The sequence below is a fragment of the Phaseolus vulgaris genome, chromosome 10 (genome assembly GCF_051622355.1).
Source record: "Phaseolus vulgaris cultivar YP4 chromosome 10, ASM5162235v1, whole genome shotgun sequence".
Lineage (NCBI taxonomy): Eukaryota > Viridiplantae > Streptophyta > Magnoliopsida > Fabales > Fabaceae > Phaseolus > Phaseolus vulgaris.
The window spans coordinates 4335764-4479942 of NC_143507.1; the positions used below are offsets into that span (position 1 = coordinate 4335764).

General features: G+C 31.2%; 9 protein-coding genes and 1 pseudogene across 10 annotated transcripts; 4 read left to right on the forward strand and 6 right to left on the reverse strand.

The window, feature by feature from the left end:
- Positions 1 to 12390: 12390 nt before the first annotated feature.
- Positions 12391 to 14328, forward strand: LOC150024162 (uncharacterized; annotated as a pseudogene).
- A 5890-nt stretch (positions 14329 to 20218) lies between these two features.
- Positions 20219 to 31315, forward strand: LOC137818588 (delta-1-pyrroline-5-carboxylate synthase). Its single transcript, XM_068622107.2, has 20 exons — positions 20219 to 20546; positions 24425 to 24496; positions 24592 to 24695; positions 24970 to 25072; positions 25211 to 25372; positions 25599 to 25876; positions 26513 to 26663; positions 27057 to 27221; positions 27395 to 27472; positions 27790 to 27879; positions 28126 to 28212; positions 28345 to 28431; positions 28505 to 28601; positions 28675 to 28778; positions 28904 to 28979; positions 29610 to 29760; positions 29858 to 29926; positions 30513 to 30579; positions 30665 to 30735; positions 30903 to 31315. Exons 1-20 carry the CDS (start codon positions 20385 to 20387, stop codon positions 30982 to 30984), a joined length of 2256 nt encoding a protein of 751 aa, XP_068478208.1. The 5' UTR covers positions 20219 to 20384; the 3' UTR covers positions 30985 to 31315.
- A 362-nt stretch (positions 31316 to 31677) lies between these two features.
- Positions 31678 to 34957, reverse strand: CYCD7;1 (CYCLIN D7;1). Its single transcript, XM_068622108.2, has 6 exons — positions 34585 to 34957; positions 34175 to 34261; positions 33974 to 34072; positions 32958 to 33156; positions 32029 to 32162; positions 31678 to 31927 (listed from the first exon to the last, which is right to left on the reverse strand). Exons 1-6 carry the CDS (start codon positions 34834 to 34836, stop codon positions 31820 to 31822), a joined length of 879 nt encoding a protein of 292 aa, XP_068478209.1. The 5' UTR covers positions 34837 to 34957; the 3' UTR covers positions 31678 to 31819.
- A 7408-nt stretch (positions 34958 to 42365) lies between these two features.
- LOC137818112 (glucose-induced degradation-like protein) lies at positions 42366 to 47006 on the reverse strand. The gene is made up of 8 exons (XM_068621344.2): positions 46727 to 47006; positions 46480 to 46535; positions 45444 to 45587; positions 43730 to 43803; positions 43534 to 43588; positions 43398 to 43460; positions 43171 to 43298; positions 42366 to 42989 (listed from the first exon to the last, which is right to left on the reverse strand). Exons 1-8 carry the CDS (start codon positions 46770 to 46772, stop codon positions 42911 to 42913), a joined length of 645 nt encoding a protein of 214 aa, XP_068477445.1. The 5' UTR covers positions 46773 to 47006; the 3' UTR covers positions 42366 to 42910.
- An 881-nt stretch (positions 47007 to 47887) lies between these two features.
- Positions 47888 to 56288, forward strand: LOC137818113 (uncharacterized). 2 transcript variants are annotated; one of them, XM_068621345.1, is made up of 7 exons: positions 47888 to 48675; positions 49671 to 49817; positions 50006 to 50104; positions 51434 to 51625; positions 51741 to 51860; positions 52890 to 52961; positions 55735 to 56288. In XM_068621345.1, exons 1-7 carry the CDS (start codon positions 48433 to 48435, stop codon positions 55960 to 55962), a joined length of 1101 nt encoding a protein of 366 aa, XP_068477446.1. In that variant the 5' UTR covers positions 47888 to 48432; the 3' UTR covers positions 55963 to 56288. The 2 variants fall into 2 exon arrangements, with proteins under 2 accessions (XP_068477446.1, XP_090152646.1); XM_090296520.1 differs by lacking the exons at positions 52890 to 52961; positions 55735 to 56288 and having other exon boundaries at positions 48383 to 48675; positions 51741 to 51869.
- A 3759-nt stretch (positions 56289 to 60047) lies between these two features.
- On the reverse strand, positions 60048 to 62426 carry LOC137819269 (L-type lectin-domain containing receptor kinase S.4). Its single transcript, XM_068623066.2, has one exon. The coding sequence runs from the start codon at positions 62242 to 62244 to the stop codon at positions 60184 to 60186; it is 2061 nt and encodes a 686-aa protein (XP_068479167.1). The 5' UTR covers positions 62245 to 62426; the 3' UTR covers positions 60048 to 60183.
- A 3313-nt stretch (positions 62427 to 65739) lies between these two features.
- Positions 65740 to 72245, reverse strand: LOC137818525 (fe(II)/2-oxoglutarate-dependent dioxygenase 4). Its single transcript, XM_068621996.1, has 3 exons — positions 71534 to 72245; positions 66993 to 67323; positions 65740 to 66207 (listed from the first exon to the last, which is right to left on the reverse strand). Exons 1-3 carry the CDS (start codon positions 72001 to 72003, stop codon positions 65950 to 65952), a joined length of 1059 nt encoding a protein of 352 aa, XP_068478097.1. The 5' UTR covers positions 72004 to 72245; the 3' UTR covers positions 65740 to 65949.
- A 3241-nt stretch (positions 72246 to 75486) lies between these two features.
- LOC137819157 (ribulose bisphosphate carboxylase/oxygenase activase 2, chloroplastic) lies at positions 75487 to 79049 on the reverse strand. Its single transcript, XM_068622921.2, has 6 exons — positions 78540 to 79049; positions 77847 to 78163; positions 77561 to 77752; positions 76817 to 77289; positions 75932 to 76213; positions 75487 to 75811 (listed from the first exon to the last, which is right to left on the reverse strand). The coding sequence occupies exons 1-6, from the start codon at positions 78582 to 78584 to the stop codon at positions 75696 to 75698; spliced, it is 1425 nt and encodes a 474-aa protein (XP_068479022.2). The 5' UTR covers positions 78585 to 79049; the 3' UTR covers positions 75487 to 75695.
- A 23777-nt stretch (positions 79050 to 102826) lies between these two features.
- LOC137819369 (protein PSK SIMULATOR 1) lies at positions 102827 to 104542 on the forward strand. The gene has a single exon (XM_068623189.2). The coding sequence runs from the start codon at positions 102913 to 102915 to the stop codon at positions 104287 to 104289; it is 1377 nt and encodes a 458-aa protein (XP_068479290.1). The 5' UTR covers positions 102827 to 102912; the 3' UTR covers positions 104290 to 104542.
- A 13327-nt stretch (positions 104543 to 117869) lies between these two features.
- LOC137819524 (zinc finger protein 10) lies at positions 117870 to 119543 on the reverse strand. The gene has a single exon (XM_068623402.1). The coding sequence runs from the start codon at positions 119082 to 119084 to the stop codon at positions 118161 to 118163; it is 924 nt and encodes a 307-aa protein (XP_068479503.1). The 5' UTR covers positions 119085 to 119543; the 3' UTR covers positions 117870 to 118160.
- Positions 119544 to 144179: the final 24636 nt, after the last annotated feature.

The window sequence follows — 144179 nt, forward strand, 5'->3', positions numbered from 1 at the left end:
TAGTGTATCACTAAAGATACACTTTAAATTTAATTGGATAATATTTTTCTAATCTAAAAATATGATTATGCAAATAAATTTGGAGTCTAATTAATTGAGTACTCTAGAGGAAAAAAAAGGATGAGTGCAGAAAATACTTGTGGAGGAAACTAACCCCATCCCCACATAATTGAAAATGGAACTTAATAAAGTTCATAGAAAATTAGTGGTTACAAATGAGTCTAGTTGGGTAAATGTTATGCTTTGTTTATTTTGTTTAGTTCATGAGTTTCAAAATCTTTTATCTCTACATATAAATACTTGTGATTTTGGGAAGATCTATTTGAATTGACTATGTGCAAACCACTTTGCAAATTTATAAGTACTATCATCAAACTTTAGGAGATGCATATTATACCAACAAAATAGACTTATCCACTTAGAAACTCCATAAAATAGATTATGTCAAATTAAAAAGATTACAAATTAAATTAAATATATGTATAGCTTGCAATCTAGATGGACTTAGATTGGAGTAATTTATAAGCTTATAAGCCAAATATTTTATAAAATAATAATTATGTTTAACAAAAAGTAAAATAGTATATTTATATCATAATTTGTATCATCAAATTATTATGTTTAAATTTATATTCACAAATATAACTTCAATTTTAACAATATATATTTGTTTCTTATTTAAATTTATTTGATTTTTATTTTTAAATTAATTTTAAAGTGGGCAAAATACTCTGTTGGATAAAAAAAAATTGTAATGCATTTAAAAAATCATGATATAGATTTTTAGGTAATATGTTAAGACAATTGGGATCATGCTAACACAACTCTTTCCATAACTTTAAGCATAGTGCACTATTTTCTTTTTTATTTGCATGTTTTTATTTATTTAACGATCAATTGTAATGATAAAAAAATATTTTTTTTATATAAATAAAAAAAATAAAGTTAGTGAAATGTCATGTTTAATTTTTATTTTTTTAAAAAAAATTGTTTGATGTTGTTTATTTTAGAATGTTAAGAAAAATTAAATAAGAGTATTAAGTTATTTGAGCTAGTTTGTGTCATAAAAATATAACTGATTAAATTATTTCTCTTTGAATAATAAAAAAATAAAAAAAATATTTACTTTTATTATTACTTAAAATAAAAATAATATTTTATTTTTTAAAATTTATAGTCATTATTTTGAAAAATTCATAAAAAAGTAACGAGGTGAAAAAATGAAATATAAAATTAAAAAAAATATCTTCCTACAAGAAATGTTGAATACAACAAATCCTCTCTCTCACATTACAATGATCAAAATGCTTACGACAAAATATAATTCAATGTTACAGCTACAGCAGAGGAATTGATAGAGTTATTTAATTTTTTTAAAATATTAAAATCAATTTCACAATTAACATGAAGTTACACAAGAAAGAAAGGTATAATAAGTATGAAAGTAGAGAAAAAAAATTTGCCATGATACAACAAAAATGGTTTTATCTATTCAATTAATTTTTTTAATTATTGACAAAAAAATAATGAAACTAAATGGTACACTTGCACCAACCCATATAATAAAATATGTTTTTTTTTTTTAAAGTATTCAGTTCATTTTAAACTATTAATGGGATAACACGATTTCTTAAGTATTTGTTTTTAGAATTCAAGTTCATCTTTTCTTTTGCTAAAGATGATTAAAAGATCATTAAACTAAACCGATCAAATCAATCCTCATTTTGTTTTGACATTCTAAAAGTACCAGTCTTAATCACAGCACACATAATCACTAAACGCATTGTAATAAAAATAAAGATTCAAATCTCAAATAAAAAAAAACCATGATTATTGTCATCCGAGAGATTAATTGTTTAAATATTATCAATTCAAATAAAATTATAAACTATATCTTACAAATCTAATTGATTTTCAAAAAAACATTAAACATTATTTCCAAACGTTTTTCTTGAATGCATTCTTTCCAAATATTAAATAGATTTACTTTTAGTTCATTAAATTTGAGTTAAGTTTTTTTTCTTTAAAATTAAAATTGATCATTTTATATATAGTTCCTGAAATTTAAAAAAAATTGTTTTATTCTCTTGGCTCAAAAGTGTTAAATGAACACTTTGAAAGCAAAAGAAACATATGATAAAAATGAAAAATCGAGTAAATTATAATAAAACTATTCGTAATCATTAATCAAGTAAACAAAATCTTGAATAATATCTAGATGAACTAAAAGAAACTTTTCCAAAATTACATAAACTAAAAAAATATCAATTTTAAAACTAGAAGATAAAAACCAAACTTATCTCAAATTCAACTAATTATTGGAGATTCCACGTGACAAAGATATTTAATAAAATATGAGTGGGTATAAATCTCACTTTATAAGCCGGTTTTATGAATTTGAGTTAAGTTTAAGTTTAAAGTTCATTTCTTAATATTATTTCAGAGTTATTTCAAGTCTTTTTTTTTATCAACAAATAGCAATGAAATTAAATGAGACCACTTCAGGGGTGGTATAACCCTTATACAATACAATAATGTTCACAAAGTACCTTTCCATCTACATATCAGCCAACAAGACCTCCTACAGTCTAACCCATCTCTACCAACAGTACAAAAGGATAACACATATCAATCCTTATAAACTAAATTGAATACATACATACCAAAGGTTCAAACCTATTCTAACGAAATTTTGTTAAACTTATCAAATCGTCTACTATTGTACACAAGTAAGTGCAAACCATAATTTATAAGTTGGTAAAAAAATTAACCATAAATACATTTATAAATAATTAAATCAAGTTTCATAAATTTAAAATAACTCATGTATGAGCTAAAATGTAAAAGTTTTATCATATAACTTTTCAAAATGATTATTTTTGTTATGATATTTTGATTAGAAGTGTTTACATCTCAAGATAGGTGTAATCACCCACAAGACTTTAAAATGAAAGATTGAATTGGTTTAATTAGGTAAAATTGGGAAAGTCAAAGCAAATCCATGTGATGATTATCTTAATTAATTGAAAATTATGTTGGGAACAAAGTGGATTAATCTACCTATTTCCAACAAAATTAGGGTTTCTGTAACATGCGAGGAAGAGGCGTGAAATCCTTGGCTTCCAAAACGGTCAATTCGAAACACAAAACCAATGATGAACTAAAAATCTTCAAATCAGCGTTCACTTCGTGTTGCCCAAAGATGCTCTGCGTTTTGGGAAAGCCCAAAACGACACACTCCTCGTGAATACGATAGCGACACACGCACGACAGCGACAGCGACATCCTCCACCACGTGGCTGCATCGAACGCAAGCAAAGTGCCAAAACACAACGTACACATCACGTGTTCTGCAACAACGTTTTTTTTCTGCGCCGTTAATCGCTGTACCTACGTCATCTGCCGGTGACGTGGCGAGAATCTAACGAGGGGTGGTGCTCTGCCGTTATACCAACGGATTTTATACCTACCAATGATGCGCTCTAGGGTTTGTCGTTTTGTTCAGAAACTATGAGACGTGGCAAATCCTCACCTCAATGTTAAAATATCGATCATCACTTTTATGAATTTAGGTGACAGAGTAACGTGTTTGGTGCATTACAAAAATCGGTGAAATATTATAGTACTATTTAATAATAATATTATGAATAGTAAGGTATAAGTACAAGGAATAATAATAAATAATAATAATATGAATAGTGAGGTATAAGTACAAGGAATAATAATAACAACAATAATAAATAATAATATATAAACAGTACTACTAATCAATGACTGCTGACTTGTGATATTTAGGGGTTGTTTGTTTATTGTTTTTAAGAACAGTTTTAATTTTTTTAAATTTATTTGGTGATGATTTTAATAAAATAGTGACAAGAAAAATATCATTTAAAAATAAAAAATAATTAGTTATCGAGTTTCAATTATTATTTTTAAAATTTAAATTAATTAATAATTTAAATTTTTTTTAGTTATTTTTTGTTTTTAGAAACTAAAAAATGAAAATTGATTTTTTATTTTATTTTATTTTTAATCTTACTTTTTTAATCTATTAATCTATAGTCAAAACTTGCTTCATTATTTCTCATGGTCAAAGAACAAGGCAAAAACCACCTCTTGTTCTCATCCTTGTTTTTTTTTCATCATTAAAACAGTTTTTAAACTAGTTATCAAACAAGTTTTTTCTTTTACTAAAATAGCTTTTAAGAATGAAAGGAACTAAACTAAATCAAGGATTCTGTTTAGGGATGGTAATGCAGGCTCGTCCGTCCTATATATGTCCGTTCCGCATTTGATCCACAAAATATAGGTTGGGTTGACTCGTTCCGTATAGATTATGCGGGTTCCTGCATAAGGATTGGCCTGCGAGTTTGCATGCCAACTTACATAAGAAATACTTTTTCAAAAATTAATAAAAAATATTTTTTTTAAATAGAATTTGTGAATAAATTTAATTTTTTTATTTAGATGCATTAGATAAATGGTTTCATAATATTATTCTCATAAGACATACATAGTAAGAAAGACATACGTAATAAGATGTTATTAAAAATTTTGGAATGTAAAATATGAGGCTGCATTAAGAAAATATGGGAGTGTAGAAAAAAGTTCTACATTTTTAAGTTATGTGGGTCATGCAGGCCAGTCCGTCCCGCCCCACACTTGATTCGTGTGGGTTGCGGGTTATGTGGGACGAGCCTAAGGAAGTCAACGAATTGGAAAAGACAGTCTATCCCACATTTCTCTGAGCAGGCCGCGGGCCGACCCATACGGCCCGCCTCACTTTGCCACCCTAGTTTCGTTAGACATTATATATGTAAAATTTTAGATTTTAAATTCTGATTATATTCATCTTCGACTTTTTTAAGGTTTGGAATTATATAATCATAATGTTTTATACATGTTATATATTATATGTCAAGGAATTTTTTTAATTTGTATAACTTAGATGTACAGTGTATTACCTGGTTTAAAAAATTCGGGTCAAGTTTAAAATTTGTTCTAATTCAGTCCAATTCATATTTAATAAAAAAAATATAAATTACCTACAAGTTAAATTCATTATTTTATTGGGAACCATTTATAGTTATTAATAGAAGATTTCTTAAAAAAGTAAGAGATATCCTTGTAACTCCGACGATTAATAAATATATTGGGCCTTATAGCATATGAATACAAGTCTAGGGACTACTTTTGATTGAACTCATATTTTATACTCACTTACTACTTTGATATTTATATTCTTACTGACTTGAGTATCTGAGAGTCTTTTGTAGATGAATTTCCACTCAATTTTAATGTTAAATCTGCGCAATCCATTAAGGAAGAGATAAAACTTAACCAACAACTTGGATTCAACACCTCAAAAGGTTCAAACGCCAAATTTGGTAAGAACATATATAATCTAATTAGCATTTTAGTAAGCCTTATTTGATAAATATTGGAATCCCACAATTAGAGATATTTGATAAATCTTAAAATTTATAATATATATAACTTAAGTAGGAATATCACCTTATAATTCAATTATGGGATATTTAATTTTGTTTATGAACTGATAGGCCTCTCAATCATACAATATGACATAAGATTGATTTAATTGCAAATGCATTCATGAATAATTATTGACCTCTCAACCTTTAGATATTAAGTAACTTACCTTGATCTTTCGACCATACTATTTAAGAAAAACTAGTTTCAGCTATTGGCACATTTATATAATTATTCTTAAAATTATTGACAAAATCAACACATAAAAGTCAACATTAAATATTTAAATTCAAATAATGTTAATCAAATTACTTATATATATATATATAATAAGATTAAAAGGTAAACTTATTCGGCCTGAGTAGAAATGAAGAAGGGATGCTAGGCCCAATAAGTCTAAGTTCTATTAGTATAAATATTAATACATTTATTTTAATAGTTAGAGATAATTAATGATATTCTACACTTTAAATTGACTTAAACTTTGAAGAGTTCCTGTAGGTACTCTCACCCACTCTCCGTTATACCGAGAGATCATAAACTTGAATCAAGCAGCTGAGAAGGAACATTATAAATAAGATAAGAGAGAACGTTTGTCAAATTCACTCTCCTCGAACAATTTAATGTTTTTTTTATATAATAATACACTCATTCACTTGCCAAGTGTGCACGAAGCTTCGGAGTTTATTGATTTGGCAATGAACGAAAAATTAGAGGACATCATTCGTGATGTGGGAGCAAAATCTTTTGCTGAAGTGGTGTTCGAAAATATTTCTAATGATGTAGAGACTCCATTGTATCTTGATTAAGCTAACTTACACAATTATCAACAATGTTAAAGTTGATGGATTTGAAGGAAATTAATGGATGGACCGACAAAAGCCTTACAAAATTGCTTCAATTGCTGAAGCAAATGCTTCCAAAAGAAAATACACAACCTAATAAAAAATTACGAGGCAAAAAAAATACTTTGTTAGATGGGTATGAAATATAAAAAAATACATTCATGTCCTAATAATTGTATTTTATGTAGGAATGAATTTGAAGATTTAAGAAGATGTCCCATGTGTTGCTTATCATGTTATAAGGTTAAAGTTGGTCAAAAAGAATATAATGATGAAGTCACAAAGGAAGGTTCTCCTGCCAAGGTCATTTGGTATCTTCCAATAATTCCAAGGCTTAAGTGTTTGTTTCGGAATACAAATGACGCTAAAAATCTTAGGTGGCATGCAAATGATAGGAAACACGATGGAATACTTTGTCATCTAGCTGATTCTTTGCAATTGAAGAAGGTTGATAAAAAATTTCCTGAATTTAGAAAAGAATCAAGAAATTTAAGACTTGGAATGGCTATTGATTGAATGAATCCTTTTGGAAATTTAAGTAGTAATCATAGTTCATGGCTTGTTTTGTTAGTGATTTACAAGTTACCTCCTGCTTTGTGTATGAAGCGCAAATACATGATGTTATCTTTGATGATCTCTAGTCCAAAACAACTTGAAAATTACATAAATGTTTATTTTAATCCATTGATTGAAGATTTGAAATTATTGTGGGATGAAGGGGTTAAAGTGTTTGATGAGTTTGACAATGAATCTTTCCCATTGCATGTAATGTTATTTTGTATATCAATGACTTCCCTACATATGGAAACTTTTCAGGTTATAGTGTGAAAGGTCATAGAGCATGTTCAATATGTGAAGAAAATACGTCATATGAGCATTTGAAACATGGAAGGAAGACATTTTATCTTCGGCATCGTAGATTTCTAACGAAATATCATCTCTATCGTAGATTGAAAAAAAATTTCAACGGATACCAAGAACATGACATTTGTCCCACTCTATTATGTGGCCTTCAAATTTATGAAAAGGTAAAAAATGTTAATGTCATTTTTGGAAAAATGAAGAAGAAGCAAACTGTGACTGAAATATGGAAGAAGAGATCAATGTTTTTTTATCTTCTGTATTGGTTTAAGTTAGACATGAGACACTATATAAATATAATACACGTAAAAAAAATGTGTGTGATAGCTTAATCGAAACACTTCAAAACGTTAAAGTAAAAGTGAAAGATGTTTTGAATGCACATCTGGATTTGATTGAGATGAATATACGAGAGGAATTGACACCATGAAAAGTTGGTAAACGTACATACTTGCTTGCAATGTGTTACACTTTGTCAAAGAAAGAGAAAACAATTTTTTGTGATTGTCTTAAAGGTGTTAAGGTATGACAAAGTTGCTCTTCAAATTTTAAGAGTCTTGTATCTATGCATGATTTGAAACTAATTGGCTTAAAGTCTCATGATTGTCACGTTCTAATGCAACAATTACCACCAATGGCTATTTGTGGAATTTACCAAAAAAGGTTAGGCATACAATAACTCGACTATGTTCATTTTTCAATTTGATATGTAGTAAAGAGATTGACCCTCAAAAGTTGGATGAACTTGAAGAAGAAATTATTTTTATCTTGTGTCAACTAGAGATGTTTTTTCCTCCATCATTTTTTGATATCATGGTGCATTTGGTTGTTCATCCCGTAAGAGAAATCAAATTGTGTGGGTCAATGTATATGCGATGGATGTATCCAATTGAATGATGCATGCAGATTTTGAAGGGATTTATGAAGAATCAATGTCATCCAAAACTTTCCATTCTTGAAAGATACATTGTAGAGGAAGCTATCGAGTTCTGTTTTGAGTACATGTCAAAAGCAAAATCTATAGGAGTTGCTAAAAAATGTTGACATTCTCGTAGATTGATAAGTAAATCCTCAAAAAGTGATGTGAGTTGATTTTAGGATTGCACATTGTTATGGATTTCACTTTGTTTTTGAGTTTTTGTTTAAGCAGAATATGGTGAGAAACCCAAAGAAGATTGCCACTGGACATGAACTTAACCAAGTTGTTAAGTGTGAAGATTCTCTTCTAGAGGGAAAAGAGAAAAAGACAATTATATAATTTGATGATGATGAGGTGCAGAATTAAAGAATATATAATGGAAAGAAACAAGATGGAAACCAAATAGGAAAGGAAGAACACAAGAATATAAAAAGGAATGGAAATTGTGCAAATAAGAAAGCAAAAAGATGAAGAGAAGTGAAAGCTTATGGAAATGGAGCAAGGCATCACACCACTTGGAATGGTGGGAGGTTCCAAGATGAGTGGTGAGGAGTCGCCACTTGAGGTGCACTACTCTCAAGATAAGACCCAAGAATAACTTAGGAGATAAAACTCACTAATCACTCAAGCAAAGTTTCTCTTCTTAATTCAAATTCAAGTGTGATTTACAAGAGGGGAGACACCCTATTTATAGATATGAGTGCCTTGGAGAGGAAGAGAGGAAGTATAGGGGTGTAAATGACTACAAGCTTCTAGAAATTAGGTCAATAATGAGCACATGGGGGAGTCCTATAAAATCTAGGTCAAAGGTAAACACATGGGTGAGTTTCTAGAAGCTAGGTTAAAGCGAGATTTGGAACAAGCCCAATTAAGTACACCCTCTTCTAGCTTATTTTTCTAATTGAAGCTCAAAGTAAGCCCAATTTATTTACTTAACTTGTCTTGTAAGAAGGCTAGAAGGAAAAACAATTGATATTCTGGTTCATGTTCAGTTCTCCCTCTGCTGAGGCTCTTCCGAAATTTGGTGGGACCTTGTCTTGTACATTGAGATGACTGACCTAGTTGTGAAGATTCATCAACATCTGAAACATGACTTGCAAAGGTCTAAAGTTTGATGATTTATGTTGTTGATATAAGTTTAGGAGTGTGAAAGTAAAGTTGTAGTCCAAATCTACATCTCTGCACCCTAAAGCTACAACCGAAGGAATCCCTGCTGTGCATGCCTTTTCTGAGTCACTCTAACACATGCATTAGGTCTCAACTGCCATGAACACGAATCTTGACCTACACTCTACCATTTCTTCATTTTTCAGTCAAATTCAAGTCCCCATGTGAACTCTGCTGCAATTACTATACGTGGCAATTCAAGGCCCTCATATGTCCATACATGTATATAGTGCTGTTGGTACAGTCCTCCCACCATGTGCCTCTGGTTTCATTCAAGCTCTCCATCACCATCAAACCTTGCTAAACAGTAACTAAAACGCTTACACTTACATCTTCTAATTCTTCAAATGCAACTATAATAGTTTTGGGTATTGCAGTTGTATAATCATTTTTTATGTGTTTTCACATTGCATCACTTATTCATTAAGCTGGAAAGTTAACCTAGGTATAACAGCTTTCATTTTGATTTGTTTAATAATTTATGAAAAACGTTTTGTTGTATGTGCACACAGTAAATAACACACCATTCAACAACCCTTTTATAATAGTATTATAATATTTTAAATTAAAATTAAAATTAAAAATAATAAAAAATAATAATTTATTTATTTGTTAGTGTCAGCGTATATTGGGGTCTATAATTTATACCCTTAAATAGTTTTCACTATTTTGAAATCTGTAACACAATCTGTATGTTTCTGTATTGGAGTTCTTTACTATATTCATAAAAATACAACAATATTCAACCCCTAACAGTCAAATTCTTATTTTATATTTGAATCTATTATTTAATCTGTTTAAAATTTAATTTTCAATTGGTTTTGTAGTTTGACCAAGTGGTGTTTTAGTTTGTAGTTCGACACTAATTAAGATTATTTACGTATATATTAGTTTACATTTTTAAAACAATAACAGTAATAATATATATATATATATATATATATATATATATAACAGATGTATATGTTTTAAAAATTTTATTTTATATATCTTAGCATATAGGGGTGTAGCATATTAGTGCAAGTACATAAAAATGAACTCAATATACACATCACTTTTTTTTAAAAAATATGTTTAATTATTACATAGTAATATTAATAACTTCAAATAAAATTTGGTGAAATACTAAAAATATTAAACTTGTTCAAGTCTAAAATAAAACATTAATAAATTAAAATTTTAATTTTAAAATTATTTTGTATTTTTTCTATATTTATGAATGTAATTGTTATTTATTGTTTACCCTAATTTCATTAATCATTTCATAAAGTTTATAAATAATCACATTTTTTTATAATATTAGGATATTGTTGCTAAGACTTTCAATCACGACTTCCCATATGATATGTCTTTATTATGATTATAAAACAAACATGTTGAAAGATTACAATCTCTATGTCATGCAATTTGGGTATGCGCATTTGGATATGATTGACCCATGAGTATAAACATGTTATATCAACCATCACATGTTATATCTATTGATCAAACTTAATTATGTGTTAAATTACAATTGGGGTGTAACTATTTTAGTAATGTCTAGATCATGATGTTGACTTCAACTAAAAAAAATATTGGAGGTTACATGTTACTATTGCAATCCTGGATTTGGGATCAAATTACATGTATTTCTCCCACAATTGTTGAATATATTGAAGCTGGTCTTGGCTTTTCATTTGGCGAATATGTTACTTTTTATGCCCTTCACAATGTACTCGAATTCAACACTTATATTTTTTGGTTAATTAAGTAATTATATTTTAACAAAGGTGGTGTTGTCTATCACAAAGGACAAGAACACCTACATATGCACTTCATCTACGAAACATATTTGACCACTTATAGGAGGTCATTCCTAAACCCATGAGTTAATTATATTATTCTCCATTTTGTCATATTGATCCTAACAACATAGATGTTTAAGTTTTTGTGGACTTGTTATCGTGTAGATAACGTTAGGGTTTGATCACTATTGACATCATTTCTACTAGTCGTGCAATTGTTCCACTTATATGTTTTTCCCAAAGTGGATTTTCATCAAGATGATAGGATCATGAGACAGTCTGGGCTTCACCAATGTATTCTTACGAACTTTTTAAACTTAGATAAACTTCATACAGATGATGACATGAGAGGAAGAATGAATAGATATTGGTCTCAATATTATGAAAAAGTGGATCACCATGTGGAATGATTGACATAAGTACCTAAATTCAAGGATACCATTGATGGTGATTTTTTCTATCTCTCAACAAGTGGATCAAGTCAACTATAGTACAATTGATAAAGAATTGTTGTATCCACATGGACTAAAGGATAATAGAGTAATTGAAATTCCTCTTGTAAATTATAATACAAATCATTGCATACATTAAAATCAAAGGATTTATGATTTGAGTAGTAATGTTGGATAAGAACTAAAAACAAGTGTACAAGGGAAAAATGTTCAAGTATGATAAGGTGTTGAGATTAAATAGAATTTGTAACACATCTACTGTCAATGATTTTAGATGTAGTACATTTCAAATCCTCCACTCCTTAAGGCCAAACCAAGTCTATTCCTTAATCATGGTTATGTAAAAGGCAAACTAACATAATCAATCCCTTGAGTTACACTAGTTCATTTCTGCATTAATGTTGGAGCAGTAAAATATCCCTAGAAGTTGAAGTTCTTGATTAATTTGATTTGGTTCCGAAAATGAAATATTTCCCAGTATCATTCACATTTTAAAGGCAATAATAGTGATTCCTCATTTAGCAAGCATTAAGTACAATATCAAATTAGATAAGAATGAAATATATTCACAAATATAAATAAAAATAGTACAAATGAGTACATTGTCTTTCAATCCTAACAAAGAGAAATTTAGATCCTTGACTGGAGCAATGGCTAGAAGAATACAAACTGAAGAGGCACATCAGAAGACACCGTCTATTTTGGGTCACAAATAGGATAAAATGAAACCCTAACCCTAGGAACCTAGAGGCATAAATGAAGAGCTTATAGAAACCTTAACTTGCTTGGCAAGCTAGGGTTTGTAGAACCTTGGGTGGTTCAATGTTTCAAAGTTAAGAAAACTCCCGATTGAGGAAATAATATAAATCAAATATAGTCTGTGTGATTTTTCATTCAATGGGTCTCACACTTGATTAAGAGATCATTTGTTAAAAATTATGGGGGAGGAGTTAGAACTTGTCCAAATGTGACCCCGTCAAAACTTGTTGAGTTTAAAAAACTAGACAATGAAATATCATTGAAAATAGAAAATTCAAAGAAAAAAAAGGTTCTTCTACCACCTTTATCTGATGAAGGACATCAAACAAATAATGATGTTACAAAAATTCAAAGGTTTTTTACAAGTTGCTTTCAATATTCATGTGAGAGATATTCTTAATTGTGAAATTACAATAATGTTTTATTCTTTATGACTACCATTTCATTTACCAAGAAGTCTTTATTATAACAATGTATTTTCTTATGTAACTATAATAATTCTAATCTTAGTTGATATACCGCCAACATATAATAAACAAATAGGTCATTTACTTTCAAAGGAAAAGTTCATGTAGAAAACCTTCTACAACGTATAAGAAACTCATGGAATTAAAAAGGTGTGAAAATTGTTAATGATGGGTGGAGTGACTTCAAAAAAGAACACTTATAATTTTTATGGCTATCACTCAGAGTGGACCAATGTTTTTAAAGTCACTTAATTTGATTGATAAACACATGAGAGATGCAATTATGGAGGTTGGGCCGAAAAATGCAATACAAATTATAACTTATAATGCATATGTATGTAAGGCAGTGGGTATGCTTATAGAATTAGAATTTCCTTCAAACTATTGAACTCCTTGTGTAGTGCACACCTTGAATCATGCATTGAAAAGTATTCGTGGAGCAAAAACTATTGAAAGAAATAATGATACTAATAAACAATGTTCTTGGATCTAACAAATTGCTGATGATGCTACCTTTATTAAAAACTTTATTGTAGGACACTCTATGAGATTATCAATGTTCAATAACTTCAACTCATTGAAGTTTCTTTTTGTTGCTTTAATAAGATTTTTTTCAACCATAATCATGCTACAAAGGGACTCAAAATGATGGTTATTAGTGATGAATGATCTTCTTACAAAGAGGATAACGTGGACAATGCACAATTTATGAAAGAAACTTTGTTGACTGATAATTGGTGGATGGAGGTTGATTACATACTTGCTTCTATTGCCCCTATTTATGATGTTCTCAGAAAAACATATACAAATAAGGCTACTCTTGATTTAACTTATGAAATATGAGATTCAATGATTGAAAATGTGAGAAGGGTCATATACCAACATGAAAGAAAGACAAAAGCTGAACACTCATAATTTTTTGAGGTAGTAAACTCAATATTAATTAATCGTTGGACTAAATTGTCACATCTCTTCATTGTCTTGCTCATTCTTTAAATTCAAGGTAATACATTTTATAGCGTTGATAAAAAAACATTATATAGTTAAATTATTTTATAGTCGTGAATCATTAAATAAAGATTCGCAAAAACTTGCCCCATATTAAGATGTGAAACTTACTCATGACAAGAAGAAATATTTTAAGAGTTATTTTGATGATACAAATGTAAGGATACAAATAAATATAGAGTTCACAAACTTTTCAGGTGGAAGAGAATATTTTTCTGATGTTGAGTGTTCATGGAGGTCATGCACCAATACTTCAGAAGATAGCTCTTAAGGTACTTGGAAACCATATTCTTCTTCTTGTTGTGAAAGGAGTTGGAGTACCTACTTCTTTTTATCCATTCTCTGAAAAGAAATCAAATGACACCTAAAAGGTTAGAGGATCTAGTATTTGTCTATAGTAATCTTTGTCTTCTCTCAAGAAAATCCTCAAAATACAAAGAAGAGGAAACTAAATTGTAGAATATTGCAGTAGATGATTTTTCATTGGATGACAACGAAATTCTTGAGATTGTTAACTTATCTCTTGATGAACCATAATTAGAAGTTGCATTTTTCAATGAGGATGAAAAAATTTGAAATTCAAACATTATAATTTACATAAATTTATCTTTTGTTAGACTTTTTCTATAAATGTTTCTCTTGAGTTTTTTAGATTATGAAATATATTAGTATATTTTAATACACACACAGACACACAGACACACACAAACACACATAATACAGTAAAAGGTTCAGAAAAAGAAAACTTTACCCTAAGGAAAATAATTGCATAGCCAATGCACGTGAAAAATCTCTAAACATTCTCCTAGGTAACATTAAAGCTCCACATAATAAAGAGGGATAGGTTTTAAAGAAAAAGAAGAAAAGCCAAAGAAAGTCATAAAGAAACTTTCTGAAAGTTATAAGGATAAATGATGGAGGATCATCCTAGGCACCAAGACAATCAAGCTCATTAGAGAGGAAGTTTTTATTAGAAGCTAATTTTCTAGAGATTTCTCCTTTTGTAACCTTGTAAAAATTGTACAAAGTATATAGGATTTTAAATTCAGTCTTTAATTTCTGTATAGGATTTCAGACCCTATATTATGGGTCATTTTAATCTAGGAACTTTATGCCTTAGAAGACCAAGAGGGGACACCTACATGGCCTCCAACATGGCACCACACAAGCATCCATGAACACACCACTTCCTTCCTTACATTTTCCAAATGTAAACCATTCAACTTCTAGCAGATGCATGCACATGGCGCGCCTCTTCCATGTATTTTCCTCTCCTTTATGCCACTTCTCTTCATGTTATTATAGAGTGTCTTCAAGACATGGATTGCCACATTGCAATCCACCAATGGAGAAGATTTGAAGCTGCCACATGTCACTCCATGAATGGAGAGTTTTTTAGGGCTTCAATAGTCATCTTAAGAAACCCAAGGATCTATAAATAGAGAGCTTCTCTTGTAAATTTCTTAGACTTGAATATTGTAATGAATTTCTTCCTATTTGGTTTTAGAATTTCTCTCAAGTCTCTCTTTTCTCTTGCTCTCACTCTTCGAAATAGCTTGAAGGTTGGTCTAACCTCCGTCTTAACACCATTCTCCTACAACACTCTGAAACACATTCTATTTCTTACCCATTTCGATCATATTTTATGCTGCCATGTCTTCTCCTTCCAACAAATCCACATCAAACCGAAGAACTTTGGAAGGAGCCAAGGAGAACTCGATCCGTTGGTAATTAGAGATTCGGTTGCATTAAAAAGAGATAAGTTCTTTGGTTTTTTCTTTGTGTTTTGTGTGGGTTGAACCATGTTTGGCTTGTTTCTTCTATTTGTTTCCATTTCCACCATTTAATCTTGTTGTTGTTATGTTAATCAGTTCAAATCATGTTAGTTCTTCAATTGGATTGAATAATCATCAACCCATTTAGAGTTCTTTTGTTCTAGGTGTTGTCCATTTTGTTTCTTTGCTGTTTTGGGTTTTTCATCCATTTTAATTTGTTGGTTTTGTTTTGTTTTCAAGTTATAATATGAGTTTTGTTTTATCTTTTTATTTTCTTAATTGCCTCAAAATTCTATGATTAGTGGAGTCTCCAATGTGTTTCACTAGATGTTTCAATGAATACACACAAGTTGTTTGAGAAAATATCTTTTAATAAAAAACAGTGTATAAGATTTTGGTGCTTTTTTTCCTTTTTAAGTTTGTGTTTTATACTTACTATTAGATCATTAGTAAGTCTCAATATCATAAAAATATATTGTGTCTTATTGTTTTTTTCATTTTCTTTGGATTCTTTAAGGTTCTTTCTCGCTGTCAGATTTTTGTAAATTTGCTCTGATTAAAAACATTACTGGAAACTGAATACATGCTTAAATTGCTTTAAATTTTATATCTGGGTTCTTTTATATGTTCTTGATTTTGGGTTAAAAAGGAATATCCTAATTCTAAACAGGAAAATAATGATAAATATCAAAAGGATGTTAAGTGCTGAAAACAGAGTTTGAGCAACAACAGTTTTCTCTCGGTTTTTGAATTTTTAAAAATAATTCTGTGATCGGTTTGAGTTGAATTTTTTTTAGCATGATTCTTGATAAGTTAACTGTATCTGGTTAAAATTTCAGAGAAAAATTATATCTAGAACATTTTACATAATTATAGATCAGTTCTCTGCCAAATGTTGATCTAGTTATTTTTTTTTAATCTACTCTAGTGTCTTTGTTAGGTTCCTTTTGTTGTGTTGGACTTCATTTCAGTCATATCAAAATATAAATATGTATTTAGAGTATAGCCTTTTCAAATTAGCTTTTTTTTAGTTCTCTTTCTTGGAATTATTGGAGAAAGGTGTGATACATAATTGGAAGAAGTTGAACCAACTTTTCAGCTGCTGTTTTTGGGGATTTTTTGTGACTATTAGAGTGTTATCAAGGGATAAAGACAGGCCAAAGAGGACCTGAGCAGTTTGGATGCAAAGCACACCAAGAGACATACAAAGAGATTCAAGAAAAAGTGACAAATTTGAGTTGGTTTATACCACGGAACTTTTGAAGTCTATGTTTTCTTGCATTTCATTTTCTAGCCTTCTAAAGTGTTTGGAAAAATACCTCTTAGGAAATTATTGAAGAGTTGTTCATTAAATTCGTTTTATATTAGAAGTGTGTCAATTGGCTCTTGCACTTTTATTAGTAAGGTCTACTTTACTTTCAGCTACATTTATTTTGCTTTACTATTTCAATTCTTTCCTTCTTTTATTGTTATTGATTTATAGGTCTTTATGGTATTAGGAGAGTTCTATTTCTTGTTAGTATATTTTAAACCTTTCTTCGGTTTAATAGGTTCATTTGCATCTTCACCCACACACAATTAGTAGTTTTTGAAAATTGTTCTAGAAATTACTCGAATGGTCTTTTGTGAAGACTATCTAAGGAACACTATTTCTAAGAAAAACTTAGTACTTAAGCAGTCCTACTAACTTGCCTTTCTTTCCTAGGAGTCTACTTGGGGCTAATCTCTCTTTAGAACCTTTAGGTGACTACCACCCAAAAATATTAGTTTTGTTTTCTTTGTTTTTTGAAAATATAAATAGAAAACATATTTGTGAAAACCTTTTATCACTCTTGTTGGGCTTTAAAATCTTTTGGGAAAATATTTGACTATTCTTAAGTCTACCATGAGTAATCATTTGCATTTCAATGATAGTAGGGGTAGAGAGCTCAAGAAGGGGTTGCAAGATACTAAAAGGGCTCAAGTCTTGATGCACCACACTCACTTATAAAAAGAATAAAAAATCAATAAAAGCTCATTTGAATATATAAACTCAAAGGAAATGCACTACACTCACTTATAAGATTCCAAGAATAAAAAAATCAATAAAAACTCATTTGAATAGCTAAACTCAAAGGAAGATGGCACACGGTCGTGGGATTGTTTAAATTCCAATTCTTTTTACTCGACAAGCAGACCGAGTCAATTGTAGTACAACTAAGGGTTGTTGTATCCACAGGGAATTGATGTTTATCACAATAAATATATCTTTCAACATGAAGTGATGCTTAAATAGAGGTCGATTGCATGTATTTGTAAATAACTATTATTTACGAATGCTATGTTTATTCAAACTCTTTGTTCCTTCTAGCAAAACCAAGTTGATTCCTCGCGTGGGGTTATCTAAAACAATAAACCACTGTTATAGCTTATTTTTGCATTAAGATGGAATAGTTCACTATAGTCTCAACTCCGCACTTTGCAGCCATTGAGTCCTATTGCTGGTTGCATAGAATTCATATGCATGAAATTGCTTTTAGGCCTCATTCATGCTTTATGGACAATCAATGGTCTTTCTTCACCATTGAGAATTAAGCACACTACTAAGTCCAAGGAATTTGAATATCAAAGAGAAATAGAAAATTCATAAACAACAACTAGAGAGATGATGAGTAGCAATTTTTTTGTCCTTTGTACCAAAATGATATTTTGTCATAATAAAAATGAGATTTTTAAGACATGGATGGACTTTCAATGAATTGGAAACAATCTAATTATAAGAGTCTTGTCATAGACAACCCATAACTTTGACGATAACAAATAATACCTTGTTATGACTTTTCTAATCAAGCTAGTTAGTGTGAAATAGGATATATGATTTTACTATGAAAAAAGTAAGACAAAATTAGAAGAAATACCACTAGACTTCACAAGTGAAGAACTAGATAAAGACAAGTGGAACACATTAAACGAAGTCAAATGAAGTGTTAGATAAGAATAAAAGTACAAGATACACAACAAACAATACAAAATCAAACGAGAAGGACATGTAAAGTAGATGAAAATACACGTGATTTTTAGAAGATGCAATTTAACTCCTGCATTGCAAAGATGATACTAACACATTTGACCAACTTTCTGAGTTTCATAATCAATTTGGTATTGTCAGTGCTACAAAGGGATTCATTGTAGAGAGAAAGATGTCTTGTGCCTAACAACATTGAGTGCTACAGAAAATGGTGCTAATGTAAATTATGAGTGCATGGATAGGAAGATTTTAAACAAATATTAAATAAATAAGTACTTGTAGAGTATAATATTATTTTCATAGTAAATTTTAGAAATTATAAATTTTTTTTTGTTTTATTTCATGTGTAAAATACGTGCAAAGAGTAATTTTGTATTTTAACTTATTAAGCACAATAAGGTGAGGTGCAAACATTGGAAGGAAAAGAAGGAAATAAGTAATCCAAAATTCATGAAAATATAAAGCAAATTAAGTTCTTGTCCTAAATCAAGCTAAATCATAACTAGACTCTTATCAGTAAAGGTCACCGTGTTTTGGAAAACACTGAGAGAAGGACACAAGAGTAAACACATAAGCTACAACGATCCTTAATTAAAGGTCTATGTATAGAAGTCATTCCACATAGAAAAGACTAATGTCACATTTGTGATTCTATGTGAATAAGTTATGATGCATGAAAAAAAATCTAAAATTTGTGAGTATTTAGATAAAAAAAATCATTTACTAAATTTTTTTTCGTAACATTTAAATAACTTTTGTTGTATGGTAAAAATGTACTTACTCACTGAGTGAAATTGTCTTTGTTTAAGGAGATGATGAAGGAATTAAGAAATTGACTTTTTTTTTTATATTTGAATGAACTAAAAATGACAGTCTAATTAAGTATAAACAATCTTATTAACAAGAACATTTACTTTAAAAAGACTAAATATAACTCAAGATAAATCAATATAAAAATAAAAAATATTAATATTGTTTGCATTATTCTCACGAAGTTATTTTTCAATTATCGTAAACCCTTTATCAAAATAATTATAAATAATATTTTTTAGAGACAACTAAGAGAAAATGAATGATAAATTAATAAAAAAATCAAAGTAATCTATAAACTCTATTTAAATTTTATAAAACTAATATTTTATTTTAAAAAAATAATATTAATTATTTGATATTGAATAATAAAACAACACAAAGTAAAATCCCTAATTCCTTTTCACCAATTTTCGCATTTGTCACTTTGCCTATTTTTCTAGTTATCTTCCATCAAGCATTTTTTTTTCCTTTTGAAGTATTGTCATTTACTTATTATATTTACATCATTCTTTTCTTCATAAAGGGTTACAACGTCTTCACATCAAAAAAATATTTATGTAGAGTCACTATCATCTCCTTGATAGCTTTATTGATAATTATAATAGTTAATTAATTTTACAATGCAAAATCTTCATTATTATTTCATACATTGGTAATTCTTTTTAACTCAAAATAAATAAAGAAATATCTCCAAGTTAACCCTAAAAAAAATAATATCCCAAATAATTTATAGTTATAAACATCTAATAAAAATTAAAATGATATCATAAAAGATAAACTTCTTGTGATACACTCAACTCCAATTGGGAAAAAAACTCCCAAGTCAATGAAGATGCCGTATTAGTAGGAAATTTTGGTGGTTACTAAATTTAGAAAAATATTTCAAAATATAAACAAAAAGTAAAATAAAATAAAAAAAAATCACGAAAACCCTGTGCATGCCTTTAAAAGCCCTTATCATTTGAACAGAGAACTTCACATCTCTGTTTTCTTCTTCTTCTTTGATCTCTGTTTCTCATTTCACTCTCAGAATAACAATGGAACTTCTGCAAAATGGCCACAAAACCAAACCCTCTGAAATACCCCACGTCAATGGAACCGCGTTAACTCACCTCAACTCGCTCTTCCAAACTCACTTCTCCGGCAACATCGATCCTTCCAGAGTTTTTCTCTCCAAGGTCAAGCGTCTCATTGTAAAGGTACTCTTTTTTTCCATTTTCACTCTGTTTTTCTTCATATATTATGATTTCAAAAACATAAACTATTTCCCAGTATAAGAATTTCTCAAAGATTTTCTCTTTTCAGATGTTGTTATGAAAAAAATTATTAATATTTCTTATTTTTCTTTATCATATATCGTGTATATCGTGTTCTTATTTTAGGTATCTCTGTTTCTTTCATGCATTCATTGATCTCATTCTTCAAACAGAGTGTACCAAGAATAATAAATTATATAAAAACCAGAGGAAAACATCAAAGGGTTTTTTCCTTGTGACAATGTTTTCACTCTGCTTCTTGTTTTCTATAAATTGCTCTGTTTTGTGTGCAAATTTTTTAATATTGGAAAAAGCTGAAAATGGTGACTTTGTGATTAAAAGTGAAAATAATACGTAAAAAATAACACAAATAAAGGATCCCAGAATTTAGATTTCTGGGTTTTTTTTCTTCTCTGCATCAAGGCTAAAACATGGATGAACCAAGATAAACAGAGGAAAAAAAACTGAGGGAAACGAAACCCTTTTTATAATTTTATGTTTCTTTTTTCAAACATCAATTTTTTTTTCAACAATCAAAATGCTATGACTTTATCTGTGGCATAAAGTTAATGGGTGTGGTGATTTTGTTTTTACTTGATTTTCGAGTGAATTTTCATAATTATTTATGATTTTTCTTATGAACATGACAGTTTTTAGAAAGGTCATTTGTTATGTGTATGGAGTGATATGATTATTTGTAAAAAATTTAAAAAATGGCATCATTGAAGAATAAGGTGTGTTATTATTACTTTGTTCAATAATAAAGTTAAAGTTTTAATGAAGAACTTGATTCCTTTTAATTTCAATTAAATTCTCTGACTGAGGACTCTATTGTTTTAATATTTTGTTTTGATTTGAGTTAAAATAAAATAAAAAGCAAATAAGTATTTTTTTAAAAAAACCTATTTTGCTATTTACAAATAATACTATAACTAATATCCGATATTATTTTAAATTAGGAATAGGATAATAATATATACATATATGTTTGTTTTTGTTTACATTTTTTTTTAAATTGTTAAAATAATTTGAACTTATTTGATAGTCTAATAAAAACAGAAGAAAATGTATAATAAATTTTGTGTGGAGGTAAATTCTATCTCCTGCTAAATATAAATTTTATCCCCATCAAATATCAAAGAAAAGATAATATAATTTTTATTTACAATTAAATTAAATAAAGCACAACCTTTCCAAACACATAAATAAAGAATAGAAAAGTAACATGGTATACTTTGAGTCCTCTTCTTTTATCTTTCCAATTTCTTTTTTCTTTTTAATGCAAAAAAAAAAACTAAGATAAAAAAAAAATTATTCACATGCTTACTTGTTTCTAATCTAATAAAAGAAAATGAATGATGAGTTCTAAATTTAACATTTTGAAAGTCTCAATCTGATAATTATCAAATAATTCAAAAATAAAAAGATGAATAGGAAGAAGTGTTTGTTTCCAAAATGTATATTTTTAAAAAATGAGATTCATATCTTCTCTATGATCTAAAAATATTTTAAAGTTATCTAAAATAAGCTTTGGTAGACATTATTATAAATCATTTCATAAAATTATTGTGTTAGGTTGGTGATGGATTTTCTCAATCTTTTCATGACACTATTAGCAACCTTACCCAAAACTATTAAGTTTAGAGGTTCTTCAACCTCACATTCTTTAGACAAACAAAAAAAATTAAAATTAGTTTCAAAAATATTTTTAATTTTGAACATAGTTAGCTCATGTTTAAGAAAAATGGAAAATATAAGATAATTGGTTGTTGAAAACTCTATTCAAAGTTGAAAAATTATTTTTTAGATGAATGTTATTAAGCTAATCTAGTGAACACAAATTAAGCAGTAAAATTATTGTTTTAAGATGGTATGAAAATATGTGTGTTTACATTATTTATAATATATTTTATATTTATAAATTAAAATATTTTTTAAACAGTGATACTTTTAGGGTTTTGATCAAGTTTTAACTTTTTGTTTAAAGATTATATTAAAAGTAACAAAATAGTTTAATAGTGTTAGAATTGAAGTAAATAAGTGGTATTTAAGGAGCAGTTTTATCAAAATAAATTGCTTAATTTTAAAAAGAGATAAATAATTTTAAATTGAAGCTTTGAAATTAAAAGTAAAAAATTAATTGTTTTTTTGTGAAAAGGTACAAAAAATTTAAAATTTTAGACGATTATAAATAAATTCATTAATTAAGATCTAATATTTAATTTCTATATCAAAAAAAGCAAAAATTTGAAATTCATATTTTTTTTTCAATGTAACTTATATATATATATATATATATATTTTTTTTTTTTTTTTCACTTCATATTCTTTTTTAAGCATGACTTTAATTTAGATTTTTTCGGTTTAGGCTTCCTCAATTCAACTCAAATAGAAGAATTATTAAATTTACATTATTTTTTTTACTAATATTTTAGAAAGGTTTCTTTTGTACCAAATATATTTTTGGTTTTTTTATATATTAATTAGTGCTATTTTTCAGGTGTTTTTTTTTATTTTTTAATTGTTTTGCAAACCCATGAATTGATAGTGACCCCTAATTGTTTAGTGGTGTGAGATTAAACAACAATAATATCGTGATTTGTAGGGCCCACAAAGCTTAGTTTTACACGTGGCAGACCCTCTGCATCTCAACTCTGACACCTATTTATCTACTCTTTTTCTCCCACTCGTTGAACTCACTCACTGAGTCACCTAACTCGTTCTCTTGACTCAGTGCTGCATCACCAATATCTAACTCTCATGAATGGTGTGAAGTGTGTTCTGAACAGAGACGGAACCACAAAAAGTATTATAACAATATCATAAATAAAATAAAAAATTATATTTTTTGCAATCATATATTTTGAAATATTAACTACATCGTTAATATATTGAAACACTAACTAATATATATATATATATATATATTATGATGAATAATTTATAACAATATCATAAATAAAAAATTAATATTTTTTGCAATCATATGTTTTGAAATAACTAAATCATTGATATATTAAAACACTAATTAATGTATATTATGATTGAGAGATAAATTAAAATCTTTTTTCTTAAATAAGAATACAAATATTTGTTGTTAGGTTCATTCTATTATACAAGTATATTTGTAATTATAGTTAGTCATAATTTATTAAGAAAAAAACTATATTAACTATGTTAAAAAAAAGATTATATCAATGTTTTAAAAGTGGTTTTGACGCGTACCAATATTTAGTTTGCTTCTATTAAGTTTAGAAGAGTGTATTTAAATCTAAAACCTTGAGAATATAAATATATATATATATATATATATATATATATTGTATCAGGAAAAGATAGTACTATGCTTTAAATTTCAAGTTGTCAATCCCTTAAACAATATATTAAATATTTTGAATAGGTAAAATTTAATAAATAATCTTTATTTTCAAATAGATTATTATAAATCAACATGATATAAAATTTAAAATGGTAAATAACAAAATAGAAAAATAATAAAAATATTAAAGAAAAAGGTAGGTCCTTTTTTATCTAGAAAATGCAAGAATGCTAATACCTATATCACTAAAACTATATCTGTTCTATATTTTTTCTTTTTGTATTATGTTAAAATTAAAAATTTAATTGAAAAATCATTAGAAGAGTGCATTAAAGTATTATCTACTTTGGAACATAGAATTTTATCACATTTTTATTTTTAAAAGACACTTTAGTTGAATTAAAGGAGTGACTGCATTAAGTATATGTTATTTTTCTCAAGTTTCTTTCCATTTGTAATTCTGTTATTAACACATTTGTTTGCTGCATCATTTTTATTGAAGGTTGGAACAGCTGTTGTTACTAGAAGTGATGGAAGATTAGCACTAGGTAGAATTGGAGCACTTTGTGAGCAGGTATAGAAAAGAAAAATTTAGGATTTCATATCTTAATTGTAATGTATTTTGTGTATATGTGACTTAAATTTGTGTTTCCAATGAAATTGTGGCAGCTTAAAGAACTTAGCTCTCAAGGATTTGAAGTCATACTGGTAACTTCAGGTGCTGTTGGCCTTGGCAGGCAAAGACTTAGATATCGCAAATTGGCAAATAGCAGGTTCCTATCATTTATCTTTTATGATCATTGTATATAATGGATTTCACACTTTGATTACACCAATTTGAAAAGAATGATATTTGTCTTCATGATCAAAGTACATTAGTGTTTTATACCCTGCTATAGCATGTTTATCACTAGAAGTTTTAGACCCATTTGTGTGATTAAGATTGAAACCGGATAAGATTGAAGCTGTTAATGAAAACTTGTTTATTTTCCATTAATTGAAGGTGAGAATGATTAACCTGAAAGAAATTTTGTGCTTGTGATACAGTTTTTCTGATCTTCAAAAACCACAAGGTGAGCTTGATGGAAAAGCATGTGCAGCTGTTGGGCAAAGTAGTCTCATGGCTCTCTATGATACCATGTTCAGCCAGGTTGCCACAAAACTGAGTTGATTATTCATTATTATTCCAATCCAATATAAGTGTTTTCTTTTCTTTAGTTACTAATTTGCAAATGATTTTGTTGTTTTCTCCATGTTGATGCTGATATGAGATTTTTTCTTGGTGCAGCTTGATGTGACTTCTTCCCAACTTCTTGTGAATGATGGATTTTTTAGGGATGCTGGCTTCAGAAAACAACTTTCAGACACAGTGAACTCGTTGTTAGATTTAAGGGTTATCCCCATTTTTAATGAAAATGATGCTGTTAGTACTAGGAAAGCACCATATGAGGTAGGCTGTTTTTCTTCCACTGTGTCATTTGAGTTATCTCTACTTTTTATTCTGAAATTGTTTAGTTTTTGCTTTTGATGATGACTATCTTAGTTTGTTGCGCCAATATGTTAATTTGACTAACAAAAGCAAAAGAAGCCATGTGCCACTAGGTGGGTTTGGCTATATGATGGATGAATTTGAAAAATCTGATCTTATTATCTTAAATTGCAAGCACTTTGTGCAGGATTCTTCTGGTATTTTCTGGGACAATGACAGTTTGGCTGGACTATTAGCCTTAGAACTTCAGGCTGATCTCCTTGTTTTATTGAGTGATGTTGAGGGCCTTTACAGTGGTCCTCCAAGTGACCCAAACTCAAAATTGATCCATACATATGTAAAGGAGAAACATCAAGGAGAAATTACTTTTGGAGACAAGTCAAGATTGGGCAGAGGGGGTATGACTGCTAAAGTTAATGCTGCTGTTTGTGCTGCTCATGCTGGTATCCCTGTCATTATAACTAGGTACCTTACATTTTTGTGTTGTGCTTTTTTAGCCATATAGCAAGATGCTTTCACCAAAGATAACATTTTTAGTTTCACTTTTTTGTACCTTTACATAAACTGCTTCATTGGGAGGCACCCACTTATGCTAAATTTTTAAACCATGAAGTCAACATCCAAAAAGAATGGTTTGAATTAGATTCTTTTGTGAAGTGGTTTGCAAAGGATTCTTCTTTTTTCTTTGTTGTGAAAGAGCATCAATTGGTACGTGCCTTTCCCCCTTTTGATATAACATCTAAAATATGGATATCATATGAACAGATAAGGTAATGTAGATATATATTCCATTATGTTAGAGTACAGAGAATATCTAATGCAATTCATCAGTTTAAAATAAATAAAATGCTTGTTTCTGTCATGCTATTTATGGTGCCTCGTGGAAAAAAAGAAGAAAAAATTAAACTTCCTTATACATTTAACTTTGTTATTTACTTGAAGTATCTATTATTTTGAAAATAGATCAAGAGAGAATGAAAAGGATTCTAATTTGTGTTGTGATTTGTGACTAATAATTTGGAGGTAAAGCATAACTGCAAGTATACTGCATTAGGATTTTGCATTTGACTAACTTTTATTATACTTTAACCTCTCTTGAAGTGGCTATGCTACAAACAACATCATACGTGTTCTTCAAGGGGAAAGAATAGGTACTGTCTTTCATAAAGATGCTCATTTATGGAGCAATATAAAGGAAGTGAGTGCACGTGAAATGGCAGTTTCAGCACGTGAGAGTTCTAGACGACTTCAGGTAATCACAGTTGCATGTTGAGTGAGTAATTTCTAAATTGGTCTTCCAAAAATCGCATTTCAACATTTTTTTCTAAAGATTTTTATTCCAGTTTCCATCAAATATTAAAGGTGTTGATATATCATCCTTGTAAGCTCTAAAGTGGTGATATAAATTGTTGCTAGATTCTTTGAAGGACCAATTTAAGGCTTATTATAAATAATAAATAATAAAATTGATTACTCTTATATGATTACATTACTTCCACCATATTAAATGTTTTACATAGTGATTTGTACTACTATTTCTGCTATATATTACTTCTAATTTCAGTACTACTACAGTTATTACTTCTCAACACAATACATTGAATCAGGGTAGCTGTCAGAATTATATTGATGTTTTTTGTGTCAGATCCTCAAATATGAAGAAAGAAGTAAAATATTATTGGCAATTGCTGATGCATTGGAGAAAAATGCAAGTCTAATAAGTCTTGAGAATGAAGCTGATGTTGCTGAAGCTGTGATTGCTGGATATGAAAATTCCTTGATATCACGTTTAACCCTGAAGCCTGAGAAGGCAAGAGTTTAATTGATTCCGTACTGTTGTTGAATAGTGAAGGATAACATGCATGATTTTCTTTGTTGTTATTGTCAAACACTGATTTCTCATGTTCCAAAGCAACTCTTATGAAGTTTTGTTTTTTTTTTCTAAACATGTTTTAATCTGACCTCTATCTTTGTACTTTACAGATCTCTAAGCTTGCAAAGTCTGTGCGCATTTTGGCAGCTATGGAAGAACCAATTGGTCAAACTTTAAAAAAAACAGAGGTCAAACATTATTTTTCTTTTACCCTCCTAATTTTTTATTTTTTTTTTGCAGTCATCAATGAGTTATAGTGTATTGCAAATGAGTAGCCTATAAGTAATGTTTGGTATTTGTGACACCACGTTGAAATATTCAACTCTTTTTACATGTTTCTAGTATTTGGTAAAGTAACAAATTCTAGAATGGATTATGTAATATATGTTCACTAGTCTTGATTTAAGAACACATTATAACCATTGCTTTGAGTGAAAAATGAACTATGTGTTATTAAACTTTATGTTCTGTTCTGACAATGAGAATTGTTGGTCCCTTTGTTCAGATAGCAGATAAACTAGTCCTGGAGAAAATTTCTTGTCCTTTGGGAGTCCTTCTGGTTATATTCGAGTCTCGACCTGATGCCCTTGTTCAGGTTATTTTAAGATTGTTATTCCTTCTTATCTTCCTTCCATCCTCAACAAATTATGTTGAAGGACAAAGATTTGAGCATGATTACCAATTATCCATTTAATATGAGTTGAGTGTTGTTTCACTATAACATCAACTATGACAAGTAATTTTGGTTTGTTCAATCTTTTGACTGTACTTTTATGTATGTTGTTTGGAAGTTTAGTTTTGGATGTTGATCTTTTAGTGGTATGGATAAATGGATTAACAGATAGCTGCATTGGCAATTCAAAGTGGGAATGGTTTACTGCTTAAAGGTGGAAAGGAAGCCAGAAGATCAAATGCAATCTTGCACAAGGTTTATACTATGTATTCATTTTGGTTGAGACAATTGTTTTATAAGATTAATCTGCATCAGAATTGATGGTTGTTTCTTTGTCATCATTTTAATTATGCATGATTCTATCTTTCATATCTGTGTTTATTGTAGGTCATTACTTCGGTGATTCCAAATACTGTAGGTGACAAACTTATTGGGCTTGTGAATTCAAGAGATGAAATTCCATACCTACTTAAGGTTGGATACTTCTAATAAAATCCCTCAAAATTATTTCTCTTCAATTATTTGGCACTAACATACTCTACCTCAGCTTGATGATGTGATAGATCTTGTGGTCCCAAGAGGCAGTAACAAACTTGTTTCTCAAATCAAGGAATCAACAAAAATTCCTGTTCTTGGACATGCTGGTAATGTTCTTCCATATAATTTTCCTATTTCTTAAATAACTATTTTGTTGAAATTATTATTTTTGTGATGCAGATGGAATTTGTCATGTATATGTCGACAAATCAGCTAATATTGGTATGGCAAAACAGATTGTTAGAGATGCAAAGACTGATTATCCTGCAGCCTGCAATGCAATGGTAACATTTACACATCCTGTACAATTCACTTAGTAAAACATATTCATATACTAAATTGGTATGTATGGTGTGATTTGAATTTATAGATTATGCTCATCAAAATATTACTGTTATGGTATTCTTAGGAAACTCTTCTTGTACACAAGGATCTATCAAAAAATGGTGGACTTAATGAGCTTGTCCTTGAACTCCGACGTGAAGGTATCACTTTAATTGCAAATGGGTTTATGACAAACAACATTGGTCCAACTTGAAGATTCCATTCTGTTTGGAATTTTTAACAATTCCCTTCATGGGATGGGAAGAGATTTTGTTATGTTAGTTTTATGATATATATATATATATATGTGTGTGTGTGTGTGTGTTATCACTAGATCATATCATGATATACTAATAAATCAGAAGTGAAATGTGCATGTTAAGGGCAGAGAAAAATAATCACAATGCAGAGATTGATATTAGTCTTGGGAATTCTAGAAGTGAGTTCAAAAGAACAGAGAAAATGTTTATCTTGAAACAAGTTTTTCAAAGAAAAATCATGTGAAATACATATTATGGGTTATTTAAGTTAAGAGAAATAAAAATCTTACAAGAAAAGCAAGACAAGAAGTTGAAACCATTTTTATGAAAATATGGAAGGGGATTGTTTAATATGAGCTATGGTTTTGGAGTTTACCAATCTAATATGTACAAAAACAGATCTATTTATTTTTGTTGTCATGCTTAAACCTCTCAAATTTCTTTTCTTAATAAATGGTGTAAGTAATATGCATCATATTTTTCTTCACAATCAGAAAAGACTTGTATAAAAAAGGACAAAATGGATTGCAGGTGTTAAACTGTACGGTGGACCACAAGCTAGTGACTTACTAAACATTGATGAAACAAGCTCTTTTCATCATGAGTATAGTTCACTTGCTTGCACAGTTGAAATTGTAGAAGATGTATTTGCTGCCATTGACCACATAAATCAACATGGAAGGCATGTTATGTTCCTCCAAATAATTTTCATTCCATTCTCTTATCATTAACAACAATTGTGTTCAAATATTTTCTTACTTTCATTGTTGTTTTTGCAGTGCTCATACTGAATGCATTGTTACAGAAGATTGTGAAGTTGCTGAGACTTTCATAAGTCAAGTTGACAGGTATGTCTAGAAATTTGACTACCTACTTGTGTTTGTTGACTTTATCTACTAAGGACTAATTTTCTTGCCCCAATTTTTTCTCGTTTGGTGACACTCTTACTTGTTGACCCCACTTAGAACGAAAAGGCTAGGTTTCTCAGTCACAGTCACCACAACTTTTACTGTTATCATTGTTTGTTACTACCACATTACTAAATCTCATCTTAAACTCTAGCTTAAAGTCTTAATAATGTCTCTTTTCAATTGATATTTACACTCTTCTAGCTCACAAGATTTGAGTTATCAAGTATGATTTAGCATTAGTTTATCTTCAACAAAGTATTCCATTTCATAAACATTACTTTACCATTCCCCTCAAATCAATCCATAAATCTGAAAGTCTGTGGAATCTGTAAATTTCATAGAATCATTATTATGCAACCTTCTACTTTTGTGTACAAAAATTTCTTTCATCTCACTTTCTTCCTACATGATGCCACCAAATGTTTCCTTAACGAACAACTCTTACAACTTGACTATGAATAACTCTTGTTTCTTCCTGATACTTATTGTGGAACATATGCAACTTTGCCTTATGTACAAACAGTGCTGCTGTTTTCCACAATGCAAGTACACGATTTTGTGATGGAGCACGATTTGGGCTTGGTGCAGAGGTAATGATCTTCTACAAAACTCATTGCTATCAGTAACAATGACTTTATTTTCTCATTTGGTCTGGTTCCACTAATTATTGAACAGGTTGGAATTAGCACAAGTCGAATTCATGCACGAGGTCCTGTGGGAGTAGAGGGTTTGTTGACAAACAGATGGTATGAAAATCTGAGCTCTTTTCTTTTATAGTTTCAATGATGTGAAAAAGTATGTTCAAGAAACCTAGTACTTTTTAACTTGTGAATCAAAGTAGCAATCTAGGCTTATAGATACATTACATTATCCAACTTTTTCCCCATTTGAATATTTGATGGATATAATGCAGGGTATTGAGAGGGAGTGGGCATGTGGTTAATGGAGATAAAGGGGTCCATTACACTTACAAAGAATTGCCACTAAAAGCATAACTTTGTATTTAGAACTTAGTTCACTTTTGAAGCTAATATGCTCCCTCAACCAAGCAACATCTCTTTTCTGTGCTGTTATGATATGCAGAAGCTGTTGAGATGTTGGCCATGTATAATGGTAACTATCACTTGACTCTTTCCAGGGCATTTTTCTTACCTGGAGCAAGTTCATAGGGAGGAAATAATATGAATGTTTGTATTCAATTGTATTGCTCTTTCATATCATATTTCTGAGTTTGCATTACACCAATGTTATTATTCTCTGTATACTAGTGAGCTTGAATAATTATGGAGAAGTTTTTATTATAGAAACTTTAACTTGTTTTATGCAGGATTGTTGTTAGTTTACTGTTCATTATGCTAGATGTGATTTGATTATTCTATATCTGTTCTTTTTATTCATTTATTTATTAGGTTTGTGTTGGTTGTTAGTGAAACTAAATATTTTTTCAATTGTATGAACTTTTTAAAAAAATTTCTTATTTTTTAGATGTTATCTCTACCATGTTTGTTCCATTTTATATTATTGATTAAAAAAACATATACTTTTGGAAATATCACAAGCATAAACTTAGAAACATGTTATGGTAAAGAGAAAAAAAAGAAGAAATTGTGCATGGATAGTATAAACTTTGAAACACATTCATGAGAAATGGTTTACATAATAAATTTATTCATTTAAAATGGCTTAAAAGTGATAAATGCCATGATTAATTTACTACACTGGTAGTATATATATATGAGCATTGAAACATTTCATAAAATCGAACAATGATGTGTTTGGAAATGAGAAATAAAAGAAGAAGACAGTGATTTAGCCATGTTAAATGCAAGTTCATGTGTTGAACAGTACTGTTGTTGGGCTTAAAGGGCAATGGTGGTGATTTTCACAGCACACTGGAGCTTGTCTTTGCATCAACTCATGACACTTGATGATATCATCCTGCAAAAAGATAAACACCAACATGAAATCTGAAAGTGTAAATCTATAAAAAAAAAGTACAAATTAAAGCATAACTATGAATCCCTGTTAGATTATTTTACCTTCTGAGTTTGGCTCAAGAGTCTGAGAATATAAGCAATGTAACTATCTGCTGTTGGTGGATATAACTGGTCTAGACTGCACCACAGTGCAGATATGGCAACAGTGCTTGGCCTGAATTCCACCATTTTCTGATCTGCAACATATCCACTTTTAATTACAAGTTTGTAGATGTTCATCATCCCTTTGTTGTGAATAACAATGTCTAAATGAATCAATTTTTTAATTAATTTTTCAACTATAGTTGGGTTGATTTGTTCATTGTTAACCTTAAAAAAAGCATAAACTAAATAATCAAATTGGTCAATTATCAAATCAAGTTTTAAATTATGTTGTAATTGGTTCTGTTTATTTTCAGTCCTAAATTTTTTACATGAATTCTAACATTGTAATCTTATTAATGATCAACATTGCACCATCTTATCTGATGAAGTTACAGTTACAAGATATTTTCATATTAATTGCTTTTATAGCCTATATTATAAAACCACACCTTTTAATTTTTTTTTTCTTTTCTATTATCCATTCATGACACTCCTCTTAAAAAGTATACATAAGTGTACAAAATTAATGTGAAGAAAAAATTAAAACTAATTAAGAACTTGTCTATTTAGAATGTATTTTTTAATTTTAATTTAAATATTTTTTTTATCAACAATAAAAATTATATACATATGAACCACTTAAAGGATTATTGAACCCTTACAAGAAGCAGGAACATCTAACACTTTCCAAACTGCTATTAAAAATACTAATCCTGATAAAAATGAATTATTTTTATTTTCAAATGTTTATAAAAAGCATTAAAAATAACTTCATCTTATTTTTACTATTTTAAAAAAAAATAAACCTTAAAAATAAAAAATAAAGTGTTTCTTTTATAATTATTAACAAATGATGAAACTAAAAATATAATGGTTTTCACACATACCTAAAGTAGCTTGGAGAAGGAGTTGAGTGGCTGGTGAAATGAGCTTCTGATAAAGATGAGATTGGAAGAAATGAATATCCAGCATTTCCACAAAAGAATAAGTTGTGACAGAGTTAAGGTGCCACCCCAATGCCTTCAACAGGATCAGCTCCATTTTCAAAATTACACTTGATTGGAATGAGTAATTCAAGCCCTCCACCTTCAACACAAACCCACAACACTCTTTCTCTTTATCACTATTCATATAATATTACTGCTTATTATCTATGAAATGTTTTTATTTATAAATCATCATCTCAAACATTACATTTTATAAGAAATGACAAAATATTGAAGTAATGAAAATGAAAACTAATTCCTTAATGTCATTATCTATGTAATACAGTACTACACATACACAAATATATGTATAATTTCTAAAATGTGAGACATGGGAACATAAATCTATATATTATATAATTATAAATTATACAAATTGAGAATAAAGATTTATGTGTATAAATATGTTTCAGATTTTTTTTTTGAGAAAAGGTGTTTTTCATAACTGGTTCAAAATGATTTATTCCTTATTTTTATGATCATAATAAAAATTTATACAATAAGTTTGAGATTTTAGAAAATTAATATATTTATCATTTTTAAAATTGTGTTAGAACCGTGCTAAAATTGTCAAAAATCCAACTAAGATTTTTTTAATTTGACATTTCACTGATACGTGTTCTACTAGACGTGTTCTACTAGTGTCGGTGTGCTATACGTGTTTCTGACATGGACACACCATTTAAAGAGAAGTGTCCGAGTCCCATAGGTCACTTTAAAAGTTGATTATTGATTTTTTGATTTTTCTTTAGTTGGTAGAGTGGAATAGACAAAAGAAGATTTTATTTTGGTTCTAATATGTATTTGGAAAAATACTTTTTGAACTTTTTTATTTTGTATAAGGGTTTTGAGAACCTTAAAATGGGCCTATTTAATTTTATTACTTCTGTGTCAAAAAAAAAATGAGAACTAATTACCTGAATTTCATGCAAGGAAAGTGGTGACTTCTCATTGAACTTTATGGCAACTGATAAGCAAGCAATAGAAAGCAATTCAAGCATCCAGTATTTCCAATCCTGCTACAAGTAATTACTGTTCATTAACTCTACTCAGAAAATATCCAAAATCTAACAAATGTTGCAAAGTGATTATACATTATAATAGCCAGAAATCCTTACATTGCTTTGACAAATGGACACAAAGCGATCAAGATAATTAACAGCCAAGAAAACTGTTCCAAAAGAAAGATTAAAGTGACTTCCACACTGCACACAGATGAAGGAAAAGGCAAATACAATTGATGAGTAGTGATGTACTTTCACACTGTCTTCAACATAAATGGAAAGAGAAAAAGTACAGGGTTTAATAGTCTCAGAAATCATTTCCATTTCCTATACCTACACAAATAACAACAAAAATAAAGTGACATTAATTTCTCCATAAACACACTTCTGAGATAGAAGAATAAGAAGAAAGGTAAGTTTTTCTTCAATTTTTCTTCTTATTTTTTCTCTTCTTTTTATGGAGAAGTTCATGGCACCAACATAAAACATCTTCACAAAAGCACTCCAAAAGGAAAAATACTGACCTTGACAAGCCATTGAATAACTCTGCACCTAGGAAGAAACAAATTGTTGGAGTGTAAGTACTTTGCATAGTTGTGTTCAGGCAAAGAAGAAGCCTCCTTCTCTAGATACAGTGTAAAAGCCTCTTCAAACTCTTTGTTTTCATAACTCTTGAGTGAAACAACAAAGTCACCAACTTCTTCAAAGGTATTTTCAGAATTATTCGAAAGCCACACCTCATCACACAGCAAATTATCCATGCATTCATAAACCATGACTTGAAAGCTAAGAACACTGACAGTGTGTGACCCCTTTTGGTCAGCACAGATCTCTAAATCACACTGACACAATGAAAAATTGAAAGCACCTATGTTGCTTTGCCTTTAGAGTGGTAAATCTAAATGATTTTGACAAAAAGGAAGTGAAACCAAACATGCTATATATATAAACACATGTCACATGTTGTTTTGTAATGAAAAAGTAGAGTAAACACAAGAAGGGTTGTTGTGATTATGATTGGAGTGTAAGATGAAGGTCCTCTAAATGGGTAGAACTTGGTACTTGGTGAGTGAAAGTGAAGTTGTGTGATAGATAATATTACCATGAATGGTGGTGGGAGAGAAGTTAAACTACAATAGCTTGTTATTTATATGAAGATTGAAGAAGATGATGATGATGATGATGATGGGGTGGTTAGGGATGGTAGAAAAGGGCAAGGAGAAGTTAAAGAGGGAAATAAAAAGAAGAAGACTTCCCTTATGAAAAGGGGTAAATGCAAGAGTGAGTTTCTTGTCAATTTGTGATCCAAACCCTAATAGTGTGCGTGATTGATTGCACGAGGATGATGTTGTCCTTATGCATGTGCATGTCAGCATAAATGTTCATTTCTCTCTCTCTCTGCATACTGTATACAGTGAATGATCAATTACTGCCAAAGTGTAGTGTGATTTCGTGAATAATAATGTCCTCCTTTTGTCTTTGTTTAAGTTGCATGTTCTTCATGAAAAACTTCATTTTTGTTTTGTGGATTAGATTTAATTTAATCACTATAAAAAAACAAACAAACTTTATCTTTCACTCCTCATTCTTAAAAATAATTTATTTTAATTCATACATATAATATTTTTAATCTCTTCTATAGTTTTTTGAGTCTAGACTAAAAAGAGATTAGAAATAATACTATATAAAAATGAAAAGAGATTAACAAAGTATGAGTAATCACTAGAATAAACTATTTTTAAATATAAAAAATTTAACTTTTTACCAGGCCTAAATGAATAATTATATCAAATAATTATATATATATATATATATATATTCTACAACAAAATCACTAAATAAAAATTATTAGAGACTAAAAAATATTGATTAAATTAGATATTATTTTTATATATTAAAAAAATTATTTGTAACGTTTCTAAATTGGTATCTAATTAGTTTTTTAAATTTTGGTTACCAACTACCTTAAATCCTAAAATTAGAGAGTTAATTAGATATTAATTTAGAAACTACTTAAAATACTAATCATATTAAGGAAATAATAATTATAAAATTATATGCAATTATTGTATGCAATATTTGACGATATTGTACCCAATTATATGCAATTAATTTAATAATTATAGAATCTCATGATTAGTATCCTACCTAATTAGATTGTAATTTGGGAGAGAGAAACTCCCTATATATTTCCTATACATGACTGATGTAATATACACATAAGAGAATAAGAAACATCTTTTCTTCTTACCATTTTTTATCATTTTCTTATATGGTATCAGAGCACCGATCTTGGTGCCCTGACAGCCTCTCCATTTTTATCCCCTAAATAAAAAATCATGTCTGGCAAAGAAGGCATCAGTAACGAGTCCGATAGAAACCTCGTACAACACTTCAGTGCCGAACAAATTCAACAATTGGCAAGGGCTATTTACTCGCTCAACAATAACGGTAAAAGTGACACGTTTGTTAGCTCTGCAGGTCTGCTTGCCCATAACTCCTCTTCTAATTCTGCTTTTACGAAACCATGGATTTTGGATAGCGGAGCAACCCATCACATTGCATCTGATTCACAATTTTTCACACACACTTCATCATCATTTATTTCAAATGTTAATCTGCCCACAGGCTCAACTGCGCCCATCTCATCTACAGGCACAATTAAATTCAATGACAAAATAACTCTCAAAGATGTTCTTTGTGTTCCTTCTTTTAATTTAAATCTCATGTCCATTAGTAAGATAACCAGTTCACTAAATTGTTGTGTCGTTTTTACTCCACATGGTTGCGTTTTACAGGACTTGGTTACGGGGAGGATGATTGGCTCGGGTAAACAACACGCAGGCTTATACTACATGTCCCCTCTTCCAAACCAAGCCCACGCATCTCAAATATCGACCGATCCTGATTTATGGCATAAGCGCCTTGGACATCCTTCTCCAGCGTGTCTACAACTTGTATCTTCCCTACTACCTATCCCTATCAGTAAAAATCTCATTCCCATTCATAATCATTGTAGTATTTGTCCCAAAGCTAAACAGACAAGGCTACCCTTTCCTTTAAGCACAATAAAATCTCATTCTCCATTTAATCTATTGCATTGTGACATTTGGGGTCCTCATAAAACCCCAACTCATTTTGGAAAACTTTTTTTCTCACTATAGTCGATGACTATACTAGATGTACTTGGCTATTTCTTATGAATCACAAATCTGAAACCCAACATCTCTTAGAGTCATTCATTACATTTGCACAAAATCAATTTCAGGCATCTATTAAAACCATCCGCGTTGACAACGGACTGGAATTTATTTCAATGTATGATTTTTTTCTCAAAAAAGGTATTGAATGTCAACGCACTTGCGTTTACACTCCTCAACAAAATGGGGTAGTAGAACGCAAACATAGACATGTTTTAAATACAGCACGAGCCCTCCTATTTCAGTCCAATTTACCATTAGAATTTTGGGGAGAATGCGTTTTAACCGCCACATATATCATTAATCGCTTGCCATCACCTTTACTAAAAAATAAATCACCTTTTGAGCTACTATATAATCAACCACCTTCACTCTCTCACCTAAAAACTTTTGGTTGCCTTTGTTACGCAACTGTTGTTTCACCTAAGCAAAAATTTGATCCGCGTGCCCGACAATGCATCTTCATTGGTTATCCTCACAGTCAAAAAGCATACAAATTATTTGATATAGATGCAGGCACTTTTTTTACAAGTCGGGATGTCATCTTCCATGAAAGTGTTTTCCCATTCTGCCAACAGTCACAGACACAATCCTCACCTCCATTACAAGGTATTTTGCCCACTATTGACATTGACTTACCCACTCCTGTCCAACATTCACTTGATCAACCTTCTTCTCTTACTCATCACAATGCACCTGAACCTCCATCAAACCAACCTTTTTCTCCTACTCGTCACAATACACCTGAACCTCCATCAAACCAACCCTCTTCTCCTACTCGTCACAATGCACCTGAACCTCCATCAAACCAACCTTCTTCTCCTACTCGTCATAATACACTTGAACCTCCAGTAGACCAACCTTCTTCTCCCATGCCAAGAAGTTTAGCACCCATTACCAAACCTTCTCCAACCGACCTTCCTGTTCGACGATCCAGTCGCACATCAACCCAACCTTCCTGGCTTCAAGACTACGTAACGGGATCCCAAGCCAATCATTCGACCACTGCCCAAGACCGACAGAATGGAACCAGGTATCCTATGCATCATTTTCTTTCTAATTCACGATTTTCTTCTACACATAGTGCATATCTTGCTAACATCACAGCCACCAAAGAACCTCACACTTATGCTCAAGCTATCCTTGATCCAAATTGGCAAAAAGCAATGGACGAAGAGCTTTCCGCCTTGCAGCTAAATCAAACGTGGACCTTGACATCGTTACCCGCTGGACAGAAACCCATCGGATGCAAATGGGTTTATAAAATAAAGTACAACTCAGATGGTAGCGTCGACAGATATAAGGTGCGCCTTGTCGCAAAGGGGTACACTCAGATTGAAGGTGTCGACTATTCTGAAACTTTTTCACCAACAGCAAAATTAACAACTTTGAGGTGTCTCCTCACCATTGCAGCAGCCAGAAATTGGTTTACTCACCAGCTAGATGTGCAAAATGCCTTCTTACATGGCACATTGCATGAAATTATTTACATGGACTTGCCACCCGGACATCATCGACAGGGGGAGAACATTGTATGTCGACTCAACAAATCCCTTTATGGTCTCAAACAAGCATCTCGAACATGGTTTTCAACATTTTCTCATGTGATTAAATCTGTAGGATTTCAACAGTCCAAGACAGATTACTCTCTATTCACAAGACAAAATAACTCATCATTTACTGCCCTTTTGATTTATGTGGATGATATTCTTCTGACAGGAAATGATTTGACAGAAATTCAGCGTGTTAAAGATTGTTTATTACAACAATTTCGCATTAAAGATCTTGGAGACCTAAAATATTTTCTAGGGATTGAATTTTCCCGTTCCAAAGCTGGTATTTACATGTCCCAAAGAAAATATGCGCTTGATATTTTGCAGGATACGGGACTCACAGGTGCTCGTCCAGACAAATTTCCAATGGAACAATACCTAAAACTCACACCAGACGATGGAGAGTTATTAAAGGATCCAGTCAAATACAGGCGACTCGTGGGACGACTGATATACCTCACGGTTACTCGGCCTGACATAGCATTTTCGGTTCGGACCCTAAGTCAATATATACAAGATCCACGGAAACCTCATTGGGATGCCGCAATTCGAGTCCTAAAGTACATCAAAGGATCACCAGGACAAGGATTGTTATTGCCATCCGAAAACAATCGGACATTGACAGCTTATTGCGACTCAGACTGGGGAGGTTGTCAGACAACTCGGAGATCAGTATCTGGATATTGCATTTTTCTTGGTTCATCTATTATCTCATGGAAGTCAAAAAAACAGACAAACGTATCAAGATCATCAGCGGAAGCAGAATACCGCGCAATGGCCAATACTTGTTTGGAGATAGTTTGGTTGCGATATCTGTTGCAGGATTTAAAGGTGCCATGTAACTTGCCAGTTCAACTTTTCTGTGACAATCAAGAGGCATTACATATAGCAGCAAACCCAGTATTTCATGAACGCACAAAACACATTGAGATAGACTGCCACATTGTGCGAGAAAAATTACAAGCTGGGATAATCAGTCCTTCATATGTACCGACACAGTATCAGCTCGCAGATATTTTTACGAAGGCATTGGGCAAGGAACGATTTTTGACGCTACGACACAAGTTGGGGGTTCTTGATCTTCACCTACCAACTTGAGGGGAGTATTAAGGAAATAATAATTATAAAATTATATGCAATTATTGTATGCAATATTTGACGATATTGTACCCAATTATATGCAATTAATTTAATAATTATAGAATCTCATGATTAGTATCCTACCTAATTAGATTGTAATTTGGGAGAGAGAAACTCCCTATATATTTCCTATACATGACTGATGTAATATACACATAAGAGAATAAGAAACATCTTTTCTTCTTACCATTTTTTATCATTTTCTTATAAATCATTCGTTAGTTTCTAAAATAATATTTAATTTAATTTTTTTTTAAATTGATTTCTATTTAATAATTTTTTTAATAAGGTATATTGTTCTTTAGTTTCTTTCAAATTAAGACTTAAAAAAGTTTTAGTTACTATATATGCCTTATTATACGGTACTAACCTTTAAATTATTTGCTCGAGTTTTATATTTTTTGAACTTGTATTCTTTATTTGTGACTCTATTTGAAAAAAAATATATTTACCTTGCCATAAATAAATCATGGATGAGATCCAAGGTTTGATATTTTTTTCTTAATTTACTATTAAAAGACACTACAGACAAAGTTATAGTTTATTTTTATATTAGTAAACATATTTTTCTTATTTTTTTAGAAAACAGCAGTGCTTTTATTTATGAAAATAACAGGAATTGAAGATGTGTAGAAATGACCTTGGTTTAAATCAATTTTAATTAAAAAATAAATGTAAAAATATATTTGATAAAAGACAAAAGTTGGAGTTTTACGAAGATTGTTTTGTGATGGTTTGATTTTGAATGTTGAGAGAAACAAACAATTTTATTATTTACGATTATTATAATTACGAAGATTTTTTGTTTCAATTAGCATTTTTCCTTACAATTTTAATAATATCTGACTAAGCCAGGATAGCATGTCTATATGTTCATCAAATACAAATATATTTTTCACTATCAAGTTGAATGGTTACAATTTTTTAATTAATTTTTGTTCTAGTTCGGTGGAAACTAATTGACAAGTAAGAGTGAAAAATAGAAAATTATATATATATATATATATATATATAATAAGCTATGAAGCTCGAAAACTCCTCTTAAATGACATGTTTGTGTTGGACATAGTATCAGACACAACACTCGTAGGACACTTATTAGTTAAGTGTCAAATTCAAAAAATATTTGTTTGATTTCTGACAATTCTAATACGGATCTAACACAATTTTAAAAAACACTTGTATATTAATTTTTTTTAAAATCATATATTGTATAAATTTTTATTATGATTATAAAAATAAGGAACAAATTCTTTCCAACTAGCCATAAAAAAACATCTTTCTGCTAAAAAAAATTGAAACTGCACATAAATCTTTATTGTCAATTTATATAATTTATAATTATATAATATATAAATATGTGTATTTGTATTCTACATTTTGAAAATTATACGTATTTTTGTGTTGTATGCTACATAGATGATGGATGATAAGTAATGTAAATATGTAAAGAAAGAGAGGTAGAAAGAATATTAAATTGTTAATTAGTTGTGTTTGAAATGACAAGCGTTTAGTTTTTTTTTTCTTAGGAGCATATATATTTTATACTTGATCACCTTTATTTATTTTTCCCTTCAGGTTAATTTTATTTTTCATATTAATGAAATTTAATAATTCTCTTAATTACTTTAATAAGTTCATCTTCTGTGACTCACCAATAAGAAAGTTTTAGAACTTATAACATAAATTACAATTTGTACAAAATTAGTCTAATTCTTTCTTTTTCGAAAAAATATGCATCAAAAAGTCAAAAATTGCCCATAGGCCAAAAGTATTGTCTGATATAATTAAAAAATACTGTCTAAAATAATTAAAAATATGTTTTGGATTGTATATTAAAAATGCATTTTAAATTATACAATTCAAAATTAAAAAAAGACATTTTAAATTATACTATGATAAATCATATTCTAATTGTACAATTTAAAAAAAAAATTTAGATCTAAAAATATATTTCTAATTATACGGTACGAAATACCTTTTAGATTGCATAATTCATACATGCATTTTAGATTATATAATTTGGAATAAATTTTTGTATTATGCAATTCAGAATACATTATCAAATATATTCCAAATTATACAATCTTAAATGCATTTATCTCGACTACATTTCTAGATTATGAAATTCAAAATGTATTTCCTTGTCCGAAATTTTATTACATATTATACAATTCAAAATGTTTACAAATTATACAATCCAAAAATTTAACCAGTAATTTAGATTTTTCCAACACTTCCGTGAAGTTGCCTGAAGAGATCATATGGGTGAAGGAAGAGTCTTCTTTTTGGACCATTTTCTTACAATCCAACTCAGCCTGAACCTTTTTTTAACATACTCTTGCTAACACATTCTATCATCGATTACAATTTATTCAAAACTATAAAATCGAAAGAGAAAAGTATTAAATATGAAGGAAACCAACAAAATTTGTAATTTCCAATAGAAGATAAAGTATTCAAAAGAGCCTTGTGAGAATTTTTCAACCTAGAGTAATCTAGCTCACTGGGTAAACATGTTACGGGTTCCAAGTTGCTGATTTACAGCAGTGCACTCATACTTCACTAACTCATCATCACAACATCATGATTCATGTGCAAAACATTAGCCATAATAAGCTACTATCTACAAGGTGTGTTTGCCTTCCCATTCAACCTGCTGAAGTGATGAACGTGAATCTATTGTGAGAGGAAGATTCACATTCAACATGCCTCAGGAAGTTCAATTTGTATAAAACAAACACATCGTACAAGTTGCATATATGTATAATGGTTTGAAACTACCAAAATCTAGTCATGTGATGAACCCTGAAGTCACTGGTGTGATCACAACATAAAATGGGGGCTTAGCAACACTGGTACTAACAACAATATACTCAGAATTTTCCAAATGTTCCCATGCATATACAATACTGACAATTAGATGATGAATCTTGACACCATACACGTCTTACAATCTATTGTAACTCATATGATGAAAAACTGAAACCTGATCTTCCATCATTTGTGGATTTCAACTCAAGCTTCTGGTAAGGGCTGCAAAGGGTCCGTGAGTTTCATGTCAAAAACTATCTAAAGATACAATAAAAATATGAGAGGTGATAAAAAAATTGTAATTGATATGATAGGCACATGCATAAGACTAAGAAGTTTGTTTAAGTTCAGGTTGAAAAACTGGGAGCACAATAACCCAATAGGAAACAGAAGAGAAGAGCACCTGCTATTGGGATCATAATAGAATCCACTGATAGAGCCATCACTGCAAGAGAAACAAATGTAGTAAAATCCGGCTATAGTTAATCCACAGTCAGTTCCAACGTTCACAAAGTATTGCTCCTTCCATCTCTGCAACAAATAATTTAGTGTGCAATATGTAAAGTTTCTCATTTCAGATAAATTACGTTTTTCAACATTATCATGTTCTGTTGGGGAAGATCAATCTACCATGAATATGTAAGGGTAGTTGCTCAGGTCCAAAGACTTGCCACCATCAACCTCCACTTGGCCCTAGAAAGTCAAAGTACATTAGAAATAGTGCATGTGGTGCATCTTATACATTTTTCCAAAACTAAATTGTTACCAATAAGGGAGAAAAGGATGGAAATTTAGACCAGTGCCTTATATCATCCTCAGGTCTGAAAAAAATTAGAACAGAAAAATAAAACAAACACAAGTTAATCGAAACATAGAGTTGTCCACACTAATGCATGGACATTATTAGTATTGTCGAAGTTAAGCTCCATCTTGGTTTAAGAGTTGATTGCATAATAACATACGTTGCCTCCCATTTGCCAGTGAAGAAAGTATAATTCTTGGTATCAACAATCTCCCCTTCCCAAAATGTTACTACCTGAAACAAATCATTAAAAGATAAAGTGAATGCTTGGTGATTTTTTTTTCTTTCGAAAAAATACCTCTAAGAAAAGACAACATGGATGGATGGATGTATAATGAAAAAACTGAAAAGTGAAAAATTGGTTGATTTACATAATATAGACACCATTCAAGACTATTTAGAAAAGGAAAAAGTATATAGCTAAAGTATTCTCGATGAGGAAGAAGTCATTCAAAGAGAAGTCACTACAAGAGCTAGAACAGAGAAGGACAAATCAAGTAGAACATGACACAGATAAAGGAAGGATCACAAGAAATATGACAAGTACAAAGAACCCCAAGAGATCTTAGTATGAGCTCATGAAATCTAGTTACATGACTAGAATGGGAAATTCTCCTTTGTCTTCTAAAAATGTGACTTTCAATTTTTAGTATTTATGTAAAATAAGCATTGTTTGGTTCTAAGGATTAGCAGAGTTATCTTAGGATAAGAGAGCATGAATAGAAATAACTCTTTTATGGTTGCAAACATAGCATAGCTTAGCAATCAAACACAAGTAGCTTCTCATGTAGGCTACATATTACACGTAAACTCATGACATCTCCTATTATAAAAGGAGGCTTACACCATTGTACAATTCATTTATACATTCTATGGAAATCTAGAGCATTTTGGAGAGGTTTCTTCTCTTAGAGGTACAAATCTATCTCTTTTAGATCTTATCTTGATTTTTTCACATTCAAGTGGTGATTCTCCATTGCACTTATCTTGAAACTCATTTCGAATGGCATGTTCTTCATTTCTTGATCTCAATCCATCTTTTACATTTTGTTTCTTTGGTTCCTTGTTATTTTGTTTCATTTCTACAAGATTTAAAAACCATATCCATGGGTTGCTTTTATCAAATGGCCAAAACATGTGTTGTTCTAAATTGGTACGAAACTCATTTCTTGATTGGCATATTTTGTTGGAGTTCCCATATTGACTAGACATATGGTCAAATATATAATATCTAAGAAAACCTATATGGAGAGAAATACTTCACTGTTTGTTTGACCTTGATTCTTAAACTTAACGTGAAAGATCAAAAGTTTCTACGCCCATTTATGGATTTGCATCAAGTCTTGATTTAAAATTGCATCGAAGTTAAATCCTACCAAACATGTTGTAATGAAACAAATATGATATCCACATAAGGAACAAAAACATAGAAACTAATTTCTGGCCAGTTCACGTTGGCCAGTGCAGAAATATAAGATGTAAAGAACGATCATTAATAAAGAAAAATAATAATCAATAAGTACTGTGTAAAAAAACTATGGCTAATTGCCAGTAAACAACTTTACTATTTAACAAAAAACGCTATATTCCACTAAATGGAAGCTGAACAAATATAATTTATGCTTTTATGTGAACTGATTGTTGAGTAAAAAAAATAAAACAGATTGGTTATTCTGATAAAGAAAATGAATTACAGATAAATATTGCCCTAAATCTATAAATTCAATTCACAACAAAACAGTGATTAACGTTTAACAAAAACGAATAGTTCAAATTAAGCTATCAAAAATTTAAAACATGCATACTTTCTAAAAGGAGAAAAATGGTTGCTTTTCTGTTTCACTTTTAAGAGAGACAATCAAGGAAATGCTTACTGGTGTATCTGCCATAGGAACATTAAGGGCTTCCATGGTGCCACACAAATACCCATGTTCAAGGTCACATCCTTGTATACGGACATTTACTCTCCATGCTTCATCCTTTTGTACACTTGAAACATTCTGGGTGCCAGAAAAGGCCTGTAAATTCAAACACCTTGAGTATATGCTATAACTTTGAAGTCTGAGCTTATAGTAAGATATACTGGCTGAAAGACAAAGATGTGAAATCTAATTGAGTGGAAAGTTGAAATCGTGTTCTCTATGACTATGAAGTGTGGGTGCAACAACCAGAAAAGTTTATACATAGATACAGACCATGAAACTGACAAGTCTCTGCTGGACGGCAATGCAGAGTTGCAGTTGCAGATCATGAAAAAACTACTCACTAATTCCTTTGTTCCAGTCACAGGCAGTAAATGTTCCTTTTATAGTGTTGTTTGAGATTCATTGAAAAAGTATTTCTAGATATAAGTGCAAAAAGGTTAATGAAGTATAATACCTCAGAACACATTTTCATCTTTTATATTTTGAGTTTTATAAGAATTTGGGTGAAAACATCACTGAGAATAAAAATTATATAATCTTTTTTTCATGTATACCCACATGCCTGATTCCTTACCCTCATAAACTCACACTACCATGTAATACAATAGAATTCAAAGTAATTTTCTTTCCCACCCGTAGCTAAAAAATAAATCAATCTTCCAATAGCTAGAATCACCAAATGCACAAACAAAACTCTACCACCATTACCATGACATTCAATTAAAGCTCAACCAGATTTACCCCTTGAATTCCATCACCAGAGGTACATTAAAAAACAATTACCCTTTGATCAGCACCCAAGACCCAAATGATTATTCCAACAAATAAATTATACATTAAAAAATGCAAATTTTCATGTTATCTCTAGACATTCCATGTTCCCTGAGACAAAGAGCCCCAATTTCTAGTTGCTAATCCCAGACCGAATTACTGATTTGAAGAACCAGAATTATTTTTCAACAAATTTTTTTAAAGGAGAGAGTACCTGCCCCACGCCTAGAAGACTACAAGTTTGGCTTGAACTCCCTCCCGAATTTGTACCTAACACAACACAATCAAACCAAACTGAACACGTTAAGGGCTTATCACATCGACGACAGCAACATCATCATCAACAATAATAATAACAATAATAATAAGAAAACAAAAACATTTTTCCCCAAAAAGTTGTAAATTCAGATAGAAAAAAACAGATTGCAGGAAGATATGAAAAATTGTGGTTCTTGTGTTACCTGAAACCTGAGAAGGTGCGGTGTTCTCCAGTACTCTGACCGGCATGTTTATTGGATGCAGAGATTGCTGAGTGTGCCAATTAGATCACATTCAAACGTTTCAACTTCAATCTGAGCCATGGCACTCTTTCTCTCTGGTTTTTGCATCTGAAGTGAGGTAGAAAATGTTTTCTTTCTCCAACCCCATAATTTCTAGCTGCACCCCCATACCTTTGAAAATAACCATTTCACCTTTTATAAAATTCACTTCCATATTATCTATTTTGAAAATATTCTGGACAAGCTTTTTAGAATTTTCAGAATATAATTTCTATAATTAAATTTGCAAAATAGAATTTCCATAGCATTTTGTTTGGGGTTTGAATATTATAAAACCAATCCCAAAATACATAAAAAAAAAATATAGCAAATTCTAATCTTAATGTCTCACTTTACACTTCTCACGTGTTCAATTTTGTGTGTCACATCATCAATAGTTAACATCGTTAATGAAAATTTAACAATGAAGATAAGATTGCATACATTTTAAAAACCTTTAGAAACAAACTGATCTTTCTAAAAATTAGAATAATAAATTAAATATTAATCCTAAATATAAAGACAAAAAATAATCATACAATAAATTAGTTATCATATTTTTACCAACATCTTTATAGGTACGAAATCTCACTATTAGTATTAAGATTGAACTCAATTAATATCATAAAACTAATAGATTTTATCAAAATTGTATAGGTGGATTTAACATTTAATTATGGTGAATATTGCAAATCACAATTTATAAAGTTAAAAGCAAAATATAGTTAGAAGAACAAGAGATAAATATTATAATTAATGTTGTTTTAAAAAATATACAATAGTTTAAGAAAATCGTTTTATATTTAATATTAATTTATAAAATTATCTTTAAATTATTATGAAAATATAACTGTACTAGTAGGGTCGATAAAAATATATATATAATCACTATTCAATTCAATAAGAGTCCAAATTAATGAGTGTGTAAAATAATAGAGTGGTGCAGAAAGAAAGATCCAAGTGAGACATAAGTCCAATAAGAAAACCTTATAAATAGAGGATTAAGACAAGAGGTAAGTAAGAGTGATTTTAGTCTGATGAACATAAAACAATTTTTGACTTTGGCATCGGAACACCTTGCAGGTACACACCCATCCCTGAGAAGAAGAAGTCGAGGGTCCTACCTGAAGAGAAGCCAAGAGCCCTACCTGAAGAGAAGTCCAAAACCCAACCTAAAGAGAAACCTAAAGCTCAAAACCGAAATATCAGTTGAAGAAGCTAGTCTTATCAACTTATTTGAGTGTTTTTGGTCTTTGTTGTAAGAACAATAATTTCATTGAGAACATCTAAGAAGGATGATATTAAAAAACTTAAATACAGTACTATACATATTATATACTACTTAAAATTAAAGTTTCATTCCAATATTACACTATAATATTTAATAAACTTATATAAATTACTAAAGTAAATGTTTGATTTTATGAATATTTTAGATAATTTTTTTTCACAAATCAAAATTAGTACGTAATTTAATAAATTGTATAAGGAAAGAAAACTTAATAAAATTTTGATAAAAAAAATGAAGGAAAAAAGAATTTGTGAAGACATTGGTTAAACCCTAGAAAATGCTCAAAAGAGGGTTTTGTGTTAGAATGGAAGAAGAGTGAGTGTTGGAAGAAAGTGGCATGTGGGCTGTCACCACAAAACCATTTCTCAAATCCCATTTTCTCAAACTCACTCTTCCATTTCTTCTCATGGCAAACCAACCATCACTCTCCTTCTCTTCTGGCTCTCCTGTTCACGCGTCTCTGAAGCGCGTGGGCACTCACAATGGAAGCTTTCACTGCGACGAGGCCCTTGGCTGCTTCATGATTCGCCTCACTCACAAATTCAACAACGCCGAAATCGTTCGCTCCCGAGACCCTCTGGTTGGGTTCATCTCCTCTCACTTTTTCTTTGTTGTTTTTTGCTTGGTTGGTGAAAATTATGATGTTTTTTTGTTTTGTTGATGAGTTAGTGTGATATTTTGGGGGTTGGTTTGTGGAAAATCTGTTTTTTTTTTTTTTTATTTGGTCTGGGGAAATATGACTTTTTATTTTTGGTTGATTAGAAAATGTAGCTTTTCTGGGTGGGTAGAGGTTTGGTTAATGGGAAAATATGGTTTTAACCCCTTGGGTGATTGCATCTTTTTATTTTTTTTATTTGTTTCCGAAAAACTTTAATTAGGTTTTTGATTGATGACAGAGTTTGTTTCTTTTTTTAGGGGGAGGTCTGAGTAATGAAAAAACATTTATTTGTTTAGATATACTTTGATAAGTACCCAAGTAATTAGTCAATCCACCCTCAAAAGCTAGCTATTATGGGAGTAGAACCAAACATTTACATACTCTGTTGAACCTGGTACTATGTGGGATTTAGGCACCCCATTATACCCAAGGCCAGCTAGCTATATAGCATGAATTTAAGTTTGTTACAAATACAATTAGAAAAGAACAAACTCTCCACTACCTATTCCCACATCAGCTAGTGGCTAAAAAGTAAAGCCAAAATGAAAATTTTCAACAGTTGTTGAAAATGTGTGAATGTAAAATAAGCTAATAATAAAGCAGTAAAACATATAGTAATTTCACCAGTCTCAGTATTATGATTTCTTTAACCGTTTGTGTTGCCTTTTGAGTCGCAGGATTTTTGATTTGTTAGGGGGACTTTTCTTTATATAAAATTGTAGTCAGTGAAGCAAGCGTGGGAGGGGCAGCGGAAATTTAGTAGGGAATATGTGTTAAGTTTTTATTGTTGCACTGGTGTTGGTTTTTGGTTGTTGCTCTATGTGTTTAGGTGTAGACTTTAGCAGATGAATGGAGTGGAAGTTTGTGGCATATTATCTGTTTGAAGTTTTTGTGTAAATTAAAGTTTGGATTTGTAGGTGTTGGAGGCTCTTGATGCTGTTCTTGATGTTGGGGGAGTCTATGACCCTTCCCGAGATCGGTATGATCATCATCAGAAGGGTTTTGAAGAAGTTTTTGGGCATGGTTTCTCCACTAAATTGAGCAGTGCTGGTCTTGTTTATAAGGTAAAATTTTCATCTAAACTACCTATTTTGGTCATGGTTTTATTAACACTTCTTGTTTGTGTCATTTACTTCAATTGCACAGCGGTGTACTCCTCTTTTTTGGTACAAGGTCAAATTGTCTGTGGAAAATTTTATTCTAAAAGTGAATATACGTTGATAATTATATTTAGCTTGTGTTTTCTGTCTAGCATTTTGGAAAGGAGATTATAGCCAAAGAACTCAAGGTAGACGAGGAACACAAAGATGTCCATCACATATATTTGGCTGTTTACAAGAGCTTCATGGAGGTAATATTTTTTTTTTATATTTTTCCAGTCTTCCTGTCTCCATGGGTACTTTATATGAACTTGCTTGATTTAATTCTTTTATGTACTGGTTCATTTTAATTATTATGTTCTTCAAACTGAGCACAAATATCGGTTAAGGGGATTGAGGAGAGTTTATCTGGAAAATGGATGCTGAGAGGAATCAAACATCCTGATAGATACTTTTTAATAGAATAGGAGCTACCAGAAGGGGAAAAATTATTGAACAGACTCCTCTAGATCAGGGAAACTATGTGGAGAGAAATACATTTTAATAGAATAGGAACTACCAGAAGGGGAAAAATTATTGAACAGACTCCTCTAGATCAGGGAAACTATGTGGAGAGAAATAGGGCTTGAGGGATTTGAGAGCTTAAATAAATAACCAACTGACTCCCTTTACATTCTTTGTCTATATGTCTAGCAACCTAGGTAGTTAACTGACTTTGATAGGATAAGGCTGATCTTGATTCCTTGGGTCCATTCTTATTTATCCTGGTGTAAACATTTCTAATTGAGGTCTAGTAATCAAACATTCTTTATTTTTATCTTGCACTGCAATAGTTAGTATTTCCAATTTAGTTTTGAATTTGGCATGATGCATGTTAGAAAGTGGACTTTAAACCTAACTTAACCTCACAAAACCGGCTTTGAAAGATGAGGTTTGCACCCATTTATATAGTATAATTTGATCATATATTTAGTCGATGTGAGATCTCCAACAATGGAAATGGAAGGACAAATAATATCAAGTAACTAGATGGTTTCAATTTTGCACCATAACTCAATTATATCAAGATTATGGTGTAGTTTTGGAATGCATGTTTCTACTTTTCTTTGTTGAAATATGTCAATATTTACATGGAGCCTTTTATGTTTCATATACAGTAGAAGTGCTGTAATAATTAAATCTAGGTCCTATATTTCCCATAATAGACTTTCCAAATGATTGGTCCGTGGGTGGTCCAATGCCTTACTAACTTCTATGGCTTCTGCTACGAGTTTTTGTTTCTTTGATAGAGGTATATAGTCTGGAAACTGTACATTCGTGCCTTAGACCAGTTTTCCCTATTTGATATTCATTACCTAATGACTTGGTTGTAAGAGGACTTTGGTTGACTTATGTTTTGGGACATTAACTATGAATCACTTGTTCTTGGGTTAATTTGATAAATGCCTGGAGGATGTTGTGTGGGATTAATGGTGCATTTGGGGTTAGTTAGTCGATCCAAAGTGGATTATCAGTGAAACACAGCATGTTTCTAATTGTACATGTTTATGATATTAGTGATATTTGTTTAATTATATCAGGCAATTGATGCTATAGACAATGGAATCAATCGATATGATACAGATCAGCCTCCAAAGTATGTGAATAATACTCATTTATCCTCAAGAGTAGGAAGGCTAAATTTGGATTGGACAGATCCTGACCAATCAGCTGCGAAAGAAAATGAGGCCTTTCAACGTGCCATGGCTCTTGCTGGCAGTGAGTTTCTGGATGTGAGTCTCATGCAGTTTCTTTTTGATGTTTAACAGGAATACGTGGTTTAAGATTTTTCTTGCCTGTTTTACATTTTGGTTTGTCGTCTGAGATAGCTCTCCTCTTCACTTGTAGAGTGTTCGATTTCATGTAAAGTCGTGGTTACCAGCAAGGTCAATTGTAATGGAGACTGTAGCAGCTAGACACACTTTTGATCCTAGTGGAGAAATTCTAGTTTTGACTAAATTTTGTCCTGTGAGTTGAAAATTCTTGCTCTCTTCTAACACTTTGTTTAACATTTGAATTTAATTCATTCAACTTATTCCTATTCAGCTGTGCTATATTAAGAAATAATGATTTGATTCTTGGACATGTATGTTGACAACAGTTTTGAACATGTATGTTGACATATAGACTAGAGCATCTCATAAGTTTTTATGCTAAAACTAACTATTATGCATTTCACGAACATAATTTCTTATTTATTGAATATGTTAATGCTGAAAATGATTATTTGATCCTTGAATGTATATTTATCTGGGCATCTTCAAGACCTCAACATTTCTTGATGAAGAAAGATCTAATTTTCTTATCATGCAAGTAAAAATGATCAGTGGAAGCAGGATATGATAACCTTTTGATCAAATAAGTTTAGATACGAGCTTATATTTCTTAGTTCCTTTGGCTGGCTATACTTCTTTTCTACTCCCTAGCAGTTTTCTGTGAGTTTAATCCAGCGTTGTGTGATTTGTACCCTAACAACACTAGTAGTTTTGGGGCAAAACAAATCCTTGGTGGTGTGATCATAGCTGTTGTGTCACATCTGTGTTAGTACGTTGAACTGACTATTTTGGCTTGCTTTCCTATTATATTTCTGTTCAATATTATAATTTCATACAGCTGTATTAACTGTATCAGCTAAGTCTGATACAGCTTTATTTCTATATATATGTGTATATAGTCCAGAGCATTGTATCATTGTTTTTCAGTCTGGAGTCTTCCATTCATTCAATTGTTAATAAGAATACATATTTTTCTGTATTCTCTGGTTCAGTATGGTGTCAGGAGACATTCAGCTTCTGATTCTTTTTCATCCAATCATAGAACAACCATCAATAGGCTGCTGCTTATGGTTTAGAATGGTCATTTTTGGCCAATGTTTAGTTATATCTGTCTTATGAAAATACCACAATTCCTCCCGTTTTTTATTTTCCCTGGTATTAGCTACATGGTACTATTACCACAGTATTAAGAGATTATTAACTTGTGTTTTGTTTTCTGCAGTGGAAGCTTCACTTATTCGAGCTTGAGGGGGAGTTGAAAATTGACCCTCCAATCAAATATGTTCTGTATCAGGTATTTGTTTATTTTCATTTTCTCTAGGGTTGTATTCTATGTTTATAGTCCTCATTGAGCCTCAATAACGTCTGGTGGTTGTTTACCTTATAGACTGATTGGTAAATGTTGATCCAAGAGAAAATATTTTTTGATAAGCTACAATAGGATATTGTAATTAATTACAAGTGTTCTGTTGGAAGATTCTAGGGATCTCTTTGTAATAATTACTTTAGGATTAGAGTTCTCTAAATAGAGGCTGATGCAATGTTTCATAGAATCAAGTCAATAATTTTTGCTCATACGGTTAATCTTTTTCAACTTGGTATTAGAGTTCCCGATTTTGGGGGCTCTACTTTTGCAATTTTTCATTTTCGTCGTAGTTGTAGTTTCTTCTTTATAGGGTTGGTTGAAGTGAACCCATTTCTTGATTATCGGGGTTGCCTGAAGTGCACCCAACTTGAGTTTCACAACCACCATCTTTGTCATTGCCGTTTCCACGGCTGTTGCCATTGTCATTGCGACCAGAGCCTCCTTTTAGATTGACGATCACACCAGGAGATTTGTCGTCCTCAAATCTATCAGTTGTCAGAGGCGTGCTGCCATCCTAGTAGCCACTTGCTTGCATGTGTATCTTCTTTCGTTGTGAGTGGACTTCATGCGCCACATGTTTCCAACGAGTGATGATGCGTTCAATAGCCTTTCCTGCTGCCACTTGCTTTGCCAGAGTTGCCCTAAGGTGGCGATTTTAGATTTGCCCCTATTTTGCCCTTATGCCTTGGTTTGTGTGTCCCCTTTGAAGCAACACGGTTCACAACATGTTTTTTGGTATTTTCTCTGATCTTTTTTTGAAGGCTAAGGAATCTCTTGTTTTTATTGTCATGGCAACTCGACTAAGCAATGCTGATCTTCCACATTTGCCTGATGATAGCCGTTTTAATGGTCAAAATTATATCCAGCGGGCTCAATTTATTAGATGCACGTTGAAGGGTACAAGTAGGCTCAACCATATTAAAGGAGAGACCATATCTCATGATAACCCTAATTTACTAACTTGGGACAATGATGACTTGCAAATTATTACATGACTATGGGGATCCATCAATGTTGTTAAACTCAAAGATCTTTAGAGGATTGGAAAGGAGATAAAAAATCGTAACTTCACTAGTAAGAGTTACTAACATATGCAAAATAAATTCAATACATAACACAACTGAAAACAGGTTCATACATAAAACAACTAATAAGTTTACAAAATGTTTAATACAATTAAACTATCCAAGGAAATCCTTCATATTAATTGCAGGATAATCATCGTCCTCCTCAACAAGATCTTCATTTTCATTAATGTTATCTCTGCAATGACCTTCATCATCAACAATTGGAGGAACCTCCAAATCATCCATAGGTTCAACTTTTCCTACTTCAACTAAGACGTCTTCATATGAAGCATCTAAACTTGAATTTGCTTCATTATCCTCCACAGTCCATTCATCATTAGTAGCAAGATCATCAATGTTATAGTCTTTTTTTTAACCAAATAATTATGAGATCCACCTAGCCGTGCGTGGATACACTACGATCCCGATCCACCGGCCAAGTCACCTCGGCTTCTCCTCCAAACTTGCTGACTCGTGCGAGTAAACTCGCGATTTTAACAACATTGGGCAGTACCAATGTCGAAATCTTGTGTTTGTGAACCATTGGAAGCAATTATAAAAGGCAAATTAGTAGTAGTAGTAACCATGGTAGTCAAAATTGCGATTTTCATTGTATACGATTTACTATCTATGTCCTTGTCTCCAATCTGCAATCATCCGAAAAGTGCGATTTTGTCGGATCGGCGTTGGAAAACGCAACTCAGCGTTGGAGTGATGAGTTTTGCGATGTTGGAATTGATAGTTCTGGCGGTGGGTTTTGTGCCGGTGGTGGTTTTTAGTATCAAATAAGTGTGTAGTTTTCTTTCTAATGGAGCAACGAAATTTTGGAATCATTGTCAAATCTTAGTACTGGATAAGTTATTTCTTTTTTCTTCATTGATGGTCTCTAATTCAAAATCCCGTAAGAAAGGTTCTTCACATTTATGTTTTGAAAACCAGACAGGTCATTGAACTAGTCAAGGCACCGGGTCAAGGTTCACTCATTGAATAAATACTAATAATTAAAATATTTGAAAAATAACATTTTATAAGTTTTTAACATTCAAAATACACATAAATATAAAATATTTCATAATATTTTAGGTTGAAGGTTTAACAATACACAACAATATTCTTTTGAAAATAATTAGTATCTTGAACAGAAGAAAATTTCGAAGAACATCTATTTTTTTTTATAAAACTGTTGTTCATTGAACTGTCATGAACCAGTTTTTTCAGTTTTTCACCTGTGCAATTCAAAACCAGTTTCATAATTCAAATGGATTGGACACTAGACTAGTTTTCCTGTAGAACTGGCTGGTCCAGTCCGGTCCTTACAACATAGCTTCACATTTCACATTATTATTTGTTTTTGCATAGAAACTGAAAATCAATTAAAATCAGAATACAATAAATGGATTATTCCTCGTAAAATAGGTGAAATTGCGTTTTTGTTCAACTATTTTAACTTAGTCAACTGTCACTGTTCTAATTATGTTGGTTTGTAATTGTTTTGGTTATACTCTTTAGAATACTTGATTCCCTATATCACCATGAGCTTAAGGTCATTTGCTAACTGCCTTATTAAGGTTGGTCTAGGTTCTGTTACACATTTACTGATTTCTCTGCATCACCTTTCTCAATGTCATTTACAGGATGAAAGAAGCAAACAATGGAGAGTGCAGGCAGTAGCAGTATCTCCTGACAGCTTTGAAAGCCGAAAGGCTCTACCCTCGCAGTGGAGAGGGTTAAGGGATGAAGAACTCTCAAAGGAGGTTGGCATTCCAGGCTGTGTTTTTGTGCATATGAGTGGATTCATTGGTGGAAACCAAAACTTTGATGGTGCCTTGGCCATGGCAAGGGCTGCTTTGAAGATCATGTGAACCAAGAAGGGTTATCATCATTATTTTGCATGCTCAATCAGATCAGGACTTGGCACAGTGGCTTGAAGAGGGTTCGATATCAACTTCAAGATCTTGTTTACTGATATGTGGGTCTTCCTTATCCAAATTTTCTTTCAATAGTTTAACCGTGTATAATGGATTTATGATCTTTATTTTCTTGATATTTGTCATTGGTCTTATAGTTATTGAAATCTCTGTTTCAATATATGAATTTTGGTGTGTCTATTTTGTTCTCTTGAGACAGCAGAAGAACATCAGAAATTGATAAACCAATTCTAAGAATCATTTGGTATTGCAGAAAGTTATACTCAATTTGCAGCATATGATCTCTAGTAGCAGCACCAATGCAAAACTGTAACAAAACTTCAATGGTGCATAGTTCTCCATCATTATAGTGAGCAAACTGTGAACTCCTGTGGCATGTTTTGAATTCATTTTAACCTTACCATCGATATTCTACTTATGCTTGTGGTTGAATGAATTGAAAGGTTAAATTTAGTAACTCTACAGTCTGTAAAAACAAATCATTAAATAAAAATTCATTTTAGAGATAAAATTAGTTATTATATTAATTAAATTAAATATTATTTTATAAGATAAAAAATTATTAGTATTTAAAGTAATTTTTGTTATTAATGTAAGTTTATTTAATTTTTAAAAATTACCATTGAGAATTGCTCCGTCTATCTGTAAATACAATACAATTATAATTAATTTACACTATTAAGAAAGTTGATTTAGTTAGAAACATTAAATTCTTCTGTAATATAACATTTCTATAGTTAATTGTACTAAATTTTTTATTTTCAAATTTGGGTAAAAGACCAATTTGGTCATTAAATTTGCAAACAAATAAACAGTGTAGTTTTGAAAAATAGAAAAATACAATTTAGTCTTGAATAATTGGTTTTTAAACTTTACCATTTAATATCAAATTAGTTTTAAAAAACACATGTTAGCAGCAATTTAGTTCTTCAAGACTAATTTAATGACAAAATATCGTACAAAACAAGACATAACTAATGCACGTTTTATACATTCAAACATTGAATAAAAAATTGTAAGAAATAATATTTAATTGATTTATATATTCTTAGAATTTAATTGGTAATTCTTAATTCTTCAATTCTACTATCTTTATAAGGAAAACAATAAATTAAAGAGTATTGGATTAAAAAATTGTTCCCCTCAATGGTGGGAATCTTTTCAAAGCAAGCATATGCATCGAACACATCAATGGCAACAATAGTTTATGTAAAGTGTTCTTCAACAAAGTGTGTGCCATTACCAATTCCTCAACCAATCAAATTAAAAAGTGTTCATAACTTTTTAGTGTGCCATCAATGGAGGCAACAATATAAAAAAATAAATAGGAAAAAGGGAACTTCCAATAGCAATTATGATGCCTTCTTTTTTTTTGTATAAAATGTATGTATGAACCTTTGGATAAACTTTTTCTCTAAATACTTTCAAGAGATAAATAAAAAAATATTTTTTATATGTTAAAATTAATTTTTATGTAAATTAAAAGTAAGAAATGTTGAGAAGTTATATGAGGAAACTTAATGATAACAATAAAAAAATAAACACTGTAAACAAAAAATTAATCATAACAACGAGAGAAAATAATAAATTGTTAAAATAACTTTTTAAACAAGAAATTATATACTTCAAATAACGTTCTTGAAACAAAAACTTATAAATCTGAAAGAACGTTCTTGAAGAAATGTAAATAACAGTAATAGCGTTCTTTGAGTATATTTCTAAATTTATAATCTTATAAATATGTTTTATATTAAAAATAAAATAAAGGCGTTGAAAAACTAATGTAAACATTTAAGGTTTGTTTTAGTAAACAATTATAATTGGATTTTTTTTGTTTTGTGACCTACTACGGCTGGTATAAAAAAAAATTAAAGTAATCAAAATAAAGTTATTAATGAAAAAAATATTAACGATGGAATAATTGTTTAGAATTTAATTTTATATATGAATATTGTTCTTACAATTTAAACTAGACCGAATATCCCCTATCGAATCGCTCTTGTCATGTCCGAGAGGTGGAGTACCTGTAAAGATACTTCGACGTTCAAGTAAGTGAAAGTCACTTTAGTGGTTCAATTTAGGGTTTCCCTAGACCCAATGACTGCTTAACCATGTTTTACAATCCCTAATGAGGATTAATGCTCTTACCCATTTGTTATGATACGAACACCATTGAGACCGTTCGAATATCCGACAACTTAGATTACATGTCTTCAACTCATCAGGTCAAGCTTTTGACTCTTCGCCAATTTTAGATTTAACATATATGTTCTTTTAGACTTTTGAATTGAAGTTTTTTTTTTAAAAAAGTTTAATTTTATAAAATATTTTATGTAATTTATTTAAATTTGTTTTTTTTAAATTAAATTTATTTACATTAATATTTTATTACGTAAATTTATTTTAGATTTATTTTTATCTAAGTTTATCTCTAGAAACTTAATAAATAATCTTAAAAAACTTAATGAAAGAATATAACAGTCACATTTTTCACATATTCAAGAAATAAATTAAAATTTTATTATCCAAAAAACTAAATTATTATTTATTTATGAATTAAAAAATCGTTATTTATCTTAAATAAAATATAAATTAATATATATTTTTTTTTAAATAGATTTAATTTCGCAAAAATAAAATATACTAATCTTGAACTGATCAAAAGGGAAAGAAAGATATAAAAAAAAATCACCCAAAATATCTCCATTCTTAAAGTCTTTTTCCCTTTGAAAGTGGAAGATAAGTTGAATTTTTTCCGACAATTTAGACTTCAAAAAGTCTTGTTTATTTGACTTGAACACGGTTTATGGAAATCAATGGTATTTACTTCAAGTCTTCTATAATTGGTATTTACCAGTTTTTAAGTTTTGACTTTTAAAAATAATTATTTATAAATAAAAAATATTATTTTAGTATACATTCTACATATACAATTATTTAAATTTGAAACGTTACTTCTTTTTTTTTCAATTTTTAAGTAATTCTTTTCAATAACAAGATTACCATTTATATGAAGATAATGTTTTTATTTATAAATTCAAACTGTGTGAAAATATATTTGGAAATAATAGAACTTGGAAACACATTTGGAAATAACAGAACGCGTGTTTTAATGCTTTACAAATGGTTTGACTTTGACCAAAGAAGAAATAAATAAATGTAATTTTTCTTTACCGAAATCAATGTTAATTTATTCTCTAGAAAATCAAAATATTTTTTACTTAATATTTAAATTTGTATAAAGTATATAATAGTTATGTTCTATGTATTTCAACAAAAATATCGTTAGGTATGAAGTTTTGTATCAATAATAATAAAAAAATAACAAGAATTAACTCTTATAAAAAACTAAATTGAATGCATGCATATCAAGGATTATAAACATCAATTAGAGAATCAGAAATTAGTTGACGGTATCTTTGATGAGATCCCGGACCAAACTTTAATCTGTGCTAGAGAGAACACTTTAGTATGATCAACCACTCTATCTTTAAATAAATAATTATTCATGTGCCTCCAAATCTCGTTAACCAATGCAATCCACATGTTGTCCATAATAAGATTAACTGAAGTGAATGCATTCAGAATCTTGAAATGTTCAAAATGAGACACAAGATCCATTAAATCGACCGATCTTACTCCTAACCAGTCATAACAAAGATTCCAAATTAGCCAAAAAAATTTTACATAAGAGTGTTGATATGTTGACAATTCTGCACCTCACTATAATCGAAAAGAAAGAAATAATATTTTGTTGAAATGAACTATTTTAAAATTATATTATGTGTAAACTGATATCTTTTTATTATATAGTTGTGAAAATAACATATTTTTCTTTGTATTGATTTAATTCATATATATATATATAATGATATAAAAATAATAGGGTTATAAGCTAACCAATCTGTCAATAATTAACTAACAAACTAATAACTTCTATCTAACTAACAAACTCATGTATCTCTTGTTCCCAAAAAGGTTATTGTTTCTTCGATTCTTATGCACAAGAACAAAACACAGAAGCAGAAAATGGATGTCATTATCTCATTCATCATGGCAAGAACTTTTTCTCTACAATTGTGAGAGATGAAGGGATGATAAAATAAACAAACATGTAAAGTACATAAAGTACATCTCTAAGTACAGTGTAGATGATCAAATTGTTTCTCCTTTACCATGGGGAGTAAAAAGAGATGTATCAGTAAAAGAAGGACAACTACTCCCCATGTATCTACTTCTATCATAGGAGCTTCTGCTCATCTGATCAAAGGAAGAAGATTCAAGTAAGTGCAAGAATTCATCAAAACCCTCCTGAGAACATGTCTCTCCTGGCCTACTCAACTCATCTGGCACACCAACTTCTCCCTCCAAAAACCTCACCACCTGTCTCATGCTAGGCCTAGCAGTGGCAGAACCATTTGAACACAGAAGCCCCAATTTCAACACCATGAGCACCTCTCTTTCATTAAAATCACCATTTAGTCTAGGGTCCACCACATCAAGTATTCTCCCTTGCTTGTACTTGTTCCACACACAATCAACCAAAACTAAATCTTCTGGCATTGCCTTTGGATCAAGTGGCCTGAGCCCAGATGCCACCTCCAGTAAAAGTGCACCAAATGCAAAAACATCTGAGCCAGGAGTAGCCTTCCCTGTCCTAGGCACCTCGGGAGCCAAATAGCCTAAGGTCCCCACCACCCTTGTGGTACTTGGGTTAGCCCCATGTTCATACAACCTTGCTAATCCAAAATCTCCTAGTCTTCCATTGAGTTCACCATCTAGCAGCACATTGCTAGCCTTCACATCCCTATGTATCACCACCTGCTCATAGCCCTCATGCAGATACAAAAGGGCAGAAGCAACATCCTTGATTACCTTAAACCTTTGCTCCCAACTCAGGATTCTTTCTGGTTCATCAAACAGGTACTTGTCTAAGCTCCCATTAGCCATGAAATCATACACAAGGAGGAGGTCACCGCGGAGGCGACACCACCCCAGCAGCTGAACCAGATTCCTGTGGCGAAGCCTGCCTATGCTGGCTATTTCAGATACAAATTCCCTCAGGCCTTGTTTGGAGTCATGTGATATTCTCTTAACAGCAACTTGGGTATTGGAATTTGGCAATGTTCCTTTGTAGACACTCCCAAATCCACCTTGTCCAAGCAGCTCTTTGTCCTTGAAACCTTTTGTTGCTTTCTTGAGCTCTTGGTAGGAGTACCTGTGTGGCCCAATCTCAAGCTCCCAAGCTTCTATAACATCAGCATTCTTGTACCTTCTGTACATGTAGAAGCCGAGTAAGACAGCAAACAAGGCAAGAACAACACCAGAGACTGAAACCCCAATTATCAAAGATGTGTGTTTCCTCTTTGGCCCTGGAAGCTGTGGGAGGGAAGAGAGATCAAGGGGTGGAGCTGGCCCATTGATTTTGAAGCTCCAACCCAAGATGTAATGGGAGCTAGCAAGCAAACCTGTTGATGCAGAGAATCCTACATACATGGAATCCTCAAGAATCGGTGAAAGATCCACAGGAAAGGACAAGAGTGGTCTTGTGGGTTTGGTAGAAGATGCAGAAATTGTGACATTAACAACACTTTGAGCAGAATCATAATCAACCCAAACCAAAATAGGTTGCCCACTTTTGAGAGTGAGATTCTGTTTGTCAGAATCATGATCCCCAGTGTAGTAACCAGCAGGTGCAGAAGCATTGGATACCAAGCTATCGATGTCAATTCCAACATGGTTATCATTGATGTCCCCAAACTCAAAATCTTGGGCTGTGTCAAACTCAACAGCAAAAAGGTGGTTGGAGAAGTTCCCTATGTCAGTTGAGTTAAGAAGACCAAGATATTGGCTTGGAAGAGCCTTCAGATCCTTAGAACTTGCAATTGTAAAAGCAAGGCCATGCCCTCCTAGCTTTGGAAACTCAGGAACAATAACCAAAGCAAAAGAGACAGAAAAGGAGAAAGCTTTACCATCACTAGAGTTCTTGAACCGAAGAGCAGTTGGATAAAAAGCATGACCCATCACCTTACTTGAATCATTTGTGAGTTTCAGCACCCCACTTGGCTCTATTTCTGCTACACCATCAAGGGTCATGTTGTTGCTATCCACACCCTTGAATCCAGCATAGAAGATCTGGTTAGGCTGAGATGAAACTGGGATCAGAAGGAACAGGAACACAGACAAGAGTCCGAGGAGCATGTTGAGGTTGGCCATGAAACAAGATGAGTGAAACTCAAGTACTTTGTATGATTACAACAACTTGAGCATTCAGTGTTCAAAATATTAATTGGTATGAATATAATAGAATAGAATGTTTTGTGGGAAAAAAAAGGTGGCATAAGAAAAGAAGGCACATTTTGCTAATTTTGGAAGGAGTTGGTGAAGGAAGAAGCTTCGCTTCTAATTCTTAGATGAAAGAAAACAAATTCATTTATACTGATTTGTATAGTGTGGTATTCATTTATACTAATTTCTTTAGAAAAAATTCTCTAGTTATTTTTGTTTTTTGAAACTTGATATAAGCATAAGAAATTATAACAAATAAAATCTCAATTAATATATTTTTTAAAATTACTTAAAAGATTTCAGTAAAATAAAAAATGATATTTAAAAACTGATGCATTTCTGTAGCAAATGAAACGAATGGGTATGTTGTATTGTAAAACAGGAGGTAGTTGCGTAGCAGTAATGTTAAAACTGTGGGTTTGGGCACTTCTATATGCACTCAACAATCAAGTGGGGAATGCCAAAAGTGTGACTGTTTGTTTTATAATTACTAATTAAATTTTGTATTATGCTATATATATATATATATATTTATTTGTGTACATGATACTCTTTTAGATGTTACTCTTTCACTTGTAGCTATCTATTATTTGTGTACAAGATACAATCATAATTAACAAATCATCACACAAACAATAAATACAACAGTAAACTATTAAAATAGATTTTTAACATGAGAAAAATATATATAAAAGAAAATATATTGATTAGTAAGAAAAAAACAATTCAATTTCATCAAATACAAATATACTAAATATATCACACGTGAATCTATACATAAAAGAATATTCAATAAATTGAATATAACTAACGTCTTTTAGAATACTTGTATTTAGTCTGTTCTACCACATTCTAATGTCTTATCTATTTTAAGACTTAGGTTAAGAAGCGAACTCAAGCGTAATGGATCAAAGTAGGCTTTTACAACCAAAGTCATGCATCTACACATATGCATTAACTCTCCCCTTAATTTCTCACCATTTGATTTATTAGTTTATGTGACTTAAATTATCAATGAAACAGGGGATCTTTGTTACAACATTGGTGTCTTTACTTTATACAAATCAAATAATGGTTCACATATCATCTCATATTTGTGATCCCAAATTTATACAATTTTTATTATTTGTAACAACTATTTTCATATAACTTAACTCTTTTAAACAAAACCACAAATCAATTAAATATACAAATTAACATTTTATTTACATTTTCTGTTTATCATTCACATCAAATCCATTAAAAGAACAAAAGAAAACACGAAAAAAGATTGCTTGAGTGAAAATTTATTTGTTTGAGTAAAAATCTAGTCAAGAGCAAGGGTTGAGTTTACTCTCATTTTGCTTGATTGAAAAATCTTTGGCTTTTGCAAAAAATCCTCCGTGTGAGTGAAAATAGGAACGAAAGCAAAGATTAAGTTTCATCTTTATTTTCACTTGAACGAAAAATCCTTCGTGTGAGTGAAAAATCTTTCGCTTGAGCGAGAAAAGGTCAAGAGTAAAGGTTGAATTTCTGCTCTATTTTTATTTGAGCAAAATTATTAAAAAATCAACTTCATAAACAAAACCCAATGTGTTTTCAAATTTTTACCCAAAACTAGTTTAACAAATACAACTTTCAAACAAATTGAAAATTATCAATATAGCCATAATTTTCTTAAACTCAATATATATTTCCATTCATCAAACTCATAAACTTATATATGGAAAACTATAGGAAATCAACTTTACTCATCTAAACTGTATTCAAAATTGAGTGTAAGAAACTCCATACTTCAACATGCATACCATAGGAATTGGATCGATAGGAATATGCATTATAGTGTTTGCAATACATTTTATCAACATATATATATATATATATATATATATATATATATATATATAATTTGCTTCTTTGAATGAATGTGACTGAATTTATGTATCTGGTTGGTTGGATTTAAATAAACAGGTTAATTAAGAAGGAAAAACGTATAAAACAGAATGAACTAAAAAAAATGTCCATAATAGACGACGATTATGGTCATAACTGTCGTCTATACCTCGATCATGCACACTTTTTGAGCAGTGCCAGGAAAGAGTATAAACGACAGTTATGGCCATAACTGTCGTCTATACTCTTTCTAACACTCTATATACTCATATTTATTTTCGTTATACCATTGTGGTTGTGAAAGAACCGTAATTTAGATGTGAATTATAAACGGAGATTCTAGAACCGTCGTCTATACTGAAATAGAATAGACTACATGCTGATAGACAATAATTTCGAAACTGTTGTCTAATTGTTAAAAAAACTATTGCCATTGACCTTTTATGCACCAGTGAGCTTAGTCTCATATTTTTTCCTACAATATATATGAATATATATGATGCTTTACACACTTTAATTAATTACTCTTCAACAAATGACATGCCCAATAATATTCTCAAACTAGTAAATCTTTCTTCAACGAAATTTAATAAAAATGTGAGCAAGTTGATCATCTATGAGTACAAACTATCCTATTTTGGACATGATCCCTAATAAAGTGGTGTTTTATTTTCAAAGTGATAAGCCTTGAAATGCAATATAGGATTCTTGGATGGAGCAATGGATGCAGCATAAGATATTAATACTTACCTTATAAGGGTTGTAATCTTCTAGTTAATTTTTTATCAATAGGTGTGGAGAAGAATAGCTAGTAGCTTATATGTAGTTAACTTCAATTATGGAAAGTGTTATGGTTTATTGCTTTGGAGTTTAAGGTATTGTATCAAATATATTTACACAATAGTTAATTCAAACTGAAATTTGATTTATATATTTAAAGTGAAATCAGATACTCATTAAATTCAGAAGGTACCACAAAAGTTAAGAAATCACAATCTTAATTGAAGTTGTGAAGTGAGTGTTAATGTGGGAAAACTTACATTTATGTTATGTAGAAATATGTATAAAATTGAATTAGTATTTATATACGATTTATTAAAATATGGAAAAGAAAGTGAAAATTTCAAACCTTCATTAAAAAAAGTAAAAAAAATATATTCCTATAAAAATTCAGAACTTTCTTTACTTTTATTTTTATTTTTTTTAATTCAAATTCCAAACTCTCTATAAGGATGAATGAATTATAAAAACGGTGAAATGGATTTGTTAGGGAATATGCCTTGCTAATTAAGTGGACTTAAATATATTATAATGATTTTATTAATTAGTCCATCAAAACCTAATAGGATAGTGAGTAATTGAACTAGGAAAACCAAAAAATACAGTAGAAAACATACACCTAACATTCTAATAAAATAATATTTTAATTATTTTTATTTTATCTTTTAATTTAAAATATTATTATATTATTATAAAGAATTGTGAAAGAAAAGTTTTCCATTTTTATATTTTTGCATGAAAGAAAAGAATAATTTATAATGAACACAAGTCTAAGCAAACTAAACTCAAGGAGAAAAACATTAAACTATAACATTATATATATACATAATCTTGAAAATTGCTGCTTCATTCCTTTATTCAATAATATTACAGCACACTAGGAAATTTAGCAGCAAATTCAATCACTGTCATTCACTTCAGAAACTGTGTTTTGGATTCAGAATTTACATGCATAAGATAAATGGTGTTGCTAATATGCTATCATTTTATCTTGAACTGATATATTTGAATGTTATCTTCCTTTCTTTTCTTGAAATTGGTGTTGAATCTGTGGACAAGAAACTTGCCCCATTTGTAAGGCCTATATTTGGAAGGGTTTTGGTCATTTATGAGCTCCTCCAATGGCTTCACCTCAGTTTCCTGCGCAGGGAAGAAGAAGAATGGAATGGAAAATCTTTCTTTCTCAGAGTTTACCACCACTCTATGCTCTGGACTCTCATATGCATCATTACTCCAAACCTGCACAAACAACAACCCCAAAATTTCTATCCACCATCAAATAATAATTTAATTAAATAACATTTTCAATAACAAATTCTTATCATCAATTATAGTTTTTTTACCAAAAATAAAAAAAGATAATTTCATAGGTTAATTATTAAAATGGGTAAAATTTAGAAAATTATTGAAATGAGTGAGTAATGCCAAGTTGGTACGATTTCAGTGTGAAGAAGTTGTGTCGATATGACACATCATGTATTTGAACTGAAATTGTATACCAACTTCAGTGTGAAGAAATCGTGTCAATGTGATATAACATGTATTTGAATTGAAATCGTGTCAATGTAACACAATTTATAATTAGATTTCAACTAAAATCGTGTCACCTTATCACTTTGATATGACTTTAGTTGAAATCTAATTACACTGAAATGGTGTGAATGTGACATGACCTATTTCATTAATTTTTTTAAAATTTTATACAATTTAATAATTAATGTATAAAATTATCCTAGTTTGATAAAAAAAAAAACTCATAGTTTATTAACTTTGATAAGAAATACTTTAAAAGTCACATTTTAAACTACTTTTATCCTTTACAAATATTATATGAAAATTAAATTCAAAATGACTAAAAATTGCAAAATCTTAGTCTTTAATTTATTGTTAAAATCGTTGCATTGCAGCAGTTAAATTGATGAGAGTATTGGTTCTCTTATAAAAATTTCACAGATTAACAGCTAAAATGGTGTTTGTAGTTTTATTAAAGAAGGTTGTTTGGAGTGGGAAGGAAGTATAAGTACCTGAACAATATCACCAAGGTTGATAATGTAAGCATTTGGGATGAGTTGAACTCTTATCCACTCTTGATCTGCTTTGTGTTTGACTTCTAGTCCTGCAACTTCCTCTTGTGCAAGAATGGTTAAGGCTCCAATGTCCTTGTGTGGACCAACACCAAGGGCTAGCTCAGGATTAGGGCATGTAGGATAGTAGTTGAAACGAATAAAGCTAGTTTGATCTTTCATAAAATATTCTTCAAATCTCTTTGCTTCAAGACCTAAGCTCAAAGCTATAAGCTCCATTAACTTAAAGGACAACTTTTCCATCTCTTCAACATACTCTTTGATTATATTCCTACCCATGTTCATATTCACATAGTGAATTACAAGAAAAAAAAACAAAAAGAAATAGAAATTTTCTTTTAACTAAAATGAAACTCATTGATAATTTAATTGAATCAAGAATACTTTTATATAGCATTTTTAAAACATGTAACAACATATAGTTATAGGAGAGGTTGTGTGTGGATGGAGGTAGGAAGATACATATTTGTATTGCTTTAAGTGTGGGTATTGACGGTTTATCTTTAGTATAAAGGTCAGAACACCTTGAAGTACTTTATGTTCTTTTTATATATTTATTCATTGTTGATTAAAAAAATCATTTCTTCTTCTTTGCATGGTTTATAATAATATTAATAACAAGTTATTTTCTACTTTGTCACATCATAAAATTTTTCATATTCTAATTTTTACTAATAAATAAGGTTATCAAACATGAGAGTGTAAACTTGTGGGAAACTTGTAAACTCGTAAGAGTTTACTTCGTGTGAAAAAAATATTTCAGTAATGTAACTAATCAAAATACTTTAAAAAATAACTATATTTAACAGTGAATGAGAATTATATAAGTTCAAAGTATCCCAAATAAATAAGTTCATACAAATATTACAAAACATTATGTAATTGGGTCCAAGAAACATAGTGTTTTACTTATACTTTTAATATAGGAGGATGCAATTGGGTTGCCCCAGTTGAATTTGATCCACTCTCAAACACAACTTAAAAACATGAATTTAAAAAATGAAATTTTATAAAATTAAAAAAAGAATTCAATTGAAAAAAAAACTCTCAGCATTTTCAATTAAAAAAAAAACTTTGCAGGTGCACTCCTAATGTTCTCTCTTACATGCATAGCCAAGCTTCAGATAAATACTTTGTAGCAAGGGCAACACCAAATTCCCAATGTTCTATTGGCCAAGCAAACTCTAAACTCAAACAGAACAAAGACACACCAAATGACCATGCCACGGGACGACACGACCACGACGAACAGAGATTGTAGACGAAGATGCACCACCACAATTAGAAAAGAGACAACCATGAAAGAGATAACGTGACCATCAATGCCACCACGATGGGAACAAAGATGCACACGCTGACACCACGATCAAAACAGAGATGCACCACCACAAAGAACACAAATGAACCCTAACGAGAACAAGGTGGTTTTGTATGATTTTGGGTCTTGAAATGGGTCATTTTAGGTTTAAAGAAAAAACCTGTAAACTCGCCAACTAGGGTTGAAGACTTGCGAGTTCAACTAAGTTCATTGAGTTCATTATGAGTTTACCAAGTTTGCTCCAAAAATGAGTTTGATTTTGAGCCAACTCGCTCAAGGTGAGTGGAAACTTAGCTTAGACGAGTTAACAAGTTAACTCATGAGTTTTTGACAACCATGATAATAACAATAATTTATTTTGTAACAAACCTCTTTATTCACTTCTTTAAACTAATTGCAATATGCAATTAATGTACTTCATTGAGATTAAACATTTCCATAATCTTCTTGGGCTTCTCAAAGGGCTCAAGTTTTAAGGTTGTAATAATATCAAAGGGATCGATATTTAGGGAATATTCTTAAGAATTTAATATGCGAAGAATCGATATAAATGACTTTTATACGAGCATCAATTTCAGTCAAAGAACATAATGTTAACATGCTAATCAAAATACGTAAGAGTGAGACAAATGAAACCTAATCCCTATTTTTTCAACTTTTTTTTATCGGCAAGAAAAAATAAATTAATATGAACCACTTTAGGGGTGGCTCAACCCTTATACATAATCATAACACAACAGTTCCTCAAAACTCCTTCTAACCTACCTAATCCTTATAACCTTAAAACAATAAACACCCCAGCCAAAGGAATAAACCTTGCAAAAGGTCACTTAATTGAAAACATACAAGCCATATGATCAATGCACCACTCAGAATAAGTAAAACAAGCAGAATCAGATTTAGATGTTACCCAAGACCAAACCTTTAATTGAGCTAAGGTAAACATTTATGAATGTTTGATCACTCCACCTTGGAAAATATGCTTATTCCTATGCTTCCATATTTCATTTACTACTATAATCCAAACGCTACTCCAAACTACTTTAACCTGGGCAGATGCATTTAACAAATTAAACTGCAAGAAGTGAGAAACTGGATCAACATGATCAACCGACATAATCCCCAACCATGTAAAACACTGTTTCCAGACAAGTCCAGCAATCCTGCATTAAAAAAACAAATGATTTGTCGACTCCACTTCCATCCTGCAAAAGCTACAAAGGTTGCTATCAACCGAAACCCCACGCCTTTCCAAGTTAACTTTTGTAGCAACTGAATTAAATAACACCCTCCAAGCGGTAAACTGGGCTGAAGGCAAAGCATAAGACTTCCAGAGGGATACAAACATATTATCTCCCTCGTAGGGGCCTCTTAATTTAGCATAGGCAGACTTTACCGAAAATTCACTATCCTTACCTACCTTCCAAACCCGGCTATCTTCAATACTCAAGACCGGGGCATTTCCAAGCACCTCTTGTAATAGCTGGGTTTCCTGACTATTTTCCCAATCAAATAGACCTCTCCTCCACACTAACTTCCACTCCCAACTATTGTTAACACACTCCTTGCAAGACTCTAAATTACCTTCTTTATTACCACATAAGGAATACAGTCTTGGGAATTTACTTTTCATATCTTCGTTGCCCACCCAAACATCTTTTCAGAACAAGATATCCTTCCCGTTTCCCACTCTCCACTCACAACAGTTCTCAAAGGTTCTATCCCATTCCTCCATCCCCCAAACACCTTCAAATCCCTCCACCAGTTGGAATCCTTAGCATTACTCCTTTGATCTTGCAAGATTCTCCAACCTCTGTATTTAGAGTCGAGAATTTCCTTCCACAAACCACCCTTCTCAGTCTCCAGACGCCAAATCCACTTTCCCAGTAGAGCCACATTGAAAAGCCTTAAGTTTAAAATACCAAGACCGCCAGCTTCTCAAGGCTCGCAAGCCTTTTTTCCACAAAACCCACGATATTTTCCTTCCTTCTGAACCCCAACCCCACAAAAACCTTCTCCGAATTTTTTCAATCTTCTTTAGCTCAGCAGAAGGAAATTTATACATAGATAAATATAAAAGCGGGATAGAAGAAAGAATCGACTTAATGAGACAAACTCTCCCGTCCAACGAAAGAAATCTATCTTTCCATCTTCCCAACCGAATCTTAATTCTTTTCAGCACTTCGTCCCAAAACGAGACTCGCTTGTGGCTCCCCCCCACAAGCAACCCCAAGTATTTGAAAGGGGTTTTCATCACTTCGTAATGAAGGATTGCAGCAAACTGCTGAATCAAAGTGCGGTCAACCCTCACCCCTCCAATTTTACTCTTCGAAAAATTGACCTTCAAACCAGAGGCTAATTCAAAACAGTGCAGAATGACTTTCAAATTGCAAACATATTTAAAGTTAGCTTCACAAAGAAACAAAGTATCATCCGCATATTGAAGCATATTTACCTTAACATTTTGTACCCCAACCTCCAGACTCTCCACCAGATTCTTCTCTACAGCTTTCCTTACAACACCTGCCAATCCTTCCGCCACAATAAGAAACAAAAAAAGCGCAAGAGGGTCACCTTGACATAAACCCCTCTTAGGGTAAAACTCTGAAGTAGGACTCCCATTTACAAGCACTGACACAGAGGAAGACTCCAAACAGGATTTAATCCATCTGATCTATTTTTCACAGTTGAAGCAACCAATTCTTTGTTTGTTTTCTTATTGATCATCGCCAACACAACTACTTTCAACACACTTTTTATTGTTTTGTTTTATGTTTAATCTTACTTGATAATTCACTGTTCCCTATGGGATCGATCCGTCCTTAACGATTAATGAAATAAAACACACTAAGAACAACATCACCCTAAAATGTTGAGAAACCTCTCCATGGATTAAAACTGTGGGAGTTGTTTCATGATAAATCTATTCTTTCGTTCAACCACCTCATTTTGAGGAGGTGTTTGATAGAAAAAGCTATGAGAAACCATAAAATTTTTGAAAAAAATAAAAAATTCTCGCGATCATTTTTTGTATTTCAACCTCTGTTTAACTGATGTATAAACTTTTTACATTAAAATTTATAATAATTTTGGTAGTTATATTCTTCTGGTGTTTATTCTTTAAAATTCTATCAGTAATGATTGCATAGTGAAGATGAATCACCTGAAGTGTGGAGGGTACTGAGGAGATGAATTAGTCCAGTGAGTGAGTCGATCATCGTTTTCATCAGTAGTGAGAGGAACCAAAGTGGGGTCTTTGGCCACAGAATCAAACACTTCTTTCCAGTCCCTAACGTTCTTGGTGTGCTCAGTGTCATAATAACCCATCGCATTCCTCTCATTTCTGCTAACCTTCCTCTTCTCCTCCAAACTCTGACCAAAGAACATCCTCGAAGCTTTCTCAATGTTTTCTCTCAGACTCTGGGGCACCCCATGGTTGATTACTTGGAAGAAACCCCATTCCTTGCATGCAAACCCTATCTCCTTCACCAAGCCTTCAATGGAAGATGAATCTGCAACTGCTTTGTTGGTTATTGGGGAGAGATCTATCACAGGAATTTCTTCAGCTTCGATGACACACAACTTTGCTCTGTTTAGCGGCTCTTGGATGAAAGCAGTGTCTACCTCTCCCATGCTTCTTGTTAGCTATGATCACTTCTTTGCCAACTGCAGAGTTGACTGTTTTCTAGGTATATATATAAACAAAATTAACCTAATAATACCCTAAAAGATCCCATCAATTAAGTTAATTGATAAAAATATCAATTACTCCATCAATACAATAATATATTATCTTGGAAATATGGAATCACATGAATAACATCATTATTTTTTAAAGAGGAGTGACGAATGTGTTTGAAATATTTTCTTTGGTTCAAGTAAAGGTTTGGTCTTGGGTCTCTATAAATTTTAGGTCAGCTTCGTTTTCCTTTTCAGATTGGTGTTTAGAACGTATGTTGTGCATGAGTTTAATCACTTGAGTGTGTTAAATGTAGCAAGGACAAGGTAAGTTTTAGTTAGTTTTGGAGATTTTAAGCAGGAATCGGTAGCTGTGTACCGTGTATAAGGGTTGAACCACTCCTGAAGTGGTTCCTATTTATTTATTTTTTATTGCCGATAAAAAAAATCTAACATGTTCGAATCTTATAAGCACAATTTTATTAAATATTTAAAATAAAATAAAAATAATAAAACTCTTAATCAGTTCAAGCAAAATTGTTTTTAGTAGAAGATATTTGAAACATGCATAAAAGTAAATATGATTATTACATTTAAATAGGGTTAACACGATTGGGCATTAGAAATAGTATATAAAATAGATTTGAGAAAATATATGTTGTGTGGTGGATATTGTGAGTAGACTTTTTATGTGGTTGTGATTCCTTCGTGAAGATACATCGAATCACGTCAGTATGGATATTGTGAGTAAAATATTTATGATTGTGACTCTTTGGTGCAGATACATTGAATCAGGACATTAATTGTATGAAAAGATAAAAAAAAATATGATTATGGGTTTAGGTTGGATCAGGTGGATTTTAAATCACTATCAACGGAGCTAGCTCTAATGTGATCACTATCTCGATTTATGTGAGTTCCATTTTTAGTTGGTGTTTCAAATATTTGATTTGTATGCGATTGGTTGTCTGTTTTGAGTCTTTAGTATGATAGTGTATCAGTAATTACTAGTGGATGTCGGACTTTGTATGTAAAAGGATTGATTCATCATTGAAGTGGTTTGTTTTTAAATATTTTTGCTATTGCTAATAAAAAAAAAATCACTAGTTTCACGGAAGAGGAAATAAAGGAAACGGTTTGAGAGTGTGAAGGATGAAAAAAGTCTAGGCTTGGATGGAAAAAATTTGAGACAATTGCTTCCTGCACTATATCACTGCATCCGATTCTAGTGGAAAAGACGAAACTGTCCTAAAAAAAATTTCAAAATATGTGTTCTGGATTTTTTTTCCAAAATGAAATTTTATATTATGGATTTTTTTATCCAGGGTTTTTCATTTTTGTTTCCAGATTTTCATTTCCGAAACACAATAATCTCTTTTATGGATTTTTTTTTTCTGGAATGTATTATTTTCAATTCTGGATTTTTTTATCCAAAATAGAATTTTAATTTTTATTTTCAGATTTTTATTTCCGAAACTCAATAACCACTTCTGGATTTATTTTTCCGGAATATATTATTTTCAATTCCGGATTTTTATTTCCGGAATAAAGGGCGTTTTTTGAAATTAAAAAAATATGTTGGGTGGAGGTTAAAAATGATTGGGTGTAGGAAGCATTTGCCAAAATTTCATGGTTTTATCTCTAAGCTTGGTGTTTTGTTCATCCATCCACCAGCTTGAGGGGCTTTTAACGTTCTCTTCTTTTTTGGATTCTATTTTCTTTGCTTTTCTCAAGCCCTTTAGGCTTAGTTTACCTTTAACCTTCTCTTTGAATATATTATGCATAGAACACAGATGCAAGTAAGTAATTAATAATACAAAAAAATTATTTTCTCCATCAACATGCAGAAATCTAAAAATTTCATAAATGAAAAATAAAAATTGGATTACTAATCGAGAAGTGAAAAAAAATAAAATTAATCTACATTGTAATTTATGAAAATAAAAAATGCATTCTGAATTACACCATCTAAAAGGTTAAATAACACTGAAAATAAATAATTTCAAATTCTACGTACTAGAACCTAGTTTCAAATTGTTAAATTTGATACTCTTCAATCCAAAATCTTTTGGAATCACTCAATTCAGAGTCTTTCTATTAAAACTTCGTCACCTTTTCCACTAGACACACTTTGAAGATAACAAGGTTTGGACTGTTTCTTTCTTCACTTCCGTACCTTCTTCTCTCACCTCCATAAATTTTCAAATTTCTGAAAATAGTCCTCTATAATATTTCGGATTACGTAATCCGAAAGTCATTTTTTAAATTTGTAATTACCTTCTGGATTACATAATCCGGTAGTCTTTTTTAAGATACATGATTACTTTTCGGATTACATAATTTGGAAGTCTTATTTAGCTTCTGGATTATGTAATTCAGAAGTCCTTTTTCAAATGAGTTTCCGGATTATATAATCTGGAAACTACTCTATGGGGTGACACACAAAGGAGAAAAATGTATTTTCATGTTGTGTATGGAGGTGACAGAAGAAGATATGGAGGTGTAGGAAGAAACAGTCCAAGGTTTGTCTCTTGGTCATTTATTGCATATAGGCCCAACTACTTCAACTTTTATTCTTAATGCTCACGTCTCCATCACAAATATCTATCACTATTTTTTTCATTTAGGCCTTGAGAATTGTGTTTTTATCTTTATCTCCCTTTCAAATGTAAGAATTTGATGAAATTTTAATATATATATATATATATATATATATCCTAAAATTGATATTAGTGTTTTCAAATTTGAAAAGATAGAAATAAAGAAAAGGTTTTATAAAGATTAAAATAAAAATTCATATATTTATAAAAAGTAAAAACAAGAATTTCAAATTTTAATGAATGAAAAATAAAGAAATTATTTTATAGATACTAAATCAAAAATTACTTAAAGAGTTAAAATTATATTGAAGTTTTTTTTTAAGTAAAAGTGGTAGGGACCTTCAATGGTATTATTAAGATAATTTATCTCTTGCGTATTCCCTTGTAAATGCATAGCATAATCTTAAAAAACAAAAGTTATATTTGAGAATGATGGTTAAAAAATTGAATATTATGTTATGAAGTGACAATGTTGATTGAGCCTATGCTACCTTTCTAACTTTTCCTCAAGGAATTTACTCTTTAAGAGCCTTCTTCAATAACTTTTAATATTGTTATTATACACAGTTATTCTGTTGTTTTTAGGTTACTTATTTATAGTATCCTTGTCAAGAAAAATTCTCTAAGGTCAACCATCTACTATAATTAGTCAATAGTTAAAAACTTGTTAGTATTATCTTATTATGATAGCTTGAATGTTACCACAAAATTTTCTTTCAGTATTCTATCACAGTTTTTAGGAAATTTTGTTCCAAAATTAAGACAACTCCTTAATCACTTTAGACACATTATTAGTACAATTGAAGTTTTTGATTTGACAAATTTGGCAAGATAAAAGTGAAGTGCAAAGGAAAGGAAATTTTCAACTATGATACCTATAAGATGTCTCATTGCCACCCATAAAACCCAACACAAAGTGTTACACCAGCAAAAAACAAAAGCTACACCTTATATAAAAAGTGATGCTAATGTGAAAAACATGATAACATTCTTTATTCTTCTGTTTAAAATTTATCCTTATCTGCTCCAAATTTACCTAAGAATCACCTAAAGTGTGTATGTGCAACTTCCATCATCACTTCTGGCTGTTGGATCATAGTTTTCTGCAGCAGGGTCAGTGCAACCTTCAGGAACAGGAACATGAACTTGCTGAGCTGCTTGTCCTGCACCAAACAATTAAGGAAACCTTTATTTAGCCTTGTTCTTCCTAAATGGTTACTCCAACATAATCCTGAAGCCAGAAACAGTTTTCCCATCAAGGGCTATAGGATCAAAGATCTAACCATAGAAGTTTCCTGTGTTCATGGCATCTTCATTTGCATCTCCAAGTGCAGCCTCACTGAGGTATTTGTCAGCCAATTGAACTCTCTTCACATTCTCTTGCTCTTGGACAAGCATGTTTCCATACTCAAGGAGCTTGCTAAGAGACATCTGTGGTTGCTCAAAAGTTGGAGGTCCCTCCTTTGAATTCACTAGCTTTTTCCCAACATTCTCCACCCCCACACCAGAAATCCACTTTCTGACTTCATCATCATACACTCTGGCCCTCAAGGCACCAAAAAAGTCTGCATAGAAAGGCATCAAACAGTTGATTATTCACATTTCATCATACAATTTGACACCAATGCCTCAAACTTCTATGCTATTTTCTTTTTAATTAAAATGATGTGCAAAAATATCTATACAAAACTTAGATCCTGATCTGGTCAGCACATTAATCTATCAATAATTTGCAGAACATCAAAATCTATATAAAGAAATAACAATACAGAACAAAATAGTGAATGACCAAACCAAAACCCACAAGAAAAACTTACAATCTCTAAAAAAGTCATATCTAACAACAAGAAGAATATGCTGCCACCAGTAAATTGTTGAAGAGAAATACCAAGTGAAATTAATCTATCAGCACATTTATTACCTTCTCTAAAGAAGTGAGGAAATCTAAACCTCATTTTCCTTATAACAATATAGTTATTCCATCTACTAATAAGACTTCAAGGAACCACACCAAAGAGGATTAAAAACACATTTATTTTAAATATTGGGATTAAAGTTGAATAAAGCTTGAGTAGGAAGTAACACCAAAAAAGCCTTATATTTACAAGGATAAAAACATATTTAAGTATATAGTTTTTGCTTGAAACTTGAATTGAGGTATGGCTTACCAATAGATTGTCCAGGGAAAGTGTCAACAAGCTTGATAATGTCCTCCTTTGGAATACCATCTGTTCTGAAAATGCCTTGGCACACACCAATTCTGTCATCTCGAGTAGGTGCCCAATAGAATTTCTCCATACGTCCATCACGAATGAGAGGAGCATACAATGTTGAGAAGTCATTGCCAGTGACAATGATTGGAACACGGGGATTCTCCTCCTTGTTGTACATGCCAGGAAGTTGGACATTGGTTGGGTTGTCAGCAATGTTCATGAGGGTTGCATTCACCATCTGGTTGTTGACTGTGTATTGTGTGGTTCCACCAAGCCTACCAGCTCCAGCATCAAGATCATTGATGAAGAGACAGCACATCTTTCCTTTTCTGATAATGTCTGCTGCCTCACGGTACCTTTGCCTAATCAACTTTGCAGGCTCTCCAGCATTTCCACTCTCCAATTCTCCAGCACTCATCATTATGGGGCTGAACTCAAAAGCCACACACCAAAGAGTTAATCAAGTTTTGGATTGTAGTTTGTAGTTTTATATGTCCCAAAACCATGGTTTGGAGACTGAATATTGAGTTTCATGCAAGATAACATGTTTACATTGCAAAAGTCCCAATTGAGTTGTACTTTAACATGATTTTGGTTGTTCTTAGTTCATCTTGGATGCACCTTAGTCTAAACCAATATCTGTATCCTTTTCCTACCAAATGGGGTAATACATAATTGAATGGAAATAAATAAGCTTACTTGATTCCCATCTTGGCAAAGACAAGCTCACATTGGAATGATTTCCCCTGACCTTTGCCTCCCCAAATACCCAAAATAAGAGGAACCTTAATATTTGGCAAGGACAAAAAGTTCTTGGTGATGTGAACAACAATCTTATCCATAAAGGCAGGAGCAATATAGAAGCCATCCATGGTGTTGTCCAAATTGTACCTGAAAATAAGTCCATTAACATTCATCATGTTCACAGAATGCAAACAATTCAAACTTGATGTTCCAATATACTAAGTTCAAACCAACAACTTACTGGCGAAGACCAGCACTGATGTAATCATAGGAACTCATGACAGCATAGTGAGTGCCACTCTCCATGGGAGCTTGGAAGAGAGTGTCCACCATTCCCTTCCCTCTAGTGATATCCTGCTGGTCATCGGAAGTGTCATAAGCAAGTCCCCCCCATCTATCCTTTGAAGTCTGCTTCTCCTCATCATATTCAATCTGTGCAGAAACCTTGAAATTCCCACACACACTCTTCTGGCTAGAATTCACAGAGCTGATTTTCTTCAAACAGGTTCCAAAGAATGCAGAGCTTGTCACTCCTCTGCTAGAGCCATTCAGTTTCAACTGCACCAAATGTAACCCCCAATGAGCCATGAACTCCAAATGGAATAGCAAGATTCATCCTTCACAACAATTTGGAACAGACCCAGATGGTAAAAACAAATCAAATTTATGTTTGATCACCAAAATTCTAAAGAGCCCCCGTGTTTATGTATACAGTAGTTAGTAGTAAGCTCAAATCTACTCCTTTGGACCTACTTGTACAAATAGAGCACATATTATGAGTGTCAATTGCATCATGCATATTTATGTTGGCAAGTGTTACTCTATAGTAAGCTAAAAATACTAAAAACATGGACCAACATTATTATAAGTGCAACAAAATGTTGTAACATTGACACCAAAGTTTGAAGAGTTTAATCTGACATAAACATAGTACCTGTGCCATGATAACGGCTCCAACGGTTGGCACTGAGGCTGCCATTTTGAGTTGTAAAAGTGTTGAAGGGAATAAGACAAGAGAAAACTAAGTGTTTCAAAGCGTTTGGTTGGATAGAATTGGTGAGGGAAAGAGAAAGGTGAGAGGGTACTTTATAGTGTGACGAGTGTAGAAAAAGTGATATGAAGATATGCGAATTGGCATCATTACCCAACTTGACATCGCACTAGTTTCATATAACAATAATCATCTTTCATCATATAAAAAAAATATTATTAAAAATAAAAATACAAAAATATGGAAAGATTAGACAAAACTCATATGTTAACAAAAACGATACAAGGTAGACAATACTTATTCATAAAAAAAATTTAAGAATAGACTACTTTACACTATATATTGTCATTTTATATAAATAAAATTTTATTTAAAATGTATTAAAGTAAGTGATTTTTGGTGACGTGGACCTTGGTTTTGGAATGTGGGTTTTAAGTGCTGTGAACTTTGTTTAAGAACAAAATGGAGGCTTCTAGTTAGTGTAGTTATTTGAGGTTTGAGTTGCAGCATCACCCTCAACCACTCATATTTGCTAATTTTATTGCTTCATGATTGTGAAGAAAATAGAAAAACAAAAATCAGAACAGTTCCGCGCGGAGAAAAAGACTTCTTCTGGTTACTTCTGGATTTTTCTTGGCTTAAATGGAGAATGCTCTAAAAAATTCAAATTTTGAAACAAGAAAAAACATAAAAAAAATATATATTTGTCAAGTACTCTCTAGAAATTAAAATAGCAAGCTTTTAAAATATTTATAAAGTGTCGTAAATTTTTTTAATCTAAATAAATGGACCTTAGAACTGTCTAGAGACAAATAAGTGCAACAAGGAACTTTTTTTAGAAAAATAGAAAAGAAATTAAAACTAGTTGTTTTATAAATTAAAATTAGTTTATGTATAAAATAAAATGTAAAAGTTTTCTCATATACTTTTTTTTAAAAGAATTAACATATATAAAAATTAATTTTAGCTTAGGAAGAAACTTATATCTTTTTTTTTCTAAAACGAACACTAATGGAAAAAATAAACTTTTTTTATGATGTTAAAATATACTTTTCTATATCGATTTTTTTGACTCATAATAAATATAGACAACATAAAATTTTTTATTTTTTTATGATAGTTGTATAACTGTCGCAGACAAAAAAAAACACATTAAAATTTCATAAAATATATTATTTTCTATAATAGTTGAAAACAAATCCTTATAAAATATAATATTTTTCATGACCTTTAGCATTAACCTTCGTAGAAAATGAATTTTTAATTTTGCACAGTTTGAAATTTTAGTAATTCTTATTCTTTAAGTAGAATTTGAAATTATCTAATTTCAAATAAGGAAATCACTTTATATGATTTCTAAAATTTAATATCCTTTAAAATTATCAATCTATTTTTTTCATAAAATATTTTAAATTATTTATAAAAATGAATTATTATCCAAAAAGTTTTCATTCAAACACAAAGTGAATATGTAAAGTGTTCATTTGATAAGTTTTTGTAGAACTCTTCTATCATTAAAATACAACTTTATAATTTGATAATAAACTATTTTGTTATCAAAACTATAACATTATAAATCGAATTGATTATTTTACAGTTTCAGGAATTATTTTATTTTATTATTTCAAAGACTAAATTCATAGTATCTTTCAAAAACCAATTTGGTTATTTATCCTATAAAATTGGTATATTAGAAATAAGGGGAGTGCAGATAGTGACTCCCATTTACCAATTCTCCTTGTTTAAATCAGAGCCATAAGGAAGGTTATTTCTTCCTGCACCCATGAAGTAAAAGATGACCATTTTACCCTTAATAAAATATAGTTTTTATAACATTTTTCATTCTCTTTCTCGTGCATGTTTATTTCGCACTGGATTGGATTCTGAATTGCAGAATTCAAAATGTATTTCCTTATTAAAAAGTACATTTCAGGTTATGAGTTTAATAATTCAAAATATATTTTTAATAAAAAAAGAAATTCTGAATTAAAATCTGAAAAAAAAAATGAATATGTAATCAAGAATAAAGATACACAGAAGAGCGAAATGGTCATTTCATCACTCCATGAGGTGAAGGTTGAAATCATGAAGTTGCTGAAAGAAATGGCCCAAACAAATTGGAAGAAAAAATATCTGGGCCAATAGTGCCGAACCCAATTCGCGGAAGGCTGCTTCTTCCTGCACCTCCATACCTTCTTGTGCCACCCCCATATATTTTTATATTCCAAAAATACCCTTTATTAATATTCCGGATTACATAATTCGGAAGTCTTTTTCTAGATCCAGAATTAGCTTTTGGATTATGTAATCTGGAAGCCTTTTGTGATTAGCTTCCGGATTACATAATCCAGAAGTCTTTTCTAAATATGAGATTGACTTTTGGATTATGTAATCCGGAATATATCTGGATTACATAATCCATAGGCTTATTTCAAATGCAAAAAAGAGTTCCAGATTTTATAAATCTCAAGAACACTTCCAGATTCAAAAAACAGCTTCCGGATTATATATGGAGGTGGCACAGAAAAGGAGAAAACGGTATTTTTACATTTAGTATGGGGGTGGCAGAAGAAGGTATGGAGGTGTAGGAAGAAAGAGTCTTCGCGGAAAAGGAGTAGAAAAGAAAAGCAAAATCATATATATATAGGCAGTTTCTTCTTGCACCCCTATATTTTTCTTCCTGCACCCCCAAAAAATTTTAAATTCCGAAATTGACCTTCACCTTTTATTTTGAAATCAGGATCTGGGAGTGTGCTACGGATTCATCAATCCGAAAGTGAATCATGATGCTTTTTGAATGAGGGAGTGTTCTGAAAGTAAAGTCTGCATAAATTGTTGATTTCCAGATTGTTGAATCCGGAAGTCTAATTTCTATTACGGATTGATAGATCCATAATGATTTTTTTCAATTATGGATTTCTGAATCCGGAATGCATATTTTGAATTACGAATTTGTGGATTCATAATGGCTTTTTTAGTTATGGATGTTCTGCATTTTTTTATTTTGGATTAATATTGTCATTCATATACTACCGGAAACACCAATCCAGAAGAATACCGGACGCGTGAATCCGAAATTTTATCGAAAGCGTCAATCCAAAAATGTACAAAATTTCATAATCCAGAATGCAAAAAAATAAATTACAATTTTTATAGGGACAATTTTGTATCTGCACAACATTGTGGTATGGAAGAAAAAAAATATAGGGATATATATATATATATATATATATATATATATATATTCTTTTTGAAGTGTTCTAATATTTTATAATTGTTATTACATGTTTTGAAACACGTTATAACTGAATTTTGTTTTTTCATTAAAATCTACCATCTATTACTTATGATTAGGTAAATATAATTTTCAAGGACCAGTCATAACTCATTAACCATATGATTGTTATCATCGATAGTAGATTTTTCAGTATTTGTTTGGTAATTATTGAATTAAAACTAATTTTTAAAATTACCAAATGTTACAAATTAACAAAAGCTTAATTACATTTTTAATTCTAATATTTATTTATTTTACTCAATTCGGTTTCCTTATTAATATAAATACAATCAAGTCTCTCAATTTTTAGAACCTTATGATCACCTTTCACTCAATTAATATTAAAATATATGAAAAAATCATATTACTATACACTAATTTTTTTAGAGAAGTTAGTTAAAAAGATTAATTTGATTTAGATTAGGTCTTCAAATAAATAAAAAAGTTAAACCATATACTATTGATGTAGTTAGTTTGAATTTTTTATTTTCTAAAATCAAACCAAAGTACCCTTGTGCATCCCAGATGATTGAAGTAATTAGCAAAGAAATGAAGAAACTAGTGTAAACAAGATTTAGGCATTGTAAATAATTGGTTTGGGTTTCTTCTTCTTCATAATGAGATTATAATAAATAACAAAATGAATACTATTTAAAAAGAAAAGAGAGAAAGAGGAAAAGACAAACACGTAAAGGGAAAGAAAAATTATTATAAAAAGAATGAGACTTGAGAACCGCGTGCATGCATGAGTGTTTTATTTGAACAAGCAAGAAGGACCATAGAAAAGAAATTAGTGTTCTTATATACTTAAAAACCAATGCAGGAATCCATGGGTCAACCAACTTGGTATTATGTGTTCACACTATATATCAACAATGATAAAAAAAATGTGTTTAAATATCAATCATATATGAATACTTGTTGAAAAAATATTATTATTAAGATGATAAAATACTTCGTGTTTATTTTGGTTTGAATTATTACTGGTCCACCGTACAGCAAAGTGAGTTGATCTGCTAAGATTATACAAGCTGAAATTGGTAACATGCATTGTCATATGATGGATCGACAGACTAGGGTTGACCTGTCACTTTTCAATTTTTATTTTTTTAACTTTTTGTTTATTTTAAATCTATTTATTTAGTTGTAGTAATTAATATCTTTTTTTGGACAATAAAAATACAAGAAAGAACAGTAACATCAAATCAAACTTTAATATTATAAATAATGAAGGTTTAATACCTAACAAATTAAAGTTTTATATAAAACATTTATCACCATCAATTTTAAAGTATCAAAAATAAAGAAAGACAGACTAACAAATCGATCCGTCAACCTATCCCACTTTATCTTCTCTAATTATTACTATATGTGAAGAATTTTAAACATATTAAAACTAACTTTAATATAATCAAGTTGCAAGACATTTTTTAGTCAATTATTTTTACTTAACCCTATTTCACAAATCACCTTTTAAATCACATAGTTTATATAACAAATCCTTTCAAATAGGTTAGTATAGAACAACTAATTTTTTTTAAAACAATTATAAAGATAAAATAACATGATCTTTTATATTAGTTACATAATAACTAATTTAAAAAGTTGATTAAAAATTAACGTAAGAAATTGTTTTCTTAAACACTCTTTAAGAAATTGATATGAAAAACTTGTACATAATTAATGTTAAAGAGATTGTTTTTAATATTATAAGGAGAACTAATAATGATTCAATATAATTATAATAATTTAGTTCAAGTTTGAAGTTTAAATATATTTTCCAATTTAACGATATAATTTTTTTAATTTCATCTCTATAAAAACATTTATTCCGTAGTTTTTAATTGAGAAAAAAAATATCATCGTCAATTATAAAATATATTGTTTTTTAAACTTTTTAAACATAAATGTTAAAGAACCTATATAGATTAAATTAAAAGTGAAATTATAATGTATAAGTGGATGTAGAATTATCTTACAAATTAATTTTATATGGTTAAATTAAATTAATTTTTTTTTCTTAAGAATAAAATAAATGAAAATTCTATATGGAATATACTTAGGAATATAAATATATTGAACCTAATTTTTGAAAATAATGTTGATTATTTTTTTAATGATATTATTCTTGTACATTTTTATTTTTGGAGGAGAACTTGTTGATTGAAAAATTATTTTCACGTTTGGTGAAAAAGTGAAATTATTGTTTATTATTTATAAAATGAGCTTTATTAGAAGATAGAAAATTGTGAGTTCATATTTTAAAGGATTAAAAACAAAGAAAAATAATTAAACGATCCAAAACTATAAAATTTGTTAATTATACAGACTGTACCGGTCGAACACCGGACGATCGAAGGTATTAATAAATAATAAATAATATCAAATAATAAATACGTGACAAAAACAGTTATTAGTACTACTTAACATTGAAGAGGTCAAAGACACGTCGAAACATGTTCGTGTAAAATAAAAAACCACTATACACGACCTGGAGACTACTATCCACGACACATGTCTTGGCAACCAACTACCCAGCCCACATAAGAAGAGGCCCAAGTCAATCTATAAAAGGGATTTTTGAAAGGAAAAAAATGTACGTTTTTGAATATCTTAAGAGAACTGACAAACCATCAGCACTGACTTGAGCATCAGAGTGCGATCGCAGGAACCCACCGGCCGACGGAATGCGCACGAGAGAAGAAGAGCTTTGAAGAATTCAAGGAATACAAACACGTCAACAAATTGTTTATCGAGTGGATCAACCTTACTCTGACCCTAACATGCACACAGGCACATAAACTAAAATTAATAATTTTAAATTTTAGAAGAATGAAATGAAAGACAATTTTTTATAGATAAAAATAAGACGCGTTTTTAAAATTAAAAATATGTTTTCGTTTAGATTTTTTTTGTTTCATTACATAGTGAAATATTAAGATTTTATTCCATCACTTTCAAATTATTTCCTTCTACATTTCATCTTTTTATAATGAAAATAATTATGTATCCAAAACTTTTTATTTAAAAGCTATTATTATTTGAGTGTGGTCCCAATAAGTAGAATATGTTATTGAGACAGAGAAAAAAAGAAGGAAGCTACACACATCTTTATCCAAAACTAGTGACAACGAAATGTTCCAATTTTTTCCGTGTGAAACAATGAATGTGGGTAACCGGTTATTTACTTAAACTATATTAATTAGTACTTTCAAATTAGGATAATTATTTATACTTTCTCCGTTGAATCAACTTAAAAATCACATCATATGAGATTATTTTTTTCTAATTATTATAAAAAAAAATTAGTAAGTGTTTCAACGAGAAAGAATATATTTGAGTAATTTTCACACTAGAAATACTAATAAATTTTGTATGTAGATATTATCCGAACTTATGTTAACAAAAATTATTCAAATCTATCAAAGATGAATAAATATGTAATACTTTACTTTCAAATCGAGATTGGTAAAAATTAATATATATATATATATATATATATATATATTATGTGTTTATTTTAAATTATTAAAATAATTTTAGTTTATTTGGTATTCAGTTCTAAAATTTATGTAATTATAGTTTTTTTATTTCTATTAAAGATCTTACATCAAATAATATATTATGAGTGAAGTTGTGAATTCCTCACAAAAATTTAGTTTGTGATAATTCTTCCTTTTTCATTATTCCTATTATTCTTAAGGAACCAAACTATCATCATTAAATGAGGCTCAATTCAAATAATAAGGTAGGTTTCATTGATCGAACCATGAAAGCTCTGATACCATATTATAAAAAAATAATTGTGAATAAAAAAAAGTAAAAAAAAATAATTTGAGAAAGAATACTTTTTCTATTTTCAGAAAATATGAAAATACACAAGTAGTACATTCATACTAGGTCTAGCTAAATAAACAAAATGTAAAAAAAAAATCAATAAAGACTAAATTAAAAAAACAAAGCAAAGAACTTAGAAGAAAAAAAAATTAATATTAACTTTCTTCTTTAAATTTAATTTTAACTTTTTTTTAAACCAATTTACAGTATGAATTAGACTTAAAATGAGTTATTAAAAAAATTATGTATTTTTTTATATTAAATTTTTTATAATATTATTTTTTTTATTTTAATTGTTATTCTTTTTAAAAAAATTATTTACTTAATATTTTAAATAAATATAAAGATGACATATGTATAATTGAGGAGAAAAAAAAATGTGTATAGTCGTATTGATGTGACGTTATTTCATCCCAACTTTAGACGCTACACTGAGTGGTATTTTGTGAGAGTCCACACGAACATTGACGAGAAACCACTAATTGATGACCAAACAAAACAAAATACCATAAAAGAATGAACTGAAAACACGAATGTTGTTGCTTTCTCTGTCAATATCACACATTAAAACAACATCAATACGTTGCCACTTTGCTGGAATTCTCGTGTTCATATCTTGTTTTGTAAGTACAAGTCAAAACCTTATTATTGACGACAATTATTGATCATTCTTGGAACAATCGTGAAGGAGATGGAGTTACGGTGTGTTAGGAAAACAATTACTAAAACAATATATCAACAAAAGTAGTACAAATCACATCCAGAGAATATTGAATTACACTGTCTGATTGGGTTCTTCAATTTTCATTTTCAATCAATTCATTTTTATGGGTGAAATCACTTATTCATCTCTTTTTTTTATAGGATACTAATATTTTGACTCAAAATATTATTTAAGTCGGTTAATGTATTTAAAATATTATTTGTTTTTACAAGGTTTATCGGGTTCTTTTTAGGGTGACTCCTTCGGTCTTCGTTTTTTCATCCTCACAGCTTTTGGCTTTGTGACTCTCCGGCTCATACTTCCTTTCTTCGAGATGAGCTGGGGGTACCTGCGAAGGCGCTCCGACACTCAAGTTAGTCCGAGTACAATATACAGGTGAGTTAAAGGTGAAAATATTACCTTTGACACTGGGTGTCCTATGGTATTTATAACTTTAGGATGAGCCTCAGTTGTCATGACCCTCAGCTGTCATGGGTCTGCTTTTGGGTTCAGACGAAGGCCCAATTGTGTCTTAATCATAATTTATAATTAAACTGGTTTAATTACAGTTAATTACGTGTTTATTGTCTGTTCTCAAGTTCATTTGGTCTTATCGACCATTTGGCTTCTCTGCCATTCGGTAGTACATTAGTTATTATAAAATTTAAAGTTCTATCACGATTTTATATAAAAAATATATTTAATTCTTTTTTTATTCTTAAGTAATATGAGAATATTAAACCTATCAAAATAAGTGTAAATGATTATTTTTTTTAATTTGAAATATGATCTAGATCAATTTTTGTGAATAGTATTATTGGGGATGGATCATTGACTTAGTGTTAAAGTAATGAAAGTAAAATAAATAACAAATTAGTTGTGAAGTATGAAAAGAGAACCAAGAGTGTCACTGAAAAATACAGAAAAAGAAAGGCAAGACAATTAGAGTAGAGCTTGAAGGCTAAAGTCCGAGACCTTAAAATTTTTGAAAGTGATATTTAATTTTTGTTATTTATTAATTTTATTCAATTTCCTCTTTCTATTAATAAGATATTTTTTTTTTAAAAACGAAACCATATAACTCTTTTAAATTATCATATGTTAGTAAATTATATCATGCATAAAATAAAGCTATAAAATAGTTAATATTATTTTTCAACAATTTAACTGGATAAAAAGCTGTCATATTGTTGCATTTAGAAAAACTGTGGACTTGAATAAAGTAAATAGACAATGAGACTAAAAACGTTCATCAAACTAATATATGGGAAATAATACACGTATATGTTAATAAAATTAGTTTATGTTTAGTAGGTTATAACTATTTTATGTCTTTAAACTGAGTAGTTTAAACAATCTTGATTTTAGATTTGGTCTCTTATATGTTTTTTACATGTAATTTTGTGCTCTTAAGTAATTTCTAATTCAAATTTAAGTAAGATAATCACAAAATCTATTGACTTAAAATAAATATTCAAACATAATAAAAATTTAGTAAAATTTAATGTATCGGTCAAGTCCGTACAATTGACTCAAAGTATAGGACTAGCGACTAATCAAAGATCAAACATTAAATAATGTATTCTTAATTACAGATTAAATCCTTAATCAGTTCCAATAACGAAGGGCTCACAATAATTATATAAAATAAGCATAGATCTTAAAGGATCAGGTACATCATCATCTAGTACTAAATACACTAAGTGTCGAAGTTTGACTTGAGTGTTAGAGTATCTTTTGCAGGTATCATCCAAGTCCGGAGTTCACATAGACAAGGAATGGAAGAGTGAGAGAAGAAGAAGGAGTTCATTGGAGAGGAAGAAAGAGTATGCCGACCGACCGAGAAGGAAGACAATAGTTCTCTTGATTCCAACCCTGTTTGAAAACACTTAACCAAGTTGAAAGAATATCTATTCTCAATAATTGTTTGGTTGAAAATGACCCTTAGTTCCTAGCTATTGTAAGGTGTGATCAAATTTTGAAAGAGATAGAGATTTAGAGGAATGAAATTGAAAAGGAGTTAGAGGGAGATAATGAGATGTTTTATGAGAGAGAGAAGAATGGAAAAGGACAACAAGTTTTTACATATAAAGAGATATATTTGTTTGGTAACTTCCATTTGTTAAATCCATCAACTATTTCTACTCATATAGTTAGAATATCCTATGAATTGAATTTCTTTCATAAATTACGAATTTCTTGCATACATATTTATGTTTGTATTAAGGTTCTCTTCCTTTTAGCTAGCATGATGTGGCCATTTACTTATTGAAATTAACAATAAATCTATGTTTATTTTATTATACATATACTTATTGTTGGCTTTCTCGCCTTTTCCATTGTTATGGTTATTATGGTTTTTCAATTTGTAAATGTAAATAATTTGTAGTTTGCAGGAATAGAAGTGGAAAATTTACAATTATGAATTAAAGAAATTATTTGAATGAGAAACTTATAATTTTTTTTTTTATAAGTTGTATTTGGAAGGCATAACTTCTTTCTGAAGGAGTTGTATTCCATAAGTACAATTTCAACTTTTTATTTTTCAGATCACAAAAGTCATGTTTAGTATAATTCATGTTTAGTATACACGACTCTGTTTCATATATTTTTTTTACTGAAGTAATGCTGATAAACACTTTTATTTATTTATTTTGTACTAAAGTGATGTTTAATAAGCACAACTTTTGTTTATTCTTTTTTTCTATTGAATTTGTGCTTACCAAAATGATTTTAATACAAAAAAATTAACATAAGTCATGCTTATCAAACAAGAAACCAAACAAGAAAGAAAAAAAAAACAAAAGCAATGCTTACCAAACACAAATTTAGTAAAAGAAAAATAAAAATAAAAAGTAGAACTCATACTTGATAAGGAACACTTCAATAAAAAAAAATACTAGTCCTATTTACCAAACATCACTTTAATAAAAAAAAATGAAACAACTTCTATATTATTAGAAGTAAAGTACGACTTCTTCAACACAAAGTAGTGCTTTCTAAGCATATGATTTATCCAACTTTCTAATTTTTTCTACAATTTATCTATTCTTATAATTTCTTAAAAAATTAAATCATTATTAATTTTTTTGTAAAAGTTTTTAAGATTGTTGGTAGTCTTCTTCTAGGGTAGAGCTTACTAACGCATAACTTATTGTTTTTGTTTTCAGTCCAATTCTAGGGATGTACTCCACACACATAGCTAATGGTTAACTAAAAGGTCAAGTCGATATTAATAAAAAATAATTATTTTAATAATATTTTTATCTTAGTTATCGACAACATTCAAATCAAACTAAAACATAAAATAAAATATATAAATTTGAAAATAAAAGAATTTCAAATTCTTAATCTTTTATGAAATTATCTATTTTTAATATTCCAATTACTCTAATAAAAATTCAATCTCCTCTAAAATTTCTTAACCAAACTTAATATTTCTCGTAAAACATTTTAAATTATTCTTACAGAATAATTACCTCTTACAGAATGGAATATTAAGCTTAATACAAATCTACTATTAAGCTTAATATTTTTAAAATACCTTACCCTAATGGAATATTGCATATATTTTTTGAATACCTTACCCTAATGGAATATTGCATATATTTTTTCTATATGTGAATATTTTATCAAAGTTTTGCTACAAAATATTTTAATAATTAATTTGTTAATAAGTATTTTATTGATTTTTTTATACAAATTTTAAATACAAGACTTTATTTAAAATTAAATTTATTGTCACTCTTAATACTAATTCATTTAAATTATTAAAATAAAACTTATTTTTTAATAAATTAATTTTTTTTAAAATAAAATATAATAAAGATTACATTACAATGAATTAACAAGATATATTTTTCTTATAGAAAAGAAAATAATTATTTTTTATTTATTGCGAGTTACTTAATCAATCCGTTATTTTCTACACTTTTTGGTAAGAAGACCAGCATAGTCGTATTGTGATTCCTATTAATTATAAGTGACTTCAATCATCTGATACAGTTAAAATCTTTAGTGATTTATAATAAACAATTTTATCCTTTCGTTAATGAATCAACAAGAATTGAGAACCATAATAAAGTCCTGGGAAAGGAAAATGCACATTTATGTTCCTACTACAACTAAATTTCTTTGGTCAAATATAGAAAGGATAACATTTTTTAAGTTTTACGGACTTAGCACATTAATAGGGAAGAGTTCTATGTCAAAGTAATACGACAAAGAAAATAATAAATTATTCATATATATATATATATAATATAACGTTTTAAACTTTTAAGTTAGTAAAAAATAAATAAACATAATACAAAGTATAAAAACAAATGAGTTGAAATGAATTTTTTTTTATCGTAAATATAGTATTATATAAACTTTGATATAGTTGTAATTAATAAACATGTTAGAAATACAGTTAAATTATAAAAATTTATCCTCAATAATTATAAACAAATTTTAATAAAAAGTTAACTAATTTTATAAAATTCGCTTATAAGATAACGTTCGCACTTATTTATATTTATATAGTATAAAATGTTCTTATCTTTAAATAATGTGTGATTTTCAACACATTTCTCTCTAACTCGTGTGTAAGATTATGGGTGATTCAATAACAGTTCGATAATGAGTAAGATAGACTCTAAATAGTTCTAATATCATGTCAAGAAGGAACTTTAAACCTAACTCAACTTTACAGCGGACTCATAAGATCAGGTTGTATTTATTTATATATTATAAAATATTTTTATTTTTATTTGTGATATTACACATTTATTAATAGATATACTTGAAATAATAAAATAGATGTCGGACAGTTCTTACGTGTTTGTGCGGTTGGAATAATGTTGTTTGTATTGAATGATGAAGATGGGACCAACCCTAATAGTTAAATCCGAAGTGGGGTAGTGAAATTGTGTTCTCACCCTGTGCAGTACGGTGAGAGTCCAACGTTGCTCCCTTTCCTACCACATTCCTTGCAAAGCCACAAAAGCAATTTACATACCAAAAACCCTTTAATAATCATATTATTATAGTAAGGTGTTGTGTCTCTTGGATTCGCTGATTTTAGCCACAATCTATATTCAAAGGTTATAAAACCTAGTGTTCACACACCACACTGACCAAAGTGTTTAAGGTTAGATATTATATGCATTTCAACACGTCATACTTTTTAATTTCATTTTTAGATACAATTAAATATAACAAGTATTCAAATGTTTTTTTAGTATAATAAAAAATATATAATTTGTTCTTGCTAGGGATGAGACTTAAAGAACTATTGACTGACTTCGTCTTCCTCCTTTCTATCGATCGTTCAGTCCATACTTCAGCTTACTCCTTCAGTCTTTTTATTGCTCCTTTAGGTTTCAGTTGCTCGGTCTCCTAGAGAATGCTGAATGGGGGTACTTGCAGAAAGTACTCTGACGCTCAAATCAACAAAGAGTGTTCGACACTCGGATGTATACAGTAATTAATGACATACCTTATTCTTGGAATATGCGTTATTTATATTATTTTAATGGGCTTACTTTATTGGACCGAATTAGTGAGGTGAATCGTACTTAAATGTGTATTACCTAATTCTTAATGATGATTTAACTTTACTGACCTTGATTGAGCGTTAATGGACCGAGGGTGTAGGTCGTCTTACACGGACGTATATCATTCAGTCGGCTCAGCCGAGCCTAGTATTGAACGTTCAGTCCATACCAGTACACTTGTCCTCTAGGCTCGATGATGGATTTAACCAAAGAGTCTTGAATGCCGAGTATCAATCGGTTTCCTGGGTTTAGTATGTCTGTTGGACTTCCCGAGGTTAGACGTGACCTCAGGCGGCGCCTGCGTACGTGATGTGACCTATAGAACTATTGATTGACACTTCCTCCTTTCTATCAGTCGTTCAATCCACACTTCAACTTACTCCTTTAGTCTTCTACTGCTCTTTTAAGTTTCGGTTGCTCGATCTCCTAGAGAATGCCGAATGGGGTGGGGTGTTTACCTGCAGAAGGTAATCCAACGCTTAAGTCAGCAAAGGGTGTTATATCAGTACATAATCTTTTTAAGTTTATTAATTTTATTTAAAATTTACTAATAATTAAAGTAATTGAACACATGTTTAATTTTTAGTAATTGTATATATATTAGTAATTATTATATGTGTTTAGTAAAAAAGACATTAATCTTAATATATAATTAGTTTTGAAACTCAGGTCTTTAGTAATATTAGTGTATTATACATGATCGAGAAGGTATATAAGAAGCATTATCAGACACATATTAAGAATATAGTACGACATGTAAATTGAGAACAAGATTAATCCTCAATCCATGTTTCGTATTATCATATTAACATTAGGTTAAATATATAGTTGTAGATCAAGATATTCATTCATATAAAGACTCAATAAAACTCTATAAATAATTTGACATAAAATAATGATACATTAAATAACATTTATCTGTTATTTAATCTTCCATAACATTTTGTAAAATAATCGTACTCATTGAAAAAAAAAGCTTTGTTTATATGTTTACCAAACTTTAAGGATTAACAAAATCTGTCAAACTTTTTTTTTTCTCACACGCTTTTCTCCTTTCCTTAACTTAGTTTAATTACGAAAATTTAAAGCTATCTTTTTCAAACTTTAAGTAACTATTTTAGAAATAGATCACTTTTTAAAAACCACTTATTTAAGAAGATGAGATAGGGTTTATTTCTTAAAATAATCTAAAAACTGTATATTTTTAAAACAAGAAGATTAAATAAATACATACAAAAACAAAAAATATACTTATTTTATTAAAAAATTAAAAACAAACAAATCGAGGACTATTCAAACCATTTAAGCACTTTGTTTGATATACAGAAATATTTTCATTTTCACTTGAATATCTATATCCAGTTTTTCACGAGTTTGAAAATGTTTTTTTTTCCAGTGATCATTGCTGGGATTTAACAAGTTGATTTCCCATTACATAAATTATTTATAACATGTTTAATCACTAGGTTAGACAATTAGATTAATTAATCTTTAAAATTCATATATTAATTTTTAATTATTTTTGCTATATTTTTCGCCTATGATCGATCTTTTTTGCCACCACACCGCGTATTGCTTTGCCAGCTAAATTCTCAGAAGCCATCTGAATTCAACAACTTTCTTTCTAATCATTTCCATGATAATCTGGTTTCAGAGTGTGTTATACAAAAAGAACATGGGTTTCACAAAAAAAAAGAAAAAAAAAAGAAACAGAGAAACATCTTGGAACTTGTTACTAGCTCCAACATTAACCACCATTCAACGTAACATGGTTTCATTAATATTTTCTAGTTTGAAACAAAGCAGGGAACCAAATATTTTTAACTTGGTCTCACCTTTTTAAAATAAATAAGTTAATATAGTTCATTTAGTCAAATTGATCATCATGATCTTATAATAATCAAATATTTTGAATTTGATCTCACTTTTTAAAAGAAATATATAAGTTAATATATAGTTTATTTTGTCAAATTAATGACCATGATGTTACCATCAATTTGATGAAAAGAATTGCACTGACTCAATTTAAGAAGAAAACATAATCAAATTGAAAACGTTAACTATTTTTATTGTCATAACATATGATTATTTGAATTCAATCTAGTATTCTTGTACTTAAAAGTTTAATTTGTTGAAAAATGTATAATGAGTTCATATAAAAAAATTAAATATATATTTTTTTTTGGTTAACATTATCCATGAAAATCCAAAAACTTATAAATATGAGACTTAATTAATAGAGTTCTAATTAACTTAACTAATTCTCTTGATTAATTTATTTTTTAAATTATTTTTAATTTGAGCGTCGAATAATTAATATTCTATAAGTAGATATCTATTTAGTACTTAACATCATAATCAAAGTTCAACTTCAATGAGTTTATAAAGCTCAACTTCAAGGAGTCCACAAGCTCGGAGATAAGACTTTACTTTTTTTCATATAAGAACATTTGGTGTCTCCGGATAATTCTTTTCCAAACCATTCACATTTATGATTCTTACTAGAAATTAGAACACCATCTCCTATTCTTCAAACAATGAGATGAACTCTGATAAAACTATAACTATCTCAACATATATTTTCGTTTATACATTTTGTACAAATTACATAGTATAATAACTGGTTTTACTATATTTTTTTTTCAAAATCAACAATATTTTATATTAACTTGTACTTCTTATATCAATACAAATACACTGCTTAAAAGATAAATTTTGATCGTTCATCCAATATCAAAATAAATAATATCTTAAAGGTAATGTTCATCAAATCCTTCATAAATAAATGTTCATAAAAACTAATTTTCTCTTCGTTTCTTGAAGTTCAGATTGCTTTGATTGCTGAGTTTTATGGGATTACATATGTTATGGAGGAAACTCAAAAGATGAGGCTTACTAATGTCTGATTGAAATGTGATTCTGTTTTGATTTGTATTGTGTTTACTGTTAGGACCAATGTTCCTTGCATGCTTTGTAATCGATGAAATACTTATATTAATTATTGGGAAAATCAGGTTTAGGGTTACTCATTTTTTGTGAAGGAAATGCGTGTGCATATAAGTTGGTTAATTTAAGATTTATTCATAGAGAATCTTTTCATTGGTATAATAAGCTACCATCTAATATGTTCTTAGAATTCTTTATTTTTTTTATTTTTTTCATCAGCTCTTAGACCATCTAATCTATCTATTCTTTATGAATAGATAGAGTCTACATATGTATCGTTTTTGTTAACATATGAGTTTTGGCCTAGTTCCTCATATTTTTGTATTTTTTTTAATAATATTTTTTTTATGTGATAACAAATGATTGTTATTATTTTGAGGTATCAACACTTACCACCATTCGTCATGAACCAAGGAGGAACATCCTTCTTCTTTTCTAACTTTCCCTTCGATCTCAGAGAATTAGACTTGTGGAAAATTTTTAGAAGATGGGGAAGGGTGAACGATCTTTTTATATCTAACAGATTAAATATCAAGAAGCAGCGGTTTGGTTTTGTAAGATTTCAAGGAGTCCAGAACATTAAGGAGTTAGAATATCATCTAAACACAATATGGATCGGGAGCTGGAAGTTGAATGTAAATAGGCCAAAATACAACAGGGCAACAGATACAAGAAAGGAATGGAACGTCAAGCTGAAGGAGAAGGTCACAGTGGCTGAGAAAGAAACCAAAAAAGAATGGAGGGAAAAAGGATCAAACACGTACGCAAACGCCGTTACGCATGGTTATAGAAGTAGAGCACAAACACAGAATAAAGAAAATGTGCATGCTATACACTTTAGAGCAGAGGAAACTCCCAGAGAGTGGCTAAGAAAGTGTTATATTGGGAGAGTCTCGGATCTTAGCAAGGTATCTAGCCTAAATGAAAGTTTTATTTTGGGAGGCCTTGGTTTTATAAAGGTCAAATTTATGGGGGTTTCCATGTGCTGTTGAAGGGGGAAAATGAGACGAAGATCAACGAAGCCATAGCGGAGAATAAAGACTGGTTTGAAGAATTGTTTGATACAATCATTCCTTGGGAAGAACAATTTGTTGCAGTGGATAAATTGGTTTGGGTGAGATGCAGGGGCTTACCACTGAAGCTATGGAACTTTGATTGTTTCAAGCACATAGCAGCGCTACTGGGAACCCTGGTCGAGATTGATGAGGCAACTTTGGCACTGGAAGAGCTTGAGTACGCAAGGTTCAAAATCAGAGTTCCAGTGGGATGTGAGGCGAAGATAACCAGTTATATGAAGATCAACGAGGTATTGTATCAAGTATCGGTGGAGGAAGAGAGCACTGTTCCAGACTATAAATTGTGCCAATGCCATTGGACCGAAGGATCAGAAGGTATGGATTCAGAGGAGGGCTCAATTGCTTCAAACGTTTCGGCACGCTTGGGGAGTAGGGATTTCGAGGATGGAAGTAAGGTGGCGGAGGAGAATTTGATGGTGGAACCCATCGTTACGGTGGATGGTAGCGAGGCTATTTCAGATAGACCAATAGGTTCTCTCTTTGTACCTAATTTCAGTACAATCATAAGAAAGGATGACCTAGGGGCTAATTCTCCAACGACTCTAAGTAGGGCTGACGTGGACAAGAGGATTGGGCTTCCAGAATTGGCCCAAGATGGTCTGGTCTACGCAACCTGTGCGGAAAAGGGAGGGGGGTGCGAAAGGAAAAATTTTTTGGAGGCCTTGTCGAAATCCGGCCCAACCGTCTATAGTGAGGAGAAACTTTGGAATGGGTCACTTGGAAGGCTGCCCACATCTGAAAACTTCATTTCTCTTGATGAATTAGAGCAGAGAGGTCTTAGTGGGATTGACAAAGTCACCTCACACCAAGTCAATGCACGAAACAGAGCAACATCCGTGCTCCCCTCTATTTCGTTTGAGGTTACGAAGGAGAAGAGGAGGTCTACCCCGTGTACGACGAATTTGGCAGCGGAAGGAATTGCAGACCTAGAGACTCAAATCTCGACGCCAGCGGAAGGGAATAAAGGGGGTTTTCACGGTTCTTCAAAGTCCGTATCGAGGGTGGAGGATTCGTTGGGTGAGTCACAAGAGGGGGAGGCAAATCAGTCATCCAAGCAACACTTCCTTGTAGTCGCAAAGAACAAACACAAGCAAAAGTAAAGCCAATTTCACTCAGATTCGAAATCTTGCAGAATCAAAGATACATATCTTCCGTTCGGCATGCAAAAGAAAAAGGGGATCCAATTGGTCGAGGATGAAGCGAACCACCAAAAAAAGCACGTATGCAATTCGATCAATTCTAATTCGTTTGAAACGATGGATAGGAGAGTGTTCTGGGTGGGAGAATCAAGCAAGAGCAGTAAGCGGGACGAACGTAAGAATATAAGGTCAACTCTATCTCAAATTAGTAATTCTGTTTCTGATACAGCCATTGATAACTGTAATAGTTTATTTTGGTTGAAACATGGAAGCCTTGAAACAATTAGAGTGTGGGAGTTGGCCAAACAGTTAGGGGCTTCTTGCGGGGAAGAAGGAAAAGTTATGGTAAGCCTAGAGGAATTGGAAAAAAGGGATAGGTTTATGAAACTTAAAAGGAAAGCAGGGGAGGTTTTAGGTTGTTAATGAGAATTCTCTCTTTAATTGTGAGAGGGTTTGGGAACCCTGTAAAGTGGAGGTATGTTAAGGAAATTATTAGAAAGGAGGGGATTAAAATGTTATGTTTACAAGAAGTAAGAATGAGTAATTTTAGTCTAGATTTATGCTGTAAGTTATGGGACGATAATGAAATTGATTTCTTATACAGTGAGCCAGTAAACGAGTCAGGGGGTATTCTTATAATTTGGCACAAAGTGTTCTTCCAGTGCAACAGTAAAATCATTAACAGAAGGTTCATAGTGTTCTCTGGATTATCTAAGGAGAAAAGTATCCCTGTTGTTATCGTAAACGTGTATTCTTCCTGTATCATACATGAGAAAACACAAATGTGGTCAGAATTATTGGAGATTAGGCAAAGGGAACCTTGTAGGTCTTGGTGCATATTGGGGGACTTCAACTCCATAAGAAACGAGAAGGAACGAAGGGGGGTTAATAAAGTAAGCGGCAATAAGAGAGAAATGCAAGGTTTCAATAACTTCATTGATAATATGGAAATGGTGGATATACCCTGTATTGGAAGAAAATATACTTGGTATAGACCTAATGGCAAAGCAAAGAGTAGGCTTGACAGGTTTTTGATGTCCTTTGAATGGTTACAACACTGGCCAGGTAGTAAGCAATACGTTACAGAGAGACAAATATCTGATCATTGTGCGTTAGTGTTAAAATCAAATGTGGCAGATTGGGGTCCAAAACCTTTTAGGTTTCTTGACATTTGGCAGGAAGACAAAGAGTTTGTTAACTTTGTAAAAAGAAAGTGGGAAAGTTACCTGGTTCAAGGTAACGAAATTTTGGTGTTAAAAGAGAAACTAAAAATGCTAAAGAGTGACCTAAAAGGTTGGAATAGAGATGTTTTCGGGTATACTGAAAAGTCTAAACTTGATATCTTGAGGAAAATACAAGAGTTGGATTCGAGAGATGATGAGGAAGGTTTGGATGAAAACAAGATCATGGTAAGAAGAGAACTCTTGAGCCAGTTACAGGTTATAAATGAGAGAAATGAATCCCTATTACAGCAAAAATCAAGAACATTATGGATTAAGCAGGGGGATTTAAACTCTAAATTCTTTCACACTTCTATCAAATGGAGAAGGATGAGGAATGAAATAAAAGGTATGAATTGTAATCTATCTGGGAGCTGGGTGGAAGAACCAAACAAGGTAAAAGAGATGGTTTTGGATTTCTACAAAAACAAGATGTCGGCCACCGAAGATATCGGTGTTAGGCTGGAAAATGTGGTTTTCAAGGAGATATCCGTTTCTGAAAATAGATTCTTGACTGAACCGTTTGATGAAAAAGAAATAAAGGAAGCCATCTGGAATTGTGATAGTCATAAAAGTCCTGGCCCAGATGGAGTAACCTTCAGCTTCATTAAAAATAATTGGAATATCTTAGAAAAAGACATGTTGGGAGCTGTAAAATTCTTTCATAAAGAGGGGATGATCCCGAAGGGTTGTAATGCGTCTTTTATAATGTTGATCCCAAAATCAGAGAATCCCCAATCCCTTGAAGAGTATAGACCTATTTCTCTTGTTGGTTGTTTGTATAAGATATTGACGAAAGTGCTAGCTAATAGGATTAAAAGGGTCATTGCCAACGTAATAGATGAGTCACAATCTGCATTTCTGTCTAATAGAGGTTTGTTAGACAGTGTTCTCGTATTGAATGAGGTTGTGGATGATCTGAAAAAAAGGAGAAAGAGTGGGGTGGTAGTGAAACTTGACTTTGAGAAGGCGTATGATTCAGTAAGTTGGGATTTTTTATTTTATATGATGCAAAGACTAGGTTTTTGTGGGAAATGGGTTCAGTGGATTAGAGCATGCCTTGAATCAGCTACAATATCGGTTTTGGTAAATGGTAGTCCAACAAAGGAATTCAAACCAACTAAAGGCCTTAGACAAGGGGATCCGCTGGCGCCGTTCTTGTTCCTGATTGTGGCACAAGGATTAGCTGGGTTAGCAAAGCAAGCCACAAGAAAGAATCTGCTTTCGGGTATTAAAGTGGGGGGTAAAAAGGTGGAGGTAAATTTACTACAATTTGCGGATGATACCCTTTTCGTATGTGAACCAAATGTGCAGAACATCATGTGTATCAAGGCTATTCTAAGATGCTTCGAATTATGCTCAGGTCTCAAAGTTAACTTTCACAAGAGCAAGATTGGGGCAATTGGAGTAGATAGGTACGAGGTGAAAATGTATTCTGAAATCCTCCATTGTGGTCTAATGGATATCACATTCACCTACCTAGGGTTACCTATAGGTGGCAATCCATCTAGATGTTCTTTCTGGGAACCAGTGTTATTAAAGATAAGAAAGAAGCTGTCTGTATGGAAGGGTAGGAATTTATCCTTTGCGGGAAGAGTCTGCCTTATAAAATCTGTTATCAATGTCGTTCCACTCTTTTATCTATCCTTCTTTAAAGCCCCAACTGGAGTGTGTAAGGAAATTACTAAGCTACAACGGAAATTTCTGTTGGGGTGGGGAAAGGAAGGGAGGAAAATCGCTTGGACTAGTTGGGAAAATATCTGTAAAGCGAAAGAAGAGGGTGGTCTTGGCATTAAACGTATCGACTTGTTTAATAAGGCTCTCTTGGCAAAATGGCTATGGAGGTTAGATTCCACTGAGTGTGGACTTTGGAAGGAGGTCTTGGAATCTAAGTATGATTTGAGGAGGTTATTGAGATCATGTACACCGAATCGAAATAAGTTCACATCTAGATGGTGGAATGATTTATCTAAAGTTGGACTATCAGACCAAGGCGACAACTGGTTTAAACAGAATACAAATTGGAAAGCTGGAAAAGGGGACAAGATCAAATTTTGGGAAGATGAATGGCTAGCTATTGGCCAACTCAAAGCAAGGTATGAAAGAATGTACAACAACTCTGTGCTTAAAGACAAGACTATCAGAAGTTTTGGCAGATGGAATATAGATCGGTGGGAGTGGATGTTCAGTTGGAGAAGAGAATGGTTTGAATGGGAGAAGACTTTGGTAGATGATTTCATGTCAATAATATCACTGGCGTCATTTCAACCAGATAATGAGGATGTAAGGTTATGGAACGACCCCCCATCATACTCTTTCTCGGTTAAATCTGCTTATAATAAGCTAGCTAATCACAGGCAAGGGGGGGTATCAGTGTTTGGTTCTCTCTGGGATCTGAAGGCAATGTCCTCAGCTTTGTTCTTTGTATGGAGAGCCCTTTCGAATAGGATCGCGACAAAACAGAATCTGCGTAAGAGGGGTGTGCCACTAAGGGATACTTTATGTGCTTTATGCGGAAGGGAAGAGGAGACTTCTATGCATATCCTTCTCTTATGTAGGGAGTCAAGTAAAGTGTGGAATATGTGCTTTAGTTGGTTGGGAATCTGTTCGGTGAATCACAACGTGTTGAATAATCACTTCGAACAATTCTCTAGCATCTGTTTTAATAAGGAAGACAATAGACTTTGGATGAGTTTGTGGGTCTCAATTGTATGGACTATATGGAAGCATAGAAATAGGGTCACCTTTAATCAAGCAAAGGTAGATGTAGAGGAAATTTTTACTATGGCACAAGTACAATCATGGGTTTGGATGAAACATAAAGATAAGAGAGTCACTTTCTCCTTTTCGGACTGGATTCTATCACCTTTCACCTGCATCAATATGGTAACAAGGTAAGTGCGGTATCTCTGTCTTTTTGTTCGTCTAACCTTTTACATATATCTGTTCGCAAATTACAGGAGTCCGGATAATCTTTTTTACTTGATGAATGTTATGGTCAGATGTTTTGTAATATGCTTGTAGAAGTTATCTGTCTTGATTCAATGTTTTAGACTTGTGCGGTGGGAAGGTTATCTTTTTTTGATGCAGGCTCAGCTGTGGGGAGCAGAATTTTGCCCAGTAAAAGGGAGTAGAAAGAGAGGAGGTACTTTGAAGGAATAGGAGTTGTTTTATGTTTTTTATTGTTATGTAAGGTGGAGGAAGAAAGAATCACTTTTTTGTGGGGAGGCTTTGGCATGAAGATGAAGACTAAGCTGGAAGTGGCTTTAAGATTAATGTTTTTATAAGAATTTCCGAACTGGTGTAGCTACGAAGGGTTATTTCACTATATGCTTCGGTGTTAGTCTGAGATTGGAATTGTAACCTAGTAATAGGGCTCTATGTAACCACTGGTAATTTTTAGTTGGGATGTTAGAGTACAACTTTTTTAGGAGTAGCTAAAAGAGTAAGGAAAGTCCGATGTGTGTATCTATACTAGGTATTAGGATACCATTATGTTGGTGTGAAGACTATTATGCAGGCTGCTGGGGTTGTTTGTTTTCTTGGAGCCAATGTGTGTTTGGTCAAGTAGTTTATTTTAAATAGTTGGTAGAATTAGTTTTATGGTTCTTGTATAAGGGTTGAGACACCCCTAAAGTGTCTCTATTTTAATTTAATTAATTCTTTGCTGAAAAAAAAAACAAAAAAACATAAATGAGATGTCAAATTGTATAATGATGCACAATATAAAAACTTTCATTTAAAAAAAATGTCCATAAAAACTAAGGCGGAAAATGAGTGTAGTCGACCCAAACCTAAAAAAATTGTTTGTTTCGTAGTTAACTTTTTAGTTTGATATAAACTCTATTTTCAAATTCAATATTAGCCTAATTCAACTCAGTAATGTTAGTTTGATTTATTAAAAAAGAACCCTTCAACTTCAGTTAATTTACGAGGCTTCAACTTTTCTATAAGTTATTTTTTTCATATCACAATCAATATTATTTTATTAAAAAAGCACTTCATCATTCAACTTTCAGTTCACGTATATTTGTACTACCAACTAGGTCTCCTAAGTTACGTGACTATAGCATATTCATAAATTACTTAACGCGTATACAATTCACTATCTGTAGTGTGTACATAATCCTATGATCTAGCCATATTAATTAACCAATAAAAAAATATAACCCTCTTTTAATTTCCACCTCCCTTAACCCCATCGAATTAAACAACAGAGAAAAAATGAAAAAAAAAACATATAAAATGTCTGTCGTATGACAGAAGAATTGACTTGGGAACAAATTAAAAACTGTAATATCATATTATTGCATTTTGCTGTAGAAACCATAATCAAATCATCAATCATATTAAAAAACTTCTTAAATTAGTTAGTTAATTAATTAATTAATTATCTAATGAATCCTTAGTTCCCATTGTCCAAACGCGTCCTCCAATGGAATATTCAAAACCTAAGATCCTTCGAACGGGCTTCCACCACACCCTATATATAAAGTTCTCGACTTCACCACACCCAATTAGTCATACACGTAAACACCAACACCAAAAACCTAAGCAAGTAAGAAAGTGGTGGTGATCATGGTTGCTGCCACCATGGCATGGCGTAACAAGGCCGTGCCGGAGGAAAAAGCCCTCGGGATCAACGCCTTCGATGCCGGAAAAACCATGTGCCGCCTCATCTCCCTCTACCACTCTCTCTCCGATCAAGAAATCGCCAAGCTCCATCACGAGGTGATCAAATCGAAAGGAGTAACCTACTTGAATTCCCACCATGAATGCTTCCTCCTCAACCTCGCCGCCGCGGAGCGTCTGGAGGAACTCGACACTGCGGCCGACGCCGTCTCGCGGCTCGGTCGGAAATGCTCCAACAGCAGCCTCGGACACTTCGACCTTGTTTACGCCGACCTAAAGCTCGGTCTTATCGATCTCCGGAAGTTAGGTTACGGTTGCCGCAACAGTCATAAGATGATCTCCAAAATGGAGAAGCTTGTCTCTTCTACCGGGAGTCTTTATTCCGCCATGGAATCCATGGGGAAACTGGAGATTTCAGAGAAGAGGAGGCAGAGATTGAAGACTAGTGATTATAACAACTGGACCAAACAAAACTTGGAATACTTGAATGAGGAGATAGCATGCTGTAGAAAACAAGTGCAGCATTACAAGGAAGTTTCGTTGTGGAATCAAACATTGGACAAAACCGTTGGAATCATGGCTAAGGTAGTTTGCATTGTCTACGCTAGAATCTGTTCTGTTTTTGGAGGGTACATTGCTAATTGCAGCTGCTATAATATCAATGGTGGTGGAGACAGTGAAAACGGTAGTTGTTGCTGCCTCTTGGAACACCGTGAGCTGTACAAGAAGAACTACTGTCTCTACGAAGAATCACCTCAGAAGCCTGTGATCACAAGATCGGGTCCAATTCCAAAGGGTAGTAGTAACAAAACCGGTGTGATTCGCTTCTTGAACCGTGGAGTTGATAGGCCGATGAATGGCGTTAACAATAGGGTTTTGAGGCTGGCGCCGCCGTCGACGGTGGGCGGGGCGGGGCTTGCGGCGAGGTATGCGGAGGTGGTTTTGCTTGCGGAGCAGTGCCTGCACGCGCCGGCGAAGGTGGGGGAGGATGCTCGGGAGGCGTTTTACGGGATGTTGCCGGAGAGGGTGAGGCGGAAGGTGGCGGCAAAACTGAAGGGGCGGTGGCGGAGGGGGGAGGAGGGGGAAGCGCTGGCGGAAGGGTGGCGGGACGCGGTGGAGGAGCTGCTGGAGTGGCTGTCGCCGGTGGCGCATGACACGGTGCGGTGGCAGGCGGAGAGGAGCGTGGAGACGGCGAGGTTTGAGGCGAGGACGACGGCGCTGCTGCTGCAGACGCTGCATTACTCCGACTTGGAGAAGGCGGAAGCCGCCATTGTGGAGGTGGTGGTGGGTCTGAGTTGCATATATTGGTGTGAGAGAACATGAAATAACAACACAAGAGAAACTATTACTAGTCCCACATCACATAAACCCTAAAACTTTTACATCATTCAAGATCTCATAGTGTCCAACTAGTCTTGAGTTAAGAAGTATGGTTTTAGATAGTGGTTATAATATTAGTAGGAAAGTAAGATATAGTCATGGAAGAAGTTTGAAATTTATGTTATGGGGATGAAAATGTATTGGGTTTTTGGTTTTTTGAGTCCTTTTGATTAACTTGATTCTTTAATTTTTTTTATTTTTTTATTTTGTATAATTGCTAATTAGTGTTGACAAATATATGCTAATTAAGAGTTAGAAGATATTTTAGAATAACTCCAAGTGGAACAGAGTTTGTTACTCCCTAAGTGCAATTATTGAATGATTGAGCAAACTTAGCAAAGTGGGTTTGGTCATATATATATATATATATATATAATATGGAGTGATTTGTTGGAAGCTTATGACAGAACAGAGATGAATAGGTGATGGAACTTGGACACCAAGTTAAGCAGGGGAAGCCAGATGCCCTACCTGGGCCCCATTCAAGTTTTTAATGATTTTATATCCTTTAAAAGAATTAAAATCTGTTCTTAAATACTTAAACTTTAAAAGATATGTACTATTTTAAAAGAAAAATAAATAAAAAATACTGAAAAGTTGATTAATTTTTTTTATCTTTTTTTAGTATATGAGTTTTAGTTTAGTCTTTTTTATATTTTTGTATTAAAAAGTCTTTTTTATATTTTTGTATTTTTTTAATAATATTTTTTATATGATGACAAATAATTGTTGTTATTCGTGTCAGCCTAACTGAGATATCAAGTTACATGATGAAAGTTTTTATTTTAAAAAAATATGTATTATTTTTTCTTAAACACTCCTGTACCTCAACCTATTTTTTTTTTTGAGATTATAAATATACTTTTAATCTCTCTAAAGTTAGAAAGTTTTTATTTCAGTTTTTTATCAAAAAGAAAAATAAAATCTTTGCCTTTTTGTTTTTATAAAATTTGAAATAATTGCTTTTATTTTTAATATATATATATATATATATTTTAATTTATACAAAATATTTATCTTTGGGTTTTATGTCTATAAAATTTTAAATTACTGTTTTTAGTTCTTAATATTTATTTTAAGATAGCCGCATAGTTTTATATAACAAATTTGTAAGATATTTTTAACATAAAACATGTTAACATTATTTTAAACAAGAATAATTTGAGATGATGACTTAACTTTTTGTTTGCCATATAAGAAAACAATTAATGTCATATAGTATTAAAATTCAAATTGATAGTTTATAGTTTTAAAAGAATCAAAAGTTTAAGAAAATTATATAAAAACTAAAAAAATAAACTCACTCATTTTATAGAGACTACAATAATCAGAACTCACTCATTTCATAGAGAATAAAAACATATTTGAATTAACCTTATAAAGAAAAGAAATAAAATTATTAATAGTCCACAATAAAAATATTAAGCTAGTTTTTAAAGCATATTATAGTTACCTAGTAGTTGTAAGATAATTAGATGTTGATTATTATGAATATTTTAGAATAGAATAAGATGGGTTGTGATTGATTAAGTTGAAAAGTTAAATATTAAAGTAAGAATCGAAAATGGAATACTATGAGATGGTGTGGTCGTTGTGGGGGCCTCCTTACAAGAAGGTGGTGGCAGCCTTGCTCCAAGAAGATGGCGGCTGCGCGTTTTTCAGTGCGACTTATTCATAATTTATTTTTAAATTATAATATAAAATTGATTTTTATTTTAAGTTTAATTTTTTTTTAAAAGTTAATAATTCTTTAAAACAAAATTAATAATTATTTCACTTATAAAATAGTTATTATAATAATTTTTATTCTGAAAACATGCGAATCAATATTAAAAATAAATGATAATAAAATAATAAGAATAAGAAAGATTTAATAAAAAAATAATAAAAAAAATAAGGATGATCTATTTTGAAGTCTTAAACTATATTTAGTGACTATTTTTTTTGTCCTATATTCTCTTTTTTTTCTCTATACAATTTTTTATTTTATTTTGAAGATTGATGATGAATTTTTTTTGATTATAAACAACAAAAAATAAAATAAAATGAAGCGTGAGTATATCAAGAGAGAGGGGAGCTTTATAAATCTATATACAAGTAAAATTTGGATAAAAAACATAAATCAATTTTTTTTATAATAAAAAACAAAAAACATATTTAACTTAATTTTATTTTGTAATCTATTGATGATACTCATGAATTTACCCTTTCAAACTCTTCTATTCTAAATATGAAATCCAAGATACCTTTCAAACTCTTCTATTCTAAATATGAAATCCAAGATAGGAGATGGTACTTTCTACATAAAAAAAAAACTTACTTTTTTTATTCTAGTAAACATTAATTTGGTATTAGTGATTTATGACTTTCTTTTCTTATTGAACTAATGTTTTGTTTGGATCAGGGGAGTGAAAATTATGAGAGTGGATTTGAAGGGAAAATGTGAAAAAAGTTAGAGTGTTTGTATTAAGATAAATAGAGTGGAAAGTGTATGAAAAGTTTATGAGTGATGTGATGGATGTGATTGAAATTTTATTTTTTTTAATTGATAAAAATGTAAGTTTAAATATTTATCCTTATATTTAAAAATTGTTGAACAAATAATTTGATTGATTATTTGTGAATTATAATTGTTTTGAAATAAAATTTTATTTTTGGTAATTAAAATATTATTTCTCGTATTGTATTAGAGCTAACTTCGAAAAAAATTATAAATGATGTAAAATTTTCATACCATGTTTACTGTTGTCAGAAACTTTATTTAGAAAAAAAAGTTGTAATTTGGTTTATTTATTTATTTAATTATAGTTGTATGCAATTAAAAGATTATTTTTGTTACTATGTTGGAGCATATTATTTTTGATATTCTATTGGAGATATAATTTGATCAAGTAAAATATATTTATGAAATAAATAGTAAATGTAATAAATTATAATTTAAAGCAAAATAGATGGATAAAGTCTGTGTATAACAAATATTATAAATGTGCATAAAGTTCATGTCATAATTAATATTACAGATCCGAAAAGAAAACCACAAATGCATAATAAAAGACAACCAAATTTATACATAGTTTAGGGATTTCTAGTCATTATCTTCACAAGCTTTCTCATTCGTCGTTCGAGAGACAGGCCAAAGAGTTGTTTCACCGCATTAGGATAATCACACAAGAAGTTGTAACGGTTATCCAACAAATTTTCATCATGTAACAAGAAGTTGTAACATTTTCCATATATCAGATTTAGAGTATTGGAAAGTCAATATACGACGGAGTGTGCGCGTGTATTAATGAAATATGGAGTTTCGTTCTTCTTTTGCAACAATATGGCGTTTGTTATATTGCAAATTTTCTTCTGTAACATTAGTCATTCGTTGTGATGACAAAGCGATAACCTCAAATGAAATGGCCTGTCGCTCAACAATATGACATAACCTATCTGACTGATCGCTACCCTTCCCAAGGATATCAATTAATCTTTAAACTCTACATTAAAATGATGAGGTTGAGTTCAAATTGAGATTGTAATGCTGTTCTCCCACTGTGGCCGTTAGCACGATCAAGTCCCTATATGTTTTCCATCAAGTTGTAGTGCCTGATGGGTTTAACGTGCCACTTTGCAGCTATGGGTTTTTTCTGTTCATTAATGAAAAGAAATACATTGATATTCATAATTAATGGTTAATGTATACGATAAGTCAACATCAGGTTGAATACGTTACCTTTATCAACACATCACACACTTCATCCTCAGCCTAAAATTTTTTTGAGCTTTAAATCCAAGCGAAACCACTTAGTCTACTAAATAGATCATGGATCTCACGCCATCTGTCCTTAAGGCTTTTCTGCCGGTTCTTCACATGATTTTTTTTCTAATCCCTACCAATCCACTTTGATGTAGGGATTTAACGATGTTTGTGTAATCCTGGGTCGTCCAACTATCCGTCAATGCGATTACCCATAGATGCCTCATCGATCATGGCATTCAGTAGTCGAAAATCCATTTCGGTAGTCCATTTTTTGTGTTCACGGATACCTACAGATGACTCCTGAGCAATACCCTTCCCTCAATCCATGATAAAACCTAATAAAAAAGATTGAACTTTTGCAATAAAATAAAAATTTCCATACGTAAATATTAATAAAGGTGGAATGTCAACATTAAACAATGAAATTGTTCTTACAACAATATAAATATAAGTTCACGGATGTTACATAAAATTAATTATTACAATAATCTGTCCATATTTCATTTGCTATAGTATATCCCTAATTTGTGACCCGAGTCTATAGTCATCTTCACGAGTTTGCGAGTGTGACACATCTACATTTCCTTGCATTAAGTCACGATCAACTTCTTCCAACAAAGACTCATCATTATCCACCCCGCGATGAAAGTTATGAAGAATACAACATGCTAAAACAATATCGGTCATAGTGTCTGTTCTCGCCAACAAATCTGGGTCGGGTCTTGATGATGGACTTTGGGGTAGCCTTCCAATACTAACACTTTGCGATGTTGGAAATCACAATGAGGGGAGCTTCACTTGTTGATAAGACTCTGACGATCAAGTTAATGAGAGCATAAATTATGAGTGTAGTGTATGGATTAGCAGTTACCTTTGTTCGGGATATTGAATCCCTTTTATAACACTCGTATATTCTCCTTCAACAGTTAATAACCACACAATAATTCATTAATGTATCCCATTTAATTTAGGGGTGTTGATAAGCAGAGTATCGTCTCTGACCATTTATATTTGTCGGATTCACGATAAATGTGATTAACCGATTCAGTTATATGTTAGGTGGTTTTTTTGTTTCTTTGTTGTCCTTTGATGTATTTGTTAGCTATTAAGGTCAATCTCTTTTGGGGCCATTTGGGCCTGTTATTATTTGGGTCGAGTCATCTACTTGGGCTTTAATTAAGTGGGACAAAAAAAATGCGTTTAAGTGCTCGGGTCGGGACCCAAGCACGTCCGAACAGTACAATGTCCACAGAGTAATGAGGTTTTATTTCGCTAGCAATAATTGGGAATTGTTTTTTTAGGACACCAAATGTTCTTTCGATAACATTTCTAAGTGAGCAATGACGATGATTAAATAACTCGCGCGCATTTTGTGGACATCTTCGAGAATACTCTTTTAAATGGTGTCGAACTCCACGATATGGAGTTATAACTTGGGCTTTGAGCATAAAACCAACGTCTCTAAGGTAGTATTTGCCTACAACCATCCATTAACACTTATTACTTATAAGTAATGTCACCAAATGAATATTTATTGCACTTGTAATGGAGCACTAAACTAACCTTATGGAATGACCAATGGATCCTCTCGTACAAATGCATCCTTAAATATCCTAGAATCAGAGGCTACTCCTTCCCACTCAGCAAGAACATATGTGAATTTCATGTCAAAACGTGTAAAGCTAGTTGTTTCCATTACAAAAGTACTGATTCTCCATAAGTTCTGACTTTTCACAACTCTCCGTCAATTATGGGTTCTTATTTGTGTACCCGAGTCCACCGTGCACCACTGACCAACGACAACCACCATCCACGCACTACGACCAACCACACCCACCGACCACCACAAACGGACCACTAGCAGCGGAGCCACACACCACCACAGGACCAACTTGCACCACATAACACCAAACTCCAAGAACCTCTTCACCAAGTCCAAACTCTTCACAACACACTCACCTCCTCCCTCAACTCAATCCTTTCATTCACTCATTAACCACCATCTTCATGACATTCAAAGGCTAAGGGAATCTCTACTGCATTTATCAGCATGGAATGTGAAAACTATTCAATGACATGCTTTGTCTGAAAAATCATTTCTCTGTATGGAATATAAAAATTGTTCAATGGTATGCTTTGTTTGAAAAAGCAAAGGATAATATTGTAAAAGCACATTTTAATAGTGATTTTCTTGCAAATCATTGTAGTGCTTCAAAGAATCCAAATACCTATTTTCTCACATTTCCTCGCCATTCTTTTCACATGAATTGTTGGATACAAACAAAAAAAATTATCTCATTTTCTTTCCGAGTAAATCGTAGTCACCGAATACAAACAATGTCTAAAGGTAACAAAAGGAATATAATAAATAAAATATCTGGTTAAATTGATCCTACTAAATACATGTAATGTTTATAGAATATTATTCATAATACTAGTAAATTTTGTCATCGTAAAAATAGTTTTTTTTTTTAGATTTAATTTGATATCAATTACGTTGCATAGTAGTGATTGACTTTATTACCATAAAGTGAATGGTGAAATTGCTCGACAATAAAATATAATAAATAATTTTTAGTTCCAAAGGTAAGAAGAATAAAATGAATATTAATGAACTAAATTAGAGTATGAGTCGCCATGAAATTTGCCTAAAATCTAAATCTTTTTTGGACATGATCTTGCTAGAGGTTGAAATCCAAGAGATGACATGATTTGGGCTTTCTTGTATTGGGCTGTAATTGGGTTCTTTTATATTTGGCCCATGCTTGTTTAGGCTAACTCACATTTAATTAGAGGGAGTTGCGTTTTGCACCTCCATATTTTCAAACGTGAAAATCCGTGTGGTGGTGAAATGATAAAATTGTTTTTGAAAAGATACATTTTGAATGGTACATTTTAAATGTATTTTTCATATTTATAAATATTTTTTAGAATGTATAATGTGAAATATATTTTTATTTTATATTCTGAAATATATATTTTAAAATAAAAATAAAAAATGTAATTTCGTATTTCAGTACATTCTAAAATAAAAAATACATTTTAAGAATATATATTTTGAAATACAAATTTAATATTTTAGAATGTAAATTCTAAAATATAAATTTTGAATTGTAATTTTTAATCAAAATTTCTAATGTTCAACACTAGATTAAAGTATTCGGGTGGAGAATGAAATACCTGAAATCCAAGTTTCATGTTTTTCATTCGTGCAAAACTTCATGTTACATATACTATATAAAAGTTTAAATATTTGTTTTTAATTTATGGTATTTCTTAGCTAAGAATCCATGATTAATTTCTCAAGTACTGAGATCCATTTAAAAGATTAAACCTCTTCTCACAACTACTTTTTTATACACACCAATATAAGAATTGAACCCCTAATCACTTTTTTTTATCAGCAACCCCCTAAAAACATGTTTAAGAAAAATAGTTATTAGGCAATCATATATACCATATTATATTTATAAATACATTTTAAAGTTAAAGTTTATACAAAATGTTAGTAATCAATTTATTAAAAAAAACTTAATAGCCATATCAATCTTACCTTGAAATAGCTTTAGAAACATCAATCTTATCTTGAAATTTAGCAAAATTCCTAATACGCCATATCACCCAAATAGAAAAAATTATCACAACACGCTTAATCAATTTAACTAAAGGACTACATCACTCTTAATAAAAGAAAGAAAATCATTCTTATTTGAGAAATGAGAAGTAAAAAAAATCTGTCGAACCCAATTTCAAATATGCAAAACATTAGAATATTAAAAAAAATTAAATGTTGAATAGATTTCTCATACTCATAAAGCGTACATATATACAAACCTTTATTTTAAATAGGCTGATTCTTTAAAAAAAAATCATCATTTCATTAAGGTTAATATTATTTTTTATGATAAAAACTTATCAAGATTATTAATCCCAAACTATAATCCCAAACTATTTATACTTAGAGTATTGAGATTATCTCGTGTAGGTCTAACAACAGTAAAGATGATTGATACACTTTTAGTTAAGCAACCAACAAATTGCTCAAACAATATACATAAAATAATATCATACATATTTTTTTTATTCCACTTGAATCAAAACCAAATTTCTTTCAATTCAAGACATCTTCAAAATAATATAACTCAGAATAGATATGTTTTACAATACTCATGTTTTATAATAATAAATTTTGTTTAACAACAAAATCAACTTTCACCACTAACCAAGAAAATTACTAATCAATCCACATCAAAATATTTTACATATATAAATTACAAATAATTTAAATTGATGTATGATTAAGAAGTATTGTATAACTAAAAGATAAAAGTTAAGGTAAAATAAAATCATCAAATAAAAACTAATTTTATAGATAAAAAATAATTAGTTGCTATATTAACTAAATTAAATATTATTTTAAAAACTAGTAAATTATTGATATCTAAATTAATTTTTATTATTAATAAATAGTTTCTAATTACCCATAAATTAATTTGTTTGTACCCTAATTTCTTGAAGACTTTTAACCCCCAACTAATGCTGCTATTCTTAATAGTTATCCACATCCCTCTACCTCATTTAATTCAGACAAATTAAACTGAAAAAAAAATGTGAATGTGAATTTGGCTGGCATTTGCACAATACTCACTACCCATTTATTACACATGTTCCAAACTTTCTCAACATAACAACCAAGTTTTCCATATTAGGAATATGATTACTCTCCATGCCAAGTGTTTGTACATATGATATTGCTTTCGTTTCGTTTCTCAGATGACAACTCCCAATTATTACATTCTCTAGCTTTTTCTTCTTTCCTCCATACTCATTCATCTATTTCTTTCTTATGAATAACAACTTTATTTTCTATCTTTTAAAAATTAAGAGAATTAATGTTTTTCTAATTCAAATCAAACCCTTAATAACTGAATTTAAGCCTAACTCAATCTTATAAAACCAACTCATAAGGTAAGGTTTGAATTCACTTATATAGTATAAAATGTCATTATCTCTAGTCGATGCATTACAAGACAATAATGAAATAGAAACCAATTTTTAGAGATCAAAATAATTAATTGCAATAATAACTAAACTAGAGACCATTTTAGAAACTAAAAAAAAATTAGTTTCTAAATTAATTTCTATTATTGTTAAATAGTTTCTAAATTGGTATCTAATTAACAACCAAAGTTTTTTCTACCAAATTTAGAAACTAAATAAGTAGAGTTAAAACCTTGGTTGCTAATTAGATACCAATTTAGAAACTATTTAACAATAATAGAAACTAATTTAGAAACCATTTTTTTTAGTTTCTAAAATGGTCTCTAATTTAGTTATTGTTGTAACTAATTATTTTGGACTCTAAAAATTAGTTTTTATTTCATGATTTTCTTGTAGTGATATGAGATCTTTAACACATCTTTTCACCGAGACTGGGAACTTGACATGAAGCTATATATTTATAGGTGTTCAATAACAAATGACCTAATAAGACCAACAAACTCTTGCTAGGATAGACTCTAAATAACTTTGGTATTATATTAGTTTTATATATCTCATTTAGAGAAATGAAAAATAAACAAGAGAAAAAAAGGAAAAAAAGAAGATATATTTTATTAATTAAATAATTATTATTCACTTATTCAGAATATTGAGTACTCTAATTAAGATCTAGATGCATAGATGATATGCGTCGACTAATCAGAAAAATGTTTTAGATGGACCTATTTAGTATATATTTTAACATTAATATATTATTTATTATGCATTACTAAATGGAAAATAAAGAATTATGTTTTTAACGAGTTACTCAATTTATTCAGTTTCGAATCATAGAATGTACTAATATTATTTAGACACATTAATGCTTAGTCAACAATATTTTAAGGATATGTATCTTTGAAAATTAATAATCCAATATAAAGAACATATTATATATATATATAATGAAAAAAATTATATATTTAATAAGTAGGAAACAACACATTATTGAAATAAATAGTTTGCTACTCAAAATTTCATATACATTTAGTTAAGAAATTAAATATCCCAAATTAACGAACCATAGAATAATATAATGTAAATCGAAGTTGGTACTTACTTCCTGACTCATATAATAAAAATAAATAAATCTTAAAATAAGTGTTATTTTAATTTTTAATATAATACTAATTACTTTTTACTTATACTTTTAATAATATTAATGATAAATAGTAAAATTATAAACAAATAACTGATAATAAAATTAATTTTTCAAAATTAGTTTTCTCTTACTTTGTTTACTGTATAAAAAACTATAATCATAACAATTATGCAAGAGAAATAGAATAATTAACTCCTCTTTGTATTAAAAAAAACCCTCTTATTCCTCACATTCACAATGGAAGTATAAATAAATAGGGCACCTATGAAAGAGAAAGAGAGAGATAAGAGATATTGTAATTTATATGGAATGTAAGTGAGCTCGTGATCATAGGAACTTGCCCCCATGCAAATATACTTCACCTTAGTTGTCATACCAATTATAAACAACAAATCATCCTAGACAATACCAACCCCCAAACCACTGGAATTTCTCTTTAAAATAAACTTCTCATTCTTTAAAACACTCATTTCTTAGTTATTTTTTCCCCTCTACTACAAGAAAATCATTAAATAGAAACTAATTTTACAGACAAAAAATAATTAGTTACTATATTGACTAAATTAAAAACCATTTTAGAAGTTAAAAGAAAATTGTTTTTTAAATTAGTTTCTATTATTGTTAAATAGTTTTTAATTGATGTCTAATTAGCTAATATAATTTTTGTTATAAAATTTAGAATCTAAATAATTGGTAGTTAAAAGCTTCGTAGCTAATTAGACATCAATTTAGAAATTATTTAACAATAATAGAAACTAATTTAGAAATAATCTCTAATCTAATCACTGTAACAACTCATTATTCTTGGTCTCTAAATTTGATTTCTATTCGATAATTGTTTTTAGTGGTTATATGTTGAAAACCTCTCCCAGATTACAAATAGATTGAGAAATAAATTTGGGTTGAGAGAGAATAATTTTGAAATTATATTTATTGAAAAAAATAGAAACCAATTTTAAACAACAATCAAGTCATAACTAAATTATATATTATTTTAAAGACTAAAGAAATTATTAGTATATAACGTAATTTTTATTATTAATAAAACTTATATACTATAGTTTGTAGATTGATATTTAATTAGTTATTAAAGTTTTAACTATCAATTAATTTAAATTCTAAAATTAGTAACTAATTAGATACCAATTTATATAAATTTTATTAATAATAGAAATTACTAAACATTTAAAATAGTATATAATTTTGGTTAATATAATAATTAATTCTTATTTACTTTTAAAATATTTCTATTTAATATTTTTTTTATGATGGTTTCAACATGAAAGTTGTAAACTAGTATGTCAAAAAGTAACATTTTCCTTCTTTTTCTTTCTAGATTTCTTTTTTTCATTACACTGTATCAGAGATCTAAGAAACATCCACATTTCTGTGGAACAGCATATCCAAGTGTAAACTATTTTTTGGACAAAACAGTTGTGAACATTTTTCAATGGTAACTACAGCTAGAAGCTAATCATGTTCACAACATGGTATCTACTGCTACTCCCACAAATTTATATGAAATCTCAGCCACTAAGTTCGTATAGTAATTCATTCACTCACTCACTCACTCACTCTATAGTCCTATTCTATATGCAACTCTTGAAGTGAATAGAGAAACGACAGTTTCTTCCCATGTGCACTTCTGCCACTGCAACCCAAAACTTCACTGATTACTCTCTGTTTATATCAGACCTACCCATCTCACAACCCCAAAAGAAGACAAAAACCCACCAACTGCCTTTAAGAACCCCCCCTCTTACACAAAAATAGCACCTCCTTACTTATATTATACTTGTATTGTATATGCCTCTCACTTATATGTTTCTATCCCAACCACATGCAAATTGAGAAAACCAAACACTTAATTCGATAATAGCAGATGCCACATCCCCTCCTTCCAGATCATTAAAGCCATCTTCATTCTTTAGCTTACAAAGGAATTTAAATGTTGGCTGTGGCCTAAGGTTTTCACTGTGTATTTGTGTTCATGTGAAAGCTACGTTTGAATGATCATGCTAGGTGCAAATGCTCATTTAAGTCAAAAGGGTGTTCCATCAAATTCCCATTTAAGGTAAATATCACAAAGAAATTCCCAGAATGCTCGCCTTCTGTCCTGCAGCTATTTATGTGACAAACTTCACCACCTAGGGTTAGAGTTTATAGAGGAATTTGGTGTTAACTTTTCATTCTCTACAATTCATGACTTTACACTCTTGGTATAGTTGGTAGATAAGCGACTCTCTCAAGAATACTAGCTAAAGTTCAATTTCTTACCGTATGAATGAAAAAAGAGAGACATTTTAAGAGAGTTTTTGAATTATTTTTGGTGAATACACTAAGAATTTCTCTGTGATAACATCAACTTGTGGATGCAATAAAATTTCTTTTATTAAAAGATATCTACCATACTAATGCACGGATCCCTTAAAAACGTCGCAGTTAAGTGTGTTTAGACGATAATAATACTAGAATGGATGATCATCTGAGAAGTAATCGTGTTGCTCTTCTTTTAAATAAAAAAAAAAAATATTGTGTTCTCTTTTGGTAATATCTGTATATGGAAAGAATATTATAGTTATAGAATGTTGAAGGAATATATACCTTCAAAAGTGTATAGGTACGTGTATACCAAATTCTCACACACATACACAGAAGAAACCAAAAACTTGCGTAGTTAGCGCCTGTGAGTCTGTGAGGGGAGATAATATTCTGTGTGTGATTATTAAAATGCAAAAGCATATTATGATAGGCAATATTTTATGGGGGAGTAGGTGGCAAATTTTGGAGGGATTTAGAAGAAAGGTATATAGAAAAAGGTGAGAGAGAGAAGGAAGCAAATGGATTTGTGAGTAAGGGATACAAGTAAACACAACAGATCTGAGGGTGATGAGAATAATACAAAGGAAAAGGGAATCAATGTTGGGATGTATCTGACTTTATGCGGCTGTGAAAAGCTCAATCAGTGTGTTTTCAAGGGTTAGTTTAGTTCTTTGTCTGATGGAATGTCAGTGAGGTACCAAATAGGAAAAAGGGTTCACATTATTCCATGCACTTCTTATCACTTTCACTTCCTTCACCCCTTAAACCCCACGCAAATAATGCCCTAATCTCACTACTATTTTAACACTTTTTACACACAGTACATTCTCTCTCTCTCTCTCTCTCCAACCTCTACAACACTGATTCCATATGCCTACACCTATCAGAGATATGGGAATTTGAAATTCATGTATTTAACTAAGTTGTCCACATGCAGAATACTGAACTACAGAAGCACTGGCTTTGTTCCATTATCAGAAGACCTGCTTGTATTGGTTTTCTTCATTGACAAAGGAAATAGAGAGAACTCTTCTGTGGATGAACTGGGTATATATATATATATATATATATATATATATATATATATATATATATATATATATATGTGGCTCAAGCAAGATATTCCTTTAGCCATAAAAACCCTATTTAACTTTTGAATGTGAACAAAATAATTACCAATGCAAGAAAATTTGAATCGTATTTTGTTGGATAATATTAGACTTAGCATATGTTTTAGTGTTCGAGGTATGCAGCCAGGTAAATGTTTGTCTTTATATGAAAACTTTGAGAAGATCATAGTAAAAATCGATGGAAGCATCAAAGTTACAAAGTCATTTAATCTGCAACTATTAAAAACAATCCACCGTTTGGCCACTATCTACTAAAAGGAAGTTTACAAGCCTGTCAATATAATTGCAGCATTGTTATGACGAAACTTTGCAGATATATATTCAGAGGCCCTAAGGAGATCCAATCAAACATGATGAAAATCTTCCTTAATTGTGAGGTATTAAAAGAAGTGAAAACAAACTAGGATGAACATAAAAAGAGAATAACCTTATATTCATTAACATTGGGGTGGTTTTCTATTTATGCTACTTGCTATACCTTGGACCTGTAACCAAGCCTTAACTCCAGATCTAGCTCTTCCAGTGAGCTAGGGCTAAATTCAAGCATCTTTGGCTGCACATCATTTCTATCAACTGAGCTTGACTTTGGGGAAAATGGCGATGAGGAAGCATCTGTTTTCCTCTTCATGCAACTCATATGATCTGCCTCTTTAGTACTCTCAAACTGCAAAAATGGGTGAGTACTATACACAACTGAATTCAGGCTCATATCCCCATCAATATCATCACTACCCCAACATCTAGAATCTATTATTCCCTTGGAGGGTTTCTTGGTATCAGCTTGAGGATGGAACTTACATGAATATAGTCCCTGATCTTCAGCTAAATTTGGCCATGTTTCGGAAGAATTACTGACAGGAGAAATCTTGTGGAGAATAGTGGAATCATAAAATGGAATCATGGTTTCCTCTCTGGAGTTACCACTATTAAGCGATGGAGCCAATAAGGCCTTGGAATGTGAGGGTGAAGAAGGTGAAGCAACAAAATCAGGATAAGAATTAGGTTTAGTTTTTTTATAAGCCAATCCACAAACAGGAGAAGGGTATAGGTAATCATCCAAAGAAGCAAAAGGACTTTGAAGTGGCTTATGGAGTTGAGTTTGAAGGTCATGACATAGAATTTCATTGTGGGGGCTAGAGGGTTGTTGCTTTAGTCTTGCTCTATCCCTTCTATGAACATTCATGTGGCCACCTAGAGCCTGCGCTGACCTAAACTCTCTTCTGCAAAAGCTACAAGAGTATGATCTTGGAGGCCATACGCAGCCACCAAGAGAATTAGCAGCATCTTCTGCAAAAGCTTGTTCTTCCCACGAGTCACCATAGGAAGGGTTGGCTGGTGAACTAAGACTAGAGCTCAAAGAGTACTTCCTCTTTGTCCAACATTGACCCTGTTCCATTGGAACACAACCACAAAATATCACCCAAAACCCTTACAAAAAGAACAATATAGAGAAGAGAAAGGAGTGGATATCTATGGATGAAGAGGGTTATGCAAGTGATCCCCCATATTTAAGCAAGGAATTGAGAGTCACATGAGTCTACTATGTTGGATCTTAGATAGGGATTACTTGAAGGAGGTTTTTGTGTGGAAGATGAAGTGGTGGGTACTCTAACCTTTTTGGTGTGTTGTTTTGTGTTTGGTTTTCCAACCAAGTCAAAGAAGAGACACCAGAATGAATGATAGTACTCACAAGTTCCCTTATTTCTGCTTTTTCTTTGTGAGGAGAAGCAAAGTAGTAGCAGCCATGAGTTTAAAAGTTACCGATGTGGGACCTCTAATGTCTTACATAACATGAGATGAGATGAGATGAGAGGTGGGGTGGCCACTGTAGTACTGACTTAACTCAAAAAATCTGACTGCAATCTCCTCAGAGAGATCCACCACTGTGTTGTCTTTTTTTAATATACTTGCTTTTCATTGTACAGAACATTTAATATATAGGGTTTACATCTGTACCTTTTTAATAACACTGATAATAATTTTATCATAATTGTAACCTTCCATAAGTATATATAATTTTTACCATGTCATTGTAACTCAAATCACTTTATGATTCAGACAATCACTTTTTTATTTATTCATACAGTGATTATATTTGGATATTTTAAATCTTATATAGATGAAAACCCTATTAAAGATAACTAATACAATTTTAATAAAGATTAATTGTAATAAAACTAGTAAATACTTCATCCATATCCTCATTCATAGGAGAAAATAAATCCTTTTCAAATTAATGGATTTTACACCAAATATTATTTATCCAAATATACTTTAACTGGTTACAAGCTTGGCTTCTAGAAAAATTGGAATTAATGAACATTGGGTAAAAATAAGTAATTTCTTTTTCTAATCTTACAAAGTTTCCTGCTATTGAGGTTAGGTTATTTTATTCATTGTTTGATGGACTGAGGTTATCTATTTTCATATTTGTTGAATTTAGCTTATTATTTTAATTTAAATTCTATGTTTGATAAAATATTGTACTTTTAATCTTTAATAGAAGAATAATCTTATATATTTTAAGAACTAGATTATTATAAATAAAAATTTAGCATAAATTAATTTAAAAATTTTATTTTCAAAGTTTTTAAATATATTCAAATATAATTATTTACTTCACCATTACAATTATGATAAAAAAAAAAAATACAATTATGATTCAACAATTAACATCAAATTTGTTTAGCCATTATAATAGGGTACAGTATTATTTTAACAACGAGTGATTGATGTATGATTGATTTTAGTAAGAAGTTAAATTCAAATCTTATATATGAAAAAACTTTGAAAACAGGTTTTTCTTAGGCATAGAAAGGAATTCAATCAACTACCAAGAAGTTAATTTCACTCCATTATAGTTTGGTTTCTTCTAAAATCATTTTTTTTCCTCGCTGTAAAAAGAAACATATGAGGTTTCAAGAAAAAACATTCACTAACATTGTGAATTAATTAAAAAAAATATTTGCAGCAAAAACTATTCCGAAACTTACTAGCAAATAATCAATAAAATTATTTAATTCATCACATAAATATATAACAAAACAACCTGATAAGAATAGAGATTAAGAGATATTGTTTTAAGGTTTTTTTTTTCTCTTTTCCTTATTATCTCTTACATTTTGTTAAAGATATATTAAATACCTACTTTATTTTTTCATTTTCTTTATTTTAGAACCGACTATGAAATTGGATAAACAAGTTATAAGTATGCCTAAATAGTATTTTTTTTTTATAAAAGGCTTATAACTGAAAAAAAATTAATAAATTAAAATAATAATTTATAAAAACTCTTTTATATATATAGTCTTTCTATATTTTTTGTACTATTTCCAATAAATTTGGTAGAGAAATTTTCCGCAGACCCTAAATGGAAAGAAAATTCATTGATCAGTTAGCCAATTAAAAACAACTGTTGTAAATGGGAAAGGGAATTTATGTTAAAGCATAGATGATCTATAATATATGGACACTCCATAGTTTAATTTTTAATAAATTAATATGACTTTCATGAAATAATTTATAATTTTAATAATAATAAATAATATCCATTTTTTTTTATTTAGTCATGTTTACTTAAATGTGAGTCTTTTTTCATGATTAGACGTTATAGAAGATTAGATATTATAAATGTGAGTCTTAGTTCATGAAAGATTGTATAAAGGTGTAAAAGAATAGACGACACACAAATAATATATGAAGTCTAGAATAGATTGGAAGATCATATTTCAAGTGGAAAAAACGAATGGTTGATAGTTTCTTAGAAGTGTTAAAAATTTATTATCTAAAAAAAGGGGCAACTAAATAGAAATGGAACAAAACTGAAAATTGTATTTACTCTGAAGGGAGTTAGTGAGGGGTGGAAAGATAGAGAGGTTTCACAAAATCTAAACTATATAACATGTGAGTATCTTTATCTAGTATATTGTGTCTTATTTTTTTTAATAAGCAAATAATCAATAAATATAAAGAGGAACACAAATGAGTTTTTCAACGCTTATACAATAAAAATACCAAATAAAACACCTTACAGTGAAAGCAAACTTGTCAAGATAAAACAAAAAACCCTCACAAAAAGATTCATTACCCTCACAAAATAGAGTCATGCAAAACAAGAAACACTAAACGGCTCCACAACATGAAAGAATTGTACCTTTCATACAAGAAAACCAAATAACCAAAGCATCTAGAAGAAACATAGCACACACCTGTCAAGCCAATCAATTGGAAAAGAAGACTGACCTCTCAAACCACACAAAGATCAATGTTCACTACAAGAAAATTTGGTATTACATACTACAAAATTCGTATGTAAGACAATAATTATATATTGTACCGGTCCGCACCGGACGACCGCAGGATATTCATGGTAAAATCATCACAAAACCCTGCGTCTTATACGACTCTTCGTCCTTCCATGACCTCTAGCCGGACGAACGAGTGGTTTATGTCGAATAAATCTAATTTAATCCAGAACGTGGTTACACGTGTAGAAAAGAGCAGTTATAACAACCATTGACGAAGTAAAAACACGTCCTCTAGACCACTCCCCTGGTTTTCAGGAAACCACCAGGCACGACCCAAAGACCACTAAGCATGTCTCTAACCATCAACTGATTGGCCCACATGGCCAAGGCCCAGGTCAACCTACTAAAGGGACTTCTGAAAAGGGGGGAAAGGTACGTTTTCCATACTATCAGAGAATTCTCACTTGAGCACCATCGCTGACTTGAGCGTCGGAGTGCAATCGCAGGTACCCCCGCCGGCCGACCGAAGCACGCGAAGAGAAAGAAGACTTGAAGAATAGGACAACCAAGAGTGAAGAAGACACCTTGTATCGACGTGGATCAACATTACTCAGTCCCCAATATCCATACAGGTACAATTGGCGCCCACCGTGGGGCCCGAGTAATCATTATTCCCAGACCCAAGGATCCCAACGCTTGAAGATGGACTCAACGGCAAACAACAACAATGATATCTCCGAAGAGCATAGGACCATACTCCAAACCCTCCAGATTCAGATGCAGGAGTTACTCCAAAAAGGAGTCATCGATCAACTTCGCCAGGATGAAGAAAGGAAAAGACGAGAAGAAGAGCGTCAACAACACGCAGAGGAGATAGCACAATTGAAAGAACAGAACAAGAGATTGTTGGATAGACTTGAGCAATCTGAACGCGAAGGGCATTCACGTACACCTTCTCCATCACCGTTCCAATCAGGAACAAGAACAATAGCCCAGGCTATACCTCACACGTCACTCGTTCAACACACCCGTAAGAGTGCAAAGCCAGTAACCCCAAACGAGGTAGCAAACCCGAAAGGCCATCCGTTCACTGATGACATCATAGCCACTCCTCTCCCTGACAAGTGGAGGGGCCTAACGATAAACCTTTATGACGGTTCCACAGACCCAGACGAACATCTGAATATATTTAGAACTCAAATGACCCTTTACACAACCGACCGAACGGTATGGTGTAAAGTCTTCCCCACCTCTCTCAGGGAAGGCCCCCTTGGATGGTTTTCGGACCTTCCACCCAATTCCATTGCAAGCTTCGACGCTTTGGAATTGAAGTTCACCACGCAATACGCCACAAGTAGACCTCATCGGACATCCTCCATGTCTCTTCTAAATGTCAAACAAGAAAGGGGAGAATCATTGAGAACATTCATGAACAGATTTAGCAAAGTGTGTATGAACATTCGTAATCTTAATCCAGAAATAGCAATGCATCATTTGGTCTCGGCCATACTACCAGGAAGGTTCACTGAAAGCCTTATCAAACGACCTCCGTGCAATATGGATGAATTAAGAACAAGAGCAACAAAGTTCATGCAGATAGAAGAACATATTGACTACCATCGAAAAACTTATGCTGAGAACACGGACAATAGCAAAGGAATTCGTCCCCCCACAATACCGACCGACCGAGAACGACATCGCCCCAATAGGGGACCCCGTTTCCACAACTACACTCCCTTGATTGTACCAAGGGGTAAGGTTCTCGACGAAGCACTGCAGATTGAATTGATTCCGACATTGAGGCCATCACAAACCCCTCCCAATGCCGACACCAGTAAACGTTGCCAATACCATCGTAACTATGGCCACACGACCGAAGGATGCCAAGCACTGAAAGATAAAATTGAAGAGCTCGTCCAGGCCGGTCATCTGCGCAAGTTCGTGAAAACCACCATCACTGCACCCAGGTCACCCCAGCGTGATCATGATCCCCGCGAACGTTCGGGACGAAGAGACGACCGGACCCGTGACAACCACTATCGTTCAAGTAGAAGAAAAAGAAGCGAAAGTCCGATCAGACGAACGAGGCCTAAAAGCGAAAGCCCTGAACGTAGAAGTCGAACTAAACAAAAAGTTCGCACAGTCATCAATACAATCGCTGGACCGGTGTCGCTCGGTCAGCCCCCTCAAGAAATTAATTACATTGCAGGCGGCTTTGCGGGTGGAGGATGCTCTAATTCGGCAAGGAAAAAACATTTGAGAGCAATTCAATCCGTTCATTCGACTCCCACACAACGCCGACCGCATATACCACCAATCACTTTCACTGACGAAGACTTCACAGCAATCGATCCATCTCAAGATGACCCCATGGTAATAACTGTGGAGATAGATAAATTTGCAATTGCAAAAGTTTTGGTAGATCAGGGTAGCTCGGTCGACATCCTATATTGGGAAACGTTTAAGAAGATGAAGATTCCAGAAGCAGAGATACAACCCTACAACGAGCAGATAGTTGGTTTCTCAGGGGAAAGAGTGGATACGAAAGGATTTATTGATCTATACACCACGTTCGGGGATGATTACCTCAGCAAGACCATCAACATACGATATCTACTCGTTAATGCCAATACATCGTACAATATTTTGCTCGGTCGACCATCTATCAACAGATTGAAAGCCATTGTCTCAACTCCTCATTTAGCTATGAAGTTCCCCTCGGTCAATGGAGACATAGCAACCGTACATATAGACCAGAAGACAGCACGAGAGTGTTATGTAGCTAGCCTGAAGGTGGAGCCGACCCGAAGGCTTTATACCACGTCAGCCGAACGGACCACAGAGCGAAGAGGTCGGTCAACAGAAAGACGCTCCAGAGGAAGAGAATCTAGAAGACACTTGGTCGCTTTAGTCGATCTAGACCCTCGACTGGATGATCCCCGAATGGAAGCAGGAGAAGATCTTCAACCCATATTCCTTCGGGACAAAGACCGGAAAACATACATGGGAACATCCCTCAAACCAGACGACCGAGAGACGATCGGTAAAACATTAACAAAGAACGCTGATCTTTTCGCCTGGACGGCTGCAGACATGCCAGGGGTAAAATCAGATGTGATTACCCATCGATTGTCTGTTTATACAGAGGCCAGGCCGATCGCTCAAAAGAAAAGGAAACTAGGTGAAGAACGGCGGAAAGCCGCACGAGAAGAAACTGACAAGCTAATTCAAGCTGGTTTTATTCAAAAGGCCCACTATACGACATGGCTAGCCAATGTAGTGATGGTAAAAAAGACGAATGGAAAATGGAGAATGTGCGTAGACTACACAGACCTTAACAAAGCGTGCCCAAAGGACTCGTATCCTCTACCTACTATCGACCGGCTGGTCGACGGTGCAGCCGGTCATCAAATCCTAAGTTTCCTTGATGCTTATTCAGGTTACAATCAAATACAAATGTACCACCGTGATCGAGAAAAAACCGCGTTTAGAACAGATTCTGATAATTTCTTCTATGAAGTCATGCCGTTCGGCCTCAAGAATGCAGGAGCCACATACCAACGACTCATGGATCACGTATTCCACGACATGATCGGTCGGAATGTAGAAGTATACGTTGACGACATCGTCGTCAAATCAGACTCTTGCGAACAACATGTTTCTGACTTAAAAGAGGTTTTTCAAGCCTTGCGTCAATACCGCATGCGTTTAAACCCGGAGAAGTGCGCGTTCGGCGTAGAAGGGGGGAAGTTCTTAGGCTTCATGCTCACACATCGGGGTATAGAGGCTAATCCAGAAAAATGCAAGGCAATCACCGAAATGCGAAGTCCCAACGGACTCAAAGAGATCCAGAGACTAGTCGGCCGTCTCACTTCGTTGTCTCGATTCGTACCTAAGCTTGCCGAACGAACGAGACCCATCATAAAACTTCTGAAGAAGACAAGTAAATTTGAATGGACAGATGAATGTGAACAAAATTTCCAACAGTTAAAAGCATTTCTGGCATCTCCACCGGTCATCCAGAAACCGAACGCACGGGAACCCATTGTGGTCTACCTCGCCGTCTCCAATGAAGCGGTGAGTTCCGCTCTGGTACAAGAAATTAAAGCGGAAGAACGACCGGTATATTTTGTAAGTCGAGTCTTACATGACGCAGAAACCCGGTACCAAATGGTCGAAAAAGTTGCCTTCGCTTTGGTCATCACCGCACGACGGATGCGGATGTATTTCCAAAATCACAAGGTCATTGTTAGGACTAACTATCCCATTATGAAGATTCTCACCAAACCTGACCTCGCCGGACGAATGATAGGTTGGGCAGTCGAACTGTCAGAATTCCACATCGAATACCAACCCAGGGGAGCCATCAAGTCCCAAGCCCTCGCCGACTTCACAGCAGAACTCACTCCCTATCTGACCGAACGGACTCCCCGATGGACACTATACGTAGATGGGTCATCTAACAGTCGTTCGTCCGGAGCAGGAGTTGTACTTGAAGGACCAGGGGAGATTGTTGTCGAACAAGCCATGAAATTTGAATTTAAAACTTCCAATAATCAAGCCGAATACGAAGCTATAATCGCAGGTTTGCATCTGGCGATTGAATTGGAGGTAACAAATATAACTTGTAAAAGCGACTCCCGTCTAGTCGTCGGACAGCTTACAGGGGAGTATGAGGTAAGAGAAACATTACTCCAACAGTATTTTCATTTCGTAAAAAATCTTCTAAACAGGTTCAAAGAAATCTCCTTCCAACACGTACGGAGGGAAAATAATACTAGGGCGGACGCTCTATCGAGATTGGCTACCCTAAAAAAGAAAGGCGCCCACCGGTCGGCCATACACGTGACCCTGGCTAAACCAAGTGTTGGTACCGAAGAATGCATGGCGACTGACACCCAACCTAACTGGATGACTCCCATAAAACAATATCTTACCGATGGTGTATGCGATCCACATTTGGAGAAAACGATGAAGTTACAAGCCGCCCGATACATACTGATTGGCGAAGATCTTTACAGGAGAGGGTATTCCCGTCCCCTCCTAAAATGCCTTGGTCCAGAACAAGTCACTTATGTAATGACCGAGTTACACGAAGGGATATGCGGAACCCATTCAGGAGCGCGGACTATGTCCGCCAAAATTCTGAGAGCAGGATACTACTGGCCGACCTTACAAGGAGACTGCACTGAATACGTTCAAAAGTGCGTGAAATGTCAAGAGTTCGGCACCCTATTGCACCAAAAACCAGAGCATTTGCACTACATCCTATCCCCTTGGCCGTTCGTGAAATGGGGAATGGATATTATCGGACCTTTCACACCCGGAAAAGGGCAATGCAAGTTCCTACTGGTGGGTATAGATTACTTTACCAAATGGATTGAGGCTGAACCACTAACAGCCATCACCGCCCGGAACGTACAAAGCTTTGTGTGGAAAAACATTGTCTGCAGGTTCGGCCTACCTCAGATCATTATCACAGACAACGGTCGACAGTTCACCGACCGTGGGCTAGCTGAATTCTATGAGAAACTTCACATCAAACATATAACGAGTTCGGTCGAACACCCTCAAACCAACGGTCAGGCGGAAGCCGCCAACAAAGTTATTCTCAATGAGTTAAAGAAGAGACTTGGCCCGTCCAAGGGAAATTGGACTGAAGAATTGTTAGAGGTTCTGTGGGCTTATCGTTGTACTCCCCAGTCAACAACTCAAGAAACACCTTATAGCCTGACGTACGGCACAGAAGCCATGATTCCGGTCGAAATCGGCGAGCCTTCACTACGCCGACAGACGTTAGACCTAGACTTAAACAAGGAAAGTCTACTAGTCGGCCTCGACCTCATCAATGAATTAAGGGACAAATGCAAGATAAGGGAAGAAGCATGCAAGATACGAGCAGCACGAAGGTACAACTCCAAAGTGAAGCCACGAAGCTATCAGAAAGGAGATCTAGTTTAGCGCATGCGCAGCGATGCCCGGAAGGACGGAGGAAAGTTTTCAAGCAACTGGGAAGGACCGTTCCGCATCTCCGACACAGCAACAGGAGGAGCTTATTACTTAGAATATTTGTCAGGAAAATCTGCACCGAGAACGTGGAATGCCACGCATCTCAAATTCTATTACAGTTGATGAATAAACTTAGTGCACTCTTTCCTCGCTCGGTAGTTTTATCCCTAAGGAGGGTTTTCTACCGAGAAGGTTTTAACGAGGCACTTTAAATCACCAATCTTGGTCAGAAATTCAGTTAATTCACCGTTCATTCGGTCGGAATACATAACGAAAGTTATCCGAATTATAACTTAAACGTTATTCACCAATCTTGGTCAGAAATTCAATTAATTCACCGTTCATTCGGTCGGAATACATAACGAAAGTTATCCGAATTATAACTTAAACGTTATTCACCAACCTTGGTCAGAAATCGAAATTATTTATGCCTCGTTCGGCATCAGAATTATTCAGAATTATTTATGCCTCGTCCGGCATCAGAATTATCTTATTACTTTAATGTAATCAGAATTATTTATGCCTCGTCCGGCATCAGAATTATCTTATTACTTTAAGGTAATCCGAATTATTTATGCCTCGTCCGGCATCCGAATTATCTATTAATTCATTAACCGTGCGTTCGGCCAGAATATATAACGAATTATAACTTCAACGTTATTCACCAACCTTGGTCAGAAATCGAAATTATTTATTAATTAACCGTTCATTCGGTCGAGATTATATAACTACGGCTATCCGAATCATATACTTCTTCAAAACCCGGATCTATGCTCACAACAATCTCTGCAACATAAACACGAAAGTAAGAAACAGATACGCTATTAGCCGAACGACCGCAAGAAGAAGGTGCTCACCTTTTAGTTCCGCCTACTGCTTGGACGACCCATAAAGAGCTATCAGTTCCCACGTAGGGAGCCTACACGGTAGTTGATTCACGACCATCAAAATTTCTTGGTCGATGGGAGACAAAGATTCCCAAAGCCGATGGTCAAGAGAGGTGGGATTCTCCGTCCAATAGAATGGAAATTTTGTGCCTCCAGCAGCATTATAGAATAGATTTCGTGCACCGGACGACCGCAGGGTACTCATAGTAAAATTATCACAAAAACCCCTGCGTCTCATACGACTCTTCGTCCTTCCATGACCTCGAGCCTGGGGGGCAAGTGTACCGGTCCGCACCGGACGACCGCAGGATATTCATGGTAAAATCATCACAAAACCCTGCGTCTTATACGACTCTTCGTCCTTCCATGACCTCTAGCCGGACGAACGAGTGGTTTATGTCGAATAAATCTAATTTAATCCAGAACGTGGTTACACGTGTAGAAAAGAGCAGTTATAACAACCATTGACGAAGTAAAAACACGTCCTCTAGACCACTCCCCTGGTTTTCAGGAAACCACCAGGCACGACCCAAAGACCACTAAGCATGTCTCTAACCATCAACTGATTGGCCCACATGGCCAAGGCCCAGGTCAACCTACTAAAGGGACTTCTGAAAAGGGGGGAAAGGTACGTTTTCCATACTATCAGAGAATTCTCACTTGAGCACCATCGCTGACTTGAGCGTCGGAGTGCAATCGCAGGTACCCCCGCCGGCCGACCGAAGCACGCGAAGAGAAAGAAGACTTGAAGAATAGGACAACCAAGAGTGAAGAAGACACCTTGTATCGACGTGGATCAACATTACTCAGTCCCCAATATCCATACAGGTACATATATGGTTTACATACGGCCAAAAAATCATATGTAAAACAGTCATAGATATGAAAATCACTAACTAAAGAGGCAATTCATATTTTCTTATATGACGTTAACTAGGCCTAAGAAATGTATTACCAATCTCATAATCAAATAGATATAACACTTAATAACTACACTTGATCATATTATTTAGGACATTTAATCTAAAATTTATTAAATTATAATTGAGATTAAATCCACTACCTTAAATGGAATTTGCCTAATTGAGGAAAGGAAATGATCCTGCATCTTTTAGTTACACATGTTTTGTTACAATAACAATGAAAAACTACATAGTATAGAATATTAGTTTCGGAAGGTGCAAATAAGAGGGAGAAGTCCACATGCTTATATAACTTTTTTTATATTTATTTTGTATATGACTTGGAACAACTTCAATTACCTTTTTTGTAATATATATTTATTATTATTCATAAAAAATCAAATTTAATTCATTTACCTTTCTTAGTTAGTACTACTTTTTATAATATAGTAAAATAATATGTTTTAGTCTTTCAAAACATGGGCTTAGTCTCTAGAATTTTTTTATCTCTTCATCTTTAAATTTTAACAAAAAAAATGTGTATTTTTAATCTCTAATGAAATATTTCTCTCCTAAGTCTTATGATAATTTTAGCTACCAAACACATATGTTTTTTTATTAAACTAACTAAAACATTTTTTTTTTCTACACAGAACATGGTTTGGCCTAATAAAAGAATAAGAATACATGTTATCATCTTGATCACCACAAATATACCTTTTATGAAATTTTAAATGTAATTTAAATTGAATAACGTGGATAAGAAATTTTACTATTTTTAAAATATTTAAATATATTAAATTTAAATTTAAATTTTTTATTTTTTATTTTTTAACTAAAGTAGTGCATAACAAACAAAAATTTTATTGTGTTTTTTCAAAGTGAAGATGTACTTCTTATACACAACTTTAGTTAAAAAAATAATTAAAATCTTGTTACTTATACATGACTTTAGTTTAAAATTAAAATAACTAAAATTGTATCCGTCATACACAACTTCAATACAATATAAAAAAATTAATTAAATTAATGATATTTTTACCGTGTACGATTCCTATAAAAAAAAAGACAAAAACAAGTCGACTTTCTTATATATGATTTATATGTGACAGAGTTAAAGTTGTGTTTTATAAACACAATTACTTCAATACGAAATCGTGAATTCCAAACAAAATCTATCCATTGATGTAATTTTTATAAAATATGTCTATTATAGTAATTCTTTTTACAAAATTACACCATAATAATAAAAAAAAATATCCAAAAGATAATGTACCAGTTGTCCAAGATTATTTTTTAATAATAAATTATTTTCAAATAAAATATATTGTGTTTCAAATATATAGTTTACCTGCAAAAAAAAAATTAAGATTTATTTATTTTCAAGAATTTTGAATCCATATACCAAAAAATTTACAATTTAACCAATTCAATTAAACTTAGAATTTCATTGATAAAAAATAAATTGAAGGAAATGATATAACACTACTAGAAAAATTATTGAATAAAAACTAATTTTAGAGATAAAAATAATTAATTGCTATAATGACTAAATTAAATATTATTTAAGAGATTTAAAAAAATATTGGATTGGTTTGAGTGATGGTACTTTGACTCGTTTGGATTCGTTTCCTAAGTTTCTTTTTTGCCGTGCTTCTGCTAATAGTTCTAATTCAAGTACAAACAAAGACTAAGTCTATGGCTACATGTTGACAAGCTTTTACTTTTCAACTCTTTAAGCAACGAAGGAACCGTTATGTCGTTGAATAATAGTTTGTAAGCATATTTGTCATCTTCTCCAAAACCACTTCGACAATGCAAAAATATAAAAAGAAGAAAACTAACTTTTATATAAATTCAAATTTACTTATATATAAATTAATTTCTAAACAATTCCTTACAATTTTTCCAAATTTTTACTTTTAATTCGTGCATAGCTAAATTTAACTTATAAAAATTTTGTTGCATTTTTCTTTTGTCCTTTTTTCTTTAAAAAGTTTTATAAAATATTTGTCAAAATCAATGAAATACTATAAAAAAATATTAAATAAAAATTAATTTTAAAAACATAAAACAATTAATTGTTATATTAACTATTCTAGATATCTTGATAATTAGTCTTGTAGAAGTAAATTTGCGTTTCACATTAAGAAAAATAGCAATGGAAAAAAACTCATAAATTTATTGTAAAGTTTTAAATTAAAAATAATATCTTAATATTTTATATATAATTCTTATAGCTTAATATTATGTTTAAATAGTTGTTAAAGATACTATGGCAATTAATAATTTCATGTATGTATTAAATTATACATGTTACAATCACATTTTGCTGTATTTACGGACATCAAAATTTTGTTGAATTCCTTTGGAATAGATTTTAACACCTTTGTGAACAATTATATGTTATTATGGCATAACGTTTGGGTAAAGTTACTCATGGTCAAACTATAGTTCACTACAAATTTCTTCTTTTGGTGTTGACCTTCTTCAAATTTTGTTTGGTGTTGACCTTCGTCAACTTTTATAGATGAGATAGTCATTATATGTATATATTAATTAATTTTAAAGATAAAAATAATTAATTACAATATTAACTAAATTAGATATTATTTTATAAATTAAAAAATTATTAATATTAAAAATAATTTTTATTATTATAAACTAGTTTCTAATTTAGTACTTAATAGCTATCAAAATTTTAACTACTAACTACTTTATATTTTAAATTAATTTAGAATCTAAAGTGATTAATAGTTAAAATTTTGAAAATTAAAGTTAGATATCAATTTAGAAATTAGTTAAGGATAACTACTTTAAATACCATAGTGTTTTAGTTTATAAAATAATATATAACTTCGTTAATATAGTAACTAATTATTTTTTGTTTATAAAATTAGTTATTATTTAATGATTTTCATATAGTGATATGAATCAATACCATTGTTAAAATTAAAATTAAATTTAAAAAAGTAAAATTTAGATATTGATTTATATATAAATAATATATATATGTTGTGTATTAATATTTTAATATTAAAGTAGTATAAATATTCTATTTCTATATTATACTATTTTTTTTAATAAGTATGTAATTAAAAATATTTGTATTTATTATTTATAAATATCTATAAACATATTGGTTTTTGTATTTTTATTAGGTTTTTTACTGAATAGGTGTAATTTGTTTTCCAAATAATTAAAATGGAATCCATTTTTCATAAATTATAAATTAGGACTTAGAGGTCTTAACGTGAGATGACTTTACTAAAGAATTCATATCAATGTAGTACGATTTCTGATATGTTAAGGTGAAACTGAAGTCGTGTCATGTTGGTACGAATTCAATTAGCAAAATAAAAAATAAAAATACTAAAGTCATCTCTCTCTTTACTTAGTTTCCTTGTTTTTTAATCATCAATAAAAAATATGTTACTTATAAGAAAACATTTGGAGTATTCCAAACCTCTTACACACCTACACCAAGGATACACAAAACAAAACACAACAAGAATTGTGTGTAGCCTCTTTGACAAAAAGATGGGAAACTTAATGAAACAAAACAATAAGACATACACACAAAAGAAAATTTTACATTGACAACATAAATACCATTGTGTATTAGTTCCTCTCTCCCTCCCTCTTGGTCCCTTTGTGATGTGGTTATTCTTATTAGGAGTTGAAAGATTTATTAACTCTTAACCAAACAACTTGTTCTTACCGAAAATGAATTAGGAGAGTTCTGAAGTGGAAAATAAAAGACTTCTTTGTAGATAGAGCTTTGTGGTGTTGATCGATCACAAGGAGAGAAGGGAGGTTCACGTGCAAAAGATTACCCGACGCTCATATAAGTAAGAATATAGAATATTTGTGAGTATTATAAGAGAATATGAAGAGTTTAGTGTCAATGAGTTCAATTCCCACAGAAAGTGTCAATGTATGAATCTAAGGCACCTTTTAAGGATAAAATCATGACGGAACTCCTAACTCCAAAGCGGACAATACATAAAATTCAGTGATTGACCCTAACGATGTTATGTCAACGAACTTAAGATCGGAACATAACTTAACCAAGTATTTGATGAAATTTATATCCGAACATAAAGAACTAAAATAAAATGAAATGGATAAAGTAAGAAATAAAAGGACATGTCACCATTAAATACTTAAAGGTAAACTACATTTTATACTTACTTCTTGAACTTCAAGATAAGAATTCAAATTAAAATTGTTGAACAAGTGTTTTGATGTCTCCAAATCTATATGGATTGCTTGTAGCTTGTGTGAGTTCTGAGTCGTTTGAATTTGTAAATTCACTCTTCGTTAGGATTCAAAGTTGGTTTAAATCAAATCCTTTTGAAAAAGAGTGTTTTACAAAGAAGTGGAAAAACAACCAGTTATTTTATCGTTTCAATCAGTTGTTTGACACTTAGTGTTTTTGAAACAGATTTTGACCCAGCTTGAAATTGGTTGACTTTGTTGTCAAGCCAATTCAATTGGTTGTTTCGACAATTCAATCGATTATTTTTTGAAAATTCTTAACAAAATTTGTTAAGTTTGGCAAATCTATTTTAATTGATTCAAAACTGATTTGGCTCCTTCATTAATTGTTTTTAACTGCCTTTTGGAGTTTAAATAGTTAGTTTTACACTCCTAGTAGTAATCATATGAGATTAATCTTTTGAAATCAGTTTTCTCTGAGATTTATATCAAGCTTTGATTGAACTTATCTAAGAGTGGAATAGGATTGTTGTGTAATCTTTTGTAATTCAATCTGTATCAGGTGTGATTATTCCTTATTCTCTCTTAATCTGTATTTCTGCAAAGAACTGTATTTCAAAGAGTCAGAGGTTGTTCTTATCTTGTCGTGTGTTGTATTGCCAAAGAAAGTTCGTGTTCTTGAGGGGTTCAAGATCACTTCTTTGGTGTGTGTGGTTTGTAATCTGTGGTTGATTGCATGGTGGTATACCCAGTGGTTTCTGGGAACTGGATGTAGCTCTTGGTTTAAGAGTGAACCAGTATAAATCTTTTTGTGTGATTTTCTCTTTCCCTAATCTCAATTATATCTGTTTTAAGTTGTTTTTGTAAACTGCTGATAAAAACAATCGGTTGAATAGCATAAACAACCGGTTGATTTTCTGGAAATCAACTAAAATAGTTTTCTAACTTGAGCATTTTCATTCTTTTGGTTTTGATTCTTCATTGGCTTTCTCCATACCTTCAAAGTTTGTGAAAAAAGTTTAAAAACAATTTACCCCCTCTTATTTTAGGCCTACAATTCTAACAAAAATTACGAAAGTCTCAAAATATTTAACTTTTACAAAAGAAACTAATTTCATATATCTCAAATGTGTTTCTTTTTACAAAGGAGGAATATTTACATTTATAGGATTAAAAATTGTTTAAGAAGCTTATGTAAAGTGTGGAAGATACCTAATTGGGTTGAACCTAAGTCTTATGCAAAAATGTTAAGTAACTAAGGCTTATGCTTTTAAATCCCATACAATGCATGTTGGGTGTACGCTGATTATTTATGGCAGAAAAGGTGGTTGTTGAAGGTTTTTTCAAGCCAAAACTAAATGAAGCAGGGTATCCAAGTGGGTTTGTGATAGGGAGAAACCACAATTGAATGGGGTTCGCTGGTCATGTTGGGTGTTCTATGTGGGCTTTGATGTTGCGTGCATGGTGTTCTTACTGGGACGAGCAGGGGAATCTGGTTAGCATGCTCCTTTATCAGTCTTGGTTGGTTGACTACACTTTTTTGTCAAGTCCCTAAGAAATGGGGATGGTTGGGACCTTTTTTATTTTGTTATCCTATACTGGTCTGGCTAGGTTTCTTTGGTGGATTAGGGGATTAGAAACGTGGCTTTGGCCTTCACAAGATGTGTACGTCTTTGGTAACAGGCTTACTATTGAAGTTAATTTTTCTTGCGGGAATTGTTGTGGTTGGAGGAAGTATAAAATATGGAATGCTTGGCTAGGAAGTATCATGAAAAGTGAAGACTTAGGTTGAACTTTTCATAAGCGGGTAGAGCAAGAAGGTGGGACTGGCTGCATTGATGGAGCCCATGTTAGTGCAGTGCCACTCCAATACCGAACCAGCCAAGACACTTTGTTGAAGCTGGAAAGGCTTTTAGAACAGTAGGCTTGTTACTGCTGAAGCATTGGGAAGGTGCTGAGGTGTAGGGATTTGGGTGATGTTTGGGAAGGATGGATTGTGCAAGCTGCTTGTACAGCTCTTCATGAGAGCCGGTTCTGTTTTTGAGGGGCCAATCTTTTTTCTGCTATATTGGACAAATGGTCTCTGGTTTATGCTTGCTATTATGAATCCAAACTGAGGAAAACACTGCTTACCTTGTTGTTAATCTGGGTGTATTGTTTTTATTTTCTGTTTTATGTGTTTTTTAGACCTGTTGTTGTTAGTTTTGTATAAGGGTTGGGACACCCCTGAAGTGTCTCCTTTAATTTATTTAATTCTTTGCTGATAAAAAAAAAACTAAGGTAAGGAATTGCAACTTTCTTGTCCAAGTAATCATGAAGAGAAGGGAGTTATAACTTTCTTAATCAAATGTCATCAATTATCTCTAATTATTAAGTATATTAAATTTAACTTATGAAACTTAAAGAAAATTAAAAAAAAAATTAAAGAATTTTTTTAGTTCCAACCTGTTTTAAAATAATGAAGACTTTTAATTTTAGAAAAGAGATTTTCAAAATTAATTTTATGCATTTTAATCTTCTTCTTTATTTTTTTTATTTTTGCCTTTATCATCTCCCCTTGAATTTTCATATTGTTTATCTTTTTTTTTTTTTTTTATCAAATCTTCTAATATGGTTTATGTTCTTTTGAGATCGTTCACACATTCACAATTACGTCACTTCTTCAGTGTCTGCTAGTGAATTTATTGTGCTTAAGAAAATTACCCAATGAAATTCTATAATAATTAAATTATTTTTTAATTACTTGAAAATATCACTAATTTTGTATTTCTTTGCTAGTTGTTACATAAAATAAATTAATTGATTATTTTAGCCATAATAGAAAAGACATGTACCTGCTTCATACAATATAATTATCCTTCATAATCAAGCAGCTCGATCTTTATTTTATTAAAACAATAGTACTAAATTGTCTTGTCTTCGCAACAAATGATGCTTAAACTGTCTTATTGTTCATTACCAATCTAATCCATTCTATAGTTTCAAGGTTCTTACTTCTATTTTTGGAGAATAGTTGTGTTCTTTTTAATCAATTTCAAGACTATTCAAGATTTAAAAGTCAATAGAAGTCAACTTTCATTCATAAGAAAATTACTTAATATATATATATATATATATATATATATATATTTGTTGATGTTAATATATATAATTTTAAAACAAAATTATAGAATTTAATTTATAATTTTTTATTAATAATAAAAATTACTTTATATACGATAATTTTTTAGTTTATAAAAATAATATTTAATTTAATTAATATATTAACTAATTTTTTTTTTCTAAATTTACTTTATATATAATAATTCTTTTATAGTGGATAAACATATGAGATGTATAAAAGTAGTAAAACTATATCATTAAGATGCTTGAAAGACTCTCTATTAACACAGTGAGATCATGGGACTAAAACCATATATATTTTATATTTGGAAAACTTAATCCATATGCAATTGAAAGTTGAAGGATTAAAATCACATGAGTAAACAAAGTTGAAATTAATAAAAACAAAATAGAAATAGTGAGATATAATGAACGTGACACTGGATGAACTATTCTGAAAACCCTCTTCTAAATTTATATTTATGCATTATTATGGATTATAATATATCTTCATGAGTGTGTTGGAAACAAGCATCTTTTTAATTATTTGTGGTGACAGAATACACACGAATAATTAATGTTCTCTTGAAGGAATATCCCTTTTTTTTTTTATCAATTTTGGACTTAAAATATTGACCACTGTGTTACCCTCTTAAAAGGGAGGAAGCATGCAATATGAAGAAATAATAATGTGGGTAGGGTCGTTATCTTAATTAATTAAATAGAAGTTATAATTGATTTAATAAAACAATAGAAAGACAAATTTAGGTGCAACTAGAACTTTTTTTAAGAGAAACTGGAACTTTATTATAACGCAACTTTGCCTCTGATAGGGTTACTTTTAGTAAACGTTACCAGAATATAGCATGCCATGCAAAAAGACAACTTTTTAACACAAGTATTCCAAGAACAAGAATTGACCAACTTCTTAATTAATATTCTTAACTTCTCATGCTCATAATTAATAATTCACTCAAACGTGTTCATTTTTACACTCAAAGTTTGTTTGGATAAACTTTTTGGGAGTTCAAAAAATAAATTTCTTATACACTAAAATTAACTTATAGATAAATATAAAATATTTAAATATTTATATAAAAAACTTTTATACATCATATCAGGTATAAATTAGTTTTAACTTATGGAGGTTTTTTTTTATTTTTTTTTAAATATTTGGGAAGAATTTTATTAAAAATATACCATTTAGATATCCATGGTGGCTGTTTTAGAAAATATATTTATTATTGTATCTTGTGAGTATAAGAATATATAATGATATTACAAGTGAATAATTATAAAAGAAACTATTTATCATTTGAGTCATTATCACATCTTCAAGTTATTATTCTGCAGGAAGAAGATGTCAGATTTGCACTAAAAGAGTGATACTGATGAGGAGGGTGACTAAGTGAAAAGTTTAGCACAAATTGTGGCATCTTCTCTTTAAATAAATAAAACTATTATTCTTTTTTATATAAGGAAAATATTCTTTAAAATTCTTATATTTTATTTTCTTTAGATAGGTTGCAGAAAAGATGTATCATTTGTTCAAATACACTTGATATGATTACATTTGAAGAACTTGAAGAAGAAAATATGAATTTTTTTCTTACATATTGAACCTAGGCCATAAACTTGTCTTCTTTTGTCCATTCCACCGAAAATATTATAGAAAATGTTATTATTAGATGGACGAATAAACACATCATCATTTGATATGTATTGTGATGAGTCTCAATCAAAAATACATTTTTTATAGACATCCTGAAAATTCACTACAAGAAAATGATGGATTTGCGTGGGCCAGAAACGGATGCAAAACTTGAAAAACGGACGCTTATGCGTCCGTTTTGCGTTCGCTAAGCATCCCACGAAAAAACCCTGGAAGCAAATCGAAATTAGCGTGGGCCAACAAATTAATATTCCAAGGAAACTGCAACAACCAGAATTTGAACTCAAGTCCTTCCAGTAACCCAGGAAGGCATTAACCACTAAACCAAACAAATTCTTTGGTTATATTATCATTTTTATTATACTTATTATTAATATAATTTATACATATTAATATAATTATTATTAATAATAATAAAATAAATTATACTCATATTATTAAATTATTATTAATATTATTATTAACATTATTATTAATAATATTATTAACATTATAATTAATATTATAATTAACATTATTATTAATATTATTATAAATATTATTAATATTATTATACATATTATACATATTATTAATATTATTAGTATTAATATTAATATTTAATAAATTTAATATTATTATCATCAATTTAATAAATTTAATTTAACTAATTTATATCATAATTTCAAAAATAAAATAGTTATGACAATATATAAATAAAATAAATTTAAAATAAATAATATTTAAAATAAACAAATATTTTATATAACATTTAAATAATTTAAATATATATTTTATTTTAGTCAATTAATTTTAAATCAAACGCTTATTTAATTTAATAAATCTAATTTAATTAATTTATATTCAAAATTGATAAATTAAATAATTTATTATAACATTAAAGAAATAATTCTAAAATAAATATAATAAAGAATTCAAAATTAAAATATTTATTATACATTAAAAATATTTAAATTTTAAAATTCTAAACATGCGTGGGCTATAGCGGACGCATATGCGTGGGCTATAGCGGACGCATATGCGTGGGCTATAGCGGACGCATATGCGTGGGCTATAGCGGACGCATATGCGTGGGTTCTGTGGGCAACGCAAAACGGACGCATATGCGTGGGCCGCGGCCGACGCAAAACCGACGCCTATGCGTGGGCCGCGGCCGACGCAAAATTTTTTTTAAAAAAAAAAATTTAAATCAATATATGCGTCCATTTTGCGTCCAATGTACATCTTGCGTGGGCTTTTACTCATTTTGGCCGACGAGAGTAGCGTCCGCAAATGGCCCACGCAAAAATTTGGAAGCTAAATCAAGTTTTTCTTGTAGTGATTTAAAATTGAGATTCAATACTAAATAAGGCATAACTTTGCATATGAAATAATGAATTAAAAGTTTTAAGTGGTATAAAAATTATCTAACTTACAACAATTTCACATGCCTCAAAGGGCACCTATGCATTGATTTTAGGAGTTCTATGGTCTTCTGAAAAAGATCCCAACATGTTGGAGTGTTTTCCACCTTTTCTTCCTAAAATAAAATAAATATAAGTTAGTTGTTTTAGTAAATAGAATAAAAAAAAAGAATAAATTGTATTACAAAATAAGTTTTAAAATGCTCTGATGTAGGGATTGATCTCCTATATGCAATGAACTTGAAAGAATTTCTATTATGGGTACTAAGTTTTTTATTGCTGATAAAAAAAAAAGTTATTCCGTTTTTTATTATAATTGTTTCCTCATTGCAATAGGAATTAAAGACCCCAAATAAGCATCACATTGAACTTTATGCATGGCATTTGAAAGGCCTTAAAAATACTTTATGTTCATATATTCTTCTAATTTGTGTGTCATGTGCAAGCAACCACATGTATTTCTTTACACTAAAAATATTCAATATTATTAACATGTGTATAACATTATTACGTAATTATCATAGAAAAAAGTTAATAAAAATATGATCATACTCAGAATTATTAAAATCATATATTCACCACATCTAAGTCTAAGATTTTTATCTCTTTGTAAGTCTCATAACTTTCTTTGAGTTTCCCTTTTATTATCAAAGAAATATTACTTGTGCACTAAATAGGGGATCAAACCTATAAAATAAGATAAGAAAAACAAGTGATACAATATATGATGTGGATATGGTAGTTGTATATAATAGGTATATGAGAAATGAATATGTATAGAAATTGTATGTAATGAGGTTGTTGATTCATGAATATGGAATATGTAGTAGGGGTAGGGGGTGTGCTACCTTTGTGTTTACTATTTCCCTTGACCCTACTTATAACTCTCCCTCTATTTGTCATATTATTCTTTTTCATCTAGATGTTAATAAAAATCATTATCATATGTAAAGTAGTTCTTTCCGACTTGTTGGCCAAATGCATAACTTCTACTTATTTTAATTTTAACATTGATATACATATTTTTCCTAGTGTCATTACAACTTGAATCCAACCCATCACACTTTAACATGACAATTGTGTCTCTTCATTCGAAAATTATTTCGTACTTTCATGTCAACACATTTATTCAAATTGAAAGCGTAATCATCTAATAGCTTAAGATTCATAACGAATTGACCAAAAAATTATCCTTTATCTTTTGGAAAAAACATATTGTGCCTTCGACTTAACAACATTGTCATTCTTACAAAGTTTTAACTCCAAACCCTTGCAACTACAATGTGCTCCCAAATCTTTTTTAGATTTCATTGTATCCTTGTCTTTCATTTAGTTTCCATTAATGTGTATAAAATATTGAGAAACAAATTTCTTTTATCGTGTATGATATCAATATTATGTGACAGAAGAAAATTCAGCTGGACACACAATTCAACATAATGAAAGGAAGGTCTTCATCTTCAAGACGAAGGCAAGAAGGTGGACTAAACTTTCCCAACCCGACACACAATTCAACAACAACATAGATAGAGAGTTATATGGTAATGTATATCACAAGAGGAGCATATGAGTTCTAGAAGAACTTTTTTCGTGGAGTCTTCTTCCACTATGATGCATTGACCATCAATGTATACCTTGAAACAATTGAGTACCTATCTAGGTGCGTATTAGAGTACAATAGATGATTGGGACATCCTTATCCGATATCAAAATTGGAGTACACACTATGTATGGAGGGATGTGGCTTGGAGTATGGAGGGTGGGAGAATGTGCTCTCCTTATGTATTTAGAGAACACGAGATACATTTTTGCAGCTTTGTGCTCGCCAACATAACTCCTACCCTCCACACTTCTAGCATTGTCACTCACATTATAAAGTTTATTTTTGAAACACAGGGCAAGATGACGATAAATGTTAGGGACATCACCTCTCATTGAATGGAAGTGTTTATGCTAGCTCTGTGTGGACTCTTGAGATTTCCAATTGTTATCTCTGGGTCGTGCGGGTCCTTTGAGGTTCATGTAAATCCACCATATATAGAGCATTATCTCCATCGTGTCTATTGATTACATATTTTTCATTGTGTGTTATTGTGTACCCCTTCGTGTGTACCCTCCAAGGAGGCCCAATAACCTCAGTTGTAAGCATCAACACCACAATCACAAGCAACATTCCTTCCAGTGCCATAGGACATGCAACAACTCATGGTTGCAATTCAAGCTAATCATATGACTATTGTTGTAAATCAAAGGGGCATAAGCATTGTCGTAGATACATTGCATGGATTATTTCTCCACAAGATGGTCATGTCCTACACAATAAGAGTATGTTTGTTCGTGTTGTTTGGCTAAAAGACTTTTTGCAACAACTTTCAATTCAATAGTTCCAATGAAACTGATGATATTACAAATAAAACATATTAGATTGCTACGACTTCTTTTTTTAGTTTATATTTTTAATTTTTTAATTTTGTAATTGCTATTGTAAATTAATTTTAGAGTAATGAAATTTTATAATTTCAAGTTTATGTGCATCTTTTCTTCTATTTGAATAAATATATGTCATAATCTAATATCACTTTCTAAAATTAACTATTATAAATATTGAACATAAATCAATTCATTATACTTAATTGTTCATATGAAGTAGTTTTCAGGTGTTATATTTAATTTCAACTAGTAATTCCAATTGTTTTTTTTTTCAGTAAAGCAAAGTGAACATATTAATTAGGAACTAAATAGTAATTTATGAGTTTTGATATTTAGTGTATTTGTATAACATGGACATTTTATTTATGCATTTTGTCCCATTTTCATTGTCTAAATTTGATGAACGTCTTTAAATGTTGATGAATTTAAGTCTTGAAAGCCTTTGAATATATTCAAATATAGAAAAAACAGTTTTTAATACTAAAAAAAAGTTACAATTACATACGGATTTATCCGTATATAATTTTACCAGGCAGTTACATACGGATTTTAAATCTGTATGTAACAGTTATCTACAACAGTTTTACATACGGATTTTTGTCCGTATGTAACTATGTTTTACATACGAATTTGGTCTCTTACATACAGGTTTGTGTTGTATATTATATCATATTTTCTTGTAGTGTCATCAAATATATCTAAAATGTTTAATTATCATTGCTTAAGTGGATTTTTATATTGATGACAACAACTTAACCATTTGTTTGACAATGTACCATTGTTTCAAATGCCTTATAACTTGCTTAAGCATTACCAAGCACTTTAAGCGACAAAAACTAAACCAATTTCTTCACAAAGATTCTAAATTCAAACGCTATTACACTCACATAAACACTCCTCTTAAGCGTGTAATTAAATGCTTCTGCGATGTCGCTTAAAGTGACAATGCATTCACATTAAGCGAACTCTACTTTCATTGTCGCTTAAAGTGGTCTTCATATTGCGATACTTATGTGACAAAATTTTGTAACAATTGATTGTAGCATAACAAAAATCATTATTCACTCCCTTCACACATTTTGTGACGACATTTATAACTAAAAAAAACATTTAGTACTAAAACATTTTGTCACTAATACAATTTTGTTACAACTTATGTGACAACTTTTGTGATGTAGAATTTAGAAATTGTATGTACTCATCACAAAATTCATCACAAAAATATACAAAATAGAACTTACAAAAAGTTTAATTTTCATTATATAATTGATCACTCTTTATGATAACCTCTTTATTATTATAAAATATTGTAAAAAAATACATCTTTTAGTAAAGTATTTTTTTTATTCTTAGTCGTAGTAATAATAATAATAATAATAATAATAATAATAAATTTCACTCGTAATTTTATTATCCATCTTTTAAAGTAACATATTTAGAGTCATTTTTCATCACCATCCTCTACTTTTTTATTAATTATTACAAATAAATTACTTTTAGAATAATTGTATATATACACACATATTAACGAAATAATCTTTAAATATATTTTTCAATTGACTTAAATTTCTTTAATTATAAGTGAATTAGTAAGTTCTTTTTTTATTTTCAAAATAAC

What these genes read in the sequence shown, in the direction of transcription:
- LOC137818588 (XM_068622107.2), top strand. Translation starts at nt 20,385, where the DNA reads ATGGAACTTCTGCAAAATGGCCACAAAACCAAACCCTCTGAAATACCC. An exon ending in CCTTGAACTCCGACGTGAAG is followed by an intron (nt 28,980 to 29,609) that starts GTATCACTTTAA and finishes AATGGATTGCAG; the next exon opens with GTGTTAAACTGTACGGTGGA. An exon ending in TTCATAAGTCAAGTTGACAG is followed by an intron (nt 29,927 to 30,512) that starts GTATGTCTAGAA and finishes ATGTACAAACAG; the next exon opens with TGCTGCTGTTTTCCACAATG.
- LOC137818112 (XM_068621344.2), bottom strand. Translation starts at nt 46,772, where the DNA reads ATGCCGGTCAGAGTACTGGAGAACACCGCACCTTCTCAGGTTTCAG. An exon ending in TTCCTATGGCAGATACACCA is followed by an intron (nt 43,804 to 45,443) that starts GTAAGCATTTCC and finishes GATTTGTTTCAG; the next exon opens with GTAGTAACATTTTGGGAAGG. An exon ending in ACTACCCTTACATATTCATG is followed by an intron (nt 43,299 to 43,397) that starts GTAGATTGATCT and finishes TATTTGTTGCAG; the next exon opens with AGATGGAAGGAGCAATACTT.
- LOC137818113 (XM_068621345.1), top strand. Translation starts at nt 48,433, where the DNA reads ATGTGGGCTGTCACCACAAAACCATTTCTCAAATCCCATTTTCTCAAA. An exon ending in GTGCTGGTCTTGTTTATAAG is followed by an intron (nt 49,818 to 50,005) that starts GTAAAATTTTCA and finishes TTTTCTGTCTAG; the next exon opens with CATTTTGGAAAGGAGATTAT. An exon ending in CTGGCAGTGAGTTTCTGGAT is followed by an intron (nt 51,626 to 51,740) that starts GTGAGTCTCATG and finishes CTTCACTTGTAG; the next exon opens with AGTGTTCGATTTCATGTAAA.
- LOC137819269 (XM_068623066.2), bottom strand. Translation starts at nt 62,244, where the DNA reads ATGGCCAACCTCAACATGCTCCTCGGACTCTTGTCTGTGTTCCTGTTC.
- LOC137818525 (XM_068621996.1), bottom strand. Translation starts at nt 72,003, where the DNA reads ATGGGAGAGGTAGACACTGCTTTCATCCAAGAGCCGCTAAACAGAGCA. An exon ending in CAGTACCCTCCACACTTCAG is followed by an intron (nt 67,324 to 71,533) that starts GTGATTCATCTT and finishes GAACATGGGTAG; the next exon opens with GAATATAATCAAAGAGTATG. An exon ending in ACCTTGGTGATATTGTTCAG is followed by an intron (nt 66,208 to 66,992) that starts GTACTTATACTT and finishes TTGTTTGTGCAG; the next exon opens with GTTTGGAGTAATGATGCATA.
- LOC137819157 (XM_068622921.2), bottom strand. Translation starts at nt 78,584, where the DNA reads ATGGCAGCCTCAGTGCCAACCGTTGGAGCCGTTATCATGGCACAG. An exon ending in ATCAGTGCTGGTCTTCGCCA is followed by an intron (nt 77,753 to 77,846) that starts GTAAGTTGTTGG and finishes ACTTATTTTCAG; the next exon opens with GTACAATTTGGACAACACCA. An exon ending in GAACACAGGAAACTTCTATG is followed by an intron (nt 75,812 to 75,931) that starts GTTAGATCTTTG and finishes TGTTTGGTGCAG; the next exon opens with GACAAGCAGCTCAGCAAGTT.
- LOC137819369 (XM_068623189.2), top strand. Translation starts at nt 102,913, where the DNA reads ATGGTTGCTGCCACCATGGCATGGCGTAACAAGGCCGTGCCGGAGGAA.
- LOC137819524 (XM_068623402.1), bottom strand. Translation starts at nt 119,084, where the DNA reads ATGGAACAGGGTCAATGTTGGACAAAGAGGAAGTACTCTTTGAGCTCT.